This window comes from Artemia sp. Qi Xiang Cuo, chromosome 6 (assembly GCF_049724085.1).
Source record: "Artemia sp. Qi Xiang Cuo chromosome 6, ASM4972408v1, whole genome shotgun sequence".
Taxonomy (NCBI): domain Eukaryota; kingdom Metazoa; phylum Arthropoda; class Branchiopoda; order Anostraca; family Artemiidae; genus Artemia; species Artemia sp. Qi Xiang Cuo.
The window spans coordinates 21,838,221-21,967,067 of record NC_142799.1 but is presented as its reverse complement, the minus strand read 5'-3'; the positions used below and the strand labels follow the sequence as shown (position 1 = coordinate 21,967,067).

General features: G+C 35.2%; 2 protein-coding genes across 3 annotated transcripts; one reads left to right on the top strand and one right to left on the bottom strand.

Annotated features, from left to right (window-relative positions):
- Positions 1 to 34,275: 34,275 nt before the first annotated feature.
- LOC148950979 (transmembrane protein 127-like) lies at positions 34,276 to 60,585 on the top strand. 2 transcript variants are annotated; one of them, XM_089090538.1, is made up of 4 exons: positions 34,276 to 34,648; positions 48,135 to 48,302; positions 51,918 to 52,055; positions 55,623 to 60,585. In XM_089090538.1, the coding sequence occupies exons 1-4, from the start codon at positions 34,339 to 34,341 to the stop codon at positions 55,796 to 55,798; spliced, it is 792 nt and encodes a 263-aa protein (XP_088946664.1). In that variant the 5' UTR covers positions 34,276 to 34,338; the 3' UTR covers positions 55,799 to 60,585. The 2 variants fall into 2 exon arrangements, with proteins under 2 accessions (XP_088946664.1, XP_088946663.1); XM_089090537.1 differs by having other exon boundaries at positions 48,123 to 48,302.
- Positions 60,586 to 62,448: 1,863 nt separating this feature from the next.
- LOC148950978 (uncharacterized) lies at positions 62,449 to 118,794 on the bottom strand. The gene is made up of 3 exons (XM_089090080.1): positions 118,697 to 118,794; positions 93,155 to 93,288; positions 62,449 to 62,775 (listed from the first exon to the last, which is right to left on the bottom strand). Exons 1-3 carry the CDS (start codon positions 118,697 to 118,699, stop codon positions 62,472 to 62,474), a joined length of 441 nt encoding a protein of 146 aa, XP_088946206.1. The 5' UTR covers positions 118,700 to 118,794; the 3' UTR covers positions 62,449 to 62,471.
- Positions 118,795 to 128,847: the final 10,053 nt, after the last annotated feature.

Below are 128,847 nucleotides of genomic sequence, written 5' to 3'. Positions count from 1 at the left end.
TTGTTTACTTTTTTGTAGTTGAAAATAATTTCCGTTTGACCTTCCAATAAAGTCAGTTAAATTGTTTTAAACTTGAAAAACTTCCCGTAGGGACAGGGAGGTGAATTTATTGAGTAAGTAGGACACAGTTCATGGTATGAATAAGTGGTGTCAATGGGAAAGGGCAAATATATATGCTTCCTATAACATGTATCATCTAACTTTCCTGGCGTCGTGGGAGCCCTATACATATTTTGCCTCACTATAGATTTTGAAAAACACCTTTTTTTTGGGGGGGGGAGGGTATTTTGAATGAAACTTTTTTTGGTATATTCATTGAAAAAATGAAAAACGACAAGTTTGCCCTACGCTCAAAGATTTTGAAAATAAAATTACCCCCCCAACTAAGTGTTTGAGAACTGATGCCACTGATATAAACTTTGTGAAGAATCTAATTTTATTGAAGCGAACTATTAATTTTACTAACATTGCGAGAACCATCGTAAAAGAAAAATCACAATGACAAAATTTAAAAATGTTTCTTCATAAGATTTATTAAACAGCAATTCATATAATTTTTAATTTGGCTCATTGGAATGCCAAGCTCCAGCGGCATCATTAAAATTAATACAGAATAATACAAGTTGTCTATAGAGCAGTAAACCAATATTCTCATATGACCTTATCATTTCATTGAAGTCAAAAAGAAGTTAAGTGAAGCAGTTTGTGGTAACGAATTGTAAGTAAGGAGTGACCCGGCTCAATAGTAACCGAAACTCTAAAAAACGGAATGTTGATACCAATAGATACAAAAAAAATGGATTTTTATGCTAATTTCAAATATATAAGTTTCATCAACTTTAATCTTACCCGTCAAAAGTTGTAAGCCTGAGAAAATTTGCCTTATTTTAGAGAAACGGGGAAAACACCCCCTAAAAGTTCAAGAATGCCAATAAAAGTCACATCATTAGATCATTAGATTCAGCATATCAAAGAACCCTACTGTGAAGGTTTCAAGTTCCTATCTGCAAAAATGTGGAATTTTTGTTGCCAGAAGAAAGATCACGGATACATGTTTATTGTTTTTTTTTCAGGGTGATCGTATAGACTTAGTGGTCCTAGAATATCGCAAGAGGGCTCATTAGAACAAAAATTCAAAGTTACAGCACCCTTATTAATTGAACAAAAAATTGAATTGGGAAGGGCTGCAAGTTATGAACTTTGCCCATTGTTTACATATAGTATTTGTTACTGGGAAGTATACAGACGTTTTCAGGTGGGATTTCTTCTAGTGGGGGGGATCTGGGGAGTAGGTTACATAGGAGGATCTTTCCATGGAGGAACTTCTCACGGGGAAAGAGAATTTTCCATGAAGGGGGGCACCGGATTTCCCAGGATTATTTAAAAAGCGATCAGAAATTAAATTAAAAACAAGTTTTCAACTGAAAGTAAAAAACAACATTAAAACTTAAAACGAACATAAATTATTACGTATATGAGGGAGTTCGCCCCCTCTTTAATACTTCGCTCTTTACGTTAAAGTTCTTTTAGTACTTTCAAAAGAGCTATTTATTCTAATAAAACAATCTTATTTTGTTTTTGCCAGAAGAAAGATCACGGATACGTGTTTATTGTTTTTTTTAGGGTGATCGTATAGACTTAGTGGTCCTAGAATATCACAAGAGGGCTCATTAGAACAAAAATTCAAAGTTACAGCGCCCTTATTAAGTGAACAAAAAATTGAATTGGGTAGGGCTGCAAGTTATGAACTTTGCCCATTGTTTACATATAGTATTGGTTACTGGGAAGTATACAGACGTTTTCAGGTGGAATTTCTTCTGGTGGGGGGGGGGTCTGGGGAGTAGGTTACATAGAAGGATCTTTCCATGGAGGAACTTCTCACGGGGAAAGAGAATTTTCCATGAAGGGAGGCACCGGAAATCCCAGCATTATTTAAAAAACGATCAAAAATTAAATTAAAAACCAGTTTTCAACTGAAAGTAAAGAACAAGATTAAAACTTAAAACGAACATAAATTATTACGTATATGAGGGAGTTCACCCCATCTTTAATACTTCGCTCTTTACGTTAAAGTTCTTTTAGTACTTTCAAAAGAGCTATTTATTCTAATAAAACAACCTTTGTGATTCAAGGGTCATTCTTACAGAATTGGAGCAAAATCTGAACTTTAGCGTGAAGATCGAGGTGTTAACGAAGGGGCGAACCCCGTCATATACGTAATGATATCTGTTCGTTTTAAGTTTTAATGTTGCTCCCTACTTTCAGTTGAAAAAATTTGTTTTTTATTTAATTACAGATCAAGAACGAAGTGGGTTTGCTATAGCACAAAAGCACAAAAAACTTGATTTTTATTAAATTTCCCTAATTTATGAAAGCATATCGAAAATCCCACCTGTGATAATTGCCCAACCAAACAAAAAATATTTTAATACGAAATAAAACATTTATAACGCAAGGAAATACAAAATAGAAGGTTTTGAAATACACTTTTTATGAAGATAAAAGTAAACATCGTGGAATGTGTGGGCTTCAATGGAATTTGCTCAATAACCAATTTCCTGGCTAAGTAGGCTACGTCAATTGGCCGGATATATGCGGTTGACATTATATATATATACTCAGATTTTTGAAACTGAGTGCGCTCTAATCCACTTGTCGGGCAAACTTCTGCCCGTTTGACATCTTATTAGAAATACCTTGGATTATATGTCAAATATCGTAAGTGTTTAAGTGTCTTATTATATTATCATAGTAGTTTTATAATTGTTGATTCTCTGGGACAATTAGTCCCAGCGGTTTTATATTACCAGACGTTGTATCGTGTGATGCATAACTAAAAGTACTATGTTATAGCCAACCTCTCTACAATATTATTTAAGTCTCTCGAATAAATCCCTTCTGGTACGCCAAATTAGGCAGGTAAAAGCCTCAGGCACGCTACCCACGTTTATTTACTTTAGTACCGTAACTATACCCTCTATAAAGGGAGTAATATGGTATCAACTGCAACCTCACTTTACAACCTTAACATTACTTTACCACAGTCGGTGGCAGTCGGAAAAACTGGGTTGAGAGGTCAAAATAAAAATTGTGCATTGGGACAAAAATGGCTTTACTAAATTAAAAATTTGACTTCCCTATTAACGGTGCTTGAGATTGCCAAAATTATACCGGAATATGCGGGAATTTCAGATGTCGATGACTTTATTGAAAAATTGAAAATTTTTGACGAATTAGCTGAGTCGTTTGACGATAAGGTCAAAGAGCAATATGTCGCAGCTAGATTAAAGGAAAGCGCCCTTAAACACTTTGAGGCGGTAATGGAAAAAGAGCCAAAGGACATTAGCGCTCTAATTTAATCTTTTACAACAAGGTTCATAGTTACAAGTGTTTCCGAGAGGCTAAGAACAGAGGCATTGACATTTAATGCAACAACTAGTATTAGGGAATGTGCAGACACAATTGTTCGGTCTGTATGCTTACAGTTAAAAAAGGTGGAAGCGACGAGACAGTATAAAAAGTACAATTACATACTTTTGCGCAAGGGCAACCAAAAAAGCTATTAAGACTAATATTATCATGGAAACCAGGCAATCTCGAGTAGTCTAAAATCCTAGTAGAAACAGAGTTAAAAATTTACGAAGCCATGAAAAAGTTTGATCAGATGTCAATAAATAGCACAAGAAACCAAAAAAAATTTAAACGATGGAAGGGGGCAAAAGCGTGTGAGCTTTGGGGAGCTAAATCGTGAACCAAAAAGATGTGAGGAAGGCTGAAATCTCCCACCATGGACTGACCCTCCCGCCAATTTGAAGACCAATCCCATGGTATTAGATCCTTAATGACTTGGAATACCAAGTATTATGGGAACCCAACTCCTCCTCCCAAGGAAAATAGTAGAGCAAACAGTGACAGGTCAGGAATATATGGAAATAGCTATTCGGAAGGGCAAATCACCAAGAAATATAGGAAAACATTCAATTGCTATTATTGTGGCAAACCGAATCACTATGCAGCAGAATGTTGGCATAGAATGCATAAGGAAGGCCCGACTAACAAAATAAAATACACCAAGATCAGTATGTGGATTGCTAAGTCCTTTCCGACGATATATTAAAAGTTATGCGACAACAGCGCAATTTTTGACAAATCTTTTTAAAAAAATCAGACAAGTTCGAATGTCCACCAGACTCTATAGAAGCACTGAATTAAATAAAAAGGGAATCATTGAAGCCTCCAATACTTAAATTACCAGATTTGTCACAAGACTTCAGTTTGCAAACAGATGATTTGGCGTACGGAATTGGAGTGATAGCCTACTATTGAATATAAATTCTGAAGGGGAAGAATCCATCATTCAGTAAGCCAGCAGATCGCTGACAGAGGCAGAAAGACAATATTCGACGGTTGAAAGAGAAGGCTTAGCAGTTGTAATTTTTACCGAATATTTTCGCGAATATTTGCTCGCAACAAAGTTCACTTTATACGTTGATCAAAAGTCGCTAATTTGGTTACATACAATGCAAAATACTTCAGCAAGGCTGACAAGATGGGTGGTCCGTCTTGAAGTACATTTATATACCCCAATATATATAAAAGGCCGTACAAACATTCTACCAGATTATTTATCACGGAACCGCAATGCAGAAGGAAATTTGATAAACGCCATCCAACATGACTTCGTCGATGTAAAATTATCCAATGAAAATATTTCGCGAAATCAAGATAAAGATGATTTATTTTTAGACATACAATCCTTTTTACTAAACTGAAAAGTACTCCCTGAAAACTTCAAACAATTTTTGAAGGACCTAGATAATTTTGATCTGGATAAGAGTAAAAATCTATTGTTAAGATATTATAGAGCTCCACAAGAGTATAGAAAAAAGAATTATAATTTATTCCGGTAATTCTAAAATCACTAGAAAGAGAAATTTGCAGATGGCACACGCAACAAGCAGCTGTCACATGGAAGAAGCAAAAACTATTGGACAAATAAAAGGAAATTTTATTTTCCAAAAGTGTACTCAAAAGTAAAAACTTTCATACAAGGCTGCCAAGAGTGTGCCAAACAAAAGTCACCGCCAAAGACGCCTAAGGCCAAATTAAGTCAATACCCAACACCTTCAGGGGTAGGAGAATTAATGTCTGTACACATTTGGTTTGCAGGAGGAAGTTTACAACTTTCCAGGAAAGGAAATCAATGTGTATTATCAATAGTAGACCATTTCAAATCATATTTGTACGCTTTTCCAATTAAATACGAAAAGGCAAGCACTATAGCAAAAGTTTTAGTAAACCGACTGATTTTGGAACATGGTGTTTCCCTCGTATTTCACTTAGTGACAAAGGCCCATGCTTTAGAGCAAAATTATTAGACTAAATTACAGAATGATTGGGAATAAAACACTGGTACACTTCACCGTATATGGCTTCAGCTAATGGAAAAATTGAACGAAGGCATAGGGAATGGGCGTACATTCTAGAGATACATGCAAGGCAGGAAAAATGAAAATTGGGATGATCATTTGCCGTTTGTAGTCTTTGCCATGAATACGACTTTCTTACGTTTTTTAAAAGAAGCGCCATTTTTTACAATATTTGAGAGATCCCAGGATTTGCGTGGATGAAATACAAAGTGATAGAACATATTATAATCTTGATCAATACAAACAAGAAACGATAATGCGTATGAAAAAAGCAATGGAGCCAGTAAAACAAAATTTGGACGATGCAAGGGCAGCACAAAAAGAGAAATATGACCGGAAAAGTCAAAATAAAACTATTTATTGTTTAGGAGACCTGGTCTTTGAACAAAAGAACAACCTAGAAGGAACAAAAATATTAAAACCGAAATGGGACGAACCTATTAGAATAGTAAAAATTCTACCAAATAACTTAACCTATGTTTTAAAGCAATGAAACGGAGGAAGTGGTACGCCACAACAGAATGAAAAAAGGATTTTCTCAAAACCATGGAACCCGGAGCCTATTTCTTCAGATGAAGAAGGAGACGAAACAATTGCACCAGTATATATTAGGAGATCATATGAATTTTACGACCTGTTTAACGACCACGACAGTTGGGAGCAGTGGATGGAATATTTGGCCCAGTCTTGGCTACAAACTTTTCACAACAAAAAATGAAAAGGGGCAATATTCAATACCCATTGTATACTAGTGATGAAAGTGACAGAGAAGAAATTCAAAGACAACCTATTGGTTTATGAGATAATAAACCAGAGGTTAAGCCCAAAGAAGAACAAAAATTGAAAGAAATACAAGAATTGTCTAAATTTCATACGCTAGACTCGCCTGCAGTCTTAACACAAAAATGGCTTTTGGGACAAACACCATCTACAAGACGCGAGCTAACAGCCTGTAAAACAGAAAAATCTTCTACAGAAACAGATATGACTAAACCTGGCCCCTCAGTAAGGAAAAACACTTTCAGAGAGAAGCTATGGAGAGAAGTTAAGAAAGTAAAAATTTTGTAAAAAGTCCCAAATTCAGCAGCGCAAATGGTCAAATCGCTAATGCAAAGGCAAAGCGCCAAGAGGAACGGAGATTACAGACCTTTGATGAAATGAAGAAAACCACGCTCAAATTCAGAACCTTTCAGCCACACTATAGAGACCACGGGAAGACTTGTCAATATTACAAAGAGGAAAAAAAACTTGGGAATTCAAAACACAGAACAGGAAACTGAAAAGGGGAGAACCAGAGTTGCTCCCAGTCGACTAATGTTTGAATGAGGTAATGATAATCTTGGGAAAAGAAAACGGGTAGAAATCCTCGGCAGAAGAAACCAAAAATTTTCTTCATAATATGTATTTTTATAACGCTAACAATTCCTCAAGAAACATACTTTATAAATATCAAATTGTCTCCAAAAATGAGAAAAAAATCTACAGCTAAAATACGTCATAGCGAGCCTAGAAATTTAATATGTTTCCATAACTAAATTTAAAACTTCGCTGCCGCGAATTGATTCAAAATCTAAAGTCTCATAATCTGTAATGGTTGTAGTTAAACTAAATGATTAATATATATTCAGAATCAGAATTAATAGACAATTTATTTGATAGGTATATTGAAAAAGACTTTTTAAGCGATTGTTTGAAAAAAAAACATTGCGCGGAATTTAAGAAAATAATAGTAATGGGAAATACACCAGAGTTTACATTAGTCATGACATGTACAAGCTGTCTGCAATCTTATTATAATTAGATATACCCTAATGTAATAAATTTTTTATTAGTTACAAAATGAAAAAGAAAAAAGTAAAGACAATAATTAAGAGCTCTAAAGATTAAAGCGAAACTTAGAATAATTTTAGAAAGCAATAAAATGCTAGGTAAAAGAAACCAATTGTAATATAAAAATAATCTATAACCTAAAAAGTTATCCAGCAGATAATAGATAACGACAAAACCTTTACAAATAGCAAAAAATTACATTAATGCACGACACAAATTTGATGCAAACGGAGAATTTAACCAAAAAAATCAAGACGGTTGCAGCTAAAGTATCAGTTTAACTATAGGCCTACTCTAATCCAGCTACCAGCCGTCCTAACGAGTGGTGAACAGAACGTGGAAGACTCAATATATTTAAAAACAAAACTAAACATACATATAAACTCAACGAAGGAAGATAGGAAAATGAACAGAAATTCATTCATATAATTTTCCCAGATTTGAGCTTATAAATAAACTACAGACCACAAACAACGCATTCAAAGCTATTCAGCCTTGCCAAGGGAATTATTTTCTCTCTTCCTTTAGCAAATAAAATCTTAATTCAAACTAGAATAAAATTTGCCACTAGTATATCGTAAAAATTACAATTTATGAACAAACGAGGGCTGGAAAATGTGGCGCAAAACTTAACTAAAAGAGCTCTAAAAATCAACTGGAAAATACAGTGCTTTTAGAACACAAACACTTTTGGACGAAGGAACTTAAAGAATTTCAAAAAATACAGGTTTCGGCAATAGATACCCCCCCCCCAAAAAAAAAAAACAAGCAGAAAATGAAATTGACCAAAGAATGGCATTCGGCGTAAAAAATTGTAAAACTAACTAACTAACTAACTATCAACTCACCGCAGCACTAAGCCGCCTGAGGCCAACACAGCTACGCACGATCCTCCTCCACCCCAATCTATTTAAAGCCTCCCTTTTTACACCCACCCACGAAGTTCCCATTTCCTTCAAATCTTTCTTTATGACGTCCTCCCACCCCAGACGGGGACGACCTGCTTTCCGTTTAGCCCTAGATGGTTGGCCAAAAAGAACAATCTTCGGCAATCTGTCATCCTTCATCCGCAAAACGTGCCCTAACCACCTCAACCTTTCTTTCATTATAGCCCTAGAGAGCGGTAAAAGCTCTCTAGAGAGCAATGTAAAAGCTATTGAATAAAACAGGAGAAACATAAAAATAGGCTTAGAAAAGACCTTTTGTACTGAAAAAGCTGAAGAAGACTTGAAAAAACCCTTAGGCTTCCCTGAAGTAAATAATAAAAAAAGGAAAAAAAGATTCAAGTTGAAAATATAGCCTGACGGAAGTGAATAAGAAGAAATTGGGTGAAGTTGGCTAGACTTCGGTATACGTGCATATTGAGCTGGGCGAACAAGACTAGTACGATTTTTGTACTAAATTATTACAAATATGGTATATTATGCTAGGGAGCCATCGGGACAGAGGTGTAACCCTGGCCGCAATTAAACAGAAATACTGGAGATTTGCTTCAGATAGAATTGAATAATTATGCTCTTCTTGTGAAACTAGTTTTTTGGAAAGACGACTAACATGGCATTAATGATTATAATAGGCACATTAATAGTCTAAATGACCTAAACTGAAGATGAAATGTAAGGCCGGACTAATAAAAGTTGGGGAAGCTTAAGCGAAAACAGTTAAATCGCTTATATGTCTTAAAATAACTTACCATATGTAAAAAAAAGAAGGAAATGTATGTTCCTTGCAGTAGGGCCACTTTTTTTGATAAGAGAAAGAGCCCGAGAGAAAAGTGTGGCCACCGATAAAAAGCGTGGCTATACATAATTAATTATTGTGTGTGCAGGTTCATAATAGTTCTTTTAGCTGTAGACGATCACAAGAGAACCTAGAAACGTTATAAGGAGCTACCAAAAGCAGCCGTGGTAGTCAAACCTGGAAATTCCTCTGGACCAATGAAAAATTTTCCCTTCGAAAATTCTTCCGTGGAGGGTTTCGCCCGGGGAATTCTTCCCCTCCCACTGAAAAATCACTCAGACGATTCTGAAGCCACTAAACATTTCCCGGGCAATTCCACCTGCAAAATGAAAAAAAAATTGCGCCTTAGATATTGAAAATTCTTTTTGTCTTCCCATTCACTCTCTCCATGCGAGTTTTTACTTACAACATGGATAGCTGCAATAACAAAATACATGACAATCAGATAGATATAACAGTTTTGTTTTCGTTTGATACACCAGGGGCTATTCAAAACGCAGAATCACAGTTTTGACTGAAACTTTCAAGGAACTCAGTTAATGATTCTGCAGTTTGTTATTACATCTGTTAAAATTTGTTTTGAGTTTAAATAAAGATTTGATTAATTCGAAAAATGCAAATATAAGTAGGTTTTATGATTTATGATTAAAACAATTTTGTATTTTGAGTTTATTACTTATACCAAATTTCTTAAGTTTTCGTGCCAGCCAATTATTTTGGTTCTGATTCCATTGAATCATAATCCTGTAATGTTCTATAGAATGGATTGGTGCAACTGCTTTCAGCAGCGGCATCTTTGTCGAGAGCGGAACCTTCTCATATCTCAAAGGTAATGCAATTCCTCAATGGACCAACCTGGATTTAGTTTGTCTCATAGCCTGTTTATAATTACCTATACTTTGCGTCGTTTCAATTAGGCCGTTCAGGTCAATACTGCCAGAGTTAGTGACGTATTATTTGCCAGTTTACTCTGGGCTTCCTCGAATTTTCGCGGATTTCCCGGAAAAATATGTTTTTCCCCGAAAAAAATTGGTTCCCCGAAAATCACGGTGTCACTCCTATTGACTATCCATAGCAATTTTCATTTTACATACTATAATTTTCCACTACTCGCTTGTTTGTTAATTTTCGTCTCCTGTGTTATTTTGCCTAAAAACCAGACCAATACAATTTAAGTATAGACGGTTCTTTATATGTTCACAAAATTATAATTTTCCTGAATTTAGCATAAACCATTTTGAATGTGGCATTCCGAATGCTATAAGATTCTTAAATTTACAACATTCGTGCTCAAGACAATCTTGACAAAAATAGCCAAGAATTATGCTTGAAGTTGTTTAACTGAACGTTCAATTGGATTTTGGGCTACTGTATTAATGTTTAATACCTAATGATTGAATGCTTGATAAATTGAAGGAATTGACCTTTTTGCAAGTAATTCTTACCGTTTAAATTTGTGTTTTATTTGGTGTCTAAAATTTAAGTTTTTTTCTGATAATTGTATTTGTAATACCACTTTTTACCCTCAAACATATTCAACTTCCACTCCCTTCAATTTTTGTTTGGCTCCTTCATCCGTTTAATATTTTTAGTGTGCGTAATAGTTCAAACTACAGTTTTAGGATCTTTTTAAGGTCTTGCAAAGATGTTAGTTAGGCAAAAGAAGTTTTACGAAAAATAAAGATTGTATCACTACCCTCCCCCAACCCTTCCTAATGAGGCAAAACTTAGCCTTAGACTATGTATAAGCTCGGGGTATAGGGGATTTAAACGGAAGTGACCCCAAGAATATTATTTATAAGAGATTTACATTACTGCTTGAAGTAAAAATTTGGTTATTAGGCTCATATTGTTTTTTTTGTGAAGTTTTATCTTATTTTCGGATTTATTTATCATGAACCGTTGGTTAATAATGCCAAATAATATTAGTCTGAAGAAAAAGAATAAGTAATTTTTGTATGATTTGTAGCCTAGAATAAGAAGGAAAGCCTATAGCTATCATGTCCAGGCATTAGATGGGCTGATATAAAACTAAGATTGCAATATTTACTATATTTGGAACGTGGAAAACCGCAGGGGTGGGGGTTAATTAATGACTATATATTAATTATGAGGTAACCAAAAGAAAGGGAAGTATAGTAGAAACAAACAATGAAAAACAAAAATTCATATTCCGAATGAGTATTTTCCGCAAGGAGGGAGGAGATGTTTTCTGGGGGTGGGGGTATTTTTCATCCTATTTTTATATCGATCGATAAAACTAGTTCAAACTAACCAAAAGGGGATTTTCCTCTAAGTTTGCAGGATTATAGAAAACTAGTAATTTACTGAAAACACAAAACAATATAAGATTTTTGGTACAGTAAAAGAACATTTTTTAAGGACACTTTAAACAGTAAAAAATACAGCATTTATGGATTGTTGCTTTAATTTTTCTTTCGTTTAATTTGGCATCACTTCTGCACAATGAGCTTTATGAAAATGATACTTTATGATTGTTTTGTTGACAAGTTGACCAATCGTGATAGCACTAGGATTACAGAATCTCTTAGAATTTGTATCACAAGTTAAAATTTCATAGCTAATAATTTTAATTGTATACTGAAAAATACTGATATTACAGCCTGTGTAAGACTATGAAAAGTGCGATAGATTACTTTGTTGTTGGGGGTTCAAGGTGTCCCCCCCCTGGCGTTTATTTTCCCGGAAAAGACCCCCGTGAAAAGTACCCTCCTCCTCGTGGGAAATATCCCCCTCTGAAAATACCCCGAAGGAAAATAGACCCCTGTGAAGATACCCCCCCCCCCCGTGAGAAATAAGGCTTTCCAAATTTGAGAATTTTATATGAGTGTGGTTTTTTTATTTTCCGTAGGGGGAAGGAATTTTTCGTACGTGTCTATTATACGCCACTAACTCAAGCTTACGTTGTGTAAAATTCGAGAACAAACCGGTTTCTTCGTTAGCTTCTTTCAGCTTAGCGTGAGACAAGACAAAGACAAGTGACAGAATAGATGGGGAATATATAATTTGGGCTATATATTTGCACAAAAGGAGGGGGGTAAAGTATTGGACGTTTTTAAGTCAGAAAACAGTTCTTAGTTCATAATATGCATGATAATTGTACCTAACAAATTTTACATGCAGATCCAATATACTTTACCCCCCCCCCCCTAATTTGCAAATATATAGCCCAAATTTATTTCTAAAGTAACAAAGAAACTAACGAAAAAACGGGTTTGTCCTCGAATTTTACACATCGTAAACTTGATTCAGTGGCTTATAATACACAAGTACCAGAATGTTTCATGGAGAGAGAGCCAGATTGCCCGGTATTATTAAAAAAATGATCAGAAATTAAATTTAAAAAACAAGTTTTTTCAACTGAAATTAAGGAGCAACACCAAAACTTAAAACGAACGGAAATTATTACATAAATAAAATGGGTCGCCTCCTCCTCCCTCGAAGACCTCGCTCTTTACGCTAGAGTTTTTCTTAAGGATTTTTAAACAAAGCTTATTATTCTAATTAAACGGCTATCGTGTTACAGGAATCATTCTTAAAGAATTTGGACTAAAAATCGAAACTTTAGCTTAAAGAGCAAGGTATTGTGGAAAGGGCAACTCCTCTCATATACGTAATAATTTCTGTTCGTTTTATGTTTTGATGGTGCTCCTTACTTTCAGGTGAAAAACTTATTTTTTTCTAATTAATTTCTGATTGTTTTTAAGTAAAACCTGGAAATCTAACTCTCTTTCCATGAAAAATTCCGTTACTTGTTTATTATACGGCCCACTCACCCATGTTTACGATGTTTAAAACTCGAGTACAAACCAGTTTCTTTGTATTTACTGTATTTCGACAAACTTGGTATTTACTGTATTTTCCACGGGGAGGGGGGGGGTTATTTTTCATAGGGGGCATTTTCTGGGGGTATTTTCGGCAGGGGGGGGATTTAAACGCAAGGGGGTGGGGTAAACGCCGGCCACAGTTTCTTGTGAAGCTACATACTCGCATTTGACTCCTAAATTTATATTAGTGTTTTTATACTTGGCTTTTGTATTATCAGTAAAGCGCTAGTTTTCTGTAATCCTACAAACACGGAAGAAATCACCAATTGGTTTTTTTGAACTAGTTTTATTGATATATATTAAATAGACTGTGAAGTTATAATTTTGGTTCGTTTTAAGTTTCAACTTCGCTCTTTACTTCGCTCAGAAAAACTTGCTTTTCAAAAATTTATTGCATTTAGTAGCGTGTCTTAACGCGTTTTAACTCTAATAGACTGTACAGAATTTTATTTTAGTACATATACAGGACCAGGGCCGTATGTAAGGGGCGGATGAGTTAGCAGGTTCAATCCCGCCCCCCAAATTTTTCTCTGGCTTTTAAACCTTTTTGAAAAATATCCAAATATTCTTACTCTAGGCCTTTAGAGAAAGTTCACGAAAGGAAGTTTCCTAGTACCCCTCCCCCCGGACAAAATTCTGGGTACAAACCTGTATATGACTGATTAACTGTTTTTAAGGACCTGACAAAAATTTAAGTCTTTCCCCAAAACAGATAGATAAAACAAAAGAAAGTTATAATTTTCTTGGACTTTAGTCGAATGTAAAACAGGAGATGAGGCGTTCCCCAGTCTCTGGCACCGGCCAGCCCTCGGTGGTGCCAGCAGAATCTCATGAAAAAATTGCTGTATCACAGAATTTCATGCATCACAAGCTGTAAGCCTCGGCCCGGCACTGGTCAGCACCAGGCACTCATTTTACACCAAAAATACCAAGTGGGCAACCCCTCGTCAAGATATTGTTTCGAGATGTTTTATTATTTAATGCTATTCACCTACTTCTAACTCAAGTTTATTGGTTTTTTAAACTTAGAATTCCTTAAGTCCATCGAATTTGTACTGGACTCTTAAAAAAAATCAGCATATCTTTGCTGACCTTGCAAAGAGGGCATTGAAGATTTACTAATTTTATTGAAATTTTACAATGTTTAAGGGACAAAATGAAAATAAATATTGGATGTATGCCAATAATATGGTCAAAGCTTTTGAAAATGTAACCCTTCAGTTATTTTTAACGGTCTTTTTTTACTAAGAGACCCAGCACGGAAGAATCTTCAGATGATAGCAGTGAGTACTGCACTGAATCAGAGAAGAATTTAGAAAGCTTGAAAAACTGAGTCAGATCAAAGCCAAAGAGCAAAAATATGATCAGAATTACTGAAAGCAATGGGAGATCAGTACAAAATTCAGCAGTTGGATTAGACAAGCTAGAAATACTGCTGGTATGTTGGTTTCAGATATTGCACACTATATTTGCTGCAAGAAAGACTTAAGATGCTCCCAGGGTAAGGCAGCCTTGAGGAAGCACGCCACAACGTCAGCGCACATTGCTAATGAGAAAACCTGGATCTCAGCACAAACTATGTTATGTGTAAGGTCTCACTTCAGGAACAAATTGGTTGAAGATCGTTTGTTGGAGATTGAAAGTAAAATTAAATGCCTGGCCTTAGAGCATGATATGCCTTGAAGCCGGTGCAACGACCTCACAAAGTTAGCAAAGTCACTACCAGCGTCAGACCTACTGAGTAGGGTTGCTCTGAGCAAACAGAAAGTGACAAACATGGTGGGTCAGGCACTTGGGCCACATTTCAGGGAAGACCTAGTGGACATAATTTAAAAGTGCTGCTTTTCTATATTCTTGAATTCTCTTGCCCATACAGCACCGCAGATGGGGTATTTGACAAACTAAGCCAATGTTTTGCATGCACTGGAAAAGGAAGGCGTTAACTTACGTAACAGGGTCAGCTTTTGTGCAGACACAATTAACTCTATGATGGGCTGTTGCCACAGTTTTTCAACGCTTATCACAGCCAAGAATTCTTGGGTTTTGAACTATCTTTCCCATTAGTGTGCTCAAAATGACTGCAAAAAGCTGCCTTTAGGACTTGAGGATCTTTGTTGAACTGTAACTTCCCATTTTAGGCACAGTTCCAAGCGAACACATGCATACAAGCAATTACAAATATTCACCCAAGTTCCTGAAAGAAAGGTTGTTGCTCCCGCTGCTACACGATGCCTCTCCTTTCAACAAACTGTAAGAGGCCTGTTGGAGCAATGTGACGCCTTGACACTTTACTGAATGGATTTAGCAGTTGAAGACCTGTCACATGGTAATAACCAGGTTTCATTGACGCTAAAGAATCCCTATTTGCAGGTACTGATAGAGTTTGTAGAATATGCTATTGGAATATTCAACAAATTCAATACGGTTTTCCAAAGTGAGGCAACCATTTCATTCAAGTTGTAAAAAGAAGTAGAATCTGCAGTGAAGACATTCTACATATATTACCTTGCTGCTTCTTACCTTTGGAACCAAAATCATCAAGGATGTAGACGTGGTCAACGAATACATTTACCTTAAGCTTAACCTTGTGTATCTTGGTTTGAACGTTGAAAACCACCTTTCAGATTTGATTTATGATCCCCAATTCGCAGAAAGAAGCGAAAAAGTCAAGAGTATGGCCAGAGAATTCTACAAGGAAGCAGTAATACAAACTCCGAAAAGAATCCCGTTTGAAGGTGAAATATATAAGTTTGTTGAGCTTGTGAATCCGTCTTTCGGTCTTTCAGGAGAAGCTAAAACCCTGCTACCTTTTTTCCCGACCTTTGGACTTCCTTCCTGGAACAAAGGAAGCATTGAAAGAGAGTGGCCAGAATTTGATTTAGTTTGTCCCCCAGATAAGATGGACTATGGAAGTGTTGACCCAGATTCTCTCTGGAAATACGTCGCAAGTGTAAGACGCCTACTGAACGCAAAAAGTTTCAAAATGTTTTGAAAGTAGTTAAATTTCTTTTCTGTTTATAATTTTCAAATGTCGTAGTAGAAAGACTCTTTAGTCTCTTAAAATCGATCAAGACAGAAAAGCGCAATCGGGCCAATGTCACCCTTTGCTCCACTCTTCAAACGAAGTGCGGACTAAAACGAAAAGGTGGCCACAGCCATATGGTCGTTGATGATTCGCTTAAAAAGCGTTTGAAGCGGGTTATCTGAGGCGACAGCTTCAGAATGCTAAAGCAGATGACTATAGCCAAAATTTTATCTAATATTATCCCTTTCTATTCTTGTGCCGGTTTTAAAATTAAAGTCGTTTATCAGAGAATAGCCTTATGTGAGTCTCGAAAATTCTAATTTCTTATCATTCTCCAAACGATTTATGCAAAAACTAATTATTTTCTACTTATATTTGAAACCGTTTCTACTTCCAATCTACTTTTTTTTGGATCGCCTACTTCTTTCTGGGCCATGCCCAATTCAAATTGATATAAACTATCGTTTGAGATAACTATGGAGAAAATTTATTTAAATCATATAAAACAATTTTGAAGGATTTTATCAATTGTAAAATAATGATGAAACGATACAATCGGCAAACTCGAAAGATCTTTTATTATCCTTAACTTATCCTCCTTTACAAGGTCAACGTCACGAAACTTAGCGTAACTAGGAAAGCATTCAAGTAATGTTAGGCAATAATATGATTAAACGATATTTTTGATAAGTTTTTTGCTCAGATTAACTCTTGGTTTAGCAAAATTAAATAAAAGCAAAGTTCAAAGTTCCATACATCCTTTCAATAAACATCCGGATAAACACCATACAATACACATAAACATCAATCCATCATTTCTTGGAAACATATTTTCTCAATGCTAGAAATGGTATTGCTCCGACAAGACACATAGAAAACCGTTTCATGTATACAGTCATATCTCGAAGTTTCCAATATGAAAAGATTCTGTAGCATTGCTACAGACGACAGTCAATCTGACAACAGTCATTGCGTTATCATAAGCCAATGTTTTGTTATAAAAGAACGGATATTCATTCAATAACTTGAATTTTAACTATCAACATGGATACAACAATAAAGGAATTGTAATGATGAATGTTATAAGCAAGAATAAAGTTATTTATTTTCATTGTATTCTTAATGGTTGGCGGGACTAATTCTAATATAGTTTATCAAATGGTATTTACAGTACCCCATAGTTAACGCATTGTAGAGTTTTAAATCATCTTACAGTACTATTGAACTGTTCAACCCGTGGAATATGTTGAACCAGCTCCATTCATGGAGGAGCGGTTTCAAAAGAGCATTTTATGGGTTTTATGGGATTTTATGGGCTTGGACGTTATATATAATCGTTAGTTTTTCAAAAAGCTTCTCGTCCTAGTAGCTATTCATAATCTTTTGTATTCACTCCATGGGTTATTATTGAACCCAAGCCTTAACATGAATAATAGTAGAATAGATATTATGAGGATAAATAAAAGTTCAAATAGGGATAAAATCCTTTCAATAGACAGTGATGATGATAACAGTGATAGAAATTCACAAAATACCAGATATTTCGGTCACATATGCAATTACCGTCATCAGTAGTAAAACTGCTGATGATGGTCACTGCATATGTGACCGAAATATCTGGTATTTTTGTGAATTTCTATCACTGTTATCATCATCACTGTTAATTAAAAGGATTGTATCCCTATTTAAACTTTTATTTATCGTCATGGAAGGGTAGTGTGGTCTCTAAATTATCTACGAGATATTATGAGTGTGACAGTCCCCATACCCTCGTGAAATTTTTTTTTCTGGTTATGAACTAGAAAAGGAAATAGTATTGTAATAAAAATGTCGCCATTCCCGAGTCCCAAGTCCCCCATCCAGGACCCTGAGTCCCCAACCAGCACCCCAAGTCATACACCTGGCTCCCAAGTCCCAACACTAGGGCCCAAAGTCCCCCTCCCTCAAAGGCCTCACCCATGCAAGGTGCCATCCGTCGACATGATGGTCCTATGAAATCGGCCAACGCTGGCCAGACCCGCGGCCAGACCACCATCCAGACCCGCGAGACCTTCTAGTATTAAGTATACCATTTTTTCTAGACCCACCTTACACCAGCCGTCAGCCATCTACCAAGCTGCCACGCCCACCATGCAAGCTGTTGCCCCACCTATGCAGGCTGCCACCCGTCAAACTTATGGTCCCATGGAATCGGTCAACTCTCTCTATGATTGCGTAAGAAAAAATGAATCTTCTCTCTCTTATATGTGTGTATCTGTGTCAGTGTGCGTGTCATTTAAAAAAACAATGGGTTATTAAGTGTGTTTGTGAAGATGTTTTAATGACAAAAAACTTAAGGTTTCAATGTTAGGGTCTAATGTAAGATAATAGGTAAAAAACGTAATAAAAGGGATCCCATCCTATAGTTTTAGGGTACTAAACAGTGAAAAAATTATTTTTCATCTTAATATATCTATCTTTTTCCCATAAAAAATAATAATAATAATAATAATAATAATAATAAAAGAATAAAAAAAGAAATAATTTCTCTTTCATATTCCATGTTACACTTGAATCATTATATTAAAGACACACACACACACACACACACACACACACACACACACACACACACACACACACACACACACACACACACACACACACACACACACACACACACACACACACACACACACACACACACACACACACACACACACACACACACACACACACACACACACACACACACACACACACACACACACACACACACACGCGCGCGCAAACACACACACAAACATGCACATACACACATACACCAAGACGTATACACATACACATACATATACAAACATACACCAACACATTGTAGCACCATCAATACAATTCCAAGATAATCTCCATGTCGACTCAGATGTCTCCAAAGAGTGGATGAAAAAGTTTTTTGATGATTGTTTTGATTTTGGGAGTAGTAGTATGATACTCTCAGATACAGATGAGTTTTCCAATAGAATAAATAGTAATGATACAATAGCAAGTACTGCAACAGGGGGGTTGGCTCAATCGACTACCTTCGAACCTCAAGGAGTATAAGAGAATGCTTGGGCTGATCATGTCAGTCCTGATACACTCGAGGGTATGTTGATTGAGCCGGGGGATTTCAGGTAAAACATCCCCACCATTGAAAAAATTGGTGCGGGACATGAAGTTACCGTAACGCCCCCTGTCATACCCGGGTTCAATTCAACCGACTCTGCCTCGCACAATTTATTTGTTTATAGGGCTGATTTTTTGGATCCATTTAATTCATTAACAGTGGGTAGCATATAACGGATCCGGTAGACATAGTGCACTCATATGTGGGCAAGATTCGAGCCCTTCTTGAAAGAGTTATTCGAGAGGGAGGTGGGAGTGATGGGATTAAGACATCTATCGCACAAAAATTATTATCTTTAAATGAAAAGACGGATGAGGTACATTTACGTTACTAACATACTGAAATGCTAGCACTACATCCACACCTGCATAATTTTGAGGGTGTCTTTATTGATGGTATAGTAACAAGATTGGATAGTTATAGTGAGATTGGTAGTGGGTCGGTGGTTTTTGTTTATAGAGATTTTAGACGTTAATGTGGCTAAATTTTCAAAAAATTTTATTTTAAGAGGTGGGAAGGGGAAGAATAATTAAAAAACAAATTAATGGTGATTTAAAGGGGTGTCAGGGTGTACAACGGTTCAATTTCAACACCTTGCTTCAGTGCTTCAAATATCCATTCCTCGTGGCAGCTCACGAAACACTGCAAGAGAACGCTAGTAAGACAAAGTTGGACGATGGATGGGTTAATGGGAGCCCGATATTCTCTAAAGTAGATTTTAATTGTATAATTTATCAATATCCAGTGATACTTAATGGGATAAGTCTTTTTGAGCGGGCTAATGCACATTTAAAGATAGGTGCTACTGTCTTACAACACGATACAGAATTTGAGGGGGGTGAGCGCAGTAATAAAAAGAGAGTAATATTTCCAGCGAGGACTCCATCCTTGGAATCGGTGGAATATTGGGAATGGCTTCTGTACAAGCCAGCAATTGAACCAGATCCAACTGGGCATTTTTTTTTCATTATCAAATATTAGTCGGGTTCTGAGTGAGGGTAATAAGGGGAAGAGTGAATGCTACTATTGTCTAACGCGTCTTTCTAGATTCCCTTCAGAGATTAAGTTAAAAAATCATTTGTAGCACTGCAAGCGTCATGGATGCCAATCTGTGCAAACTGTAAGCGGTGACAGGGCCATCTTGCAATTTAAGAACTTTCAGAATTCACTCCTACAGAGTGACAAGGTTGCTTAGACTACGAAGCCGCACTCATAGATGTGTACGATCCATCAAATTTAAATCATGTTAAAAAACATGAGGCCATTGCAGTCGCTTATGCTCACGCAAAAAGGGACTCGTGTAATACCATGCAATTGGTAGAGGTAGTTGAGAGATTGAGTGGGGAGGATTGTATGCTCTCAGTCATGACAGCACTTACAAAAACAGTGAATAAGGTAATCTCACGGCTGCAAATTACATCCTATCTAATGACTCTATCACCAGAGGACGAGTTGGCCATTAAAACTGAAAACATGTGTTGTAAGGAGAAATTTTTTGAGGGTATGGGAAAAGGGGGTAAGGGGAAAGTGGGTAAGGGGAAGGTCCGTGACCACGATCATTTGTGAAACCTGATTGTATCAGAATTGAGTATTTTTGGCGGAGTGGCCCCTCAATCATGTAATTTAGACGTTAGTCATCAATATTTTCTACCTGTTTATACGCACAATCCCAGCTATGATTTGAAATTCGTATTACTGGCGTTGGCACGATTGCAACAAGGTGAAGCTGTAGATGACGCATGGGTAGATGGCTCTTTTTCATATAATATCAAACCCAAATCCTCTAAAAAGCAGGTGCTCTTAGAATTCAAATGGAAAACAATAGATAATGATAAAATGTGCTTGAATAAGATCCAATTTTTCGACTCCTTTAGCTTCTTCCCAAAATCCCTATGACAGCTCATTCAAGTACAGGAAAACGACCATTTTATTTATTTCCCACTCCTTAAACAACACCTCCTTAAACAGCGCTTTCTAGACGGTGAAATGTAGGCTTTATTATAATGTAAGGGCATATACCCAGATGAGCACTGCAACTCCACCACGAGGCTTTATGAGGAACAATTGCCGTCCATCACTTCGTTTTACGATTCACTTTACGATCATCAATGCACCACTGCCAACTATGAACTTGCCATGAGGGTTTGGGCTAATGGAGGGTGTAAAAATGGTTGGGATTATTGTAGATTGTACCTGGCAAGTGATGTATTGGCGTTGCTGGAATACGGTGTGTAAGAATACGGATAAAACGTATGGGGGAATTTTGGATGGATTTAGATGATGATGGATTTAATTCTTAAAATCAGTAAAGAGGAAATAGGCTTGATAACCTACGTGGATCAGCATCTATTTGTAGAGAGATAAATGAGGGGAGGGTATGTTTTCAACGGAGATCGTATCCTTAAACCTGACCTGACTGGACAAGATACAGGTATAACGTCGGATGCAGTTTTTCTGGATATGAACTCCCTTCAGCCATCGGCAATGTCTAACTACTCTTTGCCGTGGGGTAATTATAAATGGCTTGACAATCCTCGTGCTTTAAATTTCCCCGACATTGCAAATGTTGAAGAAAATGAACCACAAGGGCGTTTTTTTTCTAAATTGATTGTGCAATACCGAAGGATCATCATGACACGGTGAAGGATTTTGTTTTCCGTGCATTAACAGACCGGTGACTAAGGACTCTGAGGCCATACAATATTTCTTCGGTAGAGGGTGGGGGTGTGCAATGGACACCTTCAAAACAAAAACTTATCGTCGACATTCATCCGAAAGAGAATATCGTTGTATATCACGCTCTTTTGCGGTGGATGGTAGCGAACGGTTTCAGGGTCTCAACGATACATACAGCCCTCCAGTTTGACTAAAAACCCTATTTGAAAATGTTTATTGACACTTTTGTCAGTAAACGTTCAGAAGCGAAAACGAAGCTTGAAAAGGAAAACTTAAACTCATTTTTAACTCAGCCTTTGGTAGAAGGTGTACGTAATCAAAGTCGTTGTGACATTGTGGCTGACCCAAAATAATGTGCAAGAATCGTTGCTGATCCAAACTTCACATCATCCGCCATCATAGAGTCCGATATGGTCCACTTGCATAGAAAAAAAGAAACGTTATATTAAATAAAAATATTGCAGATGGCAGTGCAATAACAGAAATTAAAAAAAAACATGTTTTCATTCTTTTACGATGTGTGTAGGCACCAATGGCCGGGGGAGGGAGAAGTTCAACTATAATATGGGGATACTTTTGCTAAAAGTTAAAACCGCGAATTGGTTAGAAAATTTGGAAAAAGGTTAGCACATTAGCTCTTGAATTGACTTTACCAATTGGGAAGAGTTAATTTACTCGGAGCTAGTGAAGCGCGAGGCCCCAAATCAATTATTGATGTTAAAATCAGAGACGGGTATAGACTTGATCTCCAATGGCGGGCTTGCAGGTCTGAAGCAGTACTGTGTGCAAACACACAATGAGGTAATCAAAAAAGTCTGCAAGGGGGGTGCCTAGCCACTATGTGAATCAGAATTTTGACATGAGTGTTTGCTGAAAATGTGTGGAATGTAGTTTAGTTCCAAGAAAGTCATGACAAGTCGTTCTTTAAAATTTAAGAACTAAACAGTTTTAGTGGATAAAATAGTTATGTCCTCGTATGGGATAAAGTCTATGCATGTGTGGATGGTGAGACGGTGCTACCCCACGGACATTATCTAACTTTTGACCGAGGAGCATGTCAAGACTATAGACATCACCTCGGTAAGGAAAAAATTCAATAGTAAATGGCGGTTGGATGGGATCTTTTTTTATTGGTGTTTTTCTCCAACTCAGCAGTGGTTTTTATTAGCAAGGTAGAATTGTACTATGTGAGTTTTTTTGTAAATAAAAATTGTTTTTGTCCCCACGACTGGCTAGGGAGGATCTGGCCTTCTTCCGGCCGGCTCCACCGACTTCCACGCCCTTCCGGGGGGAGGGGTTGGGGGACCCCTTTCTAATTGTGATAAGTACTTTTTTAGTGTATTTTTATTGTATAAAAATGCATCATTGTCTTAAATTTATTTTGTGATAGTGCCTTCTTTATATGTAAATAAACATGTATTGTTTTTCTGTAGTGCCTTTTTATTTGTAAATGAAAAATATGGATTATTCTTTAAAAATGTATTGTTCTCGAATCCTATTAGGAAAATTATTATTTATTCAAGGGACAGATGCATTTTACAGTCAATCGTATTTTGGCATTGCAAGGGACTATGTATCAATTTAAAACTACTCTATTTAGATCGTATCTTTGTGGACCGTCAGTGTCTGTCGAAACGAAACTTTTAACAAAAATAATTCAAAATCGTGATAAAATGTTTTTAGGAAATCTCCCAAGAAATTACTATTGCTACAGTATTTGACTAGAATCCTATGATAGAATAAAAACTATTGCCCCAGACACAAAATTTGTACAGGGACTTGATATTTTCAGTAGTATTGAACAGATCTCTTGGTTGACTATTGACAATTTAGCTGAATCCATTGAAGAATGGTCTCAGGAGATGATACAATTGTTAAGTGTCCTATTTCATCATCAACTGATATCCGTAACCCTAATTCTGGACAATCTCTTTCATCAGAGCAAGCGTATGAGAACACTTGCATTGAATTGCAACTACTATATCATCAACAGGGTGGTTCTTGATTATAGTTCCCTCATAACTTTGAACAGACAAGAGTATCCATGTGAATCGAAATTTCTACTCTCAGCCTGCGATCAGGCTACCAATAAACCCTATGTTTATATTCTATTGGACATGAATCAGAACACACCCGAGCATTTATGTGTAGTCACCGATATTTTAAAATGAAATTACTGTATATCTGCCGGTTAACAGTAAAAAAGGTGGTTAGTTGCAATCATGACACAGAAGACACTATATGAACATCGACATTTATTCACCGTTCTAGGAAATTCAAAACCACGACTTAGGAATGCCATACTCAAACAGGGTGTCGACAAAGAATTCATTAATATCATATCAGAACTTCGTTTAAATTTAACTGAAGGCAATGTTCAACTGCCCGATGGTGTTTAGCAACAGATAAAGCAACATCGTTTACTTGTACGTGCCCTAGTAGCAATCAAAAATAAAGACAACGATTTTTAAAAGAAAAATATATTGCTCTGGTTGGCACGGATTTTGCATCCTCCACTCTACATGATTGGGGGCTGGCAAAGATTTTAAAGAAAGTGTTTCACAAAATTTCAGGTCCAGTGCACGATCCCTTGGCGAGAGATTGAAAGCACGACAAAGTGGACAAGGTCTGAAAAGGTTGTGAAATACCTAATCACTCATCAGTCTCTACTCATGTCAGAAGCGATAGTATTCATGTTTTACACTGACAGCAAAAATATATTGCTCTGGTTGGCACGGATTTTGCATCCTCCACGCTACACGATTGGGGGCTGGCAAAGATTTTAAAGAAAGTGTTTAACAAAATTTCAGGTCCAGTGCACGATCTCTTGGCGAGAGACTGAAAGCACGACAAAGTGGACAAGGTTTGAAAAGGTTGAGAAACACCCCATCACTCATCAGTCTCTACTCATGTCAGAAGCGATATTATTCATGTTTTACACTGACAGCAAAAATATATTGCTCTGGTTGGCACGGATTTTGCCTCCTCCACGCTACACGATTGGGGGCTGGCAAAGATTTTAATGAAAGTGTTTCACTAAATTTCAGGTCCAGTGCACGATCCCTTGGCGATAGATTGAAAGCACGACAAAGTGGACAGGGTTTTAAAAGGTTGAGAAACACATCACTCATCATTCTCTACTCATGTCAGAAGCGAAAGACATCACTCTTGTCAAAGAATAAGAAAAAGAAACCAAGAAGAAAAATTGTTAGATCAAAAAAGGATTTATTTTCCTAGACTGAAATGTCTTATCTATCCCACAAGTAATCTCATCCCATTATAACCACATATCTAAATCTTTTCAATGCAGAAAATGTAGATCTTTTCAATGCAGTGCAAAACATGAATACTGTGAACATTTCTACCCACAACAACCCCTTTCTGAAAACATATATTTTCAAATTTATTCCAATGAAGACTCTTTCATAGATTTATCATCCATATTTATTGATTTAAAAGTTGTGGCGAGGAAAAAGTCTGACAATCTAGCTCCCACCCGCCGATGGATTATCCTGTGAAAATGGCATGCTACACAATTTGTTTAAACAAATACGTGTCTACATAAGTGGAACATTGGTGAGCACTAGCAACAATCTATCAAACTATGCAAGTTATATACAATTTATGTTGATCCTTTAAAAATTGAGAGGTCTGGTAAAGGGCTATGACTATAGATGAAATGTTGATATTGATGGTGAACTCACTTGGATAGTGAGCAAGGTGTATCATTTAGTTGGTAGACTCAATCATGAAATATTTAACATATCTCAATGGATGCCCCCAACGTTAACATTTACATAAAATTGGAGAGTGTTTCTCTCCAGTAACAACTATTAAAGTGCTTCGTGGTGTTAGGCAGGGAGGTGTTTTATCACCAACCCTTTTCAAAATTTGTATTTCTACTGTTCTGGAAAAGATCTCAGGCATTTATTTTTCTGGTTCTACTGATATTTCTTACATTGCCTATGCTGATGACATTCTGTTGATTAGTCGTACTAAGTCTGCTCTTTCTGCGATGGTTTCCATAGTTTCTCAGTCTTTCCTAAATATTGGTCTATCCCTGAATCTTGACAAGTGTGAATTCTTATCTTATAATCTGTCTTCGTCTACTCCTCTGGTATGTAATGAATTTTCTGTATTTTCTGTCTCTTCCTTTCGGTGGCTTGGTATTACTGTTTCTAATTCTCTAGCTCTCTTTCGTAAACAGATTGTTGCTGATTCAGTAAGAAAAATTCAGTTCAGTTATTCAAAAAATGTAGCAAACCGTGGAAAATATAACAGAAGAGCTCTTGGGCGCTTATCCTTGACTTTTTCTGATCATTCTGTGCTTTATTTTTCGGGTGTTCATTCTGTTCTTAAGCTAAAGGATTTAAAAAAGATTAAAGTTACATATTTCAAATTTTGCAAATTTCTTCTTTCTCTGCCGCCATGGACTAGAAATCGGTATCTAGTTAAAAATTTATATGTTACGGATGTAACTCAAAAGCTTGGTGACCTACACAAAAAGATTTCTGCAGATGCATTTTGTAATATTGGCCCTGACAACGGTCTTTTACAGTTCTTTTCTTAGTTTAATTTAATTACTAGTGTTTATTGAGTTCTCTTTTGTTTTTCTTTTTTATTATTATGTTTATACTCAACTTGTACTACTTGTTGTCTTGTAGTTGTGGGTAATAAATGAATGATTGAAATCGCTCCGTCCAATTTCATCTTGAGAAAAATACTTGATAGACACTTTGAGAACAAAACATTTAAGGTGAGACCCAACAAAGCTGAAGACACTGAAAAAAAATTTAAGATGAAACCTTAATAAACAGAAGACACTATGAAATTTTTTTTAAGGTGTAATGTAACAAAAACATTCAGTTACTCTGGTGTCTTCACTGAAAAAACTCTATAATAGCATCTTTTCCCTACGTGGATCAGTTTGCGCCAATTGTACATTTTTTTTTTGGTGGTGGTTTTATTGGTTTTTAGTTTTATCTTGGTTTTTTTTTTATCCTGTTCTTCTTGTATTTCTTTCTGTCTGAATGCGCCTTGTCTTGGTCCAAGTGAAATATCGACGTTGTTTTGCATTTGTTGTTTTCTTTTCTCTCCACTGGCCACAGTCTCGTTTGTTTTGTTTTTTTTAGATTTTTCTCTTTGTTGGTTTTGTCATGGCTGGCCAGTTCGGCTTAAGATGTTTCATAGAATAGGTTTGAAAATTAATGTTAAGAAGACTAAGTCACTAAGGCTAGGAATAAGTGAAAATGAAAAGGTGACGTTTGGTAATGAAAAGATTGATCAAGTAGGCAGCTTCACTTACCTTGGTAGTATTATTAGTAAATATGGTGGGAGCAGTGAGGATGTTAAAAATAGAAAAGCCAAGGCTCTGGGTGTTTTTTTTTTCACAATTCAAAAAGGTTTGGAAGAATAGGAAGATAAGTCTGCAAACCAAGATTGGAATATTAGAAGCTAGAGTGATGACAGTAGTCAAATATGGCTCTGAAGCATGGGTGCTTCGAAAAGCAGATGAAGATTTGCTAGATGCTTTCCTGAGAAATTGCTTAAGGATTGTTCTGGGTACCCGGCTGACTGACCGTCCTTCAAACAATATGCTGTACAAAAAATGTGGTTCAATACCGCTCTCTAGGGCTATAATGAAAGAAACGTTGAGATGGCTAGGGCACGCTGTGCGGACGAAGGATGACAGATTGCCGATAATTGTTCTTTTCGGCCAACCGTCTAGTGCTAAACGGAAAGCAGGTCGTCCTCGTCTGGGGTGGGAGGACGTCATAAAGAAAGATTTAAAGGAAGTGGGAACTTCTTGAGAGGATGTAAGAAGGGAGGCTTTGAATAGATTGGGATGGAGGAGGAGCGTGCGTAGCTGTTTGGCCTCAGGCGGCTTGGTGCTGCGGTGAATTGTTAGTAGTAGTAGTAGTAGTACTCCGCTTCTTTGCTAGTAGTTCAAAAACGAAAAGAGTTAGAGAATATCTAGATCACTCATTTTGTAGGATAATAAGTTTCCTACCGTGTCCATTAATAGAAAATACATCTTAGTTTGGGCAAGTTTTTGAGATTAATCAAGATTTTTCCAAAAACGCTATAAGTTATGATATCTTTTTCTTCGATCTTTTAAAATCACAATTAAACAGAAAAATAAAACAGAAGCTTGAAAAAAGAATATTGAAGGTCATTCAATTTCCATAAATTTGATCAATAATTGAACGATGTTCGAGCAGTTTGGAATTTTATATATTTTAGGAAAATTTTGTCAGTTGAGATCGATTTTTAAGGAACAAGAGAAAATATGGATGTAACACCCAGTTATCGACTATAGAACGTTGATTTTTTCTATTTAGCATTTTCAATTACATCAGACTATGCTCTCATACCTTCTGCTCCCTGCTGATCGCCCAAAACTTAAATTTAGATATTTTTTTTCGTATGACTCCCTGACTAAAGAACAAATGTTCTGAATTAGATTGTTTTGAACAGGTGAAAATCACGGAAAAAAATCATGATTTTTATTTTTAAAGTGATTTGGCAATTTTCTTTGAAATAACACATTTCTCAATATCCTAAGGCATTTGGTTCGATGCGATCGCCCTTGTGATAAAAAGAAGAAAAGGGGAGAAATCCTTTCTTAAAAAAAATGCAAGAAAAATAACTTTCCTTGTTGCTTAAGATGAGGGACTGTGTTGCTTCTAAGTGTGATTTATAACCATGAGGATTCTAATAGCGTAGTCCCCATTTTGGTCTGGATCCATTTCTTAGGGATTTTTACGTATAGGAACCGGGCCTCAAATGTAATATACCGTGATAAAGCTGTAGAAAATTATGTAGAAAATTTAGAGATTTTGAATTGAAGTTATTAAGTATTTTGCAGTAGGTTGTATAGGTTGCATCAAGACATAGCTAATTGTAGACAGAGAAAAGCCAAGACAGATAGTCCAAGTAACTGAGAGGCAAATGTTTTCCTTATTTATAATTCCTTAAGATTATGAATATAGTTCTTCCTTAGATAAAATAAGAATGCTTGAACAATTATCCCTAAAAATAGACACCACCAATCCCTCCCACAAAGGGGGGATATACTATAGAAACTGGATATTTTAATTATAAGCAGTCCTTTCATTGCATGGTATTACCACATAAGTGCATTAGAGTGATTACTGGTATGTCTCAGAAAAATATTGCTGCAGTTGAGATGAGATACGATGTAATTAGCGGATTTGGCGTTGAATCAGGAGTTAAATTATGTTTTGACCTATCCCCGTTGATAAGGAATTTATTGAAGAACTCGGTCCTAAAGAACACGGCAGAGGCTATTCAACAGCATAAAATCAAATGGGAAGGTAAAAATCTCCTTGATCTTCACTACAGAGATGTCTTGAGTATCCTAGATGCTATGCTTAGACTAGGAATCAATGAAGCTGAAGATGTAATGTCTGGTAACGAGAAAATCAATGATTTTGATAGCCTCACATACCTGGGTAAGTAAAGATGGTGAATGCTGTAAAAAATATTCTAGCCAAGGCTACGAGTGTTTTTTTTTTCAGAGTTATAAAAAGCTTATAAAAATAGGATGATAGGTTTACGAGCCAAGATTAGAAAATTTTAAGCTACGTAAAATTTAAAATAGATGAAAGTGGAAAAGGACCTTGCGCAGCTGTGTCGGCCTCAGGTGCTTTGGTGCTGCAGTGAGTTTTTAGTAACATTAGAGGTAAGGCTGTACCCAAGGGGGGGGGGAGGTAGGGGGTTTTGATCCCATGAAATGTTTGAAATCCTTTGTACGGCCTTGATTATAGGTAAATATTTGTTACCGTGAATATCCGAAATCTGCTTAATGTCAACACTCAACGGTGAATGTCTAAAATTCCTTTTTTTTCTGCTTGGATTCAATTAGCTTTGTGAGTCAGCTTTTTCAGTCGTACGCAAGCTATGATGGTAAAAGTTAATATTATGTTAGGTTAATTTAGGTTAGGTTAGATTAGGTTAATCAGAAATGGGTTAAAAACCCAACAAAAACCTAACCGGTCATCATGAAACCTGGAATTAAACTGAAATAGTTGACAGGCAACGCTGACTAACTCCAAGGAAAAAAAGTATTTCGGACATTCACCGGTGAAGTCCCCACATTCCCGTATTTCGGAGATTCACGGAAACATATACATCAGTATTATATCCAGAATTTTTTTGAGGGAAAGGGTGTTTTTCTTTGAAAAAAAAAAATCCAACTACGCAAAAAACACAGGTAATAGTTCAGTTGTGTCGTTTATTAATAAGATTAATTAAAAAAGAATTCCAAAAGTTAGCTTTTCAAAGAAAAGTCATGAGCTCTATTAAGCCAAAAATGAGCACAAATAGAGTCTTCCAGGCGTATAAACTACCACAAATCACTATGAATAAGTAAATGAAACTCCAGACGAGTTGCTTTTGAGCTACTAATTTCTGTTTTTTAAGAATTTGAATCTTCAAAAAAATACAACCCTTGCCTTGAAAGCTGTGGAGCGGGAGTGTCTTCCTCAAAGACAAAATTTCCGGACCCTTCTACTACAATGAACAAATTGCTATCTCCAAATTCTTATTGGACGTATTTGTGGAAATGATGAGCGTGGTGGGGAGGGGCTGGTTGCTCTCAGATTGTGTTTGACTCTTAAAAAGGACACTATAAATTTCAATTTCAAATCAAATGAGCCCCATATAAAGTTTAAATAACAACCCATTCGATACATACCTTTTATATCTCAAGGGTAAGACTTAAAACTCTATCCCCAGGGCACTGGGGGTTGTGTCAACCCTAGAGGCATTGTCATATGTTGTTTGGACTATTTTGAGCAAATGGCTATCTCACAATTTTAATCAGATTCGGTTGGAGAAGAAAGTTAGACGGGGGGCGGGGGAGGAGGCAAGCTGCCCTCCATCACTGTTGTCTCTTAAAAGGGAACTAGGACTTCAGTTTTTCAACCAAATAAGCCTCCTCTAAAGATTATACAACCATCCCTTCCATAAAAACCTTAAATGCCCCTCTATTATAACTTACAATCCTTGCCCTCTAAGATCTGGAAGTTAATTTCAACCCCAAAAGCCTTTTTATATGATATTTAGACTATTTTGAATAAAATGCCTATCTCAAAACTTTTATTAGATGCATTTTAGGACATTACGACTTGTGCATGTGGGGGGGGGGGAGGGGTTAGCTGCCCTCCGATTACTTTGACTCTTATAAGGGGCACTATAGATTCTGATTACCAATCGAATGATCCCCCACCGAAGTTTATATGACCACACTTTCTATAAAAACCTTATGTGCCCCTAGGGCCTAACTTTCAACCCTTGTCCTTAAGGCTGGGGGAATTTGTCATCCTCAAAGAACTAATTTCCAGACCTTTCAATGTTGAACAAAAAAGCTATCTAAAATTTTGATTGGAAGTTTTTTAGAAAATGATGGGCGTCGGGGGGGGGGGGGCATTTGCCCTCCGATCACTTTCGCATAATAAGAAAGGCCTTAGTCCACTTAATTCCCAATCGAATGAGCTCTTTTTGAAGTTTCTATGACAACGCTTTCTATAAAAACCTTATATGCCCCAAGGGCATAACTTACAACCCTTGTCCCGAGGGCTGTGGGTGGGGGGTGTCATCTTCCTAGACATAATCTCCAGACTTTTTAACTACGTTTAACAAAATGTCTCTTTCAAAATTTTGATCGGAAGCGTTTGAAGAAATGATGGGCGTTGGATGGAGGGGGTAGTCGCCCTCAGATTACTTTTGAATATCAAAAGAGGCACTAGCCCTCTCAATTCCCAATAGAATGAGCCCTTTTCAAAGTTTCTACGGCAATGCTTTCAATAAAAATCTTATATGCCCCCAAGACATAACTTACAATCTGCGCCCTGAGGGCTGTGGGGGGTTGTCATCCTCAAAGACATAAATTCCAGACCTTTCAACTAAATTGAACAAGATAACTATTTCAAAATTTTGATTGGATGTGTTTGGGGAAAGGGTGGACGTGGGAGGGGGTTTTGTTGCCCTCCAATCATTTTCGACTATTGAAAAGGGTACTAGCCATTTCAATTTCCAATTGAATGAGCCCTTTTTGATGTTTTTACGACAACTCCTTCGATAAGAAGTGCCCTGGTCTATGACAAAAAAAATAAATAATAATAATAATAATACATTGTGCCAACATCGTTCTTTCATCAAGAAAAAAGAAAAAAGGTTAGATTTTTGGCCTGTAGTGCACATATAGTAAGGGGTGAAATACAACTTTATAAAATAGGTAATTATAAGGCAAGTATTAGGTGTTGGAAGGAAAATTGGCAAAGATGGTTTCGAAGATTTGTAGAAAATGATCAAACAACCGATATTTTCGATAATACTTGGTGATTGCACAGACTCTAGCAGTAAAAAAAGTTTGGATTTAATTGTTCACCGTCTGCATGTAAATGATAATGATCAAGAAGACAACTGAATTAATCTCTCAAGATGTTGGAGCTCCAAAGGTATGCCGTATATGATTTCTCAGACAGTAATTATTTCATGATGTGTAAGAGAAGGTGTAAAAGGGATGCCCAAATTTAATTGTCCTTGGCTCCTCATGGCTTTTCAATGCACCTACGTGCTGAAATGTCGGAGAACGATTGTCAAATTAAATTAAACATTTTTGGCAGGATATAGACGGCCGTATATGCCATAGCACAAAATAGGTCGGTCAGGTGTACAATTATAAATTTTTATGGAATTAGAAAAAAATCACCAAAATTTTGAATCATATAGCTACTCGATATTGTCTAAAGAATTCGTTATAGCTCAATACTTGGAGTAGCGGGATTACTCAAATTTATTCTTCCGTGCAGAGGATTTTAACGAGTCCAAAATACCAGGGTAGACCACTGCTAAACCAAAAAATTTCGATTTCACCTGGCTTTTTTTAGGCTTACTCTGCTAGGAAGGCTTACTTGCCTTCCTGGGGTATATTTTGAAATATGTCAGAGACCTAAACAAGTGATTTCTGGCAAAAGGCACCCATATTCATCTTTTCTATAAGGGTTTACCTGATGTGTACAAAACAGTAAGATTCCTTTTCCTTTTACTTAGTTATAACCTAAAAAATGATTCCCACCTTATAAGCCCACATAAAACCAACCATTTTGTCAATGTCAAGAACGTTGAATGCGGGGGTGAGTGGCCGTGATTTTTGCGTAAGAAAAGGTGTCTTTGCTTGCTGCAGTTGGGTTTTCAAAAAAAAGAATAGGAAGTTTTTGATTGCGCTCTGTGATAAGATACAAAAGCGTTTTTTCAACTCGGTGTACTCATCAGTGACAGACTTTGATTGGCTTTGTCAATGATATACTATTAAAGTAAGATGTTATTATAAAAGACTTTGGACCACTTCTGGCCCAGATTCCAAACTTAATGAGTGAAAGTGACTTGCCCTGAGCATGGTGTTGGGAACGATTTAGATCCAGCCGTGTTATGGACTCGGATTTAAAGGCAAAAAAAATACTCTTGGATCAAAGTGTTTTTCTCTGCTCGATCATTTTTCTGCTCGGCCGACTTGTTCTCTTGTACACTTTTGCAACTGCTGAGTAAATTTTCTCAACTGTCAATCTGAACAAAACGAGCATTAGAAATGAGCCCATTTTCACCACCTTCAACGGACCTCGTAATGCCAAACAAATCGTCCCAAAGAATTAAAAACGAACACCTATTGAAAATGGTTTAGCAGTCGAAATCAAAAAACTTTTCAAGGGAACAAAAAAGGCTGGGCTACAAAAAAACAAGAAATAAGATGACCGACTAGCACGGAAGATCCTGTCTTTTCTTTGTTTTAATGTTTGATTTTATTATATTTATGTAGTTTAGCCTGATTTAGATATAGTCAAAATATAATATAGTAACTTATGCGTTGCAGTCGAAACAATTCTGTTAAATTGATTAGATTCGACATCGTATATATGAATAAAACCTATCAAGGGTAACCAACGAATTAAACTATCAACATGTAACCCGACACTGGGGCACTGGTGGGTAACTTTGTTTGTAAAGCCCTGGGAAATTGCCGTATTAGCCACTTTCATGTCGTGATTGCTGATATGATTTGTTTGTAGCTCGCCATATAAGTGACATATAAGTTCTTGATACTGTATTATCGGAATTCTTACTCTATCCATTATTGTGCCTTAATAACCGATATTTTAAATAAAGTTCTAACGCCAGCAATAAAATTCAATAATAATTTCAGATTATTTTACTGAAACCTTCTTCCAAATTGCTTTTTTTGTTTTGGGGCTGGTATTCTGTTAAGCTGAAAAGATCTCTGGGATCACTTTTTAGATTTAAAGCTATAAGATTGCAGCTTCGTTGGGTTTATTTTACCTGTCATTGGAGCACAAATCTTTTTCAAATTCATAGAAATCAGTCATACATAACTGCTGGCAAGCGTCGGAATGCAACGCAAACAGCAAATTTTTGACCAGCGGTTCAAGCGGTGCAAATTAATCTCTTGTGGCACGATTTCAGTAGGAAAACTGGTACAATTCATTTCAAGCCATAGGCAACGCTGGTAGGTAATAAAACCCTAATCACATAGATTATGTTAAATTAAAGTATTCTGGGTGAAAAGTTTCTAAAAATTTAATTGAATGTTTTATTAATGCTATATCGATGCCATCATCAGTTTCTACCAATAATGGGACCCATCAAAATAGAAAAAAAAACAAATTGGGTGTGCAGCACTTGACTGCTTTCTTACATATGTTCACTATTGCGTTTTTATCCATGTCTCTGTCTAAACTCCCTTGGTTTCAGATAGAAAGTCCCTTTTGCTCTCACCATATTGGGTCCTATCTTTTCCTTAGTAGTGGCCATTTTTCTATGAAAGAATATCCAATAAGTATGGCGGTCAAAGGACTATTACTAAAAGATTTACATCAAAACTCTGTTTGGATTTCACAATTTATTACTTCTGAAAAAGGTTGGTAAATTTTGGCTTCTTTACATTTTTTATAAGTAGAAAAATAGGGCTTTTTTCTAATTTAAATAAACTGTGCCAGGTGAATAAAACTTTCAGTAGGCTAGACTGATATAGAGTAAGGGGTAAATATTTACCAAATCATATTATTTAGTTACAACTAAAGTGAATATACCACTTGATGCCCTTTTTATGCCCTTGACAAATATAATAAACATTTTTGTCAGAAATGAATTTTAGCCCCCACCCCTAGGCTATATATACCAATTCAGGGTAGGCTATATATTTGCACATTAGGGGGGTGAAGGTAATTTTTATTTCTGATGTAAATGAGAGGTAAGTTTAATCTTTCCCCCACCCCCTAATTTGCAAATATATAACCTGAATTGGTATATATAGGCCTAGGGGTGGGGAGCTAAAATTCATTTCCGATAAAAATGATTATTATTTTTGTAAAGAGCATAAAAAAGTGCATCAAGTGGTATATTCACTTTATTTGTAAGTCAATAATATGATTTGGTAAATATTTACTGGGTAAAGGTACCAAGGATTCAACAGTGTGCAATTTTGGAACCACTGTCAAAATTTTTCCTCAAAACAGGATAATTCTGCTTAGCTGTGACTTGGAACACCATCTCTTGAAGCCATCATTATATTTTGACAATACATAATGCTGAGACTATGTTCAATACACCCAGATAAAAAAGGAATAGTCAATTCAATTGGATCCTGTTTTTGACACAAGATGAGCTCCCAGCAATTTTTTAGCTGTGTAATGTTCAAACTATCATTAGTTGGTTATTTTTTGGCAAAAAAAAAAGTTGGGATCAGCACCAATACATCAAGATAGGCCACATCTGATCTTCTCTAAAATGTAGCCACATTGGCTTTTTCTTCATACAACTAAGTTAAAATGGCAGCTAATATTATATTGACAAAACTATGTTTTAAGTGTCGGAAATTCTTGTCTGATGTAGTGGAATACCAGCCCAACTAAAAATGTTCCTTCAGCCAAATTCAAATCTAGATATTGGCTTCAATTATGAGATTCATTTCTTTTGAGAATCTCTTGTAATAACCTTGTCAAAATTTTTGACAGACAGCAACAGGCCCTGTCAAAATATAGGTGACTCTGTCAAAACTTCACTGGGCATGTAAAACAGACGAGAAACAATTGGTGTCAAAATTCAAGGGTTGTCTGACCAAAACATAGTTGTCAAATTTGCAGGTAGTTCCTCAACAACAAGAGATTTTGATGATTATTATTTATAATAATGTTTCACATGAAAATAAACATTGAAAAAAGTTTTTTTTTTTTTTTAATTGTAGTTATACTGATTTAATGCTAGATGCTAGATTTTTCCATCATCTGAGGAACTACAGCTTGGCCTCATACTAGGTTCATATTCTTAAGCATTTGATTTGGTTGATGACAACACCCTAATTCATTTATCACCAAATAAATTTGAAGTAACCCCCTCTCTTAGTAAATTTCATGTATGTTTTCTTTCAAATATGGTAAATCCCAAGCTGTAAAATACAAAATATATTTGGTACTTGTCTAGAATCCAGTAAACACATGATAAGTGAAGTTTTGTTAATGCTAATGGAATAAAAAAAAAAATAAGATCAAAATATGATAGTTTAGAAACAAATTTGTGCTATATATATGCACATCAGGGAGGGGGGGGGGGTTAATGCAGAGCATATATTAGATATGTAAACTAACCTAGGTATTTTTTTTGTCCCTTCAACCACAAGAAACTAAAGTTTAAATCTTTGTCATGGAGTGAGCAACACCTCACTAGCCAGCAGAAACACATTTTTCATATGGCATCTTTGAAATTCTATATGTGGTCTTTCTTGCATGTTTACTGGATTCTAGACAAGTACCATATTCTTTATGAACCCCTCCCTAATTAGCATGGAATTCCTCAAGGAACCTTGTTAGGACCACTCTTATATCTAGTACTGATTAGTGAAATTGGTAAGATTCCCTCAACGCTGTTAAAATGTAGATGATCTGCTTATCCTTGAAGTATGTAATATAACTATCAAACATGACCCCATCAAAATCCTACCCATGTTTTGGATAAAGATAAGAACTTACATATGAAAGTAAATTTCACTTAGTCCAATATAATGACAATATAACTTCTTTAAATTTTGAAATCCATTGCCAATTTCTTAGATGCTATTCCACCCAAAATGCTAACAAAACATGTTAAATTCCTTGATGTCACAAACTTCTAATAATCTCAAGTAGGACATGCATATTCCAAGAATTCTGAACTTTCCAGACAAAAGGATAGTCAAACCTAAAATTTTTTAATGTGGATTAAAATGGTTGATTAACTTTGAAATGGCCAGATGTTAACAATGCTTTCACTGTGAACAACAAAGAAATCTTTGCTGGACCATTAAAGCTGAGAGGAAGTGGGCCATTCCAGATAGTGTTTATAGAGAGGCCTAGTATCACACTATTATATCACACATTATGTTATAGAGACCTAGGTCCCACAATTACACTCCATATGATTATCAAATTTTGTCCCTATACTTGAGGCAATTTTTCCAGTTTTTTTGCTTCCAGCATCTTAATAGGGTTTTATACATTTACACATTAAGAAAATTGAAGAGAAACAGAGGAATAAAGTAAAGAGAACAGACATGTTGAATGCACCAGGATCCGCCCACAAGTGTTCCCCAAGTATTTTGACATGTGTTGAAGTGAGGTCCAACTTATGTTGAAAACAGGTAACTTTTTTGTTCAGTCAAATTTGTAGGTGAAAATGCTCCAATTTAAGAAAATCGGGGTTTTGTACCCTTTTCTGATATTCAAACTTCTAATTGAATAGTTAGATTCTTAGATATTTTTTCTACATACTGAAACCCTTTTCAAACCAAAAGTCTTTAAATTAAGCCCTCTGGAGTAGGGTAATGTATTATATGGATTTGGACCCTAGAGAAGTGGACAGAGGTTCAAAAATTTTAACTTTTTGTTACTAAAAATCAAAAACGCGTCCTTTCCTATCAAGGACCATCTGGTAATGTACACACCCACCTATTCTGTGGTCTCCAGCTGCAAGAAAATGTTAACCTCAAAGAAGAAAAGATTTATGACCATGTGTCTGAAAATATGCTTTAGTGGAGTGATGTCAGAGAAAAAAGGTAAGTTTTATAAAAGTCTCATATTTAAGTCATTTGTTGTCTTTTCAAAGTTTTTCATTTTGGATACACCTGATTGGTTGGTGCTCAATGTAAGGGAGGATGAATTGTCATATAACAGATGCTAGAATTGCAGAAAATTTTGATTTTCCAGAAAAGTTTCAAATGGTCTGCTAAGGTTCGAATTTTTTTTGCTCTCAGATCCATAATTTTAGCAGTCTGTGGAAGGCTGAGATCAAAATTTTAATGAAAGAAAGTGATGAATTTAACATTTTCAGGCCAGTAGCAGTTACCAGTTTCTTCTTGAGAACTGGACCCTGTTTGAAAAGTTTTGGACTGTTCAAAATGACAGAATTCGAACTTTTTATTGCCGTTTCGAACTGTTGCCGACAGGTTCGAAAAGGGTTTGAATAAATACCGAACGATTTTACTTGAAAGAACACCATTCCGGAAGGTTTCGAAATTCAGGAAGGGTTTGAATCTTGGGTTCTGTTTTAAATTTGCTACATTGTTTTCTCTCCTTATCCTTGAGCTGAAACTCATTTTTCACAATTTTCCTATCCTCAGAAAAAAATAAGTGTTGTTAAGAATATAGCCCAGTGAAGATTAAAAAAGATTGACCCACTTTGTATGTAAAAGAAAACTTGCATTAAAGGTTACTAAAAACAGATTTGACTTTGACTTTATTGACTTTTTTGTTGCTGATCCGTTTTTATTTCACGAAAACAAGACTTGGGAGAGTTGCTGCCAAAGGGGCCACCACAGAAGATGAAAAGGAACCAAACTTTCCAGCCAAAGTTCATAACACCTACTACTGTTAAAGGATCAAAAGATGATAGTGACTAGGAAAAGGAAGTGAAACCTGAGAAAAAGCACAAAAATTCGGCACCTTGGAAATATGCACTTGCCCGAAAAAAGCCAGTTCCAGGGAAATACATTCTTGCTCCTGTAGAAGATTCTGAGTTGGAATTTGACATGGCAGCTGTTGAATTAGAAAACAACATGGATACAGAACGTGAAGATGTAAGCTTTGCAAAGAGTACAGATGGAAGAGCTTCACAAGTGGATGAGGAGACTACAAAACTTACGAAAATTCTATCTTGGAGCAAGCTGTTGAAGATTACTTCATGGGACCATCCAAGATGAAATTAATAGCAAAGAAGTACTCAATAGTGTAACAACGTTGCAGTACCATATAGTCAAGAAAAAGGTGGAGGGGTTCAAAGTAGAGAACGAGAAGAAACGAACGAGGGGCAAACTTCGAGGACCTTCTTACCTTAGTCAGGTTGAGGAAGAAAAACTGGAGCAGTTTGTTTTGTGGAAACAGAGAATTGGTTTCCCATTATCGAAAGTCGACGTGCTCGATACAGTGACAATTACAATGGAAAAAGCAAACCGAAGTGCTTCTTCAGAGACTGGAAAACCGACCAACACTAGTATTATTCCTTTCTGAAACGACATCCTGCCATTTCCAAACAAAAACTTGAGAATCTTCACAGAGGGCATTCTTCTGTAACCCCTGAAATGATCGAAAACTGGTGTCTCAACCATGAAAATTGCTTGAAAGAAAAAGGACTTGAAGAGTTTCTGCATCCAACTGTGGACCCTCAAAGAATATGGAATGCACATGATACAAGTTTTCTGTTCCTTCCTCACCGGAAAAAATGTTCTCGCGAAGTGGGGCAGCGACCAAGTTATACAGAGCACAGGCGGAAAAGAGAAAATGAACCTTACCGTTCTGTTTATGGTCAATGGCGCTGGTGAATATGCAAAGCCTTTTATCGTTTACAAGTGCAAATGCACAAAAATGTCGTAGACGCTTGTCCAGACTCCGTGTATGCCTCTGTGTCAGAGAATGGTTGGATGCGGGGCCCGAACTTTCGTGAAAGTATGAAAAATGTTCTGGTTCCTTACCTGAATCGAAACAACATCCAGAGACCTGTACTTATGTTTTTTGACGGGCATGCCTATCATATTATGATTGAAGTGAGTGAACTATGTGAAGAAGAACAAACTGAATTAACAATACTGCTGCCAAATGCTATGTTTATTCTGCAACCTCTTGATGTGGCCGTTTTTAGGAGCCTGGAGGAAAGATGGAAAGAATATTTGAGGAAAAAAGACTTTTAAGCTGGAGTCAAAGACCACCAACCAAGGTTCGAAGTAACCAAAATAAGTTTTCCATCGGTAATAGCAGAATTAGTGCCAAAAAAAAAAAATGGCAGTCCTACCTCAGATCAACGTCTCCAAGCTTTGGAGCGCACAATATGAGACGACAAAGTTGAAGAGTTTTGGAATGTTGCCCATATGTAGTTGAAACCAAAGCTGGAAGATGAAAGCCTCTTCAAGGTTTGGATTGAACTGGGCAGAAGGCTTTAGAATCACAGGAAGGCACAGCTAGTTCAAGTGGTTTTTTCTCCCTACCTAGTCAAAAAGAAGATGGACCTACCTCATCCCCCTTACCAGGTTGTGAGACGGAAACCTGGTCTACTTTGCAAACTGAGACAGGCCTACTTCATCCGTCTTCCAAACCTGTGCAAATGAAACAGTGACCGAACCCCCGAACTCACCAGTCAGTCAAGAAGAAGACCTTGATACTAGTCTTCTCACATTTGTTAATAGCTTCCAAGCTCCTGAGCCAGAAATCCCTGTGGACGAGATCTTTAAATTTTACAGTGCTGAAGACGGCGATGGCAACGCTTCATCAAGCTACACCAAAGCCCGATGGCAAACTCCTCAAAAGTTGGCTCCTCAGCTCGCAGAATGTCTTGGACTGTCGTTAACCCATAAGAAGGCTCCTGTGAATACTGTCGAGAGGAGGCGAGTATTTCATCAACATCTTACTACTACTACTACTACTAACAACTCATCGCAGCACCAAGCCGCCTGAGGCCAACACAGCTACGCACGCTCCTCCTCCACCCCAATCTATTCAAAGCCTCCCTTTTTACACCCGCCCACGAAGTTCCCATTTCCTTTAAATCTTTCTTTATGACGTCCTCCCACCCCAGACAGGGACGACCTGCTTTCCGTTTAGCCCTAGATTGTTGGCCGAAAAGAACAATCTTCGGCAATCTGTCATCCTTCATCCGCATAACATGCCCTAACCCCCTCAACTTTTCTTTCATTATAGACCTAGAAAGCGGTATTGAACCACATTTTTCATATAGCCAATTGTTTGAAATACGGTCAGTCAGCCGGGTACCCAGAACAATCCTTAAGCACATTTTCTGGAAAACATCGAGCAACTCTTCATCCACTTTTCGGAGCGTCCGTGCTTCACAGCCATATTTGACCACTGTAATCACTGTAGCTTCTAAGATTATATTCTTGGTTGGCAGACTTATCTTCCTATTCTTCCAGACTTTTTTTTAACTGTGAAAAAATACCCTGAGCCTTGGCTATTCTATATTTAACATCTTCACTGCTCCCACCATCTTTACTAATAATACAACTAAGGTAAGTAAAGCTGCACGCCTGATCAATCTTTTCATTACCCAACGTCACCTTTTCATCTTCACTTATTCCTAGCCTTAGTGATTTAGTCTTCTTAATGTTAATTTTCAAACCAATACTAGCACCCTGAACTCGCAAAACCTCTAAAACTTCATTCATTTTGCTCACACTTTCATCTAGGATGCTTAAATCATCAGCACCAGAAGACCAGAAGAACGAAAAACAGAAGCAGCCGTTTATGCGTCGTAGTATGTCACCTTGAATCAAAGAAGCTAAGTCTTCATCCGTCTAACTAAACATATCACATAGCGACTTGAACTCAAGACACCATCCGAGTAAGAAAGATGGTCCTAGAGCCAGTCAAAGTTTAGCTGGAAAGGTACTATCCAGTTTGGTTCAGCGGAAAGAAAGGCGAAAAGGGTGGGTTTATTGGTCGATCGATAGGCTTCCCCAACAAAGGACAAGTCAAGCTTAAATTCAAGAAGTGGATGAAATTTAAAGAAAAAGTCCTCACTTGGCCTAAGATTAATGACATTGCTATCGTCGCCGAAGAAATGGCGTTTTATGGAGCTGTCTAACTAGTCGGATCTGATCCATTCCACCTCGAAAATACGAAAGACAGAACTGGCCTATGTTAGCTTTTACCAAATGATTTGAACTGTGATTCAGCTGTACCTATTTTGTATCTTTTTGTATTTTTATCTGAATAATCGAAGTAAATAACCGAAATAAAATTACTTTTGAACCACTAGGGGTATAAAACATGGGGGTTCGAAAAGTTTCAAACCCTCAAGTAGGACGTTTCCGGTTGTTTTCGAACCGGTTCGAAATCACCGGACAAAAATTCGAACATTCCGGCCACTTTTTGACGGGTTCGACTTATTGCGGAAAATGGACCAATTCTGCATTTTTACAATTTTTGAGAAAGCTAATTAGCGTAGAAGCGTAAAAAAATATGGTACTCGTGAATGGTTCTTTTTTCCGGTGCGAAACCTTTTTTATCCTCAACAGGTTAGATGATGACAAAAGAAATGTGAGAACTGCTCAGATATGTATTTTTCAAAAAAGGTTCGAATCATACCAGACGTTACCCTAGGAAAAGTGTTTTTTTTACAAAAACTGTCAAATCATTAGTACCTTTACCCTACAGTAAAGGTCTAGATTAGGGGCTATTGTGAAGGAAACATGTTAAGAAAACAGTTCTAACTTTATAATATGCAGAACAATTACAGTTCACATATTTTGGCTGCAACTTCACTATAATTCACTCCCAATCTCCCCTAATGTACAAATATATATCCCCCCTAGCTTAGCCCAAATTATATATTTCCTGTGTGGGCCTATTCCACCATCCACCACTCTTGTTTTGTCACAGTTGATTCAATTTGCAGGTACATGGGTTGAAACAAGTGAGACATATTGGTGGAATACATAGAAAATATATAATTTGGACTATATATTTGTACATTAGTTTGGGATTAGGGGTTTAGTATAGTAGAGATGTAGTCAGAGTAGGCCTATGTTAACTACAATTATTCTGCAAATTATGAAATAAGAATTTTTCTTAATGTGTTTTCCTTCTCTGTATCCCCTGATACCAGATACTGTCAAATGGAACATGGTTATGACGTCACAATTGCCTAAAGGAAGCTGGGGTAAATTTTCTGATTAACTCACTAATCAGATAGCCAAATAATACACATACCTTTACCTTAAATTACAGCTTGGAGCAATTTAGGGATTTCTTGTTGTAGAGCTCCAGAATTATGACTTGAGCTGTTTTCAAAGTTCTTTAGTGACAATGTGCAGATGGGTGATCAGTAGCATCCCAATTGAGTTTACACTCTCTAGAGGACCATTCAGCATACAGCCTTCATTTGAAAACATCAATGGATTCAGCAGCAACTGTTTCTTCAGATAGCTTGTTCCTCTGTTGACAATTCATGATAAAAAGAATTGAGTGCAGACTCTGGATATGGTAGGCTGCTTCACAAGTTTCAGGTGATGACCTCTAGTTCTTGAGTTTGGACCAACAGTAGGGAATAATGCTGGGAGAGTATTAGCCCTTTTTAACTTATAGGCTAAAATGGCATTCCCTCTGTTTTTTTTTTTTTTTTTTTTTTTTTTTTTTTTTTTTCTTTATTTTTAATCCCACCTTCTCTCCTCTAGGTGACATAGTAATTTTTTCACTTAATTTCAAACTTTATTGTCACCTACGCTAATTTAAAAACAACTTTTATTTTTTGAATTTTGAATTTCTTCTTTAAACAAGTGTTGGGAGATCCAGCTTTGATAGTCTTGCTGGGTAGGAAAGCTCCTGCATACCAGGTATCACTTTGGTGACATGTCTCTGCACATCTTCAGGAACTTTTACGTCTTTTTTTTTAAATATGGGGAGGTAAGACACATTCCAACTTCAAGCTTAGGATGCACAAGTAACTTATTCAGAAGACTAATGACTTTAGGGGAACAAGTGGAAAGAATACACTTGACCAGTCCCACAGTTGAACTAGCACTAGCAGGAGACCTCTTAGCATGAGTGCTGAATTTTAGTTCATTGTGAATAGTGACACCAAGATCTTGCTCATTATTTACAGAGGAGAGTTGGTGGCCTAAGGAAAAATAAGAGCAACAAGGATTCAATTTGCCAAAGTGAATGATATGGCACTTGGCAACATTGAATTCCAGAAGCCAAGTCTCAGCCCATTGACAAAGCAATCCAAGAATATTTTTTAGAAGAGCATATCACAGGACAAGGTTAGTCCAAGAAGTCTCAGGTCATAAGCATAGAGAGTTGATTTACTGCAGATAGTGGAAAGAGCATCATTGATGAAGATATTAAATAGTGTAAGATCTAAAACACTTCCCTGAGGAACTCCACTCAAAACTTGCATAGAGGAAGAAAGAATATAGTTACCAGTGTCATCAAATAACTGAACACATTAAGATTGCAGGTAAGCAAAATCCAGGATCCAGAGCGGGGATTTCTCTTCAAGCTTGACTGCATGTAATCTAATAGCAAGTCGATTGTGACAAACTTTGTCTAAAGCTTTAGAAAAGTCAAGCAGAATCATGTCAGCAGGTAGTCCCATATCAAGCAACTTACTTATGTGGTCATATGATTCAAGGAGATTGGTATCAATAGATCTTCCTGAATAAAAGCCATTCTGTGAGTTGTGCAAAATTTTGTTGGCTTCAAGATGTCTAATAAATGCAGAATTGATTATTCTTTCAAGAACCTTAACAACTGCTGATGTCATGCTAATGAGTTGATAACTTTTGGCAAGGTCCTTTCTACCTTTTTTAAATATAGGAATGATATGTGCAGTTTTCCAATCCAGAGGTAGTCTGGAAAGATTTAATGATAACTTGAACAGCAGGGAAAGAGGTTGACACAAAACTGTATCACATTCATGAAGGATATGTGGGTGAATGCTGTCTGGACCAGCATATTTATTCAGTTTAAGGGACATAAGTTCCTTTAGAACTTGTATCATTAATCAAAATTGGTTCCAACTTATGTGATACATCATATAAAGGAGGTGTGGGATTTTTTGGTTGCCTGATAATACAAGCTAGACTCTCAGCCGGGCATACTCTTATTGTAGTTGTATTTAGTTTGTAAATAAAATGAACCTGAACATTGGATAAATAATACTGGAATTGGAGGAAAAAACAGATCAGAATTGTTGGTTGAAAATTTCAACTTTCAGCTCAGGATCAGCAATGAATTGACGTTGGCAAGTCTTTCGTAGACTAGTTTGTAGTTGACATATTTTTGTTGCTTAGAAGATTGTTGTTTAGTAGGTAAACATAACTCCGAAATAATTACAACAAGGTCACTATTACCAACACATGTGGTTATTACATTCTTAATAAGAAGGTCAAGATTGCTGAGAATAACCTGGTCAAGAATATTGGAAACTTGACCTTCCCTGAAATGAGTTGATTGTGATATCATTTGACAGAGGGAATTATCAGAAAGGGCAGACAAACAGGAAATTCTCTAGTACAAAAACCAGATCCATCAATCCTCTTGGATTTCAGGAAGTTTAAAGTCCCCCAGAAGGACAAGATCATAACTTGCAAAACTGGATATCACAGGTGATACATAGCAGTTAAATTAGACACATAGTTGTTGATTGGGTAAATTTCTGGTGGGCCATATAATTTACCTGAGATGAAAGTGAAAACGTTATTTGATGCCTTTTTTTATGCTCTTTCATAATACAATAATTGCTTCTGGTGCTAGTTGCATCTTGAACCCTTGAAGGTGCCCCAAATGTATTTCATTTTTGTAACTACACAAAGAAGTTATCAACACTAGTTAAATTATTGAAAAGTGGTTTAAAACATATGACTAGTTTATAAATAAGTTATTCAATAGTAATATATTCTAAAATTACTTATTTATAACAATTCAAACCTCATTTATTAGGCAACTCAAATATAAACCGTTTTCCTACCGATTCAAGTTTTTTGAATGCCGTCGACAAAAATAGCGCTGAATTTTGCGATTTGAAACTTTGCGATCGACAATTCAGGGTATATATCTGCACATTAGGGGGTGGAGCTGGGGGTAAAGTTTTAGGTAAATCTAAAGTGTGCCATATAATTTAGCTAGGATAAAAGTGAAAACATTATTTGATGCTTTTTTATGCTCTTTCATAATTCATATGAAATACCTTTGGGACCAATTTAAGGGCTCAAGATGCAATTAGCCCCAGAAGCAATTCTTGAATTATGAAAGAGCATAAAAAAGGCATCAAATGATGTTTTCACTTTCATCTTAGCTAAATTATATGGCCCACTAGAAATTACTGTTGATTGTGTATTTTATCCAAACAGACTCAATTCCACCAGTAGTCAGAGAATTAAAATGAAAGAGACTAACCTTTAGTCCATCTCTTAAATATAAGCATACTGCTCTGTGGCAAAGTTGGGAATTCAGGTTAGAAAAGAGTCGGTAATCATTCATTTTGATTTCATCAGGGGAAAAGACTAACAAGGTGTTTTTTGGTGATACTTCTATAGTTGCTGCAACATCCAATTCTTCTGTTATCATACAAAAGGAAAATTTATTAGAGAGGCTATCAACATTGGAACTAAGGAACTTCATTCCTTGTGAGGTAGGAATCTGAGAGGATGCAGGACTAGAGTAAGCGGGAACAAAAGTTCTGGAAATTCAAAGTTCTATTACCCTTTTCAAGAGTCAAAAGTGATTGAAGGGTAATCAGCCCTCCTCTTTAGCTCATAATTTTCCTTACACTTCAAATCAAAATTTAAGATAGCCATGTTGTTCAGCACAGTCTTGTAACTGTGTCTCTAGGGCTATTGCTTAGATCAACCCCCCACAATTATGCAATTTGCCCTATATATTTAAAAACTAAATGTTGCCTTAGGAGTAAATCTGTGTGTATGCTGATTGCCAATAAGACATCTCAGCAGTATTCCAAGAACGACTGAGGGTATTATGTTCAAACTTTCGGGGCCACTTATAATACTACTTCTGCTCTTAAAATTTAACTAAATCGAAAGAGTGTAAGTGTATCTAAGCTATCAAAGAGCATAGATAGATTTTTTTTTTTGTGAATGGTATCAGGTTTTATTTTTCAGGTCAACTAGAGGAGGTGTAAAACTAAATTAAACTTTACTGTTTGTGTCCAGAGTTTTAAAAGGGTGTAGGTTGTTAAAAATTGTTGACAATTTTCTCCAGCATACAATTAGCAGGACAAACTATAAATTCTTAAAGAAAAACCAAAAATATTTAAACTATTATTTTCTTTTTCCCTGAAAGGACTATGTCATTATAAAACGAACAGAATTTATTAAAAAAAAAAAAAATTTTCCACAAAAAATACAAATGAATGTGCATTGTCAGTGTAACATACATATGCTGACATTTATTCCTTGAAATGGTAATAATATTTGATTTATTAAAGTTATAAAAGTGGAAACATAAAAAAAAAATTCAGTAAAGTGCATAGGGGTTTTGAGCCCTATTCATGTTGATGTCTGCTCGTTTTGAGTTTCACTTATTTATCAATGCTGATTTGAGGTAGTTTTATGCTTGGTAGATTTTTTTTATTTTATTTTTGTTCATTTTTGTTTTAATGAAGTTCTTTACTTTTCTTTAAAAAACTTATTTTGTGGAAAAAGTTTTTTTTGACTAATACCTTAAAAAGCCAATTCTTTTGTTGTGTATGTTGTTACCAAAAAAAAATAATCATTTTTTAGAGTTTTAGTTGCTGTTGTAGTACTTGCTACTTTTAATACTGCTGCAAGCATGATTTTAGTATTTTTATTCAAAGATAATTACACACAGAAAAATCCTATAAGTTGGAATAGTAGAAGACAAACTACTGCAAATCACGTCAAAATTGGTACCATACCCCAGAGAAGGAACTTTAAAAAAAATTCTTGTGTTATATTATCCTGTCAAAAATAAGTGTGTTGCATCATCATGCATATGATTATTTATTTTAATATTTCAGTTACTATAGGCTAGAGTTTGTTCTTTACTCTCTCCTTATATTGATATTTTTCTAAAGATGGACTAACTTGCAAATTGGTTCTATAATTGTTGACTTGAATCTTCATTGATGAGAATTAAAGTTATGTCTGTGACCTAATTCCAAATGTTTGAGATTATGACTTGTGTTTAAACTAAGCACCCGTTTTTGGGTCACCCAAATCCATACCAGATACAGAGTGACTTGCTCTGCATTTGGCAATGAAGGTGGGTAAGGATCCTCCTTACCAAGAATCTGATAAGGCAGAGACAAGTTCTTCTCCCTATTTTGTCCTGTTTTTATCATTATCCACTTAGACTTGCTGCAACCCTGGTAAATAGTCTTTTTTTCAGCTGTAAATTGTGTGACTCCACAAATTGTTCTGGCATTACGTTTGGCGTTGATCATCTGCGTGCTGAGTATTTTATGTGCCTTATCTTCTTTTTTAATCAACATCTTGGCCCTTCAGAAGATTAAACTTGCAAAAAACCATATCAGTTTATTACTAAGCATTCTTACTGGTATGTGTCTTTCGTCCTATTTTTGCTCTGTGAATTTATTTTTAAAGTAGTTTAAAATAGCCTACAGTAATTTTCAATTGTAACTTATCTGGGCGTAAAAGCAATACAAATTTTCCAAAATTGAAATGTTTCTTATTATCTGAATGATCAGAAGAGCTAACCATGCTGAGTATAAGAACATGAAATAAAGCTACCAAATTCAACACATTTGCTAATGACTAAGAATAAAACCTTTTCGAGAAAGTTTCGCAAAATTTTTATGTCAATAAATCGATAGGATTTATAGGAGCAGTAGTTTTGCTTAGGTAGATCTGTGTCTAAGAACGTACCACCTTGGAAAAAAATGCAACCACTGGTTTGTGGTCCGATTAAGTATTATTTTTCAGGGCCCTGTAAGAGTGCTTCTTCTAGCATAACTTTATCCTCAACCTCTCATTGAGCCACATGTAATATAATACGATCCCTCCAATCTGGTCGTCATCTTAATTTTAGTAATTAGCTGGAAATTCCAGCACAGAATTGATCCAAATACAGAAAAGAAAGCGATACTAAGAACGAGTATGCCTTTTGTCATTAGCTGAATGGGAAATAAAGTAAAAAATTAAAACTTGTGAAAAAATTAAGAAATATAGGCTACGCAAGAATACTTTCTTGCTTATTTCACCTATTTTCTTTTTTTAACAGTGTGAACTACCAGCGAAATCGAAGTAAAATCGAAGTTAAAACAATATAATGGAAATAAGGAGTTTAAGTTCATATCTATTGAAGAAATATCAATTTAATTATGCTACTGTTTTTCCCAGAGGGGAGGGCTTCCCTTGCCTAAATAAGTCCTTGAAAACATGTATTTTATGCTTTGCAGAATTATGCAAGAATTCTTATTTAGATTTGAAACTTTTTGATTGCAAAGCAGCTTTTGACTAAAATTAATTAAAACAACTTTTTCGACAATATAAGTTTTTCAAAAAAAAGTAAAGAACTCCATTAAACCAAAAATGAACAAAAATAAAATCAAATAATCTACCAAGCGCGAAACTACTACAAATCAGCATCGATAAATAAATAAAACCCAAAACGAACAGAAATTACAATAAATAACTGAGTCAAACTCAAAACGAGCAGAAATTAACATGAGTATGGCTCACAACCCCCATGCCTTCCCAAGGCCAGAACATGATTTGCACTTTACTGAAAAAACTATAAATGTTTTTACTTTTATAATTTTAATAAATCAAATAATATTAACATTTTGACTGATAAATATCAGTATATGTATATTAAACTGACAATGCACATTCATTTGTATTCATTTGCCATTTTTTGAGGATGACAGCTCCCCTCTCCCCCACAGCCCTCAAGGCAAGGGTTGTAAGTTATGCCCTGGGGGCATATAAAGTTTTTATAAAAAGTGTTGTCGTAGAAACTTCAAAAAGGGCTCATTCGATTGGAAATTGAAATGGCTTGTGCCCTTTTTAATAGTCGGGAGTGATAAGAGGGCAACTAAAACCCCTTCCCCGCCCACCATTTCCCAAACACATCCAGTCAAAATTTTGAGGTAGCCATTTTGTTCAAAGTAGTTGAAAGGTCCGGCAATTATATCTTTGAGGATGACACTCCCCCCACAGCCCTCAGGGTATGGGTCGAATGAACCCTTGAAAAAGGGCTCATTCAATTGGAAATTCAAAGGGCTAGTGCCCTTTTTAATAGTCGAATGTGATTTGAGGGCAACTAATACCCCTCTCACACCCACCATTCCCCCAAACATTTTCGGGGGACTTCGTATAGAATTTTTTTTCCATACCAGGGTACTTCATGTTGAAGGAGTTGTCGTAGAAACTTCGAAAAGAACTCATTCAATTGGAAATGGTGGTGTGGAAGGGGTGTTAGTCGCCCTCCAATCATTTTCTACTATTAAAAAGGGCACTAGCCGTTTCAATTTTCAATCGAAATTTTTGAAGTTTCTATGACAATGCTTTCTATAAAAACCTTATATGCCCTCTAGGCATAACTTACAACCCTTGCCCTGAGGGCTGTGGCGGGGTTGTCATCGTCAAAGACCTAATTCCCAGAACTTTCAGCTAGGTTGAACAAAATGGCTATATAAATGTTTTGATTGGATGTGTTTGGGGAGAAGGTGGGCGTGAGAGGGGGGTTAGTTGCCCTCCAATCACTTTCGACTATTAAAAAGGGCATTAGCCCTTTGAATTTCCAATCTAATGAGCCTTTTTTGAAGTTTCTACGATAACACTTTCTTTAAAAACCTTATATGCCCCCAGGGTATAGCTTACAACCCTTGCTCCGAGGGTTGGGGGGGATCAAGACAGTTAGTCATGTCTTGATGCAACCTACTGCAAAATACTTGATAACCTCAATTCAATTCTAAGCAACAAAAATATGTCAATTACAAACTAGTCTCCAAAAGCCTCCTGCCTCATGAAACGTTATCCCCATCAAAGCACTCGACTTTAAGAGCAAAAAACTGAACAATCTTTTAATTTTTGCTTCATCTGATATAAATGTCATACCTAGGAACTTCAAAAAATAAAACGAAAACAGAACAAGTGGCAGCCTGGTTGCCAGGCTCCCCAGACTCTAGGAGTATGGTTGGTATGGGAACACATATTTCCCAAGCTCTACTATTTTTTTTACATTGTTAAAAAAAAAATGTGTGAAAAATTCAATTTAAATAAGGCTGCGAATCAGCATCTTATTCAGTTCTTTTTTGCCAGTAAAGGGACACCCTTTCATGAACAAGTAATTATTTGAGTTGCGGAAAGACAGCAAAATGGCAGTTTATCATTACATGATGTTTTTTTTATGTTTATTTAAGAAATATACTTTTTAATACACAGGAAAAACAAGAGTACTTTCTTATTAAAAGTCTAGTAATTTTATTTCACTGGTTGAATTTGATTCTGAATAGTGTCACTAGTTTGTGCGTTGTCCAAGAATGCCTAGTTAACAAGTAACTCCTCCTACGTATCTGACCATATGGACAACCTAACATTGACGTTATAGGAGGGGTTGCTGGAAGAATCCTTTTTGAGCTTTTTTACGGTCTTGCTGCTTTTGGAAAACATTGTCATTTAGCGCGTGCAATTTACAAAATCGTTTTGAAAAGTTAATACCGTGGCTCTCTACAACATTAAACTAGAGAATAGTATCAGTCATTCCTTTAGATTGGCAAATCAATTGTATGTCTATCTTCCTCCCTCTAAGTTGACGTGCGCTGGGTTAAGAATTTTTTGTCCAAGGGTTACGGGTTCGTTCCCTGGCGTGGCCAATTATTTGGTTTGGGACGAGGGTCAGTGGTATGACTCTGTAAGCTCAGCCAGAGTCGACCCAGCTCTAAATGGGTACCTTGAGAAATCTGGGGAAGGAAAGCAGAAAGGGGGTGCGAGAGCACAGGATGGCTGGCCCCCAACCCCCCATTGCACTTCCTGGCTCAAGGGCCACGAAACGGAGATCAGCACCGCCAGTTTGGACCTTATGGGTGTAGTGCCGTCATACTTACTTTACTTACTTACTTCCTCCCTCTATCTAATTCTTTCTTTCTTTTTTTTCTTCTCTTTCTCCAACTTAAAACAAAATTTGAGATATTTCTTCTTCTTTTAGTAATTGCATGTATTGTTGCGATTTGTTTGTCATCCTATTCTGTAATACTCTTTCAAGAAGAAGGGAATAGAAATCAAATAACAGGACTCAACTCGTCTGTCACTTTTGATTATGGATTTTATGCTGTTGGAATCGCAGGTAATTTCAAAATATTAGACAGTTTTCTGACTGTGTGAAGTTTTCAAGTAAACATTATTAACATAATGTTTATAATAAAAAAACAAACAAACCGAGAAACGAGGGTGATTTTCAGCCAGTGGAAAAGAAAGCGTAAAGACAAAGCAGATATTTCGACAAGGACGATTTTCAGCCAGTGGAAAAGAGAGCGTAAAGGCAAAGCAGATATTTCGATAAGGACGATTTTCGGCCAGTATAAAAGAGAGCGTAAAGACAAAGCAGATATTTTGACAAGGACCTCTGCCAAGCCGTCCTCAGTGTTCGACACAGAAAAGAACACAAAAAGCAACACCTTTGAAGTAAACTCGAACTGGACAGCGAAAACACTAAAAGAAAAACGAGCCACCAACAAATGAAGGGCCGATCGAAGTTTTGATTCGGCAAGAATTCTGCCCCTAGCGATCAACGCAGCCTGTCTCCTGATCTGATTTTACACATCTTGTGGTCCTTTCACATAAAATGCTTTTAAAATCGTTGAATTTTAGAAAGCGCGCCAACAATTGTATTGTCTGGAGACAAACTACCGTCTTTTGAAACACAACTTGAATGTACTTTCATTTATAACAAAAACATCTTGCCAGCCCTACTATTGTTACCCACATATCGCCCCAAAATGTTTTATTTTATCTTGTTGAAGTAGTCAGAAGAAGAAGGCTTGTCCCCTACTGAATTTGCTTTCTGATCTCCGATGAGTTGAAGATATGTATAGAAAAAGGTCTATTTTCAGTTAATAATATGGCAATGCTAAACCAATTTCTATCTGATACTCCATGGAAAGAAGGACAAAGGGTAAGAGCATTAAACAGTTCTAATGATAAAAGAAAGGAAAAAGTTAGTAAAACAATAATAATAGCTGATAAATGAATGAAAGAGAAATATCCCAAAGTATTTTATGGATCCCTGTCTAAAAGATACAACAAATTTGGAATATTCAAGAAACTGTTGTAGAAAAGTTTATTCGTGGTTTTTACCTTTTTTTTGTTCTTCTATTGGTTAACGGCGTTTGTTCAACTACTGTGGTCCTTACGTCTACCCCGTGGCAACTAGGGTTGAAACCTGGGTCAAGTATTTCCAGGCCAAGATCAATCCACTGTGTCCCCACAGGACTTTGTTTTTTGCTTCAAAGTCAACCACCATTAACGGTGCAATCAATAATACAAAATCTTCATTTTTCTACTTGAAAGGTTAATTATAATATTCAGGAATAAAAAATTTATTTTTATTCATAGTTTTCTCGTGACTTGTTGGATAAAATTGAGACTTGAAATGAAAGAAGAAATGGAGAAGAAATGAAAGAAAAGGCGGTATTGTTTCAAAAAGCTTTTATTGTTGAAGTTCAAGTCCTTCTTATATTTATATTTTCTTTGGATAATAAATTTAGTACATCCATGTGGAAGATGGATTTGGAGGGCAAAAGCAGACCTGGTTTTACTCTGTAAAAAAATAACAATGAAAGTTTTAGAAGGCTCAAATAACGTGCTTGGGTTTTAGAGGAACGGAATCCTAAAACCAACACTGATGGGGAGATGAATCTTCAAGAATCGTGTTATCACTTACTGATTTCAAAATGACTTTTAGAGCTCTGATGAGGCTAAATTAACATTGCAGAAACCAATTTCTGGGATAAATTAACCATTAACCTGAATTTGTCATTATACGTGGTTTCAGGTTAGGGTGCTTAAAATCAGTTTCCTTAATACTATTTGCTCGATATCAACTTTCGGCTCGAATTCCAAGTGAACTTGTACCATTTCAACCTGCGGTAGCGCGGGGAATTTATGTCTGTTTGGAAACATAGGGCGTGGGCCCAAAGCGATCGAAAGGCTGAGCCACAGGCTTGCTAGCTGTCACTGTAGAAAAAAGACCCAGGAGAAAATCTTAGCTGAGAAAGAGCAGCACAGGCAAAGACAAAGAATAATTTACGCACAGACAGGCATAAATCCCTATAAAAGCACAGACAGACAAAGAATAATTTACGTGGTTATGTACTGTGAATGACAATAGTAAATCTTATTTCACTGAAATATTGAGTTACCTTGAAAATGAAAATTAAGCAAAACAGAAATAAATATTTCCAATATATTTTATTTTGGTTAAAGGTTAAGTTTTCTAAGTGTTTAAGTTCCCATAGACTTTTTGTAGCCATGGTTATGTCCAACATTTTGTTTGAAATACGGGGGGGGGGGCATACCATAAGCTTACCTCCCATTAACTTTGTTTAATAGTCTTGAATAAGATTGGGCCTAGCTCCCAGCTCCTGAACGTTTATTCACCGTTTGCGAGCTGTCAACCGACTAAAGAATGTTGCAGAAGGCAAGCATAAGTTTAAAATGTTATTTTACCACAGGAAGACACGTTGCATATTGTGATTGGTTCATAGTGCCCAGCGGCGGAGACGCTATTTCAGGCGTTTCTTTATTGCTGCTCTTCTCAAGAGCCTCAAGAGGACATAGAATCAGCTGATAAAGTTACAAGAAAACTCATCACTGGGCCTTGCTGCTCAACCCATATTGTTTCATAAAGTCCGCTCAGATTCTATTTTCATTGATCGGGCAAAAGTTGGTTGGTTTTTTCTTTTAGGTTTTGAGTTGGGGTAGGTGATGCACCACATAATCCGCCGACTTGTGATAAAATTCCAAACGAATGCTTAAAATCTGGAACTGGACAGATAGAACAAATGACAAGGCCGAGATAGGGTGCTACAGTGGACGTTCAGTGCTTTTCACTTATAATAGCCTAAATACCCATGAGTAAATGAAGTGATTTTACTAGGTCGTTTAAATAGTTTATAGTATTGTCGTGCTGTCATAAAGTAATATATATCTCTTTCTGGGTCTGGGGTTTACCCAAGGGGAGGAGGATGCTGGGTTCGAAACTCCCCTCCGAAATATTCCTGCAACTCTCAATTTGGTCGTAAAAATGCAGGCAAAATACAATTTACTCAAAAAAACTAAAAGGTTTTTTTTTACTCATAAATTGGTTTTAAAAATGCAGGTAAAAAGACCCTTGCAGGTAATAAGACGAAAATCTTAGACTAAAACTGAGACCTTATTTTGTAGTTGACTATTGTAGGATTTCTTCTTTCATATGATTTATTGTATTCCTCGGGTTTTATTAGGCTTTGGTCAAACAGTGAGGGATGGATTATAATAACAGTAAAAATAGGTGGCTTCTACAAAAAATGAGGAAAAATTCTTAAGGTTTTGGAAGGGTATATGCCCGAAAGAATACCCGACAGAGGCCTACATAGAAAGTAATAATTACTTTATACTGAAAATCAAAGGTTGATGTATCTTAACCTTTTTCGTGATTTTTTTTTGTCGATGGGGAGGGACGTTTGGACGAATGCCTGGATTCTTACGCAAAGAAAAAACACATTTTTACTGAAACTCAATTCTTTGTGTAGTTAAGTTTTGTTATTTTTTTCAAAGGGAAGAGGCGTTTGTACGCTAAGTAGCAATGACATTCATCCCTAGCTCCTTCAACCTCTTTGTATAGATGTTTTAATCATGTATTTTTTCTTTTCAGGCGTTTTATCCCTTTGTGCAGTCACGTGTGAGTTGATTATAAGCAGAAATAGCAGAAGAAGCTATAGAAGACAAAGTACTCAAAGAATCCGTCTTCTAAATGATTCAGAAGATTCTATCTACCAAGATACAACCTTCCCAAATAATGTTACCCCACCTCCTCCCTACACCCCTTAACCACTCAAACTTTAAAAGGTCTATTTTCCTTTGAGAGTTAGGTATTCAGACAATACGTGGCTGAACCTTCTATTCCCTACTTGATTCTTAAAAACAGTAGACACATTGCTTACAAATAAAGCTTAAGAGGCTAAAGAAAGCGGACCAGCAAAACTCAAATTGAATGTATACTATAAGGTATTGATTGCTTTCTAGAAAGCCTCCCAAAACAAAAGAAAAATATGCAAATTAAACATGGCATGAAAATGTGATGAGGGCTTCTATGCTGGTTTATAATTATTACTTTGTAATCGAATAAAAGTTGTTTTAATTTCTTCTCATTTAAATTCCTTTGGTCCTTCGTAGATCAAAACTATGACACAGGTCAAGTTACTAAAATATACTTTATTTTATTGCATATCGACGAAAAGTTAAAATTGTTTGTTATTCCGAAAAAGCGAAATTTTATTTCAAACCCCCTTTTTAAAAGCGGAATGTCCTTTTTCAAACCCCCTCCCTTAGGAAAAAAGTAGGGATATATATTAACTCCCTATAAAAAAAACTGAAGATAGAAAAGTTCTTTTTCAAAATATAGGGGGATTTAATTTTTTATTATTTTTTTTTAATGAAAAATAGTATTTTTCAAAATATAGGTGGGTGTATTTGACCACCCTACCCAGTTGGTGTCCCTGCTCCAGGGCAGCACCCTGCATTGCCCTATTGGTTAATAGGCGTTTGTATCTACTTGTGGCTGAGGATTTAATTTTTAATCTACCTTTTATTAAGTCAATAACTACGTCTCGAAATAGCTTGATCAACAGTTTTAACATAGCGCTACTGAATTACCATTCCTGCCAATACAAACTCAGTTCTTTAAGATATATTTGAAAACTAAGGGTAGTAAGAAAAAATAATACTAATAAAATAAATAAAAATACTAATCCAAAACAGATAATACAAAATAATCATGAATAGTATCTCGCCTCCATGAAATGTCGTTTCGAACTGCTGCACTTTGTGAAGTCCTTTGAGACATTGTTTATCATAATCCACCGCGATATTTTACTATAGACGCTCGTCTGTGGGCTACTACTGCTACAAATGAAGCGTGCTCTGTAGTAAAGAATAAAAAATTGACTGTTTCTAGCAATATATTTTAGTATTGATTACATTTTTTTAGTAAGACTCTTAAGCAATGCATCAAGAGAACAAAATATTGATTAGAACTACTATATGTACTTTAATATTAATTTCGTTTTATAAAGATGTACAAAGATTGTATTATATTTTGCTATTAATATTTTAACGGTGCTTTGCCTCATCCTTACAAAGAATTTTTGCTAACAATTTTAGCCAATTTTTTTTTTTTTATTTAAAACTATGTTAATTAAAAAAATTTGAAATCTATTAATTAAAAATTAAAATTTTGAATTAAATAAAATTTTAAAAATTATTTTTTTTTAATTCAAAGCTATTTTTTATTAATATTTTAATGGTACCTAGCCTATCTCTGCTGCTGTAGCGTTAAAATTGTCTCTAACAATTGTTGTTGAAATTCATTAACAATTTCAGACATTGTTGCACAAAAAAACAGACTGTATAGTATTGTCGGCACAATATTTTAGCTTACTAATTTCGACTACCTTTTTTTTTAGCAGGACTTATGCGAAGCGTCAACCAAACAATTACTCTTACAACGCGCATTATTACTAAGAATGAATTGTATTTTATAACAAAGGACAAATATAATATAGTATTTTGTTATTAATATTTTAACGGAGCTTTGCCTCTATTAACCCTCCTTACAGAGAATTTTTAATAACAGTTTTTAGCGAAATTCTGTAAAAGTTATAAATTTTGTTGGAAACAATTGTAGATGGGGTATGAATTCAACAAATGAATAAAAGTAAAAGTTCATAATTTCTTCATTTAAGAAATAATTGTGGGGGAATTTTGGCTTTTATAGTTTTGTATTTCAATTCGACATTATTTTTTTAAGTTTTAAATGCTGTTTTAAGTTCTTGTTTATATTTGTTTGTTCTGCGAGAATTGTAAGTAACAAATATTTTTAGTTAACAATTCTGTTTCCGTGAACCAGCAAAAGTTTTAGTAGCAATCGTGGAAATTGCCAAGACTACATTGCCTAAGGGTGACAAAACAAGAAAACCTAGAATAACAAAAAAAAACGAGATAAATCACAGCCAATGAAAAACAGAGATAATGTAAACATTTCAATTGAGACCTCTGCTTAGCCGTCCTCGTTACAGGATGAAGAAAAAAAAAAAAAATCCACGAAACAATGTAAAAAATCCAATTTAAAAATTCTGTTTAAACATTCTTAATTAAAAAATACAGAATTAAAAACTTTTTTTTTGTTTTTAGGGTTTGTATATTTTATGCTGTTTTGTTAACTTTTATCTATTTTTCCCTTCTTTCTATTGCAGCACTAAAGAAAATTGTGTAAATGAGAAAAGAATAAGAAGTAATGTAATAGGAATAAGAATTAATAAGAGTAATAAAAAGGAAAAATTATATAAATAAGAAAAGGAACAAAAACGTAAAAATTATTCGATCTGTTTTAACAGCACTTTTTGTATTCTGCCTTCCTTCTATCTCTTAGCTGCCGTGGGTCTAATCTTTACATTTCTAAAGACATGCTGGAAAAAATTTGAACTAGTTGTTTAAAAATTTAGTTCAACTTTCCTTATGAAGGTCTTTGACCGTAGTTACGTTTGCAATATCAGGGTCAGTCTTGAGCCTGTTAGATGGTCCTTATGTACCAGGAGCGTAATTTCGTCAAAATCCTGGGGGAGGACAAAGTTGTAGGCGATTTTCCCAAGTCAATTGAAAATGACCAAGTGAAAAATGAACCAAAATTTTATTTAAAAAGACTTAAAATAATACCCTGATCAATAGAAACATGCTGGACATTAAAAATTTGAATTTCATCGTTGCCATGAGGACGGCTGAGTGTAGATCTCGGCCGAAATATTTGTATCTTTCTTTTTTGTCATTGGCTGTGATTTACCTCACAGTGAATGAAAAAAATCACTTATTTACTTGAAAAAGCGTCTGCATTAATGTAAGAAAACAAACATTTACGTTAACAAAACTGCAGATACAGTATTTAAGGGTAACAAAAAATTAACTACTTGGTTATAATGTAGATTCTAACTCATTTATAACTCTCTCTCAAATCGGTGATTTCGAAATTGCTATTCCGAGGTTTCTAATAACGCATCAACTAGTAACATAGAGTAAACAAAAGAGTAGTGATAAGTGATATTCATTGCTGTTATGACTGTTAATTTAAAAAATTAAAATATTTCTTGCTTAAGTAACGAGTGAAGCTGAGACGTAATACGAACAAAGTTCATTGATTATTGATTAATCTACAAAAGTAGCTCAAATCAAGTGACTCGGGATATTTCCCAGTTTCTGTTGAATTCGAAAAACTTGCACCTTAATGAAAACACAAAACCGACCAAGAAAACTGAATGTTCTCTTAAAAGCAGAAAGTTCTATGAAAACAGTGGCGGATCCAGGGGGGGCGAGGGGGTACGCGCCCCCTAACGTAGTTTAAAGTAGTGTAATTTACTTATTTAACGCAATTTTGCGTTAATTAAACTTGCTCCTAACGCAAGTTTATCGGATCAACCTATTTTGCGCCCCCCCTCCCAAAAAAAAGGTCCTGGATCCGCCCTTGTATGAAAAGCCTGCACATACCAAAGCCTAATATTCATTGACTGTGATTTACCTTACCTTCCGACATTTTCTTGTTTTGTACCAATTGTGATTTCTGAAACAGGCCTTAAACGTCGACAACATCTTTGTCATATACTCTTGCATAAAATATCAGTCCAGTGAGATGACAATAACTTAATTAATTAAAAGAGGCTAGTGCTGAACTGAAAAAGCAGGTTTTGCTGCAATTTGTGATTAAACTAGTAGATGAGATCATGCTGTATCTTTTAAGAAGAAATTGTGACCGTATAAATATATTGAGAAAGAAATGTATTATCAAATTGTAGCGTTTTGAATCTCTGTGATATTTTCCCTATACAAATATGTTAGCTCTCTCGGACGCCTTGCTCTTTTCTGTCAGCGTTTTAGATACTTTTGTTGTTTGTTTCTTTTCTTTGCCTTTTTATTCTTTTTTTTTATTTTCTGGAAGTTATAAAAATAGACATGGTGATTATGCTTCTCAAAAACACTGCCGGAACACTTGCACATGCTTTGCCAGGGATGGTCTGGGTCCAGAATCCCCTCGCTAGAAATCTGGAAAACTAGATTTTCAAAAGTAACGTTCCAGGAATCAGTGAATTCATAAAGGTGTTTTTCGTATTCAGTCCCCTCTCTCCCTCTCCTCGCCACACTTCACGAAAAGGTTCTTGTATATATCCTTGTATGACAATTTTTTTTTAATTCTTATTTTAGATGTTCTTTACTCTTTTTCTTGAATTAATCGGTCAGACGCGTTTATTAAAACGAATTGCTTATTTCTCTGCTTCTTCTATGATTTTTGTAGCTTCGAGTATGTATTTTTGTTAAATAAAATTTGCTACTGTTGTCGTAATTCTGGATTTATAAAAACCTTTCTCCTATTTTGACCCCCTTCTATTTCCGAAACTTGTTTCCTGCTGAATTGCAATTTTGTAAATAAAATTTTCTGCTTCTTTGAACAATCTGTTTAAAGTTGTAGACTATGTTAAAACGTGTTGTTTTTTTCTATTTTCCTCTTCTTCTACCAATGTTACTCCTGTGGCGTTGAATATGTATTTTTGCTAAATAAAAATTCGATATCATTACAGTAATTCTTAATTTTGCTTCTTTTTTTACATGGTTGAATAAGGTTCCATCTTAGATTATTTTGTAACCAATGACTAAATTCCGCTAACATGGATCTAAGATTATAAATAACTACTCCTTTACCTTAAAATTACCTTAAATCGCACTTGCCAGCAATAAGGACGAATCCTGTAGACGCCGGTCAATGATAATGGGGATTCGGCTCATCGGGCGCATCCCAAACTGTGCGCCATGGCTTGCTGCACCAATCTCTGTCAACAGCTGACTTGAAGGCTTCAGTATTAGGGGACATAACTGCATTCTGGCTAAGGGAATTCCATAAGCCAACCACACGGTTGGAGCAAAATTTGTTTCGCAGCCTGGTATTAGCGCGTTTCCGGTAGAGCTTTAGGGGGTGCCCTCTTGTTCTTGACGAACTATCTAACTGGAATAAGTCAGGGATGATATCGTGGTTGCAGATCAATTTGTATGTCATCAATACATCCCCTGGCTTACGTCGGTTTATGAGAGATGTTATATTCAGCCTCTGGAGCCTGGTAGAATGTGGCAAATTTTGAAAACCCCTTATGCATTTCGTTGCTCGCCGCTGCACCGATTCCAGAATCGATTGGTCAAGCTTATTAACTGGCGTGGCAATGGGCATCCCAAATTCTAATTTTGGTCGGATCAGGCCCTTTAGGGGCTTAGTAATCACTGCTGGAGATCTACTGCAGAACGTTCTCTTTATTATACCGAGAGTTTGGTTGGCTTTGGCTTTGACTTTGGGCTACTCCGGAAAATCCTTGAATATTCGCGATGTATAATGATAATCAAGCTTGTTGACACCCGATATTACGCACGACAAACGCACGATATTATACACGACTACGCACGCCAATAATCTATCTCATGTATGTTTTTTTCGAATTGGGCTATTTTCAGTTTTTAAGCATAACTTTTGTGATGGAGCAATCTGAGTTCAGATTTGAAGGCTGAGTTTTTGAAAATACAAAGGAGTGAAGCTGGACACAGCAGAATTCCTACCTGTATGTTGTTGAAAAAAGAAACAGTATTAATAGAAAATAACTAAAAAGATTATTGGTGATACAGCCTTTTCAAATCAAGTCCTTGCATATTCAGTTTTCTACTTCTTTAGTGCAGGTGTGAAGTCAAAATCAAAGAAAAACACGGATTTACCACAATTTGTGAATGTTTTGTATCACCTGGTGTAACTATAGTGTTGCTCTGGCGTAAGATTAAATCAGGAATTAAGCGAAATTCTGTGGTACAATAATCAGTATAACTCATCAACTACTATTTAGGAGATTATTTTCAGTGTCACCTGATGTTCACACAGACTTGTGCGCTGCAGAAAACGCAATGTGGTGCGTATTTCGCACCGCACTGTCGCAGCGGTGAAACCACAGACTTTGTTCACATCAAAAGTTGCATTTCCCAGCTATCTCATTATGGTCCTATATTCCAAATTCACCAGGATCTTTGCAGTTAATCACTTTTTCTGCATCTGGGTCATTAAATTTACTTTTTTTTTTCAAGTTTGGCTTGCATGACCCCTGACATAGGAGATTGCATTTTCCCCATGAATGTGGCCCAGCTCTAATTCATAGTCTAGAACTACATAGCCTAATTTATAGTCTAGAACTACATAGCCTAGGCTGTGGTGTTATAGCAAAATTACTAAATCAACAGTTGTATTTTTCAAAAAAAGGGTGGGAACACAGAATGGTAAAACAGATTTATCCCCCATTCTTTTCAGTGGATTGTGAGCTTTGGTCATGCTTCAGTGGATAGCTTGCTGTTAAAACAGTCCAGTGCACTATTCACTTGTGTGTACAGTCCAGTGCACTATTTGTCTGTCTCGAGATCACCTTCCAAGGCTTCTCAATTAAATTGGATTTATGTCATGATGACTTTTGTCATCTATTATTTTATGAAATTTAACAGCTAAAATTAGCCTTTCAATTGCCTTCATGTTCCTTTCTTTTGCAATCCGCAAGCGTTTTAACCGCATGCGTAGGACATCATTGCGGTTGGGGAAAACCGCAATGATGAACGGCAAGAGATGCATACGTTCATCCGCAATCCGCAGCGGTTTTCTGCTGATCCTTGCTCTGTGTGAATGTAGGATCAGTGACTTATTGGCATAGAATATTTTAGCTGCTCCGAAAATTGGACAGGATATATACAAACTAAAAGAAAGAAAATTATGAAAATGTTTTGTGAATCTAATATTTGGATGAATTTGAATTATTTTCATTTGAATAAAATATAATTGTTTGACTCGGGCCTAAGATTAGATTAAGAATTAATTTGGATTCCCTTGCGCAATAATCTATAAAACTCGTCAACTCTACTATTTAGGAGATTATTTTCAGAGTCAGTGACTTAAGTAGTATAGGGATAATGATTTTAAACGCAATCATACAAGATTCCCATAGGATTTTAAACGTGCCCCATACAAGCGGTCCCTGTTTCCATGGGAGCTGGCAGGCGTTTAGAGTAGTAATGATACTATTGATTCTAAACTTACATGAAAACTTACATTGAATTTCACAAAAAAAGTAGTCTAACCTGTGCATTGACTTACCAAGGACAGTGATATATAGGTCAATTACACATGGGATTGCATAAGAATATGCTCAAAAGTGTAATTGATTCTAAACTTACATAAAAACTTACATTGAATTTCACAAAAAAGGAGTCTAACCTGTGCATTGACTTACCAAGGACAGTGATATATAGGTCAATTACCCATGGAATTGCATAAGAATATGCTCAAAAGTGTAATTGATTCTAAACTTACATGAAAACTTACGTTGAATTTCACAAAGAAGTAGTCTAACCGGTACATTGACTCACAAATGACAGTGATATAAGGTCAATTACACATGGAATTACATAGAAATATGGAGTGCAGTCTAACCGGTACATTGACTTACCATGGACATTCAAGCATTATCATGACTGATATATGCCTTAGCAGACAGGTTTCTGACTTGACAGTCAAGCCACTCAGATTTCAGACATATTTCAACTATTATCACGACCGGTATATGCCTTAGCAGATATTGACAAATTTTAATTGCCTTAACTCGATAGTAGTTTGCTATTAAAAAAAATGGATGTTACAATCAGAATTGTTTGACTGCCATTTGCAAAAAAGGAATGAGGGATTTGCGAATTGGACTATACGAACGATCTTATTTGAATAATAGGGAAAAAGAGCTAGATAACATTTGTGAATTGAAGATGGAGAAAAAAAAGGGTTAAAGTGATTAGCAGTTAAGGTAACCCTGAAGAGCATGTTAATTCATACCTTATTTATTATAAATTTGGAACAATATCAATCTTTAGAAACAGTTAACGATGATAAAATGGTCTTATGAGTTGACCTAGCTTTACTTCTTCGATGTGCACTGTATAATACACAAGTGGTGTTTTGACAATGTTTCAATTTAAAATACAGTTTAACGTTATACTAAAAAGTTTCCAGTTTTTTTTTAGGAAAAATCTTCCACATAGGGGGTATTTCCAGTGTGAATACAAAAAACAACCAGAAATTCAATAAAAAACCGTTTTTTTTCGAATGACAGTATGAGGAGAAATTTTCTGGCGGAATCGTCTGCAAAAAATGTACTTGTGTGTGTGTGGGGGGGGGGGGTATTCAGTGAGGATGGAATTGTCCGTGGTTAATTTCCCTGGAAAGCATTTTAAATGGTCTCCATCAAGAAATGGTTATTTCCCAGAATTCCTATACGAATTTTTTTTTATTTGTTTCACTTTCTCTTTAGCGAGATTTTTTGGAGGAACTGTATGGGGGAAAATTTTAGTGGGATTAGAATTCTCTTTGGGATTTTTCCGTGGAGGGAGATTTTCCGCTTTGATAATTCCCGGGGGGAATTATCACCAGGAGTAATTCACCCTGGTGAAATTTTCCGCAGTAGAAACTTTCCAGTTTTTTTTTAAGGAAAAATCTTCCACATAGGGGGGATTTCCAGTGTGAATACAAAAACAACCAGAAATTCAATAAGAAACCGTTTTTTTTCGAATGACAGTATGAGGAAAAATTTTCTGGCGGAATCGTCTGCAAAAAATGTACGTGTGTTTGTGTGTGTGGGTGGTATTCAGTGAGGAAGGAATTGTCAGTGGTTAATTTCCCGGGAAAGCATTTTAAATGGTCTCCATCAAGAAATTGTTCGTGGGTGGGAATTTCCATGGAGGTGAAAGCAGGTTTCCCTGGGATTATTTGAAAAATGAAATTCAGAAATTCAGAAATTATATTAGAAAAACAAATTTTTCAACTGAAAGTAAGGAGCAATATTAAAACTTCAAACCAACCGAAATTATTCCATATATGAGGGGGACTACCTCCTCCTCAATATCCTGCTCTTTACACTATAGTTAGACATTTTATTCCGATTTTTAAACAACGACTCCTGAAAAACAAGGATCGTTTGATTAGAATAAGGAATTTTTTTTATAAAACTGCTTAAAAAACTTTTTAACTGGTTAAAAACTATTGATTTTTATATTTAATATCTGCAGAGATTGAATACTGCAGGTTCAACAAGGAACCGGTTCATGACCGTTGTCGCAATTACCACTGTTTTGCTGAGGTTTTGTGTATGACCATTATCTGCTCCATATCATATGATCGAACTCTGCCTCGAGCAAGGCCATATCCATCGGAGGATGCTACAGGGTGTGTCTACAAAAGTTTTTTTTAACCCCCCACTCTGAAAGAGAATAAACCCCTCCGGGCATTAATCACAGGTACAAACTAGGTCTCAAAAAGATCCTTGTTTGTTTTATGGGTTAATCACCCATAAGGCTGATTTATCTATTTATCCCGACGTAACTAAATGCTAAATTCAAGCTGTCTCATTATTGGGAAAAAATAAGTAATTGCTGTTGTAAGTAAATGCAATAAATGCAATTTTTGTGTTCTATTAATCGCCGTTTGAACAGCAAAATTAACTTTACGCGAGTAATTCGAAAATTTAAGAAATGGTCAAGGTCAGGTGGTCTTAACTCTTTACCATCGCATCAAAAAATATAGTTGAAATGAAAGGAAAAAATGAATTAAAAACTTGGTGCTCCATAAAGTTTTAAGTAAGGTTTTAACCGCAACATTTTTGTGTTTCCTGATGAATGAATACAGTAAGAATTTTCAATCATAAGCACTGCAATAGCGCTGCGTAAGTAAAGAAGGATGTTGGCATAATGTATTTTTTTTTGTTTTTGGTTTCTTGGTTATAAACCGGGGCACTTCGTATCGAAGGAGCTGTCGTAGAAACTTCAAAAAGAGTTCCCTCGATTCGAAATTGGAAAGGCTTGAGCCCTTTTGCATAGCCGAAAGTGATTGGAAGGCAACTAACACCCTTTTCACGCCCACCAATTCCCCAAAGACATGCAATCAAAATTTTGAGATAATCATTTTGTTCAACGTAGTTGAAATATCTGGAAATTGTGTCTGAGGAGGACACTCCCCCCTTAGCCGTCAGGGCAAGCGTTATAAGTAATGCCAAGGGGGCATATAAGGTTTTCAAAGAAAGTGTTGTCGTAGAAACTTCAAAAAGGGCTCATTGAATTGGAAATTCAAAATTCTAATTAATGATTAACCCGAGGAATAAGTTAATGTGTAAGTTATGCGACAAAATTTTACAGAACTTAAGGCCGTCAAGGACCTGTACAACGTGGTTAAATTCCTAAAATGCATTAAATCCAACAAGATTTTGGTTACAAATAAACTACCATTAATACTATAGGGGAATCTTTTTCTCAAACAATTAAACATAATTGAGAATTTGTCTTTACAAGAGCAAAGCCTGGTTTAAGAATTAGCTGAAATGGTTAATAACTGAGACTTACTTTATTCCCTTGTATATATTGCAATTACTTTTTTTTAGACCTTGGTTTATTTCCCAATTTTGATTAACTTTCAAAACAGTCCTAATAAATAAAATACTTAATTCATAGTGAAGAAAACTATATTTGTTGATCATTATTTGTTTTTTATGGAGTGACCTGTAGGACCCATGCAGTCAAGTAGTGCGTTAAATTTTGTGCTTTGTCTACTTTGTCTATAACCAGTTTTGCTATTGAAGTTATATTCAACTTTTTTTTCTTTATTATTTTTACGTATCTTAAAATGATAGGAAATATGCTTACGGCTATAGCAATCGTACTCCATATGGATATACGAGATTGAGGTCTCTGGGATAGAGCTGAATATATTCACTTTTTGAGTATAAAATACAGATCCAACTTACAATTTTGTATAGTTTGAAAAGCTAACTTCAAGGATGTATGGTGTTTTCGATTGCGAATTCATTGGCTTGAAGAAGTCATCATGTGGGTTGATTTTTGAATGTGCGTTTCTATTTCTGACTACAGATCGTAGAGAAGTCTCTGGTTACCACTGGCATATCAACTACAATATATATGACTACAATGAAGACAGGTAACACAAAATATCATACTTCATAGACGAAATAGGTTTATATGATAGAGATACCTCCATCCTATAACAAATGGAAGGATCTATCCATTGTACAAGATGAAGTTAGAGAGATATGCTGTTTTTTTGGTGTAACAGTACTTTACGCGAAAGGGAATCTATCCATTGATAAACATTTAATTTACAAATGGGCACCTGATATACCAATATTCAACTTGGAAGATTTTAATTGATGTGAGGTATTTCCGAGTAGAATACACAACCCAGAGGACGAGGTTCGATTTTTTAGCAAATGGGTGCTGATAAATATTCCTTCTCAGAATATGTGTGAAGATATCCCAGGAAGAAGAAGAACAACAAAATCCGTGATATAGATTGAGATCACACTAAGTGGATGATGAATAATGATGAATTTTTATAACAGCCATCACCCCCATGACTACCCAACGGTCTTTTTAAAGACCAACAAATCTATAAACAATTCGTAACCATGGTCATATGCATCTTTTCTGTGCCTTGGCAGAAAGAAAAATATGGCATCTTACTAGTCTGAAATAGTTTTTTTTTTCTTCTTTTTTTTGTACCATTTGAAAAAATTCACAATGGTTTTGATACAATGAGCGGCTAATCAGATCAACCCTTGGTATTACTTACCAAATCTCCAAAAACTGAATGCTGAAAACTAATTAAGCTCGAAACGTAGTTTAGTTTTAATTCTGTATCCAAATACGTATAGTTTACTAGGTTTTAGACTATTTGTTAAAGTTATAAACAAAAGCCAATCCTCATAAATTAAAGAAAAAGGGGAAACATCCCAGTAGGGACTGACTTTCATATCTTGAGTTGAAGTACCCTTTTTTAAGCATTATAAGATATCATACAGCGACAAAATGTCGTTTACAACTGGTTTGTGCAGCAAAACAAATATTTTGGCCTAAATACAACAAAAAAGCTATCAAGCGTAAATGCTATGAGAATAGCAATCAACTTAAATGATCGAAAAAGTTTGTATACAATCTTTTACATTCTGAAGGCAGGTTTTAGGGGAGATGGGTTGATTGGCAGAAGGATATCTTAGCGTAGTTATAGCATGAAAGTGGGGAGCGAGTTGCCTCTAGTTTTTTGTATGAAAAGTATGAAAAATAAAATTATCTGGTTCAAATCTGAAACTTAAGTCTATTTTTGGATTGAAAAATAAAACTATTTCTGTAAAACTGAGCTAATAAGGGTTTTTTGCCGTAAACTCTAGTTTTTTGTAAGAAAATTATGGAAAATAAAATTATCTGGTTCAAATCTGAAACTTGAGTCTATTTTTGGATCAAAAAATAAAACTATTTCTGTTAAATCTGAGCTAATAAGGGTTTTTTGCCGTAAACTCTAGTTTTTTTTAAGAAAATTATGAAAAATACAATTCGCTGGTTCAAATCTGAAACTTAAGTCTATTTTTGGATCGAAAAATAAAACTATTTCTTTAAAATCTGAGCTAATAAGGTGGATGACTTGAAAATAAAATTTTTTGCATGATAGTGGGGAGCGAGTTGCCTCTAGTTTTTTGTAAGAAAATTATGGAAAATACAATTCCCTGGTTCAAATCTGAAACTTTTAGTCTATTTTTGGATTGAAAAATAAACTATTTCTGTAAAATCTGAGCTAATAAGGGTTTTTTGCCGTAAACTCTAGTTTTTTGTAAGAAAATTATGGAAAATACAATTATCTGGTTCAAATATGAAACTCAAGTCTATTTTTGGATCGAAAAATAAAACTATTTCTGTAAAATCTGAGCTAATAAGGGTTTTTTGCCGTAAACTCTAGTTTTTTGTAAGAAAATTATGGAAAATACAAATCTCTGGTTCAAAGATGAAACTTTAGTCTATTTTTGGATCGAAAAATAAACTATTTCTGTAAAAATCTGAGCTAATAAGGGTTTTTTGCCGTAAACTCTAGTTTTTTTTAAGAAAATTATAGAAAATACAATTCGCTGGTTCAAATCTGAAACTTAAGTCTATTTTTGGATCGAAAAATAAAACTATTTCTTTAAAATCTGAGCTAATAAGTTGGATGACTTGAAAATAAAATTTTTTGCATGATTGTGGGGAGTGAGTTGCCTCTAGTTTTTTGTAAGAAAATTATGGAAAATACAATTCTCTGGTTCAAATCTGAAACTTTAGTCTATTTTTGGATCGAATAATAAACTGTTTCTGTAAAAATCTGAGCTAATAAGGGTTTTTTGCCGTAAACTCTAGTTTTTTGTAAGAAAGTTATGGAAAATACAATTATCTGGTTCAAATATGAAACTCAAGTCTATTTTTGGATCGAAAAATAAAACTATTTCTGTAAAATCTGAGCTAATAAGGGTTTTTTGCCGTAAACTCTAGTTTTTTGTAAGAAAATGATGGAAAATACAATTCTCTGGTTCAAAGATGAAACTTTAGTCTATTTTTGGATCGAAAAATAAACTATTTCTGTAAAAATCTGAGCTAATAAGGGTTTTTGGCCGTAAACTCTAGTTTTTTTTGTAAGAAAATTATGGAAAATACAATTCTCTGGGTCGAATCTGAAACTTAAGTCTATTTTTGGATCGAAAAATAAAACTATTTCTTTAAAATCTGAGGTAATAAGTAGGATGACTTGAAAATAAAATTTTTTGCATGATAGTAGGGAGCGAGTTGCCTCTAGTTTTTTGTAAGAAAATTATGGAGAATACAATTCTATGGTTCAAATATGAAACTTTATTCCATTTCTGGATTAAAAAATAAAACTATTTCAGTAGAATCTGAGCTAATAAGGGTTTATTGCCGTAAACTCTAGTTTTTTGTATGAGAGTTATGGAAAATACAATTCTATGGTTCAAATCTGAAACTCAAGTCTATTTTTGGATCGAAAAATATAACTATTTCTGTAAAATCTGAGCTAATAAGAGTTTTTTGCCGTAAACTCTAGCTTTTTGTAAGAAAATGATGGAAAATACAATTATATGGTTCAAATATGAAACTTTATTCTATTTTTGGATCGAAAAATAAACTATTTCTGTAAAAATCTGAGCTAATAAGGGTTTTTGGCCGTAAACTCTAGTTTTTTTTGTAAGAAAATTATAGAAAATACAATTCTCTGGGTCAAATCTGAAACTTAAGTCTATTTTTGGATCGAAAAATAGAACTATTTCTGTAAAATCTGAGCTAATAAGGGTTTTTTCCGTAAACTCTAGTTTTTTTGTGAGAAAATTATGGAAAATACAATTCTATGGTTCAAATCTGAAACTTCAGATTTGAACCAGATAATTGTATTTTACATAATTTTCCTATTCTCCCTTTATAGGGGAGATAAACTATGGCCTTAAGATAATAAAACTTTGGTAGCGTGCCTTAAGCTATGACCGGACTAATGAGGCGTACCAGCTTGGTATGTTCGAGGGACTAAATGTAGATTGTAGAGAGGTTGGCTATAATACAATACTTTTATTCAGTTAGCATATAATGATACCAGATATATATTTTCTACTGGGACCGGCTGTCCCAAATAGACCACAAGTCTCAGAAAACTACAATAATATATATTAATATACTTAGACACTTACAATGATCCGACAAGGTTCCAAGGTTTTTTCTAAAAACAACAGACCAGAGGTCAGTCCGGCATAAAGTTAGTATCCGTCTCCCTCTTCCGATAAAATGTATCTTTTATACGTTTTTATCAACCACACCTTCCTTTACCCAACCGACGCAATAGCTAGGAAGTGGTGATTTCTCAATTTCCCGTTAAGCAGAAACTTGGCAGGATATATTCCTTATCTTAATAAAAAGTGGTATTTCTAAACTTTGTATTTGCGTCTTAATATATTTTTACTAAATTCATAATTAACTAAATTAGAAAGCTTTACCACAGTTAATGTTTTCGCGTCCCAACCCTCTGTAATATGCCAGGTAAATTCTCGCCACCGTGACACACTATTACTGGTCCTCTGGCACTCTCTGACAATCCCATCTTCATTCCTAAGACGTTTTCCAGATATTTTCCTGTTCAAAATCATCTATTAAATCCAGTGATTCATGGTTTCACGAACCAACCCTCCGTAATATACCATGTCAATTTACAACGTGTGCCAAACTATTTCTGGTCCTCTGGCACTCTCTGACACCCCCCCCCCCTCATCTTTATTCCTAAGATATTTTCCAGACATTTTCCTGATAAAAATCATGCATTAAATCCATTGATTCATGTTTTCGCAAGCCAACCCGCCGTAGTGCACCAAGTCAATTTCCATCCTGCACCAAACTATTATCGCTCTGCAGTACCCTCCGACATCGCCAAATCCCCCCAAAACATTTTCAGACATTTCTTGTTAAAACTTGGGCATTCAATCCAGTGCTTCAAATTTTCGCAAGCCAAGTCTATCAAGATGCTCCACAAAACACCTCACACCACGTCATTATGGAATTGTCCCCGAGACACCCGTGTGGCATCCGTCATCATCTCTAAAGCATTCTCAGCTATTTTTCTGAAAACATGCCCAGTTTACACTAGAATCAATCGTTTAAACTTAACGGAAAGCCTTAATAATGTCTCTTGTGATGAGTCCTGCTAAAAAAGGTCAGTCTAAAACAATGTATCGCCCCCTATGACACCCTCCGGTCAACATCTTAAAATCAAAAATTCTTATTACAAAATACAAATCACTTGTCCAAAAACCAAATGTAATTCTTACAAAACAAGAATACATCCCAAGAAATCACAAATTCTCCTTACTCCCGAGTGGTTTTGTTTCATCTCAATCATTCTCTCTTCTATGAAAAATTAAAAATCAAAGTGTAACTTTTTTTCATCTATAGAGAAATTCAGGAACATAATTCGAACTTTTCTTCTCTTTTCTGAGAAAATTCAGGACTGAAGTAGAACTTTATCTCTTCTTTGGGAAAATTCAGAATCGGAATGTAATTTTTTTTCTCTTCTTTGAGAAAATTCAGAGCTGAAGTGAATCTAAGTTTCAGATTTGAACCAGAGAATTGTATTTTCCATAATTTTCTTACAAAAAACTAGAGTTTACGGCAAAAAACCCTTATTAGCTCAGATTTTACAGAAATAGCTCTATTTTTCGATCCAAAAATAGACTTAAGTTTCAGATTTGAACCAGATAATTGTATTTTCCATAATTTTCTTACAAAAAACTAGAGGCAACTCGCTCCCCACTATCATGCTATAACTACGCTAAGACATCCTTCTGCCAATCAACCCATCTCCCCCAAAACCTGCCTACAGAATGTAAAAGATTGTGTACAAACTTTTTCGATCATTTTAAGTTGATTGCTATTATCATAACATTTACGCTTGATAGCTTTTGTGTTGTATTTAGGGCAAAATATTTGTTTTGCTGCACAAACCAGTTGTAAACGACATTTTGTCGCTTTATGATATCTTCTAATACTTAAAAAAGGGTACTTCAACTCAAGATATGAAAGTCAGTCCCTATTGGGATGTTTCCCCTTTTTCTTTAATTTATGAGGATTGGCTTTTGTTTATAACTTTAACAAATAGTCTAAAACCTAGTAAACTATACTTATTTGGATACAGAATTAAAACTAAACTACGTTTCGAGCTTAATTAGTTTTCAGCATTCAGTTTTTGGAGATTTGGTAAGTAAGACCGAGGGTTGATCTGATTAGCCGCTCATTGTATCAAAACCATTGTGAATTTTTTCACGTGGTACTAGTATTTCAGACTAGTACGATGCCATGTTTTGCTTTCTGTCAAGGCACAGAAAAGATTCATATGACCATGGTTACGAAGTTTTTATAGATTTGTTGGTCTTTAAAAAGACCGTTGGGTAGTCATGGGGGGGATGGCTGTTATAAAAATTCATCATTGTTCATCATCCACTTAGTATGATACCATCTATATCACGGATTTTGTGGTTTTTCTTCTTTCTTGGATATCCTACACACATATTCCGAGAAGGAATATTTATCGGCACCCATATTATAAAAAATCGAACCTCGTCCTCTGGGCTGTGTATTCTACTCGGAAATTCCTCACAATTAAAATCTTCAAGTTTGAATATTTGTATATCAGATTTGCATTTTTCAATTAAATGTTTATTAGTGGGTACATTCCTTTTTGCATACAGTGTTGTTACAACAAAAAAACAACATATCTCTCAAACTTCCTCTTGTACAATGGATAGATCCTTCCCTTTGTTATAGGATGGAGGTATCACTCTATCATATGAACCTATTTTGTTTATGACGTATAATATATTGCGCCACCTGTCTTCATTGTAGTCATACATATTGTAGTTGATATGCCAGTGGTAACAAGATACTTCTCTACGATCTGTAGTCAGCAATAGAAACCCAAATTCAAAAATCATCCCACATGATGACTTCTTCAAGCCAATGAATTCGCAATCGAAAACACCATACGTCCTTGAAGTTAGCTTTTCAAACTATACAAAATTGTAATTTGGATCTGTATTTTATACTCAAAGAGTGAATATATTAAGCTCTAAACCGGAGCCCTCAATCTCGCATATCCATATGGAGTACGATTGCTATAGCCGTAAGCATATTTCCTATCATTTTAAGATACGTAAAAAAATAAAGAAAAAAAAAGTTGAATATAACTTCAATAGCAAAACTGGTTATAGATAAAGTATACAAAGCACAAAATTTAACGCACTACTTAACTGCATGGGTCCTACAGGTCACTCCATAAAAAAACAAATAAAGATCAACAAATGTAGTTTTCTTCACTATGAATTAAGTATTTTATTTATTAGGACTGTTTTGAAAGTTAATCAAAATTGGGAAATGAACCGAGGTCTAAAAAAAAGTAATTGCAATATATACAAGGGAATAAAGTAAGTCTCAGTTTATTAACTATTTCAGCTAATTCTTAAACCAGGTTCTGCTCTTGTAAAGACAAATTCTCAATTATGTTTAAATGTTTGAGAAAAAGATTCCCGTATAGTAATAATGGTAGTTTATTTGTAACCAAAATCTTGTTGGATTTAATGCATTTTAGGAATTTAACCACGTTGTACAGGTCCTTGACGGCCTTAAGTTCTGTAAAATTTTGTCGCGTAGCTTACACATTAACTTCTTCCTCGGGTTAATCATTAATTAGAATTTTGAATTTCCCATTGAATGAGCCCTTTTTGAAGTTTCTACGACAACGCTTTCTTTGAAAACCTTATATGCCCCCTTGGCATTACTTATAACGCTTGCCCTGACGGCTGTGGGGGGAGTGTCCTCCTCAGACACAATTTCCAGATATTTCAACTACGTTGAACAAAACGATTATCTCAAAATTTTGATTGCATGTCTTTGGGGAATTGGTGAGCGTGAAAAGGGTGTTAGTTGCCTTCCAATCACTTTCGGCTATGCAAAAGGGCTCAAGTCCTTCCAATTTCGAATCGAGGGAACCCTTTTTGAAGTTTCAATGACAGCTCCTTCGATACGAAGTGCCCTGGTTTAAAACCAAGAAACAAAAAACAAAAAATAATACATTGTGCCAACATCCTTCTTTACTTACGCAGCGCTATTGCACTGCCTATGATAGAAAATTTTTTCTGTATTCATTTATCAGGAAAAACAAAAATGTTGCGGTTAAAACCTTGCTTAAAACGTTATGGAGCACTTTGTTTTTTGATGCGATGGTAAAGAGTTAAGACCACCTGACCTTGACCATTTCTTAAATTTTTAAATTACTCGCGTATAGTTAATTTTGCTGTTCAAACGGCGTTTAATAGAACACAAAAATTGCATTTATTGCAATTACTTACAACAGCAATTACTTATTTTTTCCCAATAATGAGGTAGCGTAAATTTAGCATTTAGTTACGTCGGGATAAATATATAAATCAGCCTTATGGGTGATTAACCCATAAAACAGACAAGGATATTTTCGAGACCAAGTTTGTACCTGTGATTATTTCCCGGAGGGGTTTATTCTCTTTCAGAGTTCGGGGGGGGGGTAAAAAGAAACTTTTGAAGACACACCCTGTAGCATCCTTCGATGGATACGGCCTTGCTCGAGGCAGAGTTCGATCATATGATATGGAGCAGATAATGGTCATACACAAAACCTCAGCAAAACAGTGGTAATTGCGACAACGGTCATGAACCGGTTCCTTGTTGAACCTGCAGTATTCAATCTCTGCAGATATTAAATATAAAAATCAATAGTTTTTACCCAGTTAAAAAGGTTTTTTAAGCAGTTTTATAAAAAAAATTCCTTATTCTAATCAAACGATCCTTGTGTTTCAGGAGTTGCTGTTTAAAAATAGGAATAAAATGTCTAACTATAGTGTAAAGAGCAGGATATGTAGGAGGAGGCAGTCCCCTTCATATATGGAATAATTTCAGCTCGTTTGAAGTTTTAATATTGCTCTTTACTTTCAGTTGAAAAATTTGTTTTTCTAATATAATTTCTGATCATTTTTCAAATAATCCCAGGGAAACCTGCTTTCACTTCCATGGAAATTCCCACCCACGAACAATTTCTTGATGGAGACCATTTAGAATGTTTTCCCGGGAAATTAACCGCGGACAATTCCATCCTCACTGAATACCCCCCACACACACAAACACACGTACATTTTTTGCAGACTTTTCCGCCAGAAAATTTTTCCTCATTCTCTCATTCGAAAAAAACGGTTTTTTATTGAATTTCTGGTTGTTTTTGTATTCACACTGGAAATCCCTCCCTACGTGGAAGATTTTTCCTAAAAAAACTGGAAAGTTTCTACTGCGGAAAATTTCACCAGGGTGAATTACTCCTGGTGATAATTCCCCACGGGAATTATCAAAGCGGAAAATCTCCCTCCACGGAAAAATCCCAAAGAGAATTCTAATCCCACTAGAATTTTCCCCCATACAGTTCCTCCAAAAAATCTCGCCAAAGAGAAAGTAAAACAAATAAAAACATTTCGTATAGGAATTCTGGGAAATAACCATTTCTTGATGGAGACCATTTAAAATGCTTTCCCGGGAAATTAACCACGGACAATTCCATCCTCACTGAATACCACCCACACACACAAACACACGTACATTTTTTGCAGACGATTCTGCAAGAAAATTTCTCCTCATGCTGTCATTAAAAAAAATGATTTTTTATTGAATTTCTGGTTGTTTTTGTATTCACACTGGAAATCCCCCCTATGTGGAAGATTTTTCCTAAAAAAAACTGGAAACTTTTTAGTATAACGTTAAACTGTATTTTAAATTGACAACACTGTCCAAACACCACTTGTGTATTATACAGTACACATCGAAGAAGTAAAGCTAGGTCAGCTCATAAGACCATTTTATCATCGTTAACCGTTTCCAAATATTGATATTGTTCCAAATTTATAATAAATAAGGTATGAATTAACATGCTCTTCAGGGTAACCTTAACGGCTAATCACTTTAACCCTTTTTTTTCTCCATCTTCAATTCGCAAATGTTATCTAGCTCTTTTTCCCTATTATTCAAATAAGATCGTTCGTATAGTCCAATTCGCGAATCCCTTACCCCTTTTTGCAAATGTCAATCAAACAATTCTGATTGTAACATCCAATTTTTTAAATAACAAACTACTCTCGAGTTAAGGCAATTAACATTTGTCAATATCTGCTAAGGCATATACCGGTCGTGATAATAGTTGAATTATGTCTGAAATCTGAGCGGCTTGACTGTCAAGTCAGAAACCTGTCTGCTAAGGCATATATCAGTCATGATAATGCTTGAATGTCCATGGTAAGTCAATGTACCGGTTAGACTGCACTCCATATTTCTATGTAATTCCATGTGTAATTGACATATATATCACTGTCCTTGGTAAGTCAATGCACAGGTTAGACTACTTTTTTGTGAAATTCAATGTAAGTTTTCATGTAAGTTTAGAATCGATTACACTTTTGAGCATATTCTTATGCAATTCCATGTGTAATTGACCTATATATCACTGGCCTTGGTAAGTCAATGCACAGGTTAGACTACTTTTTTGTGAAATTCAATGTAAGTTTTCATGTAAGTTTAGAATCAATAGTATCATTACTACTGTTTAGCTGGCAAAATTCCCACGACGTGCCCTGTTTCAAGCGCATGCCCCGTTTCCGTGACACTTGGGGATTCCCGTTACCAAGTGTAATATGGATGACGCAATCTTGCTTCAGTATTAGAAAAGAGTTCACTGTGTCAACATCAAGGATATTGTAATGGAGCCTAGAGTGCCAAGAGTAGCAGTGGAAATTACAAGGGGGTGCTGACTAACCCTAGAATGACAAGATGTATGCATGATATGTTATAACATTATGCAAATTCAAGTCAAAAGAACAATTATGTTTTGCGGCTAAAGTGAATATAATGCATATACAGAAATTACTAGATCGATTAAATAAGTTAGCGAAATATAATGAAGAGAACACTCTATAAAAAGAGAGTAAGTTTGTTACTTGCGAGATTCTTAGTCTATAATTGGCAGCGAGAGTGTCAGGACTAGAAATGACTGGATTTGAGAACCAAAAAATCTTACGGAATCTAGTAAAATTGGAAAAGTTGTTAATTTTCGATGATGTTTCTCTAGAGTTATCTCTTCAACGGAAACTATTTTCACAATAAATGTTTAACGATATAAAGGGAACTGATTCCCCATTTTTGGACTATTGCATGAAACTTTGTCGTCATAGCCCAGATGCTTTTTACTCAATCTAACGATATATTAATTGAGACAAAACAAAACAATATTGTGATTTTGCATTTAACTACTACTTAGATGGCTATTTTTTAAGTTAACGAGAAAACGTGTCTAAGCAAGTATTGTGACTTCACTCTTAGAAGACATTCATTATATTGATCGTAAGTCAGTTTCTTTTTGGCGGTGAGAGAGTCAACATCGAAATATTATTTTACATATGTCCATTATGCTTGTATACATTAGGCAGCTGGTCATCTTCTGATGATTGTACCTTTGCTGATGACTATGATGAAAAGTGTAGTTTATGCAATCCATGTAAATTGCATAGAGGATATGCTGTGCAAATTAAAGATGGTAATTCCTGTCTTGAATTGATTTGTGAATCTCATACTCTTGGATTCCTGTACTCCAATTGTCATTGTGATAAATGTGATCAGCAGGAAAATACTTACCCTGGCATGGTTGCAAAAAAACCCTAAACTTCATTTTTGTTTGTTTTGAAGACACTTGTACCGTCATGATTTTAAATTCTTTTGGGAAGAAGAACCTGGTCTACGTTTCAGTTGCTGGAATAATGAAAGAGTCTGATTTTTACGTCGTCGCTATTGAGATATCGGCTACTATGATTATAAACCTACAAATTTTTATTTGGCTGTTACAGAAAGTGATTCTTCATATGAGAATTTTGTGTGCGACATTGCTTCAAATAAGCAGATTGAAACTAGGCATGGACACTGTTCGGTTTTTCTGAAGAAACAACAAAAAATAAACTGGGCTTGAATGAAACAGAACAGAAAAAGAACAGGTCAACAAAAAAACAGAACACCTGTTTCTGTTTCTTTTCTGTTTTTTTGGTAAAAACAGCTCTTTTCGTTCAAACACAGCTGTTTAAACAGTTGTTTTTCGAATATTTAAAGCTTAAAGAAGAAAAAAAAATTGTAAATGATAAGTTTTGGTTTATTATCAGCACTATTGCAGTATTTTTCCGCCAAAAAGAACAGTTTTTCAACAAAGGGGCGAAAAACTGTCTTTGCACACCGCCATTCTTTTTATGGCTATTTTCTTCCATTTTCCTGTGTCTTTTTTCCAAATATGCGCTTTTATATTTATACAGAATATCCTGGAATTTCCCAGAAATGCATACTAATTATTTGAGACGGTTTGAAAATAAAATAATTTTCGTCGTCAAATTGTGCAGTCATCTCAAAGTCATTAGTTTTTAAACAGAGCCCATAGGTGCTTTGACGGGGGACAGTCTCCCCCTCCAGACCTTGCTTTCCCCTTCCCCCCATCCTGAAGTTTGGAAGCCATCTGAAACAATATATGAAAGAAGAAAAATGCACTGGAAAATGACACATCTTACCGCCAAGTCATAAATGTTCATTGGCTCGCAGCTTAAAACAATTTTTTAAGATTAATTATTTCCTATCCAATTTGCATGAGAGACAAATCGAAATGAAAATAAATGGTTTATGGGTACTTTGTATGTTTTTACGGCGCTTTTTTTACGGTCCTATCCAAGTGCATTGGTGCGCTGCATTTAGAATTCTTTGTCCGAGAGGGCGAAGGTTCGAATCCTAGTGAACCCAATTATTTGGTTTGGAACGAGCGTCAGTGGTGTGACTCTCTAAGCTCAGCCAGAGTCGACCCAGCTCTGAATGGTACCTGGAGAATTCTTAGGAAGGTAAACAGGAAGGGTGTGTGAAAGCACAGGATGGATGGCCCCCAACCCCCCATTGCACTTCCTGGCTGAAGGGCCAAGAAACGAAGATCAGCACCGCCGGTAGGGACTGTAAAGTCCAATGCCGTATGATTTACCATTTATGATTTACCTTTGCGCTAGAAAATAATGTTCTAGGCCCTCCATAGTGTGTAGTGAAAACCTCGACTATCAATGTTTGAGCAAGTGTAACGTGTCTTCGGATAGCCTGTGCTGCAATCTCATTTTTTGACAGACTCCCAGTTCCCCACTCTTCTCCATTACTTTCACTGCCCTTTTCCTTAGACACTACATCAGTTCATTCAGATTCTTTAGCAAACGTATCTTCATTTCCGGAGTTTTCAGAACAAGGAATAGAAAGACCGTCTGAGTCATTTTCATCAGTTGGATCGACATCTCCGACTTCATCAAAGGATTTCAAGCAATCTTCTTCAGGGATGTCATTGGCTAAGCTTCGAGTGGACCAAAATTCAAGAAAGCGTGCAAAAGATGAAAGAAGACAATGTTAAAAACATGAAGATCAGGAAAGGTCTCATATTCTACAGGCTTCGATGACATCCTTCCCAGAATCAGTCACAACGTGGTACATCTTATCTGTCATTGAAAACTTCCTGATTGCAACCTGAATTGCTGAAAGGATGTTAGTAGTTGTATGAGAATTCTTTTGCCTCTTGAAATGTGAAAGATAGTGGTGCAACCTCTGCTCATTTTTTTTCTTTCTGGGTTAATAGGCAGTGATACATATAAAGCCAGATCCTTTTGCAGACCAGCAGTGAAAAGTCAAACTAGTCTGAGTGGTAGATCTTAAAGCAGCCTTCTGAACTTCTTTTTTTCTGGCAGAAAAATTTTGTGACGATGGACAGTTCCCCCAAGTGGTGTTTTCAAGCCCTCTGTTGTTTTTTTTAAATAAGCTGTTTTATATCTGGCTTATCAAACACAGAAAGTGACAATTTGTCCTTAAGTAAAGTTTTGCAGCAGAGCATCTGCAGACCAGCTTTTTTTTTTTTTTTTTTTTTTTTTTTTTTTTTAGTTGGTTTAGGTTTGTTATTTGCTGCGCCAGCTGCATATACTTTATCCTTGTGCATATTAATTGTATGCTTCCTTTTAAGATAGTATAAGAATGTTATGGCAGAGACTCCCTTAGCCTTTAGAGACACTCTTCAGAAGTTGCACCTAATATTTTCTTTGCTTCCTTTTTTCCGTAGGGTACCCAGAGAGATGTCTTGAAACATCCAAGTCGTCATCAGAAAAGGACATAATGCTCGTCTTAAAACAAAAGTTGATTTTAGGATTTTTCACAAAATTAGAAGCAACTTCCAGCAGCCTACCATTTTGAAAATTGCACCTCCGGCCAGATATCTGAATTCTTTCACCTTAGTGGCGTCATTAGGGGGAAAGGGTCCAATTTCCCCCTGAGCGGTTTCGTTTGCGCAATGAGCCAAGAAAACCTGTCGTCAAATAAAAGCAAAATGACAGCTCCTAACAACGGTTTCCTAAAAACTTAGACAATTTGCTGCACAGTATTAATTTTTACGGGAATTTACTTGTCTATAATAGGTATTTAAGACACAGATATAAGAAATAATATACTGCTTAGTGACATTTTTTATTTATTTATTATGGTGTATGGCAAAAATTACCGTGTTCACTGAAGGTGTGTTGTCCTAGAGAATGAGAAAAGTGTATTAGCATTTTATAAGACTTTGGCCAGCTAGGCCAGAATCAGCTAGTTAGGCCCTGAAAGGGTTTCCATTGAATATATTTAGAGATGGTTTTATTAACATGAGAACAAGTATATTTGGCATCTTGAAAAAGCATATCTTGTTATGTTGATGCAATAAAACGTGCCAGCCAAAACATATATTTCTACTGGACAAGACTTCGATACATTTACATTCCTCTCTGACTAAACATTTAAGAATATTTACAATTAATAATCGGTATTTATCATGTATAGGCTATTATTGTAATCATAGCAAGTCACTGTTATCTAGCGGCATAAATTCCATAAAAACCGTTGAATTAAAGTTTTCCCGGTCAAAGGTGCAGATTAATTCCCATGTAATGTAGGATACAGAGGCCCTACCAATAGAACCAGAATATAAAGTAATAAGTGATTTGTGTGAATTCTGCGTAACCTAGACAGTATCTATGCAACTTTGCTGCTCAATTGACTCAATAATATACACTAAAAAATAAGTTATTTTAGTGGAACAAAACTCCACCTTTACCGTTCTCCCATTTACACACCTACATACTCTCATATGACTCGTAAGCCCTAATTTAGCGTAGCTGAAACAATCTAGCAGCACATTTGATATGTTAGACACACTGAGTGCCATCATTTTACTTACTTCTACTTTATATTGACGCTCCAATTCCAAAACCTGTATGGGGCCTAACCACGCTTCTTCAAAATTTCAAATGATAATTTAAAACACTATTATGTAAGTTCGAAATTTCTCAATACCTCATTCTCGAACCAATAAAGTAAAATCAATAACAGAAGAAACAGTTAGAAAAAAAACAGAAACAGGACAAAATAGGTATTGTAAAAACAGAAACAGAACAGAACAGGTAAATAAAAAACAGGTTATCTGTTTCTGTTCTGTTTCTTTTTTGTAAGAGCAGAACAGAAACAGGTACTTTAAAAACAGAACAGAAAACAGAAACAGTTCCCATGCTTAATTGAAACACTCGAATTTTATAATATGAATCAGAATAGTATCATTTACTTTACAAAGACATATAATAAAAATGATGTTACAACACATTGTAGAAAATGTGACCCTGACTTTGCAGTCCAAGATGGATACAAGTTAAATCCTGACGAGGTGCTACCACTTATCGTTTCTGATGACTACCTATACGTAGAAGAAGAAATCTAAAAATTGTATGAATAAGCAAATTTACATATATTCTTAAAGCATTGCATTCTTAGGGCACCGAAATTTGCATTATAGAGGTTGGAAAGAGTATTTATAACTATAAAGTCCTTTATTCATGGGTTGTCACCATAAATGTTGAGGAATTCACTGTAAGGATATCTGCGACATCGGAAAACAAAATATAATAATGCACCCGATAAATCTTGCACCCGATTCCGATTTTGTATAATAGATTTTCTGCTTTGCTCAAGAAATTTTTCAATGTGAGGCGTGTAGAACGTATGTGGTAGGCCAAGAGGGTAAAAATTCAATATTCTTTCTTGTTTGAAAAATGCATAGCCAACGCTCCGTCTTTACAGTTGATGGGCTACTGTTAACAATGATAAAGGTATTGTTAACACTTTGAATTTGCTCTTGGAAATCCGAAGGTATGCAATAATAATTGTATTTGGAAATTTAAGGATCCAAATTGAATACTTTGATTATTTGATTCGGGCTCGAGGTACCAAATTTAATAAAATACGGCCACCAGGGATAGTTTTCCAATAGGTTTCAAATTTATTTAGTGAGATTAATGCAATACTCTCCGTCAACGCTTCAGCAAAGGTACACTCTAAAATAGTTGAGCGTGAATCCGCCTTTTTTTGACATGCAATGTTTATGTTGATAATTCGATACAAATCACTCATATCGCTGTATTCCCCATAGGGTATAATTGCAAAGGGGTAATCATCCGATGAAAATTTGCCATTGCACCCTCGTCAGAAAAGCCAAAGGTTCTTACTTTTATATCATATGTACGATCCTTTCTAAGGGTATCATATGTATTTCTAAGAATACAATCAACAAGAGCAACTTCATACCTTCCCTCAAATTTAATGGTGCGGGAGAATTTTGTCTAAAAAAAAGTTCGTTTTATTCAAGTTGTAATAGAGGGGGTCAGAAACATTTGACATGAATGTCACATGAAGATCATTAGACATTATGAACATCTTCAGCGGCAATGCAGGAATCAAAATCAGAATTATATCCAAGCTAGCGAATAAGCAACTGTCTCTTAACCTAACGATTTTGAGTCTTAATACCTTTTCAATTTGGTACATCCTACTATTTCCAACTTTTTGCAATTCATAATCATAAAAACCGCCAAGAATTTTGTCATCTTTCAAATCATGAAGACGATATTTTACAGGTTTAGTGTCTAAAACCTTTGACACTTTAAAAATTTCATTGGACCACAAGTAATTCCCCTTTTCAAAAATATTTCTTGTTCGATTGATCCGAATAGTATCACCAACATTAATTTTTTTTCTTCCCTGGCTTTTCATTAGAATTAATTAAAAAAACTTTCCACAAAATAAGTTTCTCAAAGAAATGTAAAGAACTCCATCAAACCAAAAATGAGCAAAAATAAAATCAAATAGTCTACCAAGCGTGAAACTACCACAAATCAGCTTCGGTAAATAAATGAAACCCAAAACGAACAGAAATTACAATAAATAACCGAGTCAAACTCAAAACGAGCAGAAATTAATATGAATAGGGCTCAAAACCACTTCCCAAAAATGCCTTCCAAAGGCCAGAACATAATTTGCACTTTGCTGAAAAAGTACAAATGTTTTTACTTTTATAACTTTAATAAATCAAATAATACTAACATTTTGATTAATAAATGTCAGTATATGTATTAAACTGACAATCCACATTCATTTTTATTTATTGTCAGTAAAGTGCAAATTATGTTCTGGCCATGAGTTTTTAATTTTTAACAACATACACCCTTTTAAAAATCTGGTCAGTAATAGTGGTGTTTAATTTAGTTTCATGCCTCCTCTAGTTGACCTGAAATAGAAAGCTTGAAAAGAAATGAACCTCATTAAAACAAAAATGAGCAAAAATAAAGTCAAATACTCTACCAAGCGTGAAACTACCACAAATCAGCGTCGATGAATAAATGAAACCCCTAAACGAACAGAAATTATAATAAATAACCGAGTCAAACTCAAAACGAGCAGAAATTAACATGAGTAGGGCTTAAAACACCTATGCCTTCCTAAGGCCAGAACATAATAGGCACTTTACTGAAAAAGTATAAATGTTTTTACTTTTATAACTTTAATAAATCAAATAATATTAACTTTTTGACTTATGAATATCAGTATATGTATTAAACTGACAATGCACATTCATTTGTATTATCTTTTCAGTAAAGTACAAATTTTGTTCTGGCCTTGGGAGGGCATAGGGGTTTTTAATTTTTAACAACATACACCCTTTTAAAAATCTTGACACAGATAGTAGTTTTTAATTTAGTTTCACAACTCCTCCAGTTGACCTGAAATAGAAAACTTGATACCATTGCAAAAAAATCTGTTTAATTTCTTTAATAGCTTAGATACACTTACGCTATTTTGTTCTGGTTAAATTTTAAGAGCAGAAGTAGCCCCGAAAGTTTGAACATAATACCCTCATTCGTTCTTGGGATAGTGCTGAGATTCCTTATTGGGAAATAGCGTTAGCACAGTGCATTTTGATTTAATCTTAAAGCAAAATTTAGTTTTTAAACATAGTGGACAAATGAGAAAGTCTTTTGAGTTCTGAGGTCTTTTGAGTTGAGCCCTTTTTGAGTTTCTTCGACAACGCTTTCTATAAACACCTTATATTCCCCTATGGTATAAATTACAACCCTTGCCATATGGGTCGTGAGGGGGTTGTTATCCTCAAAGACCTAATTTCCAGAACTTTCAACTACGTTTAACAAAATGGCTATCTCAAAATTTTGATTGGATGTGTTTGGGGAAATTGTGGGCGTGAGAGGGACGTTAGTTGCTCTCCAATCACTTCCAAGGATTGGAAAAGACACTAGCCGTTTCAATTTCCAATCTAATGAGCCCTTCTGAAGTTTCTACGACAACGCTTTCAATAAAAACCTTATATGCCCCCCAGGGCATAACTTACAGCCCTTGCCCTGAAGGCTGGGGGGTTCATCCTCAAAGACCAAATTTCTAAAACATTTAACTATGTTGAACAAAATGTCTATCTAAAAAATTTTATTGGATGTGCTTGGGTAAAAGGTCGGCGTGAGAGGGGGGTTAGTTGCCCTCCAGTCACTTTCGGCTATTACAAAGGGCACTAGCCCTTTGAAATTTCAATCAAATGAGCCCTTTTTCAAGTTTCTACAACAAATCTTTCAATAGAAACCCTATATGCCCCAAGGGCATAACTTACAACCCATACCCTGAGGGATGTGGGGGTAGCGTCTTGCTCAAAAGGGCACTAGCCCTTTGAATTTCCAATCGAATGAATCCTTTTTGAAGTTTCTAAGAAAAAGCTTTCTATAAAAACCTTATATTCCCCCAGGGTATAACTTACAACCCTTGCCCTGAGGGCTGTGGGGGAGTGTCCTCCTCAAAAACATAATATCTATCTGGAAATCAACTATGCTGAACAAAATAGCTATCTAGAAATTTTGATTGGATGTGTTTGGGGAAATGGTGGGCTTAGCAGGGGTGTTAATTGCCTTTCAATCACTTTCGACTACTAAAAAGGGCACGAGCCATTCCAATTTCCAATCGAATGAGCCCTTTTCGAAGCTTCTATGACAACTCCTTTGATACGAAGTGCCCTGGTCTAAAGGAAAAAATAATACATTGTGCCAACATCGTTCTTTACTTAGCCAGCGCGATTGCGCTGCCTATGATATTAATTAAGAAAAATGTCAAGTTTATTCTTACTGTGAAAAACTTCAAGAGGGCTAACATGGGACAAGGATTTCTGAGGACATTTATTATAAATCAACATGGTTTTATGTAAATATTGAATAAAAGCAGCACTATTTTCCAATGTACAACTTCTTGAAATTAAAAGTCAATTTTTTTCTTATCATACGTTCAGCTAATGCTGAACGTTTATCGTACTATGTTATGATAGAGTATTTTACTATATTTCAATAAAATCTTTTTTACGTGAGGATTAACGAATTCACTCCCCCGATCTGTTTGAATTTTCTTATAACAATCCTGTTCAAGAATACTTTCAAGAGTTTTAGCAACTTCATTGCCTCTGTTTGAATGCAATGGAACGGCATATGCATAGCGACTAAAAACACTGATTGCTCGAAAAATATACTTGCTCGGTCTATTATGAATTCTTTGAATCTCAGCGAGAGTGAAAAGATATGCTTGTAATATATGCAAGGGGGAAAAGGCTTTAGTTTTTCGAGAGTCACAACTTCTGGTCCTATGATTTCGAAGTAGAGTATAACCGGGTTTACTCTGTAAATACTCTTTTGCTATCTTCTTTTCAACTCTGGCGACTTTAGAAAGTGCGGTGGGAGAACTTAAACTTCCCATTTCTCCAATATTTTCATAAACCCGTTTCAAAACTTGATCTATTTTGAACGTAATCATGGTGTGAAGCGCCCGCTACCCTTTTGTATACTAAGCGAGTTGGAAAGACGCGTTCATTTAATACCCTTATCTGACTCACTTGGCGTGCTGTCACATGATATACATCGTGATATTTATCCAAATTCCCTTAATTGTTTTAAAAAATGTTTATTCCCAATAAGGCTCTTAGAAAAATTTGATGACTTTAAAAATTTGTATAAATGACTATCAAAAGGTTCAAGTCTTTTATTATTTGCATTCAAATCTGATAACAAATCCATTAAATTGTAACTCTTGCCCTGAATTATAACTTCGTTCTTTTTCTCGCTAATTTGTTAATTTTCACCGAGATAAGCCAAGAATCTTTTACATTGCTCACGACAGGATGGGGGTAATAAGTCTACAACACTTATTAATAAATCTTCTTGTTCTTTTTTCCACTTTTTTAAAGTTTCAAAATATTCAGTACTTTCAGAAGTTTGATCAATGGCATTTACTTTGAGCGGTCTTTCACGGTAAGGTTTATGTTTGTTGACACATCGAAGGGCATTTTGAAGCATCCTTAATTTTTCGTCATTGGAAATTGTTTGATTGTTAGTAAATTTATCAAGGTTATTTCCAAAGTGCTCTTTTGGTGAAAGAGCATGTTCAATTGGCGTCAATTTATAGGCTTTAGCCATTTCTACAGAAAAGTGTTTACAAGTCCAGCGATTACCGGCAGTAACAAAGAAACTATCACCTGCTTAAACTAGTCGTTTTTTTTTACTATTTCCTTTACTTTTGCTGGCTAGGGTACGTACAAGTGAACGATACTGCGTTGTGTGTGGTCTAATACTTTCTGATAGTTTAATATTGCCTTCCGTTAAATTTAAACAAAGTTCAGGTAAGAGATTACTAAACTCTTTGTTAATATCATTTTTGAGTATAGCTTTCCTAAGCCACGGTTTTGAATTACCTAGGACGGAAAATGAATATCTGTTTTCATGTAGCTTCTTCAGCGCCATGATGGCGACTAATGGACTTTTTTACTATTCACGGGTAGATATACAGTAATTTCACTATCAAAAATATCAGACTGCGCGTAACTCTTCGGGTGTGTTTTGATTAAGATCCATGAAAATTTGTCTATAAGGTCTATCAGTAGCTGGATTGTACGCGGAAAGTAAAAATTTTGGTTCGCCAGGGTAGATTTGTTTGTTTAGAGTTATAAGAGTTCTTGAATCGCAAACAATTCTATAGATGATACAGTAAGTACAATTCAAAGCCAGTATTCTCATACATTTACTCTGATGAAAAAGATTATGGAGAACAACAGTTACGGAAATTTTTTCATGATGGGTCTAGATCGTGAATAATTGTAGCATCTCCTGAGACCATTCTTCAATAGATTCAGCCAAATCATCTATAATCCACCTCGAGTTTGGTGCAATACTATTAAACAAAGTCCTATTTAAAGTCCTCGTATGATATTTATGCTTTGTGCAATAATCTTTAATTTATCATTGGACTCTTGCCATACACTATAGCAATAATACATATTTTTTGGATTTTCTAAAAACATTTTATCACGATGTTGAATTATTTTCGTTAAAAGTGTTGTTTTGCCAGACATTGATGGTCCGCAAAGAAATGAACTGAATGCTCTTTTAAATTAATACATACTCTACCATTGTCAAAGTACAACTAATCCAACCTAACCTCAATCTATTGAATGGATACTAAATAAACAGAATATCCATATTTTAATTAGTTCACAAATAAATACACTACAATTTTTTAAAATATATTTAAATTAATACTTGAACATATTGGGGTGGCCAAAGACCAGGCTGGAAGGCCACCGCGACGGAGTGGCCACTGTGGTGGCCAGTGGACAGAAGGTTCAGGGGAGGGGAGGCATCATGAAAAAACACTTTTAAAGTACCATTGCCCAGAAAGAAAGTTGTATAAACATATAAATATATATTAAAATATATAATCATAAAAACAGTAAAAACACACACTGCTGAGCTGGAGAATGACGGAAAAATTTTACGGATAGAAAAAAGGCCCTCCTCCCCCTCCCCCTCCTGCCTACCATAGGGATTTCTCCAGACCGAGCTGTTTTCTGTAATCTACACATACATCTGAATCTGAAGTAATGTAGTAGCCGTATGGTAGTCCCCTCACACCGTCTGCACGTACATAGACTTTGTCCGATATGGTGGACATGGCATTTTTTTTACTCTAACTGTGAAGTTTCCATATTCGAAAGAGGAAATTTTCAATGACTTTCACTCTTGGAACTAAATTATTTTCAACACAGCTTCTACAAACGCTCATGTTGAAATTTTCTTTTACATAGTGTGAAGGCACCCTCTTACAGACTTGTTTAGTAACCTCATTGTGCGTTTCCACAAAGTACACATTCGGACTGGGAAACACACATTTGGATACGATTTCACTCTCCATCTTGGATTTTAACTTTAACAACTGATTTTGGGTACGGTACTTCATTAGCTTCGGATAAATGTACTCATCCTAGTTGGTGTAATCTATTCGAGACCTAATGTGCATACCATTTTCTAAATCGTGTAACAGATTATCTGTTTTAAATTTTAACAGGAGTGAATCAGTTTCTTCACAACAAACTTGAAATTGCCCCTCCCTGGCTATTGGAGCTTTCAGACATTGTAATAAAACTTCAACATGATTTTATTTGAAATTTCTAGTAAGGCACTGCCAGAAGCAATGTTTTTATTTAAAACTAAATTTCTTTTCTCTCTATGTAAAAGAACCATTTTGGCGTCTATGATCGTGAACGATGTGAAGTTCGGATCTGCCATGATTCGGGCAAACACTTTTGAGTCGGTCACAATGTCACAACGACTTCTATTGCGCACACTCTGGCAAAATATTAACAAAGACCGAATTCAAAATGAGTTTAAAGATCTCTTTTATGACCTTTGATTTCGTTTCAGACGGTTTCTTGACAAATATGTCTACAAACTTCTTCACATATGGCGTTTAGTCAAATTGGAGGGCTCTATGAGTCTTTGTGACCTTGAAACTGTTCACCAGCATCCACCACAAAAGAACGTGATGTACAACGGAGGAACGTCGGCAATAAGCTTTCATTTTGAAGGTGTCCAGTGCATACCCCCATCCTGTACTAAAGATAAATTATAGGTACTCAAAGAGTTCCTAGCCACATGTCTATTTAGACACGGGAAAACAAAGTCCTTTACCGAGTCATGAATTTCCAAAGGTATTTCACCAGTAATTTTGAAAAACCATCCTTGTTGTCCATTCTCCTTAAGAGTGTGAATGTTGGGGAAATCTGGAGCAGAAGGATTGTCAAGCAATTGGTAATTCCCACACGGCAAATAAAAGTGAGACATTGCCGATGGATAAAGAGAATTCATTTCCGAGAAAACGGCGTTCGACTTTTCACCGGTACTCTGTCCAGACAGGTTGGTTTCAAGGATACGATCCGAGTTAAAAAGACCCCCCCCCCGCATGGATCTCTCAAAAATGATACAAAAATGTGCTGATCCACGTCAGTGATCAGAAATATTTTAGCATCACTAATTTTTAGAATTAAATCCACCAACTGCTGAAGAGTTGAAAAATAATACCCTATATACCACCCAAATTCCTCGTACATTTTGTCCGTGATTTTGCAAATAATATCCAACAACGTCAATAAATCACTTGCCAGATACATTTTACAATAATACCACCCATTTTTCCATCCACCCTTAGCCCAAACCCACTTGGAAAATTCATAATAGGCAGTGGTGCATTGATGATCGCTAAGTGAATCATAAAACTCCGGCAATGAGCGGTAATTTTTCCTCACATAGCCTCGCGCTGGAGTTGTATTATTCGTACGGGTATATGCCCTTACGCATTAATAAATTATATATTTCATTATCTGGCAAGTGCTGTTTGAGGAAGGAAAAACTATTAAAATCATCACTTTTTTTTACTTGAACGAGTTGACTTAAAGATTTGGACGAAAAACTATAGGAATCTAGGAAACAGATTTTATTCAAGCACGTATTATTATCTTCAATTGTTTTCCATTTAAATTCTAAGGCTAGTAGCTTCTCAGATGACTTAGGTATGATGTTCTAAGAAAAAGTACCCTCTACCCATGCGCCATCTAGCAACTTCACCTTCCTGAAAACGTGCCAATGCTAGTAATATGAGTTTCAAATTGCAGTTAGAATTGTTCATGTGAATAGGTAGACAATATTGTTGCTTAATATTTATATTGCACGATTTATGCGCAACCCCCGAAAGTTAATCCCTCCCGATTGAATAGGATCACCTACATGATCATGATCGCGGTCTTTTGTATCCCCACTACCCTCAACAATTTGTTTCTTACAAACCCAACATATATCAGTATTTTTAATTGCCAACTCGGCTTCTGGTGATAGAGTCAGTGGAGAATGTGTGTTGCACAGCCGTGAAATTACCGTATTAGTTGCTTTCATAAGTGCAACCATAGCTGTTTCTACACAATCCTCCCTATTCAATATCTCAACTACATCTACCGATTGCATAGCATTACTAGAGTCCCTTCACGCATGGGAAAAAGAGGCTGCAATGGCTTCGTGCTCTTTGACACGATTTGAATTTGATGGTTTGCACACATACATGAGTACTGCTTCGATGTCTAATACCATCTTGTCGCGCTGTAGGAGCGTGTCCTGACAATTTTGAACCATAAACTGGCAATGTCACCCGAAACCGTCTCCACGGACTGGTACCCATTACGCTTGCAGTGTCGCAAGTGATTTTTCACTGTTAATTCACTACGGAATCTTGACAGACACATTGGACAGAAATAGGAGGTCCCATTACTACCTTTTTTACCCTCACTTAAAATACTGCTAATATATGGAATGGGAAAGAAATATCCAATTGTATCAGGGTCTTCTGCAGGCCCATAAAGAAGCAATACCCTGTGTTTCACTCACTCAATGGTTGGAGCCCTTACGGAATATAAAACACCCTTTTTATCAGTAAGTTCCACCTCTTCACACTCTGTATCGTACTGGAAAACTGTAACCCTAATCTTTAAATGTTCCTTTTCCTTCTCAAGAATGTCAATCCCCTTAAGTGTTGCAGAATAATGCCCTTTTAAACAATAAAAATCAACTTTAGGAAATTCTGCCTCCTCCTTTCCCCCATTAACAGCCAAATTGTCCAAATAAGTCTTAGTGACTTCCTTTTGCAGGGTTTTATGGCCTACAACAAGGACTAAACACTTCAAACCCTCAAAGCCCGTATTGAACTTGAGGTGTTGTACACCTCTACATCCCTTGAAATCCGTATTATATGTTGCACTCCTCTTCTTCTTCCCACCTCTTAAAACAAATTCTATTTTTTTTAATTTAGTTATATTCACTTCTAATTTTTTAAATAGAGAATACAACCAACCCACTCTCATTTTCATTATTTCCCCCCCCCCCATCTTATTGAAATTTCCCCCGCCCAATCCAAAAAATACCCTCAAATTTATCCAAGCCAGGGTGAATTGTTTAAATCGCAATTTGCATGTGATACGGATGCAAATCACCCGTCCTTGCATTTAAAAATATTTTAACTGTAATTGACGTCATTATACTATCGCACCCTCCCAACCCCGAACATGGTTTTCAAGAAGGGCCCAAATCATGCTAACATGGAAGTGGACAATCTCAATTGCATCTGTTTGGATACTACCACTTTTAAGACGATTAAATGGGTCTCCAAGCTCAGCCCTAAAACATGAATATTGTGCGGAGCGGTATTAGCTAAATAATAATTAGGCAATGCAGGGGGTGAGCATGCACCACTTTGTTCTCCCATATCACCCTCACTGTGAGGGGTGAGCACTGTGTCTTCTAGCACCCTCTTGACCTTACTAGGTCGTACTTGCATTAACAGATTGTCTATAAAACTCTCATAGAGGCTGATACCCCTCACGAAAAATCTAATTCAACGTCGGCGGACTATATACTATTTGGGCTCACCCCCGAAGTCGAACCCCCTCGCGTTCAATTTTTTGTGGTGGCAGACACACATTATTGCGAAATAGGGGTGGTGGCGACAATACATTCTCGATGTACGCCCTTGGTGACCGTATGTGAACCTAGAAAAATAATAAGAGCATATAACCTCGCTGAAAACAATTGCCCTATGAAAATAGAACAGAATAGTTAAAAAATCAGCTTGAAGGACCTCACTAATACATAATTCCGTAGAAGGGCATTATGACCCCCCTCAAACTCATTGATACTACTGACCATATATGTAATGGCCATCTAAAGTTCCACATCGAATCTACACTGGCGATTTTAATGTGACACGTCTCTAAAAGGCTCCCCCCTTGGGTGTATTGAGGGTCCATAGATGGAACCCCTCACTAGCAGCTAAGCGCGTATGTCTATTAAAAGATCTTACCAAGGAGGGAATTGCGTCTGAGCTGGCTTTGAGTATATCCTCAACCCATGGCGTTTTTTGGAGGTATCACTGTCCATTGGTACTCCTTCTCTCCCGAAGAACTTGGCCAGAAGATTGTCAATGTGAAAATAAGCCTAAAAAAGAATAGTCTTATTCATTTTTGCGGTGAAAGGAGCATTAATCCAACAGGGGTTCTCAAAACCTTCAGAACTAATGTTCCCAGGTGGGTCCCAAACAGTTTTTAATACTATTTCCTGAAAATATTTTAGTGAAAAGTCTCTCTCAAAACTATTAATATAACAGACTACCGCTATTATATTGAATAGCCTTCAAAACTAACAGAGAGGGCAGATGGAACTAACTGCTTTATAGAGTCACATAATTAAAAAATTTTCAATACTAGGTCCTTCAAATAAGAATTTTTCACATAACCTTCTTAAAGGGCAAGAGTCGTAGTAGTTTTAGCTATTTCTTTTTTAGATTTCTCCAAACTAAGCGATTGTAATAGCATATAACCTGAAAAGTCTCTCACAACTATTGATAGAACTATTAATCTGAAGAGCAGAGGCTCCTCAAAAGCCTTCAGAACGAAGGCTTTTTATAACGAAAGCCCTTCAAAGCCTGAAAACAATGTGTAATCACATAAAAAATTAGCCAAAATGCCAAGTAACACCTTTATTAGGCTGAAACGAATGTGTAATCACATAAAAAATGAGAGAAAAATGCCAATGTAACACCTTTACTCGGTTGAAAAGGCTAAATGAATGCCTTAGGAGGAAAGGCTCTCCAATAGTAAACTAGAAAGAATAAAAAATATTTAGAAAAATGTCAACCCCTACATATTCACATTGCACCAATGGCGCACAGCTTGCATGTGGAGGACAGCGTCACGGTCTTGTGCAGGCAGCCCAGTGGCTTGATCTGGAGCGGCCTCACTGCTTTGTGCTGGCAGCACAGATAGTGCTGCGGCTTGAGTGGGGGCTTGAGTAGGAAGCGCTGGATCTTTTCTGGAAGGGCCAACAGCTTCACTAGCATAAGGCACTGGATGGACCAACATAAGCAATGACTGAAGGGCTCACAGGGGTTGCATTATTGCCCCTCTGTGGTAAGGTGATTCTTACGGTATTTAAGGTGATGTAGTGGTAGATGCCTTTATTCTCCCTTTATAGGGGAGATAAACTCTAGCCCTAAGGTATTTAAACTTTGGTAGCTTGCCTTAGGTTATGACCGGACTAATGAGGCGTACCAGCTGGGTATTTTCAAGGGACTAAATAAAGAGAGGTTAGCTATAACACAATACTTTTATTCAGTTAACATATACTGATACTAGGTTTGATAATAGATATATATTCTACTGGGACTGGTTGTCCCAAGTAGACCACGAGTCTCAGAAAACTATAATAATATATAATAAGATACTTAGACACTTACAATAATCCGATATTATTCCAAAGTATTTCTAATAAGATAATAAACGGGCAGAGGTTCGCCCTTCAAGTCAAAGAGTGTGTCTCAAGTCTCAAAAATCTGAATATATATATGAAAAACCAACCACCTCCATTCGGCTCTTTGACGCACTTTGCCAGAAAATTGGTTATTGAGCAAGTTCCCTCCAAGCTTACACATTACCAGATGTGTATCTTTATCTTAATAAAAAGTGGTATTTCGAAACTTTGTCTTTGCGTCTTAATATATTTTTACTACATTCCAAATTGACTTAATTTGAAGGCTTTACCACAATACTCCCCATTTAAAGAAGAGTTGTCCCGACTCTTTATATTTTACTTTTAAAACAACTTAATTTTGTTTACAGCTATTATGCTGCCATCTTTGGTTCATTATGGGCATATACCCTCAATTGGTTTCCTTAGGGTCATGTTTCTGGTCCAATATAGGCCGTGTCCTTTTTTTCCAAGGATTTCAATTTTGAAATTTATCCTTGTTTCTCTTTTTCTCTTTGTCTAGGACTGGAAAATAATCTGTTTTCCCCTTGTCATATGCATCTTCTGTTTTAGCTTGACCCTAAGCGGCTAAAGCATTATATTAGTGGTTCTGTTTAAATTAGATTTAAAGTTATATTCAAAATGTTTATAAATTATTTGAGTTTAAATTTAATCCCATTAACAATTTAATTTGTCTGTGTGATGTGGTTGATATACCGTTTATTTTTGGTTATAGAAATGCATTGGATAAATTACACATAACATTTTTGGTTTTTAAATTTTCACATATTTTTCCAGCACGAAGAATTTTCATATTCTTTCAATAATATAAGCCATTTAGGCTATTTAGCACATTCTCTAGGCCTAAATTAAGTTCTGATTTTATCTCACTTTATGATGAACCTGTAGTAAAGTCTGTAATGCTGCATACAGTTTCCGAAATATCTGCTGATCAGGTCTGATTTGGTTTCTGATGGTATGAGATGTTAGTATTTGGACACTTTTGAACTGGCTTTGAAATTTGTTACTTTCCAAAAATGCGCCAAAAAATGATTGAAAAATATGGATCCGAAACGATGTTATGAAAAATTTTATTTCCAAAAAAAACTAAGGCTGTATCTAAAATAAATGTTCACATTAGAATACAAATAAAGCACAAAGTTTTATATGTATAGTAAAAAGAACCACTCTATTTTGTAAAGTTTAATTAGTTTTAATTACTTTTCTCTTTTTAATTACTCTACACATAACGCTGCTTAAATAGAAACATTATGTTTCTTGCTGGAGAATTGTTTCATTATCCTCTTCAACTTAATATAGGATTATTAATCACTTAACAAATTGTTTCACAATAAAAAATATTTATACGTTGACTGGAAGTCAAAAATTTATATATAACATTAAATCACTAGTTAAAACTTAAAGAAAATAAAAACCAAGTATATATATATATATATATATATATATATATATATATATATATATATATATATATATATATATATATATATATATATATATATATATATATATATATATATATATATATATATATATATATATATATATATATATATATATATATATATATATATATATATATATATATATATATATATATATATATATATATATATATATATATATATATATATATATATATATATATATATATATATATATATATATATATATATATATATATATATATATATATATATATATATACAAGCATTGTGTAATAACTTACACAAGTATTTTTTTTTTACGTCGGAAAACTAGATAGGATATTTAACTACTGGTTAAAACTTAAAGCATTTAAAAAAAATAAAACACGGTATACACTAGCATTGGAATTATTTCCAATTGATGTTTTGTCAATTGCTTACTGTAGAATACTTCTTGAATGCTACAAAAAGCAAAATAAAAAAAAAACAAAAACTCAACATATTAATTCACTATATTTACATGGATAGTTTAGGTTATATATATATATATATATTAACAGAAGTTATGTTGATACATAACTTAAATGTTAAGAAAAACAATAATTATGATATTTAACTACTGGTTAAAACTTAAAGCATTTAAAAAAAATAAAACACGGTATACACTAGCATTGGAATTATTTCCAATTGATGTTTTGTCAATTGCTTACTGTAGAATACTTCTTGAATGATTCAAAAAGCAAAATAAAAAAACAAAAATACTCAACATATTAATTCACTATATTTACATGGATAGTTTAGGTTATATATATATATATTAACAGAAGTTATGTTGATACATAACTTAAATGTTAAGAATAAATAATAATTATGTACCCTAACAATTTATTTAGTCACTGTAATATTTGTTCTTTGTACAACTTTTAAATAAGTCCGTCAAGACTTTTATCTGATAAGTCTTAACTGCAATTAAAATATTTACAAAAAAAATCAACTCCAACAAATAGATTTATACACTATAACTGAGAACTGTGATTAGCCTCTATATAAGGGCTTGGCAATAGTTCATATAACATGATTTTGCTATTAAAGTTCACATATTTAAATTTTTTTATGTGATAACAATTCCATATTTATAAAGGGTTTGCAAAATATCTTTATAACTGTATATATTTTCTAAATAATATTTACTACCACTATATAACTTTTACAGACATGACTATAAACCTTTTCTTATCTTTTTTTTAAAACTTTGGTTCTATTTCAATCCACTTGAGTCATAAACTGTCTTTAGCATACTCCATGTCTGTTTGTTTATTCAAACTTTTGAGCTTTTTAATTCTTTTCGAATTTTCAGGTGATTGTAACAGTTACAAAAAATATATTTATCTGTAATCTTTTTTTTCAGCTTTAATGTCCTTTCGGGACAATGCTCCATTTACAGCTTAGATCTGATAAGCTAAAAAATTTTGCTGATCACCTTATACCTGTTATGCCATTATCAATTGACTCGTGCCTGTACTCTGAAGGTTCGCTTACCAGGGCTGCCTTCTGGTAGCTCCTTACACCTTTCCAGGTCCTCTTGTCATCGGCTACAGCTAAAAGGACTATTTTGAACCTGCACACACAATAAATAATTATATCGTATAGTATTGCCACACTTTTTTGATTTGTGGCCACAGTTTTCTCTTTGGCTCTTCTTTTATCAAACAAAGTGGCCCTTCTGCAGAAAAATACCTTGCCTTCATGGGTCACAGTAATTTATTTTTAGACGCACAAGTGACAATGATTATTTTCACTTTGCGCCTACTTTAAATTTTTCATGCCATGTTAGTCATTTTTCCGAAAACGACTCCCAGATATGAAAGCAAAATTTGTCCTGTCTATTTGGAGCATATCTACTTGGCTCCGTAGTATTAATGCTTCTTATTTCGTACCTATTTAGTACAATTTTCATACTAGTCTTGTTTGGCTAGTTCAATATGCGCGTATAACAGAGTTTAACTGACTCCATTCAGTTTCTTCTCCTTTAATTTCATCTGGCTATATTTTCAATTTGAACCCTTCTCTTTTTTTTATTATTTACTTCAATGAAGCCTAAGGTTTTTTTCAAGTTTTTTTCCGCTTTTTCAGTACAATAGATCTTTTCTAAGACTATATTTATATGTTTCATGTTTTATTCAATAACTTTTACAAGTTTTTATGCTGATTGGCCTTCTATGGTCAAATTCATGATCTTTTTATTTTTAAGAGGTGGGGGTGTCTATTGTTGCAACATGTATTTTTTTGAAATTATTTAAATTTCTTCGTCCGAAAGTATTCGTGTTAGAAAAGTACTGTATTTTTTCAGCTGATTTTTAAACACTTTTAATTAAGTTTTGCCCCGTATTTGCTAGGACTCATTTCTTCATAAAAATGTAATTTTTACGATATCCTGATTTCCACAAAATTGTGTGGATTCACCGCACCACATATTCTTTGTCTATGGTACTTCACAAAAAAATAATGCCAAGTTCGTGTCAAAGTTTGTTTTGCGATAGGGATTATCAGTGCCCATTGCGGTTTCCCTATAATCTCTTATATTATTCGTGACTGGCGTTTATCCTTAGCATAATTTATGCCTTAGTTGTATATAGTAATTGAGTGCAATTTGTCCCTTTCGTGATATTTTGACTATTACCCTGTTCTAAAGGTTTATGGGTTTAGCGCGCAGGTAGTGTGACTACTTCCTATTTATTTTTTTTTCTAGGACGCAGGATTCCACCTGAAGATTCAGCCCAAACCTCCTTCCAAGTTTGACTTTTACTTCTGATATACATTGGGCTAGCTTGGTGGATCCCCCAATGACAGGATGTTTAGCAGTTTCGTTTTTAAATGCAAATGATCCTGTCATTGGTGTCCAAATGATCCTGATTATTTCTATTAATGGTGTGTCGTGAATTTATTTAATATGTGAAATTACTTATACCCGAGAAAACTTTGTTTTATACTGTGCTATACTTTTAGACACATTTTTTTCTAAGGCTTTTTATTTATATATATACTGTCCTTATTTGGTAAGTATTCATTTGTTATCTTCTACTATTTATAATAAGATTACAGCTAGCTTGTTTATGTATTGCGCAATAAATGTAAAATCTCGCTGTTTTTCCCATTATAATTAATTTAAAATTCCTCAAAGACATTTTTTTTAAATTAGACTGAAGTGCCACTTCAGAGAGCCAAAGGTCAGTAGATGTTTTGCATGTATTTAACAACGATATACCTGCAGTGATTGAGCTCACTCCAAATTTGCTAGTTTCCAATGACCCTATTTCAGTAGACTACCCTCCTTTGCTTTTTTTAATTACCCCCCAAAATATTTTTTTTCAATATACATATCAAAAGATTCTCCATTTAATGCTGATTCTAAATTTGTATAATTTAATTAGTTTCACTACACCCATTAAAATTTAAGAGGCAATAATTAATTTCTTTTATGAAACGTAACTCCTTTTGACGAGTCTTGTCAGAACACGATTCGCGAAGTTTTATTTCGTCCCGGAGACAAAATTTGTGCAGGAAGCTATGATGTCACTTTAGATCTGAGTTAATTTTTTTCACTGGTAACTTACGAGTCTCTAGGCTATAATTTTTTGAGTTTATTTTCTACGTGACAGTAATAATTTTTACTGGCGAGATATATTAAGAAGGAAACTTTGATGTTATTTACATACCGATTAAAAAAAGAAAAAATATAGAGTTTCTTTAGAGGTTCTTTATTCGTTTTATTTTTTTTCGTTATAATTATTTTATTCAAATATTAACTGGCTGGGGGCCATGCTAGCTCTCCCTTTATCCGTTTCCTGGTATGAATTTTGGATTCCAAATTTATTTTTATCTTCTTTATAATATTGACAAGTTTTTCCGTGGTCTCATAATGTGGTTCACAAGGTTCTGAATTCGAGCACGGTTTTGTTGCTTCGTCAAATGTCTTTAATCTTTGTTTTTCATGACGTTTGGCCTTTTTCATTAGTGATTTGGCTACTTTTGCTGCTGAAGAAGGATCTTGTTGCTGTCCTATTGGTTTCTTTACTTTTCTCCACAACCTCTCTCTTAAGGAGGGTTTTCTTAACGGTGGCCCAGGTTTAGTTATATCTGTTTCTGTAGAAGAATTATCGGTGCCACATTCTGTTAGCTCACGTCTGGTAGATGGCGTTTGTTCCAAACGCCATTTTTGTGTTAAGACTATAGGTGAGTATAATGTATGCAAATCAGATAATTCATTGGTTCCTTCCAATTTTTCTTCCTCTTTGGATTTAACCTTTGGTTTATCACGTTTTAAACCATTAGGTTGTGTTTGAGGCTCTTCTTTATTGCTTTCATCGCTAGTATCCGATGAGCATCGAATATTTCCCTTTTTTCTTGTTTGTTGTGGAGAGTTTGTAGCCAAGACTGGGCTAAATACTCCTACCACCCCTCCCAACTTAAGCGGTCGTTAAAAAGGTCATAAAATTTATATGGTCTTCTGATATATACTGGTGAAACCGTTTCCTCTATTTCTTCGTCTGAAGGAATAGGCTCTGATTTCCATGGTTTTGAAAAAAATCCTTTTTTCATTCTATTATGGTGTACTACTTCTTCCTTTTCATTATACTGATGTTTTAGAACATAAGTTAAGTTATTTGGTAGAATTTTTACAATCCTTTACGGCCCATCCCATTTCGGTTTTAACTTTTTTGTCTTCTAATAAGATAAAAAAAAATAAGAAAAAAAACTAACCCTTTTAGGTTGGTTTTTTAATACATAGACCAAATCTCCTAAAGAATAATTTGTCTTATTTTTGCTTGTTCTGTCATATTTTTATTTTTGTTCTGTTTTCGCATCTTCCAAATTGTCTTTTACTTGTTCCATTGCATTTTTCATTCGCATCACCATTTCTGGCTTATACTGGTACAGATTGTAATATATTCTATCTTTTTGTATTTCATCTAAACAATTTCTGGGATATCTTAGATGTTGTACAAAAATGGCGTTTCTTTTAAAGAACGTGAAAAAGCCGTATTTACTGCAAAGACTACAAATGGTATGTGTTCATCCCAATTTTCCTCTCTTGCGTGTATCCGAAGCATGTAAGCTAATTCCCTATGTTTGCGTTCAACCTTTCCATTAGCGGCTCTAAAACATGGCCCATTGTCACTAAGTAAAACTCTAGGAAAAATTACGTGTTCCAAAAAGAGGCGGTTGACTAAAACTTTCGTAACGGGTCTTGTCTCTTCGTCTTTAATTGGAAAAGCGTCTAAATATGAGTTGAAATGGTCAACTACGGTTTCTACACATCTATTTCCGTTCCTGGAAACTGTTAAACTTCCTCCTGCTCCCCAAATGTCTATTGACATTAATTCTCCTACCCCTGAAGGGGTGGGGTATAGGCCTAATCAGGCCCTAGGGGTCTTTGGTGGCGAATTTTGTTAGGTACACTCTTGGCAGCTTTGTATGAAAGCTTTTACTTTTGAGTTCATTTTTGGAAAATAAAAATTTCCTTTTAGCCTCCCAATAGTTTTCACTTCTCACATGTGACAGCCAATAGTTGCGTGTGCCATCTGTAAAATTTCCCCTTCCAGTGATTTTGGAATTACTGGAATAATTTATAAGTCATTTTTTCTATATTCTTGCAATGGTCTGTAATATCTTACCAAAATATTTTTACTTTCTCCAGATCAAAATCATCTAAGTCCTTCAAAAAATGTTTAAAGTGCTCTGGCAGTTCCGTTTCTTTTGATAAAAAGGATTTCATAGCTAAACAAAATCATCTTTATCTTGATGATTCGAATTATTTCCATTAGATAGTATTTCTACCCCTTCCAGTTCGTTTTGGATTGTTGTGATCAAATTTCCTTCCGTATCAGGATTTCGTGACAAATAGTCTGGTAAAATGTTTGTACGGTCCTTTATATATATTGAGGTATATGAATATGCTTGAAGACGTAGTATCCACCGTGTCAGCCGTGCTGAATTGTTTTGCATCGTATGTAGCCAAATTAATGACTTTTGGTCTACGCGTAAAATAATTTTTTTTCCAAGTAAAAATTGTCGAAAATATTCAGTAAAAACTACAACTGCTTGGCATTCTCTTTCAACCGTCGAATATTTTCTTTCTGTCTCAGTCAGAGACCTGTTGGCGTATTGTACTATTGATTGTACTCCTTTCAAATTCATGTTTAATAATATGGCTCCAATTCCGTACCCCGACACATCTGTTTGTAAACAGAAGTCTTGTGACAAAACTGGTAGTTTAAGTATTGGTGCCTGTAATAATTGCCTTTTTATTTCATCCAGCGCTTCTTTTGCGTCCGCTGGACATTCGATTTTACCTGATTTTTTCAAAAGTTTTGTCAAAGGTTGCGCTATTGTTGCATAGTTTTTCATATATCGTGTGAAATAGCTTAACAAACCACAAAATGATCTGCAGCTTTTTTGATCTTTAGGAAGCTGTAAATTTTCTATGACTGTAAATTTTTCTGGATTTGGTGAAATAATACCTTGGTTTATCAGATGTCCAAGCAAAACTAGTTGTGGCACTATTATTTTTAACTTTTCTGGTTTTAATTTTAAGCCTGCTTTATCGAATTTTTCCAGTATTTTTCTAAGTCCGACTAGGTGGTCTTCGAGGTTTTCACTAAACAAAATTAGATCATCTAAATAAGCCAAGGTATCTTTTTTTCTTCTTGGGTCTCTATCTTTTAACACCTAATCCATTAGTCGACTAAAAAAATTTGAACTAAATGATAAGCCAAAAGGCATACGTTCAAATGTGAACGTTCTTCCATCGTCTAAGATTACTGTTGCTTTATGCTTTGTTTCTGGATCTAAATCTATTTGCCAATATCCAACTATTAAGTCAAAACTAGTGTAATACTTTGTACCTCCCAGCGAATCTAAAATCGTATCAATTCTTGGTAATTTCATCACGTCTTTTACCATGACGGCATTTAGTGCTCTAAAATCTATACATAACATCCAGGTGTTATCTTTTTTTCTGGCTATTACTAGTGGAAAACACCAATTGCTAACACTTTCTTTAATTATACCCTGTTCTTTCAATTCATTTATTTGGCCGTCTAGCCATGGTTTTAAATAATAAGGTGTTTTTACGGTGACTTTTTAATTGGAGGGCCCTGTGTTGATATTTTGTGCGTGATTAAGTGAGTTAATCCGTAATCCGCTTTGTGTGCTGCGAAAGTTCATCTAAAATCCCAAAGAATATATCCCACCCGGGTTTTTACGTTTTCCGGTAAATGTTTTAAATCGAATTGTTGCAAATAGTTAGTTTTCGACATTCCATACTTTTCTTGTGGTTGCGGTTTTAATGAGGATATTTGTTCGTGGCTAGTGAAATTTACGCTTAATTCTGGACTGCTTAGAGATTTTATTTCTGAATTTGAAATCTTTTCCACTGACCCAAGTTCTATTTGGTTCAGCTTTACCTTATTATCACTTAAATTTGATAGTTTTAAGTATGTGATACCATTTTCAATTTTAATAACTTGATTTTCTACGAAAATCGTGGGGTATTCTTTTAGGGTGTGTCCTCCTATCATGGCATCCTTTTTTAACCTTTTTTGTTTTGTATTTAATGTCACTAGAACTTGAGCTGTTGTTCCCCCTTTTATTGTGATTTTTCCGTTTATTTTTAGGTTATAATTTGAATCGTCACTCTCTTTATCTGTTGTTACGCAAATTTGCCTATTAGTTTCATTTGCCTGGCTTATGGTTATCGCATAAGTTAGGGTTTCCAATGCCATCCCAAATTTCCTTATAGCATCTAATCCTAGAATACAAGGAAATCGTAGATGCTTCCATATTATCAATGTTAATGTCATTCTTTTATCCCCTGTGCTAAGCTTTAAAGGACATTCCCCCAAAATTGTCAGCTTGTGCCCTTTTACTGATGTCAGGGTATTCTGGCATCTACTTCCGCGATTTTTGACACTAGGAGGGAACCTCTTAAAAACTGCCTCTCGAATTAATGATTTAGATGCACCCGTATCTAGTAAACATGGTAGCAGGCAATTCCAGAGAGGGAGGGTTGATATTGGAGCTAAATTTAAGCCCTATTATGCATAACACTTTATTATTTCTGAGAGCTTTAACGAAATTTCTCGTTTCTTTGGGGGCCAAGACTATGCCCCCTCCCCCATTGACAAGCATAAATTTGAATAGTATTTTCTCTTCAAATTTCACATAAACTTGCTTGAAAAAAACTTAACCCCATATTGAGCTTTTTCTCAGAACTTCAACGAACATGCTGCGTTGCTTTGGGAGCCGACTATGCCCCCCTCCCCGTTTGACACCTTTCAAATTTCACATAGTCTCGTTAGAACTAAATTTAACCCCTGTTGTACATACTACTTTATTGTTTTTTGTTTTGTTTTTTTTTGGGGGGGGGCTTTTAATGAAAATATATCTTTTCTTTGGGTTTTGTTTTCACAACGTAAACCCCCGTAATTCAACATGTCAATTTGCAACCTGTTCCACATTATTACTGCTCTTCACGCGCTCTCTGACACCCCCCCCCCCATATTCATTCCTAAGACAAATTCTGGATATATTCCTGTTAAAATACACGCATTAAATCCATTGGTTCGTTTTTTAACAACCCATCCCTCCGTAATACACAATTGCAATTCCCAACCTTTGCCACACTATTACTGGTCCTCTGGTGCTCTCTGAAACCCCCCCCCCCCATCGCCCATCTTCATTCCTAAGACATTTTCCTGATGCTTTCTTGTTAAAAATTACACATTAAATCAATTGGTTATGTGGTGACGTGGTTTTACTGGTATTTGGGTGATGTAGTGGTAGATGCCTTTATTCTCCCTTTATAGGGGAGATAAACTATAGCCCTAAGGTAATAAAACTTTGGTAGCGTGCCTTAGGCTATGACCGGACTAATGAGGCGTACCAGCTTGGTATGTTCGAGGGATTAAAAGTAGATTGTAGAGAGGTTGGCTATAATAGAATACTTTTATTCAATTAACATTTAATAATGCCAGATATATATTTTCTACTGGGACTGGCTGTCCCAAGTAGACCACAAGTCTCGGAAAACTACAATAATATATAATAGGATACTTAGACATTTACAATGATCCGACAAGGTTCCAAGGTATTCCTAAAAACAAAGGACCAGAGGTCAGTCCGGCATAAAGTTAGTATCCGTCTCCCTCTTCCGATAAAATGTATCTTTTATACGTTTTTATCAACCACATTTTCCTCTACCCAACTAACGCAACAGCTAGGAAGTGGGGATGTCACAATTTCCCGTTAAGCAGAAATTTCGCAAGGTCTATCCCTTGTCTTAATAAAAAGTGGTATTTCTAAACTTTGTATTTGCGTCTTAATATATTTTTACTAAATTCATAATTAACTAAATTAGAAAGCTTTACCACAGTTAATGTTTTCGCGTCCCAACCCTCCGTAATATGCCAGGTAAATTCTCGCCACCGTGACACACTATTACTGGTCCTCTGGCACTCTCTGACAATCCCATTTTCATTCCTAAGACATTTTCCAGATATTTTCCTGTTCAAAATTACCTATTAAATCCAGTGATTCATGGTTTCACAAACCAACCCTCCGTAATATACCATGTCAATTTCCAACGTGTGCCAAACTATTTCTGGTCCTCTGGCACTCTCTGCACCCCCCCCCCCCATCTTTAGTCCTAAGACATTTTCCAGATATTTTCTGATAAAAATCTTGCATTAAATCCATTGGTTCATGTTTTTCGCTACCCAACCCTCCGTAATACACCATGTCAATTTCCATCCTGCACCAAACTATTATCGCTCTGCAGTACCCTCCGACATCGCCAAATCCCCCCAAAAACATTTTCAGATATTTCTTGTTAAAAATTGGGCATTCAATCCAGTGCTTCAAATTTTCGCAAGCCAAGTCTATCAAGATACTCCACAAAACACCTCACACCATGTCATTATGGAATTGTCTCCGAGACACCCATGTGGCATCCGTCATCATCTCTAAAGCATTCTCAGCTATTTTTCTGCAAACTTGCCCAGTTTACACAAGAATCAATCGTTTAAACTTAACGGAAAGCCTTAATAATGTCTCTTATGATGAGTCCTGCTAAAAAAGGCCAGTCTAAAACAATGTATCGCCCCCTATGACACCCTCCGGTCAACATCTTAAAATCAAAAATTCTTATTACAAAATACAAATCACTTGTCCAAAAACCAAATGTAATTCTTACAAAACAAAAATACACCCCAAGAAAGCACAAATTCTTCTTACTCCCGAGTGGTTTTGTTTCATCTCAATCATTCTCTCTTCTATGAAAAATTAAAAATCAAAGTATAACTTTTTTTTCATCTATAGAGAAATTCAGAACATAATTTGAAATTTTCTTCTCTTCTCTGAGAAAATTCAGGACTGAAGTAAAACTTTATCTCTTCTTTGGGAAAATTCAGAATCGGAATGTAATTTTTTTTTTCTCTTCTTTGTGAAAATTCAGAAGAGACGTGGAAATTTTCTCTTCGTTGAAAAAATTCAGAACTGAAGTGAATCTCTTTTATCTTTTATTGGGAAATTCATATCCGAAGGGTAATTTTTTTCTCTTCTTTGGAAAAAAATCAGAATCGAAGGGGAATAGTTTTTCTTCTTTGGAAAAAATTCAGAATTTGGAGTTTAACATTTTTCTCTTCTTTAGAAAAAAATCAGAACTGAAGTTTAACATTTTTTCGCTTCTGTGGAGGAATTTAGAAGAGAACTTGAACTTTTCTTCTCCTCTTTGAGAAAATTCAAAACTGAAGTGTAACTTTTTCTTCAATGGGGGAAGCTCAGAGAAGACCATGATCTTTTTTCTTTTTTCTAAGAAAATTCAGTCTGTGCTTTCTCTGTTGATATTTAAAGTGCATTCTGGAAGTTTTCCGTTTGAAACGTATGCCTTAAGATATTTTTGTAGTGGTTTGTCATGATTTTTCTTGTCTGTTCTACCTCTGTTGATGTTTCGCAGTGCATTTGGAAGTTTTTCGTTTGAAACGTATGACTTAGGATATTTTTGTAGTATTGTGCCGTGGTTTATCTTGTCTGTGCTACCTCAGTTGATGTTTCAAAGTGGATTTTGGAGGTTTTTTATTTGAAACTTGTGACTTGGGATATTTTTGTAGTGTAGTGTCGTGATTTATCTTGTCTATGCTACCTCAGTTGATTTTCAAAGTGTGTTTTGGAAGTTTTTTGTTTTAAAACGTGTGACTTCGGATATTTTTGTAGCATTGTGTCGCTTTTATCTTGTCAGTGCTACCTCAGTTGATGTTTCAATGTGCATTGTGGAAGTTTTTCCGTTTGAATCGTATGACTTAGGATATTTGTGTAGTTTTGTTTTATGGTTTATCTTGTCTATGCTACATCAGTTGATGTTTCAAAGTGCATTCTGGAAGCTTTTAGTTGAAGCGTATGACTTAGAATATTCTTGCATTTTTGTGTCGCTGTTTGTCTAGTCTGTGCTGCCCCATTTGAAGTTTCAATGTGTATTTTGGAGGTTTTTATTTAAAAGATATGACTTTGGATATTTTTGGAGTGTAACGTCGTGTTTTATCTTGTCTATGCTACCTCAGTTGATTTTCAAAGTGCATTTTGGAAGTTTATTCCGTTTGAAACATATGTCTTGGGATATTGTTGTAGTGTCGTGGCGTGATTTATCTTGTCCGTGCTACCTCACTTTATGTTTCAAAGTGCATTCTGGAAGCTTTTCGTTTTAAACGTATGACTTAGAATATTCTTATAGTGTGTGCCATTGTTTGTCTTGTCTGTGCTGCCTCATTTGATGTTTCAAAGTGCATTTTGGAAGTTCTTTGTTTGAAACATATGACATGGTATATTTATGTAGTGTGTTGTCGTGTTATATCTTGTCTAAGCTACCTCAGTTGATTTTCAAAGTGCGTTTTGGAAGTTTTTCGTTTGAAAACGTGTGACTTCGGATATTTTTGTAGCGGTGTGTCGTGGTTTATCTTGTCTGTGCTACCCCAGTTGATGTTTGAAAGTGCATTGTGGAAGTTTTTCCCTTTGAAACGTATGACTTAGGATATTTTTTAGTGTTCTGTCGTGATTAATCTTGTCTCTGCTATCTCAGTTTATGTTTCAAAGTGCATTCTGGAACTTTTTCGGTTGAAACGTATGATAACGATGTTTTTTGTAGTGTTTTCTCCTGGTTTATCTTGTCTGTGCTACCTCAGTTGATGCTTCAAAATGTATTTTGGAAGCTTTTCATTTTTAACGTAGGACTTAAGATTTTTTTTCTAGTGCCGTGCCTTGTATTTTGTTGGTCTGTGCTACCTCAGTTGATGTCTCAAAGTGCATTTTGGAAGTTTTTTGTTTGAAACTTATGACTTAAGATATTTTTGTTGTATTGTGTCGTGATATATCTTCTCTGTGCTACCTGAGTTGATGTTTCAAAGTTCATTTTGGAAGTTTTTCGTTTGAAACGTATGACTTAGGATATTTTTGCACTGTAGTGTCGTGTTTTATCTTGTCTATGCTACCTCAGCTGATTTTCAAAGTGTGTTTTGGGAGTTTTAGTTTGAAAACATTCGATTTAGGATATTTGCTAAGTGGTGTGTCATGATATATCTTGTTTATGCTACTTCAGTTGATGTTTCAAGTGCGGATTTTGGAAGTTTTTTGTTTTATACGTAAGACTTGGGATATCTTTGAAGTATTGTGTCGTGATTTGTCTTGTCTGTAATACCTCAGTTGATGTTTCAAAGAGTATTCTGGAAGTGTTTTGTTTGAAACTTGTATTTTTGTAGCGTTGTGTCGTGGTTTATCTTGTCATTGCTACCTCAGTTGATGTTTCAAAGTGCATTAAGAAGTTTTTCATTTGAAATGTAGTTCTTAAGATATTTTTGTAGTGTTGTGTCATGGTTTATCTTGTCTGTGCCACCTCAATCGATGGTTAGGAATTACATTTTTGAGGTTTTTTGTTTCAAACGTATGACTTGGGAAATTTTGTAGTGTTGTGTTATGGTTTTATCTTATCAGTGTTTCCTCACTTGATTTTTCAAAGCGCATTCTGGAAGCTTTTCGTTTGAAACGTATGACTTAGAATATTCTTGTAGAGTTGTGTTGTACACTGTCTTGTCTATGCTACTTCATTCAATGTTTCAAAGTGCATTTTAGAACTTTTTTGTTTCAAACGTACGACTTTTTCAAACAGTGTTTCAAACAGTGTTTCAAACAGTGTGACTTTGGATGTTTTGGTAGCGTTGTGTCGTGGTTTATCTTGTCAGTGTTATCTCTGTTGCTGTTTCATAGTACATTTTTGAAGTTTTTCCGTTTGAAACGTATGACATAGGTTATTTTGTAGTGTTGTGTAGTGGTTCATCTTGTCTCTGCTACCTCAGTTGATGTTTCAAAGTGCATTCTAGGAGCTTTTGGTTAGAGACTTCTGACTTAGAATATTCTTGTAGTGTTGCGTCGTAGTTTGTCTTGTCTGTGCTGGCTCTTTTGATGTTTCAAAGTGCATTTTGGAAGTTTTTGTTTGAAACGTATGACTTAGAATATTTTTGGAGTGTAGTGTCGTGTTTTATCTGGTCTCTGCTACCTTAGTTGATTTTCAAAGTGCGTTTGAAAATCAACGTGCGTTGTGCATTTGGTAGGATATATTTCTATTATAGTGTCGTGTTTTATCTTGTCTATGTCACCTCAGTTGATTTTCTTAGTGCGTTATGGAAGTTTCTTGTTTGAAAATGAGTGACTTAGGATATCTTTATAGCGTTTTTTCGTGTTTTATCTTGTCAGTGCTACCTCAGTTGATCTTTCAAAGTGCATTGGGAAGTTTTTCGTTTGAAATTTAGTACTTAAGATATTTTTGTTGTGCGGTTTCATGGTTTATCTTGTCTGTGCTACCTCAATCTTTGATTTCAAAGTGCATTTTGTAAGTTTTTCGTTTCAAACGTAAGTCTTGGGAAATTTTGTAGTGTTGTTTCAGGGTTTATCTTGTATGTGCTACTTCACTTGATGTTTCAAAGTACATTCTGGAACTTTTTGGTTTAAAACGTATCATATAGGATTTTTTTGTAGTGTTGTGTCGTGGTTTGTCTTGTTTGTGGCACCTCAATTGATATTTCAAAACGTATTTTGGAAGCTTTTCGTTTGAAACGTATGACTTAGGTTTTTTTGTAGTTTAGTGTCTTATTTTTTTTTGTCTGTGCTACCTCTATTGATGTTATAAACTGCATTTTGGTTGTTTTTCGTTTGAAACATATGACTTCGGATATTTTGGTAGTATTGTGTTGTGATTTATCCTGTCTATGCTATTTTAGTTGATGTTTCAAAGTGCATTCTGGAAGCTTTTCGTTTGAAATGTATGACTTAGGATATTCTTGTAGTGTTGTGTCGTAGTTTGTCTTGACTGTGCTACCTCATTTGATGTTTCAAACTGCATTTTGGAAGTTTTTTGTTTGAAACGTATGACTTAGGATATTTCTGCAGTGTAGTGTCGTGTTTTATCTTGTCTGTGCTACCTCAGTCAATTTTCAAAGCACGTTTTGGGAGTTTTTAGTTAGAAAACGTACAAATTGGGATATTTGTGCAGTGTTGTGTCATGATATATCTTGTCTCTGCTACCTCAGTTGATGTTTCAAAGTGCATTTTGGAAGTTTTTTGTTTGAAACGGAGGGCTTGGGATATTTTTGTAGTATTGTGTCATGATTTATCTTGTCTGTGCAACCTCTTTGGATATTTCAAAGGGCATTCTGGAAATTTTTCGTTTGAAACGTATGACATAGGATATTTTTGTAGTGTTCTGTCGTGGTTTTATCTTGTCTGTGCTACCTTAGTTGATGTTTCAAAGTGACTTTTGGAAGTTTTTCGTTTGAAATTTGTGACGTAGGATGTTCTTGTAGTGTTATGTCGTGGTTTTTTTTTGTCTGGGCTACCTCATTTGATGCTTCAAAGTGCATTTTAGAAGTATTTCGTTAGAAACGTGTGACATAGGATATTTTTGTAGCGTTGTGTCGTAATTTATCTTGTCGGTGCTACCTCAGATGATGTTTCAAATTACATATTGGAAGTTTTTTGTTTGAATCGTATGACTTAGGATATTTTCTGTAGTGTTGTGTCATGGTATATCTTTGTCTGTGCTACCTCAATTGATGTTTTAAAGTGCATTTCAGAAGTTTTTATTTTGAAATGTGTGAGTTGGTAATATACTGTATTGTTATTAGTGCTTTTACGTTAACCTACACAGACTAGGTTAAATTAGGTTAGAAGACGCCTCACCTAACCTAACTTAACCTAGTCTGTGCAGGTTAACGTAAAAGCACTAGTACCAAGGCAGTTTCCAATTTGTCCGCAAATGTTTTGTTTTTAAGTTTTATAATAGCAAAATAAAAAACGACGCAATACCACAAAAATATCATAAGTCATACGTTTCAAACAAAAAACCTTCAAAGTGCACATTGGAACATCAACTTGTGATGCACAGACACAGATAACGCATGACAAAACACAACAAAAATATCCTTAGTCATAAGCTTCAAACGGAAAACTTCCAAAATGCACTTTGAAACACCAACTGAGGTAGCAGAGGCAAAGATAAAGCACGACACAACACTACAAAAACATCCTGAGTAATACTTTTCAAACGAAAAATTTCCAAAACTCACTTTAAAACATCAACTGAGGTAGCACAGACAAGATAAACCACGACGAAACACTGCAAAAAATATCCTAAGTCATACATTTCGAACAAAAAACTTCCAAAACTCATTTTGAAACATCTTACTGAGGTAGCATAGACAATATAAATTACGACACAACACTACAAAAATATCCGAAGCTTAACAAGAGCAGATAAATATTCATATAAGTTCCATCTTTGTGTAAAAAAATATAATTTTTCATATTATACTAGCCAGTGTTGGAAATTACTTAAGTAAAATCACTTAAGTAAATAATCTCAGTACTTGAAATCTATTTAAGTAAAAGACCCCGAAAGTTCTCAATATTCGTATTTAAGTAAAAATTAGAAGTACTTAAGAGCACTTAAGTATCCAAGTAAGTTTAGACCAGTGTTCAATTTCAATACCAACTTTATTGAGAATATGCTCACTGTGACGCTTTTGCAACGCTAATCTATTAATTATCTCAAACAACCAGTTGATATTAATAAATTGGGGGATGATTCCTGAAATTTTGGGAGGGGTGGAGTGAAATCAAGCGGCACCAAATTTATTGTTTTCTCAGATATTTTTGATGAAAATGCCAAAAAAGGCGTTTTTGAATGAAACTACCCTAAAACAGGAACTTTCGTTATTTCTGAAAAGAAACACATAAAGGAGGCACATATCCCCCTCCCCCAATTTACTTGCCTGTTATTAATTAAAGTAAAACAGAAAACATCACCACCTTTATTTTCCAACTCTCCTGCTAATATTTACATCCTGCTAGGCGGCGGAGACTGGTGATTCAAGAGCCGTCTATAAAATCAATAATGAGATTATTGGACAGAAATCCTCTAATCAACATGGACCAGTAAAAGACCCCTCGGGCATCCTGATAACACAGCAGTCTGACGTAAACGAACTTTGGTCCAGTTACTTCGAGAAGTTGTTGAATAGACCTCCACCAGAGGATCACCCAGAGATCCCAGCAACAACACTGTTTTCCTTAGATATCAGCACGTACCCGCCGTCATCCACTGAAATTATAGCTGCAGAAAAGAAGCTGAAAAAAGGGAAGTCGCCTGGCGAAGACAGGATATCCGTGGAAAAGATCAAAGCGACTGTTATGACCTGCCTCAAGTTCTGGACAGCGTTGTTCGCAGTAATCTGGACGACCGCCAAAATACATTTGGATTGGAAACGCAGCACGCTTGTGAGGATCTTTAGGAAAGGCGATACGTCCTTCCCAGGCAACTTGCGAGGAATCTGCATGCTTTCCATGCCAAGCAAATTGCTGACGCACATTTTACTGCAGAGAATCAGCTCGCAGCTCGACAGACACCTTCGTGACAAGCAACATGGATTCAGACCGAACCGTTCATGTGCAGACTTGATATTCACCCTACTGCTACTGACTGAAGAAAGCAGAGAATGGTGCTCCAGAATCTATATGATATTCATCGATTTTGAGGAGGCATTTGACTCAGTAGACCTCCAAAGTCTGTGGAAGATCCTACTGCATTACGGAATCCCTGAAAAGATAGTTTCACTGATTGTTGCGTTTTATGAAGGTAGCGAGTGCTTTGTAAAGACACCAGATGGCCAAACTCGTTTCTTCCGCATTATGTCAGGAGTTAAGCAAGGTTGCGTCTTGTCACCGCTACTTTTCGTAATTGTCATTGATTGCATACTGCGAAATACAAGCACAGATGGAATCCAGTTGAATCCAGAAACACGCCTCAGTGATGTAGACTTCGCTGACGAAATCGCCGTCCTAGAATCATGCTAGCAAAGACTCCAAGAAATCCTTGACAAAGTGAGGGAGAGAGGTGGCCATGTCGGCCTGAAAATAAATAATGAGAAAAAAATGCATGGCTACCACAGATTCAGCCCCGAGCATCACTTGCGGAGACCAACACATAGAGCAAGTCGTCCATTTCAAATACTTGGGAAGCGTAATAAAAAGCACCGGATCTACCACAAAAGAATTGCTCATAAGAATCGGCTAAGCCAATGGGGCCTTCAATAGGTTACAGAAAGTATGGCGGTCCCAAAGCTTCTCTATACGGCTAAAGCTACGACTCTTCAATAGCAATGTTATGCCATTGCTGCTTTACGCAGCCGAAGCCTGGCACCTGAACCAGAAACAAGAGAGAAGAATACTTGCTGTTGAAAACACATGTCTCAAAAGAATTCTCAAAATTCGTTGGCAGCAGAGAATAACAAACCAATCCATCCGTGACAAGACTGGCCAGCCTCTTGTGACATATATCACAAGAGTCCGCCGATGGAGATACCTTGGCCATGTACTACATATGGACGATCTCCGACTACCAAATGCAGCGCTCCATTGGCAGCCATCGGGTCCACACTGCAGGGGCAGACCCAGAAACACCCTGCGTCGAACGTACCAGACAGATCTCTGTAACCTGCACACATCAATCCAACCTCAGTGGGAGGACATACTTGCAGCAGCAAACCGGCAGGAAGATTGGCGGCTCCTTCTTGATGCCCTGGGTGCCTCTGGAGGCACAGGCGGATCTAAGGTCTAAGGTAGATATTCGTATCTTTCCTTAAGGTTTATGCTCCCTGAGCAATTTTTTTGTATCTTGCAGTTTCCTTATATCAACGAAAAAAGACAATTCCATAGATCACAATCAACTCTATTCATTCGCCGAATTATATCTTAAAAATTTGGCATACATGGTATCTTAGATTGAAAATACACTGAAAACATGTTAAAAAATCGAGCTGAAAATAATCAGGGGGTATTTAGGACGATGTTGAACTAAACCCAAACCCAATATATACATGCAAACACACACACACACACACGCGCGCAGATTTTCTGTAAACTTACTTCTAATGTTATATTTGTTAGAGTTGCAGAATTTTTTTTTCCACAAAGGATATTTTTCAACTAAAAGTAAAGAACCGCTACATTAAATCAAAGATGAGCACAAATAAAGACGAATAATTGCTCAAACGCAAATTTTCTGTAAAATTACTTCTAGTCTTATATATGTTAGAGTGGCAGAAACTTTTTTCCAAAAAGGATGTTTTCTAAACTAAAAGTAGAGAGCTGCTATATTAAATCAAAGATGAGCATAAATAAAGTCGAATAATTATTCAAGCGTGAATTGTCTGTAGACTTACTTCTAATGCTATAATTGTTAGAGTGCCAGAAACTTTTTTTTTCACAAAGGATCTTTTTCAACTGAAAGTAAAGAGTTGCTACATTAAATCAAAAATGAGCAGATATAAAGTCGAACGATTGTTCAAGCGCAAATTTTCTGTAACTTACTTATAATGCTATATTTGTTAGAGTGGCAGAAACCTTTTTTTACACAAAGGATCTTTTTCAACTAAAAGTAAAGAGTTGCTACATTAAATCAAAAATGAGCAGATATAAAGTCGAATAATTGTTAAAGCGCAAATTTTCTGTAACATACTTCTAATGTTATATTTGTTAGAGTGGCGGAAACTTTTTTTTCCACAAAGGATGTTTTTCAACTAAAAGTAAAGAACTGCTACATTAAATCAAAGATGAGCACAAATAAAGACGAATAATCACTCAAACGCAAATTTTCTGTAAAATTACTTCTAGTCTTATATATGTTAGAGTAGTAGAAATTTTTTTTCCACAAAGGATGTTTTTTAAACTAAAACTAAATAGCTGCTGCATTAAATCAAAGATGAGCAGAAATAACGTCGAATAATTGTTCAAGCGCGCATTTTCTGTAAACTTACTTCTAATGCTATATTTGTTAGAGTGGCAGAATTTTTTTCCGCAAAGGATCTTTTTCAACTAAAAGTAAAGAATTGCTACATTAAATCAAAAATGAGCAGATATAAAGTCGAATAATTGTTCAAGCGCAAATTTTCTGTAAACTTACTTCTAATGTTATATTTTTTAGAGTGGCGGAAACTTTTTTTCCACAAAGGATGTTCTTCAAAATAAAGTAAAGAGCTGCTACGTTAAATCAATGATGAGCAAAAATAAAGTCGAATAATTTTTCAAGCGTAAATTTTCTGTAAACTAACAGCTAATGTTATCTTTGTTAGTGACAAAAACTTTTTTCCACAAGGGATGTTTTTCAACTAAAAGTAAAGAGTTGCTACATTACATCAAAGACGAGCAGAAATAAAATTGAATAATCATTCAAGCGCAAATTTTCTGTAACTTACTTCTAATGCTATATTTGCTAGAGTGGCGGAAACTTTTTTTTTTCCACAAAGGATCTTTTTCAACTAAAAGTAAAGAGTTGCTACATTAAATCAAAAATGAGCAGAAATAAAGTCGAATAATTGTTCAAGCGCAAATTTTCTGTAACATACTTCTAATGTTATATTTGTTAGAGTGGCGGAAACCTTTTTTCCACAAAGGATCTTTTTCAACTAAAAGTAAAGAGTTGCTACATTAAATCAAAAATGAGCAGAAATAAAGTTGAATAATTGTTCAAGCGCAAATTTTCTGGAACTTACTTCTAATGTTATATTTGTTAGAGTGGCAGAAACTTTTTTTTCTGCAAAGGATCTTTTTCAACTAAAAGTAAAGAACTGCTACATTAAATCAAAGATGAGCACAAATAAAGACGAATAATTGCTCAAACGCAAATTTTCTGTAAAATTACTTCTAGTCTTATATATGTTAGAGTAGTAAAAATTTTTTTCCCCAAAGGATGTTTTTTAAACTAAAACTAGAGAGCTGCTACATTAAATCAAAGATGAGCAGAAATAAAGTCGAATAATTATTCAAGCGCACATTTTCTGTAGACTTACTTCTAATGCTATATTTGTTAGAGTGGCAGAAACTTTTTTTTCTATAAAGGATTTTTTTCAACTAAAAGTAAAGAGTTGCTACATTAAATCAAAGATGAACAGAAATAAAGTCAAATAATTGTTCAAGCGCAAATTTTCTGTAACATACTTCTAATGTTATATTTGTTAGAGTGGCAGAAACTTTTTTTTCCACAAAGGATCTTTTTCAACTAAAAGTAAAGAGTTGCTACATTAAATCAAGAATGAGCAGATAGAAAGTCGAATAATTGTTCAGGCGCAAATTTTCTGTAACTTACTTCTAATTTTACATTTGTTAGAGTGGCAGAAACTTTTTTTCCACAAAGGATGTTCTTCAAAATAAAGTAAAGAGCTGCTACGTTAAATCAAAGATGAGCAGAAATAAAGTCGAATAATTTTTCAAGCGTAAAATTTCTGAAAACTAACATCTAATGTTATATTTGTTAGTGGCAAAAACTTTTTTCAACAAGGGAGGTTTTTCAACTAAAAGTAAAGAGTTGCTACATTACATCAAAGACGAGCAGAAATAAAATCGAATAACTGTTCTAGTGCAAATTTTCTATAAACTTACTTCTAATGATATATATTTTAGAGTGACAGAAACTGTTTTTTCCACAAAGGATGTTTTTCAACTAAAAGCAAAGAACTGCTACATTATATCAAAGACGAGCACAAATAAAGACGAATAATTGCTCAAACGCAAATTTTCTGTAAAATTACTTCTAATGTTATATATGTTAGAGTGGCAGAAACTTTTTTCCAAAAAGGATGTTTTCTAAACTAAAAGTAAAGAGCTGCTACATTAAATCAAAGATGAGCAGAAATAAAGTCGAATAATTATTCAATTGCAAATTGTCTGTAAACTTACTTCTAATGCTATATTTGTTAGAGTGGCAGAAACTTTTTTTTTCACAAAGGATCTTTTTCAACTAAAAGTAAAGAGTTGCTACATTAAATCAAAAATGAGCAGAAATAAAGTCGAATAATTGTTCAAGCGCAAATTTTCCGTAGCTTACTTCTAATTTTATATTTGTTAGAGTGGCGGAAACTTTTTTTTCCACAAAGGATGTTCTTCAAAATAAAGTAAAGAGCTGCTACGTTAAATCAAAGATAAGCAGAAATAAAGTCGAATAATTTTTCAAGCGTAAATTTTCTGGAAACTAACATCTAATGTTATATTTGTTAGTGGCAAAAACTTTTTTCCACAAGGGATGTTTTTCAACTTAAAGTAAAGAGTTGCTACATTACATAAAAGACGAGCAGAAATAAAATCGAATAATTGTTCAAGCCCAAATTTTCTGTAACTTACTTCTAATGTTACATTTGTTAGAGTGGCGGAACCTTTTTTTCCACAAAGGATGTTCTTCAAAATAAAGTAAAGAGCTGCTACTTTAAATCAAAGACGAGCAGAAATAAAATTGAATAACTGTTCTAGTGCAAATTTTCTATAAACTTACTTCTAATGATACATATGTTAGAGTGGCAGAAACTTTTTTTTGCACAAAGGATGTTTTTCAACTAAAAGTAAAGAGTTGCTACATTAAATCAAATATGAGCAGAAATAAAGTCGAATAATTGTTCAAGCACAATTTTCAGTAAACTTATTTCTAATGATATATTTGTTAGAGTGGCAGAAACTCTTTTTTCCACAAAGGATATTCTTCAACTAAAAGTAAAGAGCTTCTATATTAAATCAAAGATGAGCAGGAATAAATTCGAATAATTGTTCAAACGCAAATTTTCTGTAAACTTACTTTTAATTTTATAATTGATAGAGTGGCAGAAACGTTACATATTCATTTAATTTAAGCCTTTTTTCAGCTATAATAATGTTTGGTGTGATTGACACAGAATTATATTGGACTGAAATATTCCTCAACTGGTGTTATTTTCGAAGCGGATTTCTTATTGATAGATGAACAACGTCGCGAAGTTTATAGCCATAAACGGAACGGCAAATACAGTATGTTTAAGTACGATAAAAAAGATGGTGTTCAACATTAAATTTAATAAATCGAAACGGCTTTTACGATAGAATCATAAGATCACGTAATGAAAATGGTTATGAAATAAAACACGTACAAGAGAAAATTCAGGAAATATGCAGTTTTTTCAATGTGCGTGCTGTTTATGTTAAGGGAAACGTGCCGACTGATAAACACTTACTAGGAAGGTGTGATAAAGACATACCATTATTCAACTTAGAAGACTTCAAATGTGAGAAATATCTGCATTCAGTACATGATCCGGAAGATGAAGTTAGATATTTTTCTCAATGGGTACCTGAAAAGATACCTGACATAGAAAAACACATCAGATATCCAAAGACCTAAACTTCTGCTCCTTCTATAAAAAGGATTAAACATTTTTTGAATATGTAAATTTGTGAATACCTATACTATCAAGAATGAACAGGAGGAATACAAACACCCATCGATCAATTTATGTATAATCTTATTACTGAAGATACTTATAAGAGAGCATTCCTATTATATTTGCAATAAATATTGATTGCCCAAATAATTACAGATTCAAAACGTCCAAACTTGTTCAATGATATTAATAATACATAGTAATGTGTGTAACATATCTTTTATGTTAATATTCTACATGTTGCTATTTCAATATAAATATTTTATGCATTACTTTGTTGGAGTTTGGAAAATATGCCCATTGAAAAGGATTACATAGTATTGGAGTATACACAAAGTTGAAAATAATACGATTCATCAAATGCTAATTTCAATATCCTTAATGTTGATACTCGCTACAGAAGGAGCATTTTCAAAAGACATTATTCTATCATTTTCCTCATAGGGCAGTCACATCATCACTTTGAATAGATATTACATTATTTATTTCGACTTTACCATCACCCTACAAACCATTTAAACCACTTTACCACAGCTGGTGGCGGTTAGAAAAACTGAGCCAGGAGGACTAAATAAAAATCATATATTAAACTAACATGGCTTTACCAGATGAAAAAATGGCTTCCCTATCCACGGTACTTGAAATTGCCAAACTCATACCATAATAGGCGGGAATTTCAGATGTCGATGAGTATCTCAAAAAATAGAAAATTTTTGACGATCTAAGTCAGTCGTTTGACAATAAGGCCAAAGAGCAATGCGTTGCAGCTTCACTAAGTGGAAGCGCCCCTAAACAATTTGAGACAATTGAGGAAACAGAGCCCAAGGACATTCAAACTCTTATTGAATCTTTTAAAACAAGGTTCATACAACGAGTGTTTCCGAGAGCATAAAAACAGAGGTAGTGACATTCAATACCTCAACTAATATCAGGGAACACGCAGACAAAATTTTTCGGTCTGTATGCTTACAGTTAGCGAAAGGTGGAAATGACGAGACGGTACAAAAATTAGAATTACATGCTTTTATGCAGGGTTTGTCAAAAAAGCTAACCAGATTAATGCTATGACGAAGAATAGAAAATTTAGAGCAAGATTTAACTCTAGTAGAAAAAGCATTAAAAATTGACGAGGTTATAAAAAAGTTTGATCAAATGTCAATAAATAACACAGGAACCCAAGAAACTGTGCAATATGAAAGGGGACAGAAGCGGGTGAGCTTTGAAGAGCCAAATCTTGAACCAAAAAGGCGCGAAGAAGGCCAAGCATCGCCGTCTATGGAAGAAGCCGACAGATTCCACGACCTTGAGTCGTTAGCAGCTAGTAACTATAGAAAATATGGGCACCCACCACCACCAAAGACAGATAGTTGGAGAACCAACAATGATAGATCAAGAATATTTAGAAGTACTCATACACCCCGTACAAACCAGAAAACCAACAAACAATTTAAGAGAATGTTTAAATGCTATTATGGTGGGAAACCGAAATCAAATGGTTAACAACACCCATGGTCAAAATAGCAACGCTGAAGAAAACTGGGATAGCCCCAGAAACGTTTGGTCAAAAAGTGGGTATTTAAACGGAGAAACCAGCCTGTAAGGGTCGACAGAGCTGAATCATTACAAAGACCCCTTTATAGTTTAGAGTGTTGTGATAACGAAGCAAATAATAATAATCTACCGATTTTGCGTTTTAACATTGAGTGTTTCTAAAATTTACGGTGTTTACTTGATACGGGTGCGTCTAAATCATTAATTCGAGAGGAAGTTTTAAAATGTTTCCTACTAGTGTAAAAAATCGCATAAGCAGATGTCAGAATATCCTAACATCAGTAACAGGTCACAACCTGACAATTTTGGGAAAATGTCCATTAAAATTTAGCAAAGGGGTTGAAGAAATAACAGTAACGGTGATAATGTGTCAGCAACTACCATTTCCTTGTATTCTAGGAGTAGATGCTATAAGAAAATATGGCATCGTAGGGGAACCCCTAACTGATATAATAACCATAAGCCAGTCAAACGAAACTAATAGGCAAATTTGCGTAACAACAGATAAAAAGAGTGCGATTCGGATTATAACTTAAAAATAAACGGAAAAATCATAATAAAAGGGGGGAAATCAGCTCAAGTGTTAGAAACATTAAAAACAAAAGAAGGAAATAATAAAACAATAGATGCCATAATAGGGGGGTACACCCTCGAGGGATATCCCACAATTTTCGTGGAAAATCAAACTATAAAAATTGAAAAAGGTATCGCATATTTGAAATGATCAAATCTAAGTAATAATAAAGTAAAGCTAAGCCAAATAGCACTAGGATCGGCGGAAAAGATTTCAAATACAGAAATAAAATCACTAGGCAGTTCGGAATTAAGCGTAAATGCTACTAGCCACGAACAAATGTCGTCGAAACCGCAACGGGAAGAAAAGTAAGGAATGACAAAAACTGATTTTTTGCAACAGTTTAATTTAGAAAATTTACCGGAAATTATAAAAACCTGGATAGGAAATATTCTTTTGGACTTTAGATGGACGTTCGAAAGACACAAAGCGGATTACCGATTAACTCACTTAATCACGCACGAAATACCAACACAGGTCCATCCAATTAAAAAAATCACCGTATAAAACACCTTATCATTTAAAACAATAGCTAGACGACCAAATACAGGAAATGGAAGAACAGGGTATTATTAAAGAGAGTGTTAGCGAGTGGTGTTATCCATTATTAATAGTCAGGAAAAAAGACAATGCCTGGAGACTATGCACAGACTTTAGGGCACTAAATGCAGTCACGGTAAAGGATGTTATGAAATTACCTCGAGTTGATTCGATATTAGATTCACTTGGAGGCTCGAAATAATATACAAGTTTTGACGTGAGAACAGGATATTGGCAAATAGCCTTAGACCAAGAAATAAAACACAAGGCAACAGTAATCCTAGATGATGGCAGAACGTATGCATTTTGGCTTATCATTTAGTCCAAACTATTTTAGTCCAATAATGAATTTGGTATTAAAAGATAACGAACGTAAAAGGAAAAAAGATACCTTGGCTTACTTAGATGATGTAATTTTGTTTACTAAAAATCTGGAAGACCGTTTAATTGGACTTGGAAGAATACTGGAAAAATTTGAAAAAGCATGCTTAAAATTAAAACCTGAAAAAGCTAAAAATAGTAGTACCGGAACTAGTTTTTGTTGGACATCTGATAAACCAGGGTACTATTTCGCCAAATCCGGAAAAATTTACGATCACAGAACAATTACAACCATCAAAAGATCAAAAAAACTGCAGATCAGTGTGTGGTTTGTTAACTTATTTCCGCCAATGTATTAGAAATTATGCGACAACAGCACAACCTTTGACCAACCTTTTGAAAAAATCAGGCAAATTCCAATGTCTATCGGACGTAATACAAGCGTTGAATGAAATAAAAAGGCAATTATTAAAGGCCCTAATACTCAAACTACCAGACTTGTCACAAGACTTCTGTTGACAAACAGATGCTTCGAGACACTGAATTTGTGCAATATTATTAAATATAAATTCTGAAGGGGTAGAATCAATAGTCCAATGCGCCAGCAGGTCCCTGACGGAGGCAGAAAGAAAATATGCAGCGGTTGAAAGAGAATGCCTAACAGTTGTAGTTATTACAGAATATTTTCGCCAATTTTTGCTTGGAAAAGAGTTCATTTTAAGCGTAGGTCAAAAATCGCTAATTTGGTTACATACTATACAAAATACTTCAGCACGGCTGACAAGATGGATACTACGTCTTCAAGCATATTCATATACCCCAATATATATAAAGGGCCCTACAAACATTCTAACAGACTATTTATAACGGAACCCAAATAGGGAAGAAAATTTGATAACCGCTATCCAAAATGATCTGGGTGGGTTGGAAATATTATCTGATGAACAGATTTCGAATCATTAAGATAAAGATGATTTTTGTGAAGCCATGAAATCCTTTTTAATAAACGGAACAGAACTGCTGGAACACTTCAAACATTTTTTGAAGGACTTAGATAATTTTGATCGGGATGAAAGTAAAAATCTTTTGATAAGATATTACAGAGCGCCACAAGAATATAGAAAAAAAGAATTAAAAATTATTCAAGTAATTCCAAAATCGCAGGAAGGAGAACTTTTACAGCTGGCACACGAAACCAGTGGCTGTCATATGGGAGAAGCGAAAACTATTGGTAGAATAAAATGGAATTTTTGTTTTCCAAAAATGTAGTCAAAAGCAAAAACTTTCATACAAGGCTTTCAAGAGCATGCCAAACAAAAGTCGCCACTAAAGACGCCTAAGGCCGAATTAGGTCAGTACCTAACCCCTTCAGGGTAGGAAAATTAATATCTATAGACATTTGGGGAAGAGGAGGAGGTTTACCAGTTTCCAGAGAAGGAAATCGGTGAGTATTAACCATACTTGATCATTTCAACTCATATTTATACGCTTTCTCAATTAAAGACGAAATGGCAAAATCCATTGCGAAAGTTTTAGTCAACCGGGTATTCTCGGAACATGGGATTTTCCCTCAAATTTTACTTAGTGACAATGAGCCATGCTTTAGAGCCAAATTATTATACTAAATTACGGAATATTTAGGTATAAAGTGCTGATATACCTCATCGTACATGGCGTCAGCTAATGGAAAAGTTGATTGAAAACATAGAGAATGAGCTTACATGCTGGGGAAACACGCGAGGCAGAGAAATGATAATTGGGATGACCACCTAGCATTCGTAGTTTTTGCAGTGATTACGGCTTTTTCACGTTCTTTAAAAGAAACAGCATATTTTTTACAACATCTAAGAGATCCTAGAATTTTTATGGATGAAATACAAAATGATAGAATATATTACAATCTTTACCAATATAAACAAGAAATGGTTATGCGTATGAAAAAAGCTATGGAACAGGTTAAAAACAATTTGGAAGATGCGAAGACACAACAAAAAGAAAAATATGACAGAAAAAGCCAAAATAAGACTAATTGTTGTTTAGGAGACTTGATCTACGTGCAAAAAAACAACCTGGATGGGACAAGAAGTTAAAACCGAGATGAGACAGAACTTACAGAATTGCAAAAATTCTGCCAAATAACTTAACCTATGTTCTAAATCATAAGTATAACGAAAAGGAAGAAATAGTACACAATAACAGAATGAAAAAAAGAGTTTTTCTCAGAACCATGGAGATCAGACCCCATGTTATCAAACGAGCAAATATATGAAACTATAGCACCAGTATATATCAGAACGCCACATGAATTATATTACCTTTTTAACGGCCACCACAGTTGGCATAAGTGGAAGGAATATTTAGCTTAGTCTTGGCTACAAACTTTCCACAACAAACAAGAAAAAAGGGGTGATGTTCAATGCCTACCGGATACTGCCGATGAAAGGGACAGAGAAGATTTTCAAAACAACCTACTGTTTTAAGAGATAATGAACCAGAGGTTTATAACCAAGAGGTTTATATACGTCCAAAGAAGAAAAAAATGGAAGAAACCCAAGAATTGTCTTAATTTCATACGCTAGACTCGCCTACAGTCTTAACACAAAAATGGCTTTTGGATTAAACGCCATCTACCAGACGCAAGCTAACAGAATGTGAAACCGATAATTATTCAACAGAAACAGTTTAAGAGATAATGAACCAGAGGTTTATAACCAAGAGGTTTATATACGTCCAAAGAAGAAAAAAATGGAAGAAACCCAAGAATTGTCTTAATTTCATACGCTAGACTCGCCTACAGTCTTAACACAAAAATGGCTTTTGGAACAAACGCCATCTACCAGACGCAACCTAACAGAATGTGAAACCGATAATTCTTCTACAAAAAAAGATATAACTAAACCTGGGCCATCGTTAAGAAAAACCTCCTTAAGAGAAAAATTTTGGAGAAAAGTAAAGAAGCCAGAAAGACAGCATTAAGTTCCTTCTTCAGCAGCAAAAGTGGCTAAATCACTAATGAAAAGGCGAAACGCCATGAGGAACGGAGGCTAGACATTTGACGAAGCAACAAAACCACGCTCAAATTCGGAACCTTGTAAACCACATTATAGAGACCACGGGAAACTTATCAATATTACAAAGAGGAGAAACAAAAATTTGGAATCCAAAATTCAGATCAGTAAACCGAAAAAGGGAGAACTAGTGTTGCTCCCAGTCGTCTAGTATTTGAATAAAGTAATGATAAACAGGGAAAAAGAAAACGAATAAAGAGTCTCTAAAGAAATATCTACATTTTTTCTTTAATCGGTATGTTTATTAACGTCAAAGTTTCCTTCATATTATATCTCGTCAGTAAAAAATTATTACTTAGAAATTAAAATCTCAATAATTATAGCCTAGAGATTCGTAGGCTCCCGGAGAAAAAGGAAATAAGATCTAAGTCACATCACAGCTTCCTTCACTAATTTTGTCTCCAGGACAAAATAAAACTTCGCCAATGGTTTTTGGATAAGACTTGTAAAAAATTACATCTCATAAGAGAAATTAATTATTGTCTCGTAACTTTTAATGGATGTAGTGAAACAAACTGAATTATTCATATTCAGAACCATAATTAAAAGGCAATTCTTTTGATATGTATATTGAATATTTATATTGAAATTTTTGGGGTTGTTGAAAAAAAACGAAGGAGGGTAGACTACTAAAATAGGGTTATTGGAAGCTAGCAAATTTGGAGCGAGCTCATTCAATGCTAGTCTCTCGGTGTTAAGTACAAGCAAAGCATCTACTGACATTTGCCCCTCTGAGGCGGCAACTCCAGTCGAATTTGAAACAAATTATTTTGACGGAAACTAAAAATAATTATAAAGGGAAAGGCAGCAAGACTTTATATTAAGTGGCCACTACATTTATAAGCTGGCCTTCATCTTATTATAAATAGTTATAGTCTAATATAACATTTTTCATTAGTTACAAAAGGTAAAAAGGAAAAAAAATAAAGATAATAATTAAGCGCTATAAAGATTAAACCGACACTTAGAATAAGCTTAGAAAACAAAAAAGGTGCTAGGTAAAAGAAACGAAAAGCAACATAAAAATAAATTATAACCTAAAAACTTACCAGCAGATAAGAGCCAACGACAAAATCCATTAAAAATAAGCCAAAAATAAACCCCATCGTCACAAGCAAACCACAGTAGTTCAAGGTTATAATTTTAACTCTAGCGATGTATTGGATCTGAGAAAACGAACTGGCACGAGAGATCCCTAATTTAAACAACTAGTTGTCACCTTTGCCAACCCAAACACTGAACTCTCAATCCGTTGACACCCTCACAAAAACTAAACGTATCCACTTTTTCTTTGAAAAAAAAAAAAAACATTACACAACGAAAAAACTCGCAGTAATGAACAGAAATTCATTCAATAATTTCCCCAGATTCAAGCTTATCAATAAACCACAGATATTGCACACCGCATTCATTTAGCCTTGCCAAGGGAATATTTTCTCTCTTTCTTTGGCAAATAAAATATTAATTAAAGCTAGAATAAAATTGGCAACAATTATATCGTAATAATTGCATTTTTGTGAAAAAATGAGGGCTAGAAAATCTAGCGGAAAACTTGGCTAAAAGTCCTCTAAAATCAACTGAAAAATACAGTACTTTTTGAACACAAACACTTTTGGACGGAGAAATTTAAACAATTTCAAAAAATACAGGTTACGACAATAGATACCCCCCCCCCCCGTAAAAATAAGGAGATAATTAATTTGACCATAGAATGGCAATCGGTGTAAAAACTTGTAAAAGTTATTGAATAAAACACGAAACATATAAATATAGGCTTAGAAAAGGCCTATTGTACTGAAAAGGCTGAAAAAGACTTGAAAAAAACCCTTAGGTTTCACTGAAGTAAATAATAAAAAAAATGAAAAAAAGGGGTCAAATTGAAAATAAACTTGACCGTTTATTGAAGGCAAAAGAAATTGAATGGAGTCGACTAAATTCTGATATACATGCATATTTATCTGACCGAACGAGATTAGTACAAGATATTTGTACTAAATAAGTACAAAATAAATATAATATTATACTAGGGAGCCACCATGACAGTGGTGTAACTCTTGCCGAGATTAAATAGAAACACTGGACATATGCTCAAGGTAGAAAGAGAGAAAATTATACTCTTTCATGTGGGAGTCATTTTTGGAAAAATGACTAGCATGGTATAAACAATTGAACAAAAAGGCGCATTAATAGCCTAAAGGGCCTAAGTTGAAGTTGAAACGTAAGGCAAGACCACTAAAAGTTGGGAAGTTAAAGTGGAAATAGTAATTATCACTTGTATGTCTTAAAATAAATTACCGTATGCCATGAAGGCAAGGTATATTGCCTGCAGAAGGGCCACTCTGTTTGATAAGAAAATAGCCCAAAAGAAAAACTGTGGCCACTAAGCAAAAAAAAGGCTATAACTAAGTAATTGCTGTGTGCAGGCTCATAACAGTTTTTTCAGCATTAGCAGTCAGACAAGAGAACCTTGATATATTCTATGGAGGTTCTGGAAGGAGCTTGTGATAAGCAATCCTTAGATGCAGGCACAAGTACGTTGAAAATGTCATAACAAGTAAAAAGTTGAACAGCTAAATTTTGAGCTTATCAAATCTAAGCTGTAAATGGAGCCATGTCCCAAAAGGATATTAAGGCTGAAAAGAAGATATTACAGGCAAAAACGTTATTAAACTGTCTCAAGTACCTGTAATTTTAAAAGAATTAGAAAGCTCACAAGTTGGAATAAGCCAACAGACAAGGAGTAAGCTAAACACATTTACTGAGAAAAGTTGGTTTTTCGAAATAGAACCAAAGAAAAGTTGTAAAACAAAAGATTCCAAAAAAAAGGGAAAAATTAATTTATAGAGTCGCATATGGAAAATTTATATAATGGTAACAAATGTTAGTGAGATTGTATTTATAATTATAAAGGTATTTTGAAAACTTTTAATAAATATGGAATTGTTATCGTATAAAATTGTAAATGTGTAAATTCGAATTGTAAAGCTGTTGCCAAGCCCTTAAATAGCGGCTAATCCCAGTTCTCTGTTATAGTATATAAATCTATTTGTTAGAGTTAATTTTTTTTGTAAATTGAACAGCAATTTGAATTGTAGTTTAAGACTTATCAAAAGTTCTTGATGGACTTATTAAAAAGTTTATAAAAAAATATTGCAGTGACTAAGTAAATTTTAAGGGTACATAATTATTGTTTGTGTTTAAACAATTTGGTTATGTAAAAACATAACTTATGTCATTTTAAATTATCAGTATAAGTATATTGAATTAATATGTTGAGTATTTTTGTTTTTTTATATTGCTTTTTGTATCGTTCAAGAAGTATTCTGCATTAATACTTTATAAGCAATTAACAAAGCACTAATTTGGAATTAATTCCAATGCTAGTCTATACCGTGTTTTATTTTTCGTAAATGCTTTAAGTTTTAACTAGTGGTTTAATGTCATATCTCAGCTTTTTTACTTCTAGTCAACGTACAAATATTTTTTTTATGATGTAATAATCTGTTAAGTGATTAATAATTCTATATTTAGTTTGAAAAGGATGATGAAACAAATTGCCAGCAAGAAACATAATGTTTATATTTAAGCGGCATATCATGTTTAAAGTAAAACGAGAGAAAAGTAATTAAAATTAATTAACTACTCACTTAAAAAAAAAAAAAAACAGAATGCAGTGATAGATACAAAATTGAGTGTTTCCTTTTACTATATATATAACACTATGTGCGTTTTCTAATATGAATATTCATCAACACTATGTGTATTCTAATGTGAATATTTATTTTAGATACAGCCTAAGTTTTTTTTTTGGAAACCAAATTTTTCGTAACATCCTTTCGGATCAATTTTTTCAACCATCTTTTTACGTATTTTTGGAAAGTAGCAAGTTTCAAAGCCAGTTCAATTTTATCTTG

Coding starts and splice junctions, on each gene's coding strand:
- LOC148950979 (XM_089090537.1), top strand. CDS start 34,339: ATGCCATCATCAGTTTCTACCAATAATGGGACCCATCAAAATAGAAAA. Junction 34,649..48,122: donor ATTTATTACTTCTGAAAAAG/GTTGGTAAATTT, acceptor CCTGGTAAATAG/TCTTTTTTTCAGCTGTAAAT. Junction 48,303..51,917: donor ATTACTAAGCATTCTTACTG/GTATGTGTCTTT, acceptor TTCTTCTTTTAG/TAATTGCATGTATTGTTGCG.
- LOC148950978 (XM_089090080.1), bottom strand. Junction 62,776..93,154: donor CAGACGCAATTCCCTCCTTG/GTAAGATCTTTT, acceptor TCTTTCTTTTAG/TTTGTATATATCCTGTCCAA.